This window comes from Schistocerca serialis, chromosome 2, assembly GCF_023864345.2.
Source record: "Schistocerca serialis cubense isolate TAMUIC-IGC-003099 chromosome 2, iqSchSeri2.2, whole genome shotgun sequence".
NCBI lineage: Eukaryota > Metazoa > Arthropoda > Insecta > Orthoptera > Acrididae > Schistocerca > Schistocerca serialis.
This window is the reverse complement of record NC_064639.1, coordinates 112,777,008-112,921,186: the sequence shown is the minus strand read 5'-3', so window position 1 is coordinate 112,921,186 and position 144,179 is coordinate 112,777,008. Positions and strand designations below refer to the sequence as shown.

Below are 144,179 nucleotides of genomic sequence, written 5' to 3'. Positions count from 1 at the left end.
TCTTTTTTCTTTTTTTAAATTGATTGGCTCTCGGTTATTGCCCAAACAGCCATATCAATAGTGGAAAGACCATGCGACAGTGTGTTTGAGGCAACTTTCGTGTCAGTAATGACAATACGAATGTAAGGACAACATGATACCCAGTAACCGAGCGGAGAAAATCTCCGACCAGGCCGGGATTCGAAACCGGGCCCTTCGGTTGCCGCGCTCACCCCATAGCGTGGTGGATTAGAACGTTATTGTGAGTTCATGAACGTGTATGATAAAGAACAAAATTTCTTCAAACGAAGACAATTTCTACTAGTATTTAGCACACTGTCGGTAAGAGTGTCATTAGAAACGTAAAAATAATTTGCTCTTATCATCGCAGAATGATGCAATTTCTGTCATCATGCCGTTTCACATGTAATGGCGTCCTTATGTGTTATATCTGTAGTACCTTTATTTAAGACTAATGATTCTTCCACGGTTTTTCAAGTCAATCATAATGTCTGCCGCACTCTAACAAGCGTTGAAGACAGTAAACTTATTTTTAGGCATAATGTGATTTCGGTGCACCGTGTTATTGCACTAACTGGAATCCGAGATGGTTTCTCAACGCCGATGTCGATTCGTCTCCGTCTTTACCCAGATCAATTTGAGTCACGTTTCTAATGACGTCAGCCTCAAAGGGACGTTACCTCTAGATTCGTACCTTGTATAATAAAGAAATGTCAGTACACACCTAGGATGAAATACTGCATTAAACAAATCTCAGGAATTTCAGAAAGATGTTGGCAGCTATGTCTGATGTACAATACTCATTCACACTTCCAAAATCAGGATTTCCGAAAGAAAAATTTCCACAAGCGGTTGAAGAAAAGACTTAACGTCGAATGTGTCTGTCTGTCCATTGGCCACGGTTAACGACGGAGTTTCCTGCATGTACAATGTATGCACGATAAACTTCGAATCAGACGTCTGAGTCCTACTCTGCCTTCACTATTTTTTCGTCATTAATGAACATCACTTGTTCACTTCCAGTGAATGGTGTAAATCTGTGAGGGGCGGTCAAATGAAAACCGAACACCCACGACAACAGGATCATGGACTGGTTCCATTCAGAAGCAATCACCACACGCTTTAAGACATTTATCCCACTGGGAGACGAGACAGTAAATTGCTGTTTCGTAGAACGCGGTCAGCCGCTGTCGGATTCGCAACGCACCCACTCTTGCACTCTCTCCATTCCTTAGTACTTCCGTATCCCAGTTCTTTGCGCGTTGAATCTTTGTGTCTAGTCTCTCGGACTTCAGCCTACTCTTCATTACTTCTGAACTGTGATCTCAGTGTATATGTGCTCCTGCGTATGCCTTACAATGCAGTATCCGATTTCGGACTCTCTGTCTGAACATGATGTATTCAGACTGAAATATTCCCGTACCTCCCAACCTTTTCCAAGTATACCTCTTCCTCTTGAGATTCTTGAACAGGGTATTCACTGTTACTAGCTGAAACTTGTTGCAGAACACGGTAAGTCTTTCTCTCTCCCGTTCCCAGTACCACATCCGTATTCTCCCGTAACTCTTTCTTCTACTACTTCCCTACAACCGTATTCCAGTCCTCCATGACTACTAGATTTTCATCTCCATTTACGTACTGAAATACCCGTCTAATACGCTCATATACCTCCTCCATCTCTTCATCTTCTCCTTGCGACGTCGGCGTGTTTACATGAACTATTGTTGGCTGTTTGCCGTCAGTTCTGATGACAACAACCCTATCACTGAACTGTTCATAGTGACCCAGTCTCAGCCCTACATTCCTACTCATAAAGCAATCAACTTCCGTACACAGTTTTCTGGTGCTTTTGATATTACCCTATACTCATCTGATAAGAAGTTCTTGTCTTATTTCCATTTCAGTTCGCTGGCCCCACTATATCTATACATTTCCTTTTCTAGATATTCTAGCTTCCCTACAGCGTTCAAACTTCTGACATTCCACGCACAGATTCGTAGCACGTTTTCGTTTCGTTGGTTATTCAGTCTTTTTCTCATGGTCACCTGCCTTGGCAATCCCCTCCCAGAGATCCGAATGGGACACTAGTCCGAAATCTTTTGCCAATGGAGAGATCGTCATAACACTTCTATAGTTACTACTCCCCATGTCCTGTGGATTCACATTACGCGTTTTTAATGCAATAGTTTCCATTGCCCTCTGCATTCACATGTCGTTGATCATTACTGATTCTTCCCCCTTTAGGGGGGGGGGGCAATTTCCCACCCCAAGGGCACAAGGGCAAGAGAGTGCCCTGAACCGCTGTCCGCTACCCCGCCTTCTTTGACAAGGCCGCTGCTGATGATTTTTATTCAAAATTTGAGCGGTAGAGTAGCTCGAACACAGGGAGAACGACGTTTTCGTTATTAATCGAACATACCGGCAACGACGTTTTCATTATTAATGTAACACACTAACTCACTCTTTTTTAAAGCTTTACTATTTCTCCTTTTTTATTTTCATTGTTATTTTTCTGGGAAGTTGGTGTGGGCGTACGTCGCATGATACTTGTTGATTATTGACTGCTTCTCTCAGTGTTTTTATTACAGAGGACAGCCGGCCCTCTGACGGAACATCCTGTGTTATCGTGCCGGCGGACCCGTAGACCGTGATGTAATCGATGCTAATACCGAAAATCGCTGCGGTAACAAAACACGATGAGCAGTGCGTTACGTGTGATATACTAACGCGTTTCTGAGCGTGCACCAACCGCGATGGAAATCTTATCTGGTGTGCTTCACGATTAGAAACAAGTCCTTTCTGAGAATGGCTTCATGCATTGTGGATTTAACTCACAAGGGAACCTCCCCATCGCACCCCCCTCAGATTTAGTTATAAGTTGGCACAGTGGATAGGCCTTGAAAAACTGAACACAGATCAATCGAGAAAACAGGAAGAAGTTGTGTGGAACTATGAAAAAAATAAGCAAAATATACAAACTGAGTAGTCCATGTTCAAGATATGTAACATTGAGGATAATACTCGCTCAGTAGCGCCGTGGTACTGTGGCTAACGTGAGCAGCTGTAAAACTAGATGTCCTTGGTTCGAATCTTCCCCCAAGTGAAAATTTTAATTTTTTATTTTCAGACAATTATCAAAGTTCAGGCACACACACACAAACAATCAACTTCGCTCTCCAAAATTCCAGGACATGTTCAGATTTGCTTGGACATATGCAGGATTTGACGGTCTACACACGGAAAAATTGGAAAACGTTAAAAACATATGTTTTGACAGAGCACAGGGAAAACTGTCCGACTGTTGCAGTCATTTGTTGCAGTTTATGTGACAAACTCTTATGTTTTCATCACTATTTTGGGAGTGATTATCACATCCACAAGAAAACCTAAATCGGGCAAGGTTCAAAATGGTTCAAATGGCTCTGAGCACTATGGGACTCAACTGCTGAGGTCATTAGTCCCCTAGAACTTAGAACTAGTTAAACCTAACTAACCTAAGGACATCACAAACATCCATGCCCGAGGCAGGATTCGAACCTGCGACCGTAGCGGTCTTGCGGTTCCAGACTGCAGCGTCGAGCAAGGTAGAAGAATCTTTTTACCTATTCGCCAAGTGTACAAGTTAGGTGGATCTACAACATATTCCTGTCATGTGACGCACATGCCGTTACCATTGTCGTATAGAATATATCAGAAGTGTTTTCCTGTGGAGGAATCGGTTGACCTATGACCTTGCGATCAAATGTTTTCGGTTCCCATTGGAGAGGCACGTCCTTTCGTCTACTAATCGCACGGTTTTGCGGTGCGGTCGCTAAACACAGACACTAAACTTATTACAGTGAACAAAGACGTCAATGAACGAACGGACAGATAATAACTGTGAAAATAAAGAAATTAAATTTTTCACTCGAAGGAGAACTTGAACCAAGGATCTCTCGTTCCACTGCTGCTCACGCTAACCACGGGACCACGGCGCTCCTGATCTCAGACTGTCCTTCATGTTGAATATGTTGCACTTGGACTAAGTTTGTATATTTTGCTTATTTTTTTCATAGTTCCACACAACTTCTTCCTGTTTTTTTGATTGATCTGTGTACAGTTTTTCAAGGCCTATCCACTGGGCCAACTTATAACTAAATCTGAGGGGGGGGGGGGGGGTGCGATGGGGAGGTTCCCTTGTCAGAAACTAGACATACAGTGCTGTAAATTAATTAAGTGGAGAAGTAAAGATGTACTGTATAGTTAGACTGTTTATTAGTCAATTAATTACGTCTACGGAACAAATGACTATAATCATTCTGTGAATGGTAATTACATAATTGCTTAGATTTTGTAAATTCTCTGCAATCTTGTGATGTTATCAGAGTGTAAGATTCGGTCCGACGTAGAGTCTTGTAAACCATATACAGTACTTCAGCGAATAAGACGACCTTCAGATAAGACGAGTATAAGTTTCCCTCAAAGATATGTAGTTTTATTGTATGCCCTTCCTATAACACGATCTCCAAAATATCAACGGTCTGTAAATTTAGTTTAGAACAGTGACTATTTAAATACTAATACTCTCACTGTTTCGGCTAATAACCTCGAGAATTTATAAAAGCGTCGTATTGGATGTTCAGTTTTGCGAACATACCCGCTCTGTACTACTAAACAATTGGTACGATTACACACATCACGAAGCCAAAGCCCCCTTCAGCGTTTTGCCTGTAGAAGCACGTGTCAAATAACGAACTCATATGTACAGCTAACAAGGATTATTATAGGTTGTGTTATGTTTTCAAACAATTTGCAGTGTGAACGTAACAGGCGTAAAATTTGTAAAGTGTGTGCCTAATGATAGAACCAACAACAAAAAAAAGGAAATATAAAGCACGATTCAAGTTAGAGGTTATAAAATAGGCTTAAAGAATCGAACAACTGTGCTGCAGCAAGGGCTTTCGATACTACAGAGAAGATGGTAAGAGATTGGCCAAAGAATGAAGAAGCTATTATTAAAAATTCCAGTGAAAAAATGTTCATGAGGAGAGGAATAGCTTGCTGGTCAGATTTAGAAAACTGCGTTGCAGAACGGGAGCAAGGACAGAGGTAGAACTGTTATGTTGTTACAAGAAATATGATTAGAGCTTATGCAATGAAGTGGGCACGAGACAATCCATGGGCACGAGACAATCCAGAGCAAGGAAAAAAAATTAAACCAACAGTAGATGTGTGCAGTCGTTTCATGAACACAAAAAAGTCTGGTAACACGGCAGAAAACAGAAACTGTGCAGAAATTACCGAGAGATCTTGACCATAAAGTTATTGGTTCAAATGGCTCTGAACACTATGGGACTTTACTTCTAAGGTCATCAGTCCCCTAGAACTTAGAACTACTTAAACCTAACTAACCTAAGGACATCACACACATCCACGCCCTTGGCAGGATTCGAACCTGCGACCGTAGCGCTGAACTTCGATGTGATAAACAATAGAACGGTGGAAACAAGCGACATAAAAATTGTTCAAGTAATAAATGCAGGCCATGAAAAGACCGGGTTTAAAGTAATATTAACACCCAAGGCAGACAGAACAACGTTAAAACCTATGGTCATTTTCAAGCGGAAAACCATTCCTAGAATACAATTTCCACCTGGAATTTTTGTACTTTTTCGCAAAAAAGGTTGGATAGACGAGAATGATGTAAAATTTAGGATGGAAAATGTGTGGCTGAGGCGACCAGGTGCTCTACCAAATCAGCCATCTTTGTTGGTGTGGGGTATGCTTCGCAGTCATGTAACTGACAAGGGAACCACCCCATCACACCCCCCTCAGATTTAGTTATAAGTTGGCGCAGTGGATAGACCTTGAAAAGCTGAACACAGATCAATCGAGAAAACAGGAAGAAGTTGTGTGGAACTATGAAAAAAATAAGCAAAATATACAAACTGAGTAGTCCATGTGCAAGATCTGCAACATGTAGGACAGTGTGAGCTCAGGAGCGCCGTGGTCTCGTGGTTAGCATGAGCAGTTGCGGAATGAAAGTCCTTGGTTCAAGTCTTTCTTCGAGTGAATATTTTAATTTTTTTTATTTTCAGACAATTATGTGACGCACAGGCCGTCACCAGTGTCGTATAGAATATATCAGAAGTGTTTTCCTGTGGAGGAATCGGTTGACCTATGACCTTGCGATCAAATGTTATCGGTTCCCATTGGAGAGGCACGTCCTTTCGTCTACTAATCGCACGGTTTTGCGGTGTGGTCGCAAAACACAGACACTAAACTTATTACAGTGAACAGAGACGTCAATGAACGAACGGACAGATCATAACTTTGCGAAAAAAAGAAGTAAATTTTTCACTCGAGGGAAGATTTAAACCAAGGACGTTTCGTTCCGCAGCTACTCACGCTAACCACGGGACCACGGCGCTCCTGAGCTCACACTCTCCTTGAAGTTGCTTATCTTGCGCATGGACTACTCAGTTTGTATATTTTGCTTATTTTTTTCATAGTTCGACACAACTTCTTCCTGTTTTCTCGATTAATCTGTGTTCAGTTTTTCTAGGCCTATCCACTGTGCCAACTTATAATTAAATCTGAGGGGGGTGCGATGGGGAGGTTCCCCTGTGAGAATATCATGAAAATCACATAGCACGAAGCAATACTAAGACTGTTGTTACACCGGGTGGTTTGATTTCGATGCTACAACCTTTAGACGTTTCTCTGAGTAAACCATTCAGCGACCACATGCGTGAACAATGGAACAATTGGACGATGACTGGCGAAAAGTCGTATACGCCAGGTGGAGCTACGCGGGCTGGTATTTTGTGTGATTTCGGGATCAAATCACGAGATAAAATGAAAGTGGAAAGAGTGTCAAATTCTTCAAGACGTGTGGCATTTACAAAGCTTTGGATGGTATTGAGGACGATTTGTTGTGGGATACTGATGACGAAGTGGAAATCGATTAACAAGGTGAGGGTGTACTTGAGGACTGAACTGAAGTAAGTGACATTGTCAAGGATTTTAAGAAAACTAAAGCCCGGAAGGTAGAATTTCTGTTCATATTTTCTGCTATATTGAAATATGAACGGCTAATTATATGTTTCAGGGTCTATGTACGGTAACAAGTGAAATTTTACAAAATGAAGTTTTGCTTGAATTTTGAAACAAAATTAATAAGTTTAATAAATTTTCAAATTGTATGGCTGGATTAGCTTCAACGTTAGTTGAGGACACGAAGGTAGTGCTCGCACCCCGATGACGAATAGGTCTCTGGGTAAGACTCAGAAAGAGACTGTGACTAATAAATACAAATTTTAGTCCCTGGTTACGGGGTGATATTTTTGCGTCTCAGTCACGGACAAAAACTCTTTCTGTATGGTTTCACTTAACCAATACGTCATTGTGGATACCATTTGCAGTCGAAGGACGCGTTATAACAATTCACGCACAGTTTTTCTTGTCGAGCAACTGGAAGCTGGTGCTGCTAAGTGATGGGCCTGTACAGCCTCTGTGAATACGAAAAAAAAAAAAAAAAAGATTCGGAACTGTGGTGAAGTTACAACAAATGACACTGTTTTCTCAATCATTTTTGTTCAGAGAAATTTAATTTCCCTTCTGATGGCTTTCCAGATGTTGCCATATGTAGAGATATAAATTTATTTATAGCTTCCGGGCTCACTGGCAAAGCTTGACATGGCAGCCCACGCGCGGGCAGAAATTCCCTATGGTAATGATGAGGAACCTTCGGATGTACAGTAAGCGGTAATATTGCAAGCAGGTTTATCGGATTAAGGTAACTGAGATACCCACAGGCAGGTACAACGTTATCTCACGGCACCCAGGTGAAGTGGTGAGGCACTGCGGTTTACTGAATTCAGATTTAGCTTTTTCTTGGTTTTCCTAAATCACTTAAGAAGAATGCCAGGATGGTTCCTTGCAGAACGACTCTTTCTTTCCTGCCCTTCCCCAACCAGAAATCGTGCTCTGTCTCTAATGACCTTGCCGTCGATGGGGCGCTGAAACCTCAACCACACGATTGTCAGCTGTGGATAATTAGTGGGATTAGGCGTTTTGTACCGGTGAAGCAACGGCTGGGAAAAGCTTGACATGCTACATCCTTATTACAAGAAACAAGTGATTTTGTGCATGTTGACTGAAACGGCGAGTGGAAATTTGTACCAACGGCGGGAATGGAACCCGGGTCTCCTGCTTACTATGAAGATGCGTTAGTCACTAAGCCCCCATGGCACAGCGCATCAGACAACTGCACAGAATACCCTGGCACCCCTTTCTCCTCGATCCAAATTCTCACTGCCGCCCTAGTACCCCTTACACACGAGCAGAATTATCGAGGCTCTCCATGTTCTGTAGTTGTGTGAACCGCTGTGCCGTGGTCGCTTAGCGAGTGTCATGCCTGGGTAGCGCAGTCAACCTTCAGTGGCGTCGTGGTTCGGACGGTGTTTACGTTCCTGACCCACGTTTGCGCGAGAGGTGTTTACGTTAAGGGTGTAGCGGTGTGCCGCGGTAATACATAGAACAAATCATGGCCTTGTCGTTCTGCAAGTCGACACTGAAATTTAGTTTTGTTAATGAATATGTTCGACAGAAGGCTTACAACATAGACCGTTATTTACCGGACGAGGCAGAAACCGAAGATGACGTTCTTGCGGGAATATACTTATCTATAGTCACCAGCGTGTGTATATGAAGCTCATTAACAAAACGGCATGTGACAAGGACTTCGTTTGTGTCATTCGGACGGTACTGTTGGAGCTGTTACAGCTGAACACGCCGGTATGGGATTACGAAACATCCGCGTCTTTGAGCTTCCATTCGAAGTGTCAGAAGAATTGGTGACAGATGCTTTCCGTTCTTACGGAACGGCTGTATCCCATGCGGCTGAAAAACGGGCGAGCTTCAAAATGTATCCTGTCCTCAATGGCGTCAGACAAATGCGGTTCGAACTACGAAAACATGTTCCGTCGTACGTGTACATCGCTGGTTGTAGGGCGATTGTCATCTACGAGGTGCTTTCAAGTTCTAAGGCCTCCGATTTTTTTTCTAATTAACTACTCACCCGAAATCGATGAAACTGGCGTTACTTCTCGACGTAATCGCCCTGCAGAGGTACACATTTTTCACAACGCTGACGCCATGACTCCATGGGCAGCGGCGAAGGCTTCTTTAGGAGTCTGTTTTGACCACTGGAAAATCGCTGAGGCAATAGCAGCACGGCTGGTGAATGTGTGGCCACGGAGAGTGTCTTTCATAGTTGGAAAAAGCCAAAAGTCACTAGGAGCCAGGTCAGGTGAGTAGGGAGCATGAGGAATCACTTCAAAGTTGTTATCACGAAGAAACTGTTGCGTAACGTTAGCTCGATGTGCGGGTGCGTTGTCTTGGTGAAACAGCAGCCCTTCCCGGACGTTTTTGTTGCAGTGCAGGAAGGAATTTGTTCTTCAAAACATTTTCGTAGGATGCACCTGTTACCGTAGTGCCCTTTGGAACGCAATGGGTAAGGATTACGCCCTCGCTGTCCCAGAACATGGACACCATCATTTTTTCAGCACTGGCGGTTACACGAAATTTTTTTGGTGGCGGTGAATCTGTGTGCTTCCTTTGAGCTGACTGGCGCTTTGTTTCTGGATTGTAAAATGGCATCCACGTTTCATCCATTGTCACAACCGACGAAAAGAAAGTCCCATTCCTGCTGTCGTTGCGCGTGAACATTGCTTGGCAACATGCCACACGGGCAGCCATGTGGTCGTCCGTCAACATTCGTGGCACGCACCTGGATGACACTTTTCGCATTTTCAGGTCGTCATGCAGGATTGTGTGCACAGAACCCACAGAAATGCCAACTCTGGAGGCGATCTGTTCAACAGTCATTCGGCGATCCCCCAAAACAATTCTCTCCACTTTCTCGATCATGTCGTCAGACCGGCTTGTGCCAGCCCGAGGTTGTTTCGGTTTGTGGTCACACGATGGTTCTGCCTTCATTAATCTGTCGCACCCACGAACGCACTTTCGACACATCCATAATTCCATTACCACATGTCTCCTTCAATGGTTGATGAATTTCAAATGGTTTCACACCACGCAAATTCAGAAAACGAATGATTGCATGCTATTCAAGTAAGGAAAACGTCGCCATTTTAAGTATTTAAAACAGTTCTCATTCTCGCCGCTGGCGGTAAAATTCCATCTGCCGTACGGTGCTGCCATCTCTGGGACGTATTGACAATGAACGCGGCCTCATTTTAAAACAATGCACATGTTTCTATCTCTTTCCAGTCCGGAGAAAAAAAAATCGGAGGCCTTAGAACTTGAATGCACCTCGTATGACGGACATCCACGAATGTGCTCTGGATGTGGGTAGGAGAGACATCTACATTCTGAGTGTACCCAACGAAGGTTGTTACAACCGCCACCGGATGATCCACCATTCACACCGCATCAGACTATGCTCCCCATGACCTTTGTCGCGGCTTTACGCGATGACGTAGGCCGCGTGACAGAAACGTACCGAAATGTACAGCCAGAGGCAGATCGTGACGAGCCACGGAAGGAAGACGTTGTGCTGGATCGCCTACAGCAGTCACAGGACGTCGTTTCTTCTGTGCCGCTCGCGGCTACTTCGGGTACGGCACTTCCGCACGGCGCACTTCTGGACGGCCCACGAACATCAAGAGACCATGCTGACCTCAGATTCCGAGGCTCGGCAACGGAAACAGCGATCACCAAAACGCCGGAAGTAGCGCCGCCTCAGGGTGGAGACCGACCAACCTGATCCAGCGGGCAATTCTGAGGCTTTTCCGGGCACAGAGCAGACGACTGTGGACACAGAAGGCCTAGCGTGGATGCACAGGTGGCCAGCGGGACGGCGACACGGCCTTCCCATGACGATGCTCCAGAGGCAGCCGAGGAATCCGATCGACGGGAACAGGACACTGGGGATGCTACGGCGCCTACAATGCGCAGAAACGATGGAACGCTAGGGGACTGGTCACAAGACCCAACCCGGTGGGGAACTGACGATGCTGGCCGAGCTGCTCCTACACACGCTCCCGGTGTAAGACCGGAAGAGTGCACGGAATAACGGCAAATCATATGAGAGGACGGCGGGGGACGGTAGAAAGAAAGCAGCATATGTGCGGAAGTGTTAGCGACCGTAAGGTGCCCTATCTACGTTGACAGCCATGCAACAAGCTTATCGGATAGGGTCTGTTAACACCAATAACAATGAGACGCTTGTAAAAGTGAATATGCTCAGTGACATTGAACCGTGACTTATTTTCAAGGAATATTCTTCAAATTTACTTTCAAAACCTTTTTGTAAGAATTTACTTTATTTACTAGCGATTCATCAAGAACATCAACACTTTTAATCACACTATGTGACCGTGGAAGCAGTTACCAGGAAGTAACTGATGAAATCAAAATGAAATTGCTTTTAACAAAAGGGAATTTTATATCTAGAAGCTTTTTTTTTAAGAAACAGATTTAAAATTATAAGCAGAAAGCACCCTCTAAATATCAAGTTACAATTTATTCAGAGGAAGAAGGAAACAAATTTTTGAGTGTATGAGCTTTTGGGCTGAGAACCTTGCCGCTCCCTTTCGACAAGGCCGTAGGCACGACCGCTCACAACAACCTCTGAAAGACTACACTGGTGCAAATCTGCAACACACCAGATTACCTTAAAGTAAAAGTTTTAACAATTCACACAAGCACACAAATTATGCACCCCATAGGAGGGATGGAAATGGTACAAAACACTAAAATTAAAAGACGAACTTGCCACCAAACGTGCAACTTGATTTTAACTTCAAGAAAAGTCTTACGGTGGAAGGGTGGCGACTTTATATACTAAAATGACCATTTAAATAAAAGCCCATGAAATGCAGTCTTACATAAAATTATACAAGGTTGGCCAAACATGTTCTACAGTACACATATACCGCCTCTCAAGATGATAGGCAAGATAAAAACATATTTCAGTAACTCGGCTGTTACACTTCAAGCAATAAATTCGTTAACACACCGAATCCAACAAAAATGACAAAGGCAGCTCCGAACGACAGACAGACACTAACAGAGACTGACCAAGAAGACAAGTGGAATTTAACAAGAGTAAGTCACACAACATATCACCAATCATTTAACTTTTAATAAACTGCGATTTCTCAAGAAGACCTGGCGCAGCGCCCCCAAATCGCTCTCCCGAACCGTCCGCTGCCAGCCGCTTCAACGGACACAAGGAGGCGCGCCGATCTTCCGCCTCCCCCGGTCCGCACCAACCGACCGACTGCCCACTGCTCCGTCCGCGACTGCTGCTCCGTCGCGAGTGCAGTGCTGGTGCGTCTCCTATTCGCTTCCAGACACACGACGGCGGAAATACTGGTTCGGACCTGACCATGCAGAGGAAACACGCCAACTGGCAAAAACGACATCCCTGCACCAGGAAAGGACCGAGCCAAGCTCCACAAGATGGTAACTGAAAGGGCCCAGAAGCGCTCGGAGAACCAGTTACACCACGGCGTCGCAGCTCGCACCGGCCAGACCGATGTCGTGGGTTGACTCCCGTTGCTCTCGTGTCGGCCGCGAAGCCACTGCCGTCCGCAGCTCGTGGTCGTGCGGTAGCGTTCTCGCTTCCCACGCCCGGGTTCCCGGGTTCGATTCCCGGCGGGGTCAGGGATTTTCTCTGCCTCGTGATGACTGGGTGTTGTGTGACGTCCTTAGGTTAGTTAGGTTTAAGTAGTCCCATGGTGCTCAGAGTCATTTGAACCATTTGAAGCCACCACCCCTCGCTATACGGTGCGGCCCACTGGACTCACGTGGCGACCTCACATGCGCCGACGCTCAAGACGGACAAGTCATCTTGTGTCTCAGTGTGCGACCGACTAACCGATCGATGCAACCGCCAATGACCATTGCCTGAACAACTCGAGCAGACTGGCGGCCTAACTCGCAGACTCAGGTGCAGGGACTAAGCACCCGACCGGGCGATCACTCGTTGAGTTCTCTCACTGCGCCACAAATTCGGACGCCAGACAGACTAGCAAGCTGGCGACGAGAGACTGACCCCAGACCGACTCCAGACTCACCCAGACTGACCGAGACTCACCCCCTGGCGAGCTCATAGCGCCTCTTAAATGCACGTGAACAGGCAACCTTTCCCCTTTCCCACCAGAGGGAGACATAAAACCTGCGATTGCCACAGCGGCGCCACCGCCAGAAACGGAGGGCGACTGCTTCACACTACTCGCCGCGGCGCGCTCTTCAAAAGAGTAATTTTTACCACGGCTCAGACATGATAAGGGTTGCACTGTTCCACGTGTGACGAGAGAGGCGTTGGCACTGCGATACTGCTGAAGGAAGGGGTACGTGCAGACTAAGTGGAGTATTTGCTTTCGGCTCGTGGTACAGCCGTTACCATAGGTGAAGTACGTTTGGTCAACATATACAAACAGTCATCCCTTGATAAGAGAAGGGAACGAGAATTTTACGTTAATGAGGTTGCACCATTGTTCTGGGGACGATACTATGCTTGCATACTCGGCGGAGATTTTAATTGTGTGCTCGACAGGAAGGACCAACATCCTAACTGTTGTGGGTTGGCAGGAGAGCCAACACCGTGTCATTAGAGAAAGCCGAAAGGCACGCGTTTTAGCTCATGCAGGCTGGCGTGAGGTCTGGAACAGGACAAGGAAATTAGAATTTAGAAAAACGGACGTAGCTGGTGGAATACTTAACTTTAATCCATTAATGGTGAACGTCGCTCTTGACTGTACATTATTCACAATATCAATAGTAACTGAACATGGCGCCTTGCTAGGTCGTAGCAAATGACGTAGCTGAAGGCTATGCTAACTATCGTCTCGGCAAATGAGAGCGTATTTTGTCAGTGAACCATCGCTAGCAAAGTCGGTTGTACAACTGGGGCGAGTGCTAGGAAGTCTCTCTAGACCTGCCGTGTGCCGGCGCTCGGTCTGCAATCACTGATAGTGGCGACACGTGGGTCCGACGTATACTAACGTACCGCGGCCGATTTAAAGGCTACCACCTAGCAAGTGTGGTGTCTGGCGGTGACACCACATTCCTCCCCCGCAAATCGGCGTACGGTTGTGGCATAAGGCTTCCGCCCGCCGTGGGGAGGACCCCATGTTGACGTATGCGACGAGGTGAGGAGGCTAAAAAGAGGCGAGGCTGTGCCACCCGCACCCTGCCATTCAGACCGCGGGGAGCTAGGAAACGCCTGAAAACCTGCTCCAGGGTGCACGCCAACATGCGGTGTATGCGCCCGCAGAGAGACAGGAGGGGCCGAAGGGTCGACCTCCATCGGGCCGGGGCACCCGACGGGCGAAGACTACATATGGTCCGGAGCGGGCAAAAGTTCCATGTCGGAGGACAGCCGGTCACGGGAAGCGATCGGCGGCGCGTGACCCAGGGAGGCGCCCGGCGGTTGCAGCGACGCGTCCACTGCCAGCGTCGCCAGCGGGAGAACAGGCGGCGGCGCGTCGCCATGGGGCAAAATGGAAGGCAGCGTCGGTAACACCTGGGGCTGAGGCGAGCCAGTAGATGGGTCCCCAGGGCGCTGACCGGAAGGCACCGTCGCTGAAAGCAGACGGGGAGCGGCAGATCCCGTGCGACGATAGAGGCGCAGCTGATTGAGATGCCGACGCACCTCACCAGAGGCCCCCAAAACCAGATACATAGCGCGGCCGAGGCAGCGAAGAATGCGCCCTTTGAGCCAACGCCGTGAACTTCGATAGTGGCGGTAGTAGACAACGTCGCCTGGAGCAAAAGCAGGTGTCTGCCGCTGCACAGGAACCTGATGCGGCTGATGTAGCAAAGACATCAAGGTTCGATGAGGGTGACCGTGGAGCAACTCAGCCGGTGAGCGACCATCTCGGGGCTGAGAGCGATACGAGGACAAAAAGAGCAATAACGCGTCCTCCCGAGAATGCGACGCTTTCAACTTCAACATCTGTGACTTGAAAGTCCTGACCAAACGTTCAGCGGCACCGTGTGACTGTGGCGAAAACGGCGCGGACGTCAGATGTTGAATACCATTGGCCTTGCAGAATGACTGAAATTCTGTGGACATGAATTGTGGGCCATTGTCGGAAACAATAGTCTGTGGAAGACCTTCAATGCAAAACGCTTGTATGGTGGCAGATGACGTCGTGGAAGACATCTGGACAACAAAAAGAAAATTACTGAATGAATCTACCACAACCAACCATCGAGTATTCTAGAATGGACCAGCAAAATAGATGTGTAAGCGTTGCCAAGGGGAAGTGGCTTTTGGCCATGCAAAGAATTTCCGCGGTGGTGCTGATTGTTGTTCGGCACACACCCTGCAAGAAGAGCACTTATTCGTAATCGCGGCACCGATTCCGAACCAAGTACAGTGCTGACGAGCAAGTTGTTTCGTTCTCACTATACCCCAATGTCCTTGGTGGAGAAGCTGTAAGACCGAGGACTGTAACGAACGTGGGACCACGACCCTGGACTGATCATTATCAGAACGCAACAGCAAAACACAACGTCATAGAAAAAGTCTCTCCTTGTGAGCAAAAAATCGGCAAACCAACGGATCCCCGATCCGTGACTTTGACAAGAGCCATTGCGTAGCAACAAAACGCAAAACGGTTGCAAGGACAGGGTCGGTAGCTGTGGCTGTAGCTACACGACGAAAATCAATCGGAAACGATTCGACCACGTCATCGGTTTCCAAATCAATGAACATGCAAGCAAGTTCGGAGGAATCGAATGCTATATCCTCAGCAACAGGCAAACGGGACAACGCATCGGCGTTTCCGTGCTTAGCAGTGGACCGATACAATATATCTTAGCGGTACTGCGAGAGGAAAATAGACCAGCGAATGAATTTCTGCGCTGTACGTGGAGGTACAGGCTTGGTCGGATGAAAAAGCGATGTCAAAGGTTTGTGGTCTGTGAGGATGGTAAAGTGACGACCATACAAGAAATCATTAAACTTTGTAACACCAAATACGAGAGCCAATGCTTCTTTCGCCATCTGTGAATAATTTCTTTGCGCAGACGAGAGCAATTTGGACGCAAAGGCAATAGGGCGATAGTGCGATCCATCTTTGTGCGCAAGCACAGCACCGATCCCGAAATCCGATGCATCCACCATCAACAAAAGGGGCTTCCGGGGATCGAATGGCGTAAGGCAAGTATTGGAAAGCAACGCCGATTTCAACTGGCGAAAGGCGCGTTCGCATTCCGTCGTCCAGACGAACGGAACACCTTTACGGCGTAAGCGATGAAGCGGAGCTGAAATGGAAGAGGCATTGGGAACATAGCGATGATAATAGTTAATTTTGCCCAGCACTCTCTGTAGCTGCTTCAAATTCTGCGGCGAAGGCAAGTCTTGTATGGCACGGAGGTGCTCTGGACTGGGATGTATGCCTTGGGCATAGAGTACATGTCCCAGGTAGGGTAAGTCACGAGCAAAAAACACACATTTGTCCTTCCGCAAGCGATGACCATTTTGTCGCAAGACCTGAAATAATGTTCTGAGATTGGCTAAATGTTCTTCTTCCGTCTTTCCGGAGATCACAATGTCGTCCAGATAGTTTGCTGCAGTAGGGACCGACGCACAAACAGTTTGTAGATATTGCTGAAACAATGCAGGGGCGGATGCACACCCGAATGGCAGTCGTTTGAATCGATACAAACCAAGATGCGTGTTAACCACCAAAACGCGCTGGGATTCTTTGTCCACCGGTATTTGCAAATACGCATCTGCTAGGTCCAACTTCGAAAAATATTTACCCGCGACAGTTTGTCAAAAAGATCTTCCGGGCGGGGTAAAGGAAAAGTTGCAGTCACTAGTTGTGGATTCACTGTTGCCTTGAAGTGCACACAAAGTCTCAATTTTCCGGAAGGTTTTGGCAAAATTACTAAGGGTGATGCCCAGAGAGAAGCCTGCACACGTTCAATTACACCTTGCGCTCCGAAAAATTTCGGTTGCGCGTTTACTTTCAGTTCCAAATGTGCTTTATAGTTCTTAGCACAACCGAGGCCCAGTGCAAAAATGTCTGCAAATTCGTCACATAGACGAGAAACACTGTCGGAAGGCACAATCTGGTTCACTGATAGGACCTGATTTACTATAGACAAGTTAAACAACTGAAATAAATCGAAACCAAACAAGTTCACTGCAGAAGAAGAACGAAGGATGTAAATTGACACAAGTTTTTTTCGTCCCTTGTATGTTGGAAGAAGGCTGCACTGTCCTAACACAGGGATCTTGTGCCCTGAATAGGTAGTTAACTTAACAGTTGCGGCACGCAATGGAGGTGTGCCCAGCAGTTTGTAAGTGTCTTGATTGATCAGTGAAACTGCAGCCCCGGTATCGAGCTGGATTGGTATCACTTTGCCGTTAATGTCCAAGACTACAAAAAGTTTATTGTCCTGCTGACGACAAGAGTGACTGTCTCGTGCAACGTGAACTGACACTGGTACAAAATCACTTGCGACTTTATGGGAGTTCCGGCGACGTCGACGCACACTATTTGTGGGACAAACACAGTCACTGTTAGAGAGAGTGGAACTGGGCGGAGTGGAATGAACTATATGAATTTCCATGGGCGAAGTTTCGCGAGCCTGAGTATCCTTGGTTCGATTCCGATTCCGGCGCGAAGCAAAGGGCCTGGCATAATTTTGAGTTTCCGATCTGAACTTTTTCTGGCAAACACTTTGAACATGTCCTTTTTTATTACAGTAAAAGCAAATAACTTGGCGTGAGGGGCAATTCTCACGCGAATGTCTAGTAGCACACTGCAGGCATGATTTTAGCACTGCATTTGCTTGCCAGCGCGGTACACGTGACTGACAGCCTGGCGGCAGCGGCCCGGCCGGGTGCGAGGACTGTGTACTGTTCCGTGCAGCTCGCCCGGCGGGCCGGTTAACCTGACACACGGGTGGCGAAGTTTCAAACGATTCATGAACAAAGTCAAGTGTGTCCTGCCGATCCAATATGTCCATCACTTGTTGAAGGGAGGGATTGACTAGTTCCAAAATCTGTTCCCTTATACGAACTTCACAAACGTTCTGTGCAATTGCATCACGTACCGTAGTATCTGAATAAGGGAGTCCACATTGACACTCAAAAGCACAATCCCTAGTAAGGCCTTGCAAGGTTGCAACCCACTCCCTATTAGTCTGAACTGCCGTACGTTTTGTACGAAAGAAGGTATACCGTTTGGCAACTACATTGACTGATTCTTGGAAATATACATCTAATGCAGACAAAATTTCGTCGTAGGACAGAGTTGCTACGTCGCGTCGGGGAAATAAATTGACTATTACACGGTACGTGTGCACCCCTATGGAGGACAACAAAAAAGGCTGCCGCTCGTTACCTTGAATTCTGTAGGCGGCGAGATGGAATCCAAATTGGCGTGACCACTCCGTCCAGCTTCCCAGTGCAGCATCAAAAGGACGAAAAGTTGGTGCAACTGCGTGTTGTGGCTGCGTTAGCGGTGGAGCGGCAGCTGCCGCATCGTTTTGCATCGCACGTTGACCCTGGACGAGCTGTCCAAGGACATCCAGTAAGGCCTGCGTCTGCTGATTCTGTAAGCGATAAAATTCGGACAGTACATTTGGAGATGGTGGCGAAGCCATTACACAAGTAAATCAGGGCAGTATACTTAAGAACGCAGTGTTGCCTCGTCGCCAATGTTGTGGGTTGGCAGGAGAGCCAACACCATGTTATTAGAGGAAGCTGAAAGGCACGCGTTTTAGCTCACGCAGGCTGGCATTAGGCCTGGAACAGGACAAGGAAATTAGAATTTAGAAAAATGGACGTAGCTGGTGGAATACTTAACTTTAATCCATTCATGGTGAACGTCGCTCTTGACTGTACATTATTCACAATATCAATGGTAACTGAACATGGCGCCTTGCTAGGTCGTAGCAAATGACGTAGCTGAAGGTTATGCTAACTATCGTCTCGGCAAATGAGAGCGTATTTTGTCAGTGAACCATCGCTAGCAAAGTCGGTTGTACAACTGGGGCGAGTGCTAGGAAGTCTCTCTAGACCTGCCGTGTCGCAAAACACAGACACTAAACTTATTACAGTGAACAAAGACGTCAATGAACGAACGGACAGATCATAACTGCGAAAATAAAGAAATTAAATTTTTCACCCGAAGGAGAACTTGAACCAAGGATCTCTCGTTCCACTGCTGCTCACGCTAACCACGGGACCACGGCGCTCCTGATCTCACACTGTCCTACATGTTGAATATGTTGCACATAGACTACTCAGTTTGTATATTTTGCTTATTTTTTTCATAGTTCCACACAACTTCTTCCTGTTTTCTTGATTGATCTGTGTTCAGTTTTTCAAGGCCTATCCACTGTGCCAACTTATAACTAAATCTGAGAGGGGGGGGGGGTGCGATGGGGAGGTTCCCTTGTCAGAAACTAGACATACAGTGCTGTAAATTAATTAAGTGGAGAAGTAAAGATATACGGTATAGTTAGACTGTTTATTAGTCAATCAATTACGTCTACGGAACAAATGACTATAATCATTCTATGAATGGTAATTACATAATTGCTTAGATTTTGTAAATTCTCTGCTATCTTGTGATGTTATCAGAGTGTAAGATACGCTCCGACGTAGAGTCTTGTAAGCCATATACAGTACTTCAGCGAATAAGACGACCTTCAGATAAGACGAGTATAAGTTTCCCTCAAAGATATGTAGTTTTATTGTATGCCCTTCCTATAACACGCTCTCCAAAATATCAACGGTCTGTAAATTTAGTTTAGAACAGTGATTATTTAAATACTAATACTCTCACTGTTTCGGCTAATAACCTCGAGAATTTATAAAAGCGTCGTATTGGATGTTCAGTTTTGCGAACATACCCGCTCTGTACTACTAAACAATTGGTACGATTACACACATCAAGATGCCAAAGCCTCCTTCAGCGTTTTGCCTGTAGAAGCACGTGTCAAATAACGAACTCATATATACAGCTAACAAGTATTATTATAGGTTGTGTTATGTGTTCAAACAATTTGCAGTGTGAACGTAACAGGCGTAAAATTTGTAAAGTGTGTGCCCTATGATAGAACCAACAAAAAAAAAGGAAATTCGAAGCACGATTCAAGTTAGAGGTTATAAATTAGGCTTAAAGAATCGAACAACTGTGCTGCAGCAGGGGCTTTCGATACTACAGAGAAGATGGTAAGAGATTGGCCAAAGAATGAAGAAGCTATTATTAAAAATTCCAGTGAAAAAATGTTCATGAGGAGAGGAATAGCTTGCTGGCCAGATTTAGAAAACTGCGTTGCAGAACGGGAGCAAGAACAGAGGTAGAACTGTTATTTTGTTACAAGAAATATGATTAGGGCCTATGCAATGAAGTGGGCACGAGACAATCCATGGGCACGAGACAATCCAGAGCAAGGAAAAAAAATTAAAGCAACAGTAGATTGGTGCAGTCGTTTCATGAACACAAAAAAGTCTGGTAACACGGCAGAAAACAGAAACTGTGCAGAAATTACCGAGAGATCTTGACCATAAAGTTATTGGTTCAAATGGCTCTGAACACTATGGGACTTAACTTCGAAGGTCATCAGTCCCCTAGAACTTAGAACTACTTAAACCTAACTAACCTAAGGACATCACACACATCCACGCCCTTGGCAGGATTCGAACCTGCGACCGTAGCGCTGAACTTCGATGTGATAAACAATAGAACGGTGGAAACAAAAGACATAAAAATTGTTGAAGTCATAAATACAGGCCATGAAAAGACCGGTTTTAAAGTAATATTAACACCCAAGGCAGATAGAACAACGTTAAAACCCATTCCTAAAATACAATTTCCACCTGGCATTTTTGTACTTTTTCGCAAAAAAGGTTGGATAGACGAGAATGATGTAAAATTGAGGATGGTAAATGTGTGGCTGAGGCGACCAGGTGCTCTACCAAATCAGCCATCTTTGTTGGTGTGGGGTATGTTTCGCAGTCACGTAACTGAGAATACCATGAAAATCACATAGCACGAAGCAATACTAAGACTGCTGTTATACCGGATGTTTTGATTTCGATGCTACAACCTTTAGACGTTTCTCTGAATAAACCATTCAGCGACCACATGCGTGAACAATGGAACAATTGGATGATGATTGGCGAAAAGTCGTATACGACAGGTGGAGCTACGCGGGCTGGTATTTTGTGTGATTTCGGGATCAAATCACGGGAAAAAATGAAAGTGGAAAGAGTGTCAAATTCTTCAAGACGTGTGGCAATTACAAAGCTTTGGATAGCATTGAGGACGATTTGTTGTGGGATTCTGATGACGAAGTGGAAATCGATTAACAAGGTGAGGGTGTACTTGAGGACTGAACTGAAGTAAGTGACATTGCCAAGGATTTTAAGAAAACTAAAGCCCGGAAGGTAGAATTTCTGTTAATATTTTCTGCTATATTAAATATGAACGGCTAATTATATGTTTCAGGGTCTATGTGCGGTAACAAGTGAAATTTTACAAAATGAAGTTTTGCTTGAATTTTGAAACAAAATTAGTAAGTTAAATAAATTTTCGAATTGCATGGCTGGATCAGCTTCAACGTTAGTTGAGGACACGAAGGTAGTGCTCGCACCCCGATGACGAATGGGTCTCTGGGTAAGACTCAGAAAGAGACTGTGACTAATAAATACAAATTTTAGTTCCTGGTTACGGGGTGATATTTTTGCGTCTCAGACACGGACAAAAACTCTTTCTGTATGGTTTCACGTAACCAATACGTCATTGTGGATACCATTTTCAGTCGAGGGACGCGTTATAACAATTCACGCACAGCTTTTCTTGTCGAGCAACTGGAAGCTGGTGCTGCTAAGTGATGGGCCTGTACAGCCTCTGTGAATATGAAAAAACAAGATTCGGAACTGTGGTGAAGTTACAACAAATGACACTGTTTTCTCAATCATTTTTGTTCAGAGAAATTTAATTTCACTTCTGATGGCTTTCCAGATGTTGCCATATGTAGAGATATAAATTTATTTATAGCTTCCGGGCTCACTGGCAAAGCTTGACATGGCAGCCCACGCGCGGGCAGAAATTCCCTATGGTAATGATGAGGAACCTTCGGATGTACAGTAAGCGGTAATATTGCAAGCAGGTTTATCGGATTAAGGTAACTGAGATACCCACAGGCAGGTACAACGTTATCTCACGGCACCCAGGTGAAGTGGTGAGGCACTGCGGTTTACTGAATTCAGATTTAGCTTTTTCTTGGTTTTCCTAAATCACTTAAGAAGAATGCCAGGATGGTTCCTTGCAGAACGACTCTTTCTTTCCTGCCCTTCCCCAACCAGAAATCGTGCTCTGTCTCTAATGACCTTGCCGTCGATGGGGCGCTGAAACCTCAACCACACGATTGTCAGCTGTGGATAATTAGTGGGATTAGGCGTTTTGTACCGGTGAAGCAACGGCTGGGAAAAGCTTGACATGCTACATCCTTATTACAAGAAACAAGTGATTTTGTGCATATTGACTGAAACGGCGAGTGAAAATTTGTACCAACGGCGGGAATAGAACCCGGGTCTCCTGCTTACTATGCAGATGCGTTAGTCACTAAGCCCCCATGGCACAGCGCAGCAGACAACTGCACAGAATACCCTGGCACCCCTTTCTCCTCGATCCAAATTCTCACTGCCGCCCTAGTCCCCCTTACACACCAGCAGAATTACCGAGGCTCTCCATGTTCTGCAGTTGTGTGAACCGCTGTGCAGAGGTCGCTTAGCGAGAGTCATGCTTGGGTAGCGAAGTCAACCTTCAGTGGCGCCGCGGTTCAGACGGTGTTTACGTTCCTGACCCACGTTTGCGCGAGAAGTGTTTACGTTAAGGGCGTAGCGGTGTGCCGCGGTAATACATAGAGCAAATCATGGCCTTGTCGTTCTGCAAGTCGACACTGAAATTACGTTTTGTTAATGAATATGTTCGACAGAAGGCTTACAACATAGACCGTTATTTACCGGACGAGGCAAAACCGAAGATGACGTTCTTGCGGGAATACACTTATCTATAGTCACCAGCGTGTGTATATGAAGCTCATTAACGCAACGGCATGTGACAAGGACTTCGTTTCTGTCATTCGGACGGTATTGTTGGAGCTGTTACAGCTGAACACGCCGGCATGGGATTACGAACGATCCGCGTCTTTGAGCTTCCATTCGAAGTGTCAGAAGAATTGGTGACAGATGCTTTCCGTTCTTACGGAACGGTTGTATCCCATGCGGCTGAAAAAGGGGCGAGCTTCAAAACGTATCCTGTCCTCAATGGCGTCAGACAAATGCGGTTCGAACTACGAAAACATGTTCCGTCGTACGTGTACATCGCTGGTTGTAGGGCGATTGTCATCTACGAGGTGCTTTCAAGTTCTAAGGCCTCCGATTTTATTTCTAATTAACTACTCACCCGAAATCGATGAAACTGGCGTTACCTCTCGACGTAATCGCCCTGCAGACGTACACATTTTTCACAACGCTGACGCCATGACTCCATGGCAGCGGCGAAGGCTTCTTTAGGAGTCTGTTGTGAGCACTGAAAAATCGCTGAGGCAATAGCAGCAATGGCTCTGAGCGCTATGGGACTCAACTGCTGTGGTCATAAGTCCCCTAGAACTTAGAACTACTTAAACCTAACTAACCTAAGGACAGCACACACATCCATGCCCGAGGCAGGATTCTAATCTGCGACCGTAGCGGTCGTGCGGTTCCAGACTGTAGCGCCTTTAACCGCTCGGCTACTCCGGCCGGCATAGCAGCACGGCTGGTGAATGTGCGGCCACGGAGAGTGTCTTTCATTGTTGGAAAAAGCCAAAAATCACTAGGAGCCACGTCAGGTGAGTAGGGAGCATGAGGAATCACTTCAAAGTTGTTATCACGAAGAAACTGTTGCGTAACGTTAACTCGATGTGCGGGTGCGCTGTCTTGGTGAAACAGCACACGCGCAGCCCTTCCCGGACGTTTTTGTTGCAGTGCAGGAAGGAATTTGTTCTTCAAAACATTTTCGTAGGATGCACCTGTTACCGTAGTGCCCTTTGGAACTCAATGGGTAAGGATTACGCCCTCGCTGTCCCAGAAAATGTACACCATCATTTTTTCAGCACTGGCGGTTACCCGAAATTTTTTTGGTGGCGGTGAATCTGTGTGTTTCCATTGAGCTGACTGGCGCTTTGTTTCTGGATTGAACGGCATCCACGTCTCATCCATTGTCACAACCGACGAAAAGAAAGTCCCATTCATGCTGTCGTTGCGCGTCAACATTGCTTGGCAACATGCCACACGGGCAGCCATGTGGTCGTCCGTCAGCATTCGTGGCACCCACCTGGATGACACTTTTCGCATTTTCAGGTCGTCATGCAGGATTGTGTGCACAGAACCCACAGAAATGCCAACTCTGGAGGCGATCTGTTCAACAGTCATTCGGCGATCCCCAAAAACAATTATCTCCACTTTCTCCATCATGTCATCAGACCGGCTTGTGCGAGCCCGAGGTTGTTTCGGTTTGTTGTCACACGATGGTTCTGCCTTCATTTAACTGTCGCACCCACGAACGCACTTTCGACACATCCATAACTCCATCACCACATGTCTCCTTCAACTGTCGATGAATTTCAATTGGTTTCACACCACGCAAATTGAGAAAACGAATGATTGCACGCTGTTCAAGTAAGGAAAACGTCGCCATTTTTATTTGAAACAGTTCTCATTCTCGCCGCTGGCGGTAAAATTCCATCTGCCGTACAGTGCTGCCATCTCTGGGACGTATTGACAATGAACGCGGCCTCATTTTAAAACAATGAACATGTTTCTATCTCTTTCCAGTCCGGAGAAAAAAAATCGGAGGCCTTAGAACTTGAATGCACCTCGTATGACGGACATCCACGAATGTGCTCTGGATGTGGGTAGGAGAGACATCTACATTCTGAGTGTACCCAACGAAGGTTGTTACAACCGCCACCGGATGATCCACCATTCACACCGCATCAGACTATGCTCCCCATGACCTTTGTCGCGGCTTTACGCGATGACGTAGGCCGCGTGACAGAAACGTACCGAAATGTACAGCCAGAGGCAGATCGTGACGAGCCACGGAAGGAAGACGTTGTGCTGGATCGCCTACAGCAGTCACAGGACGTCGTTTCTTCTGTGCCGCTCGCGGCTACTTCGGGTACGGCACTTCCGCACGGCGCACTTCTGGACGGCCCACGAACATCAAGAGACCATGCTGATCTCTGATTCCGTGGCTCGGCAACGGAAACAGCGATCACCAAAACGCCGGAAGTAGCGTCGCCTCAGGGTGGAGACCGACCAACCTGATCCAGCGGGCAATTCTGAGGCTTTTCCGGGCACAGAGCAGACGACTGTGGATACAGAAGGCCTAGCGTGGATGCACAGGTGGCCAGCGGGACGGCGACACGGCCTTCCCATGACGATGCTCCAGAGGCAGCCGAGGAATCCGATCGACGGCAACAGGACACTGGGGATGCTACGGCGCCTACAATGCGCAGAAACGATGGAACGCTGGGGGACTGGTCACAAGACCCAACCCGGTGGGGAACTGACGATGCTGGCCGAGCTGCACCTACACACGCTCCCGGTGTAAGACCGGAAGAGTGCACGGAATAACGGCAAATCATATGAGAGGACGGCGGGGGACGGTAGAAAGAAAGCAGCATATGTACGGAAGTGTTAGCGACCGTAAGGTGCCCTATCTACGTTGACAGCCATGCAACAATCTTATCGGATACGGTCTGTTAACACCAATAACAATGAGACGCTTGTAAAAGTGAATATGCTCAGTGACATTGAACCGTGACTTATTTTCAAGGAATATTCTTCAAATTTACTTACAAAACCTTTTCGTAACAATTTACTTTATTTACTAGCGATTCATCAAGAACATCAACACTTTTAATCACACTATGTGACCGTGGAAGTAGTTACCAGGAAGTAACTGATGAAATCAAAATGAAATTGCTTTTAACAAAAGGGAATTTTATATCTAGAAGCTTTTTTTTTAAGAAACAGATTTAAAATTATAAGCAGAAAGCACCCTCTAAATATCAAGTTACAATTTATTCAGAGGAAGAAGGAAACAAATTTTTGAGTGTATGAGCTTTTGGGCTGAGAACCTTGCCGCTCCCTTTCGACAAGGCCGTAGGCACGACCGCTCACAACAACCTCTGAAAGACTACACTGGTGCAAATCTGCAACACACCAGATTACCTTAAAGTAAAAGTTTTAACAATTCGCACAAGCACACAAATTATGCACCCCATAGGAGGGATGGAAATGGTACAAAACACTAAAATTAAAAGACGAACTTGCCACCAAACGTGCAACTTGATTTTAACTTCAAGAAAAGTCTTACGGTGGAAGGGTGGCGACTTTATATACTAAAATGACCATTTAAATAAAAGCCCATGAAATGCAGTCTCACATAAAATTATACAAGGTTGGCCAAAGATGTTCTACAGTACACATATACCGCCTCTCAAGATGATAGGCAAGATAAAAACATATTTCAGGAACTCGGCCGTTACACTTCAAGCAATAAATTCGTTAACACACCGAATCCAACAAAAATGACAAAGGCAGCTCCGAACGACAGACAGACACTAACAGAGACTGACCAAGAAGACAAGTGGAATTTAACAAGAGTAAGTCACACAACATATCACCAATCATTTAACTTTTAATAAACTGCGATTTCTCAAGAAGACCTGGCGCAGCGCCCCCAAATCGCTCTCGCGAACCGTCCGCTGCCAGCCGCTTCAACGGACACAAGGAGGCGCGCCGATCTTCCGCCTCCCCTGGTCCGCACCAACCGAGCGACTGTCCGCTGCTCCGTCCGCGACTGCTGCTCCGTCGCGTAGTGCAGTGCTGGTGCGTCTCCCACTCGCTTCCAGACACACGACGGCGGAAATACTGGTTCGGACCCGGCCATGCAGAGGAAACACGCCAACTGGCAAAAACAACATCCCTGCACCAGGAAAGGACCGAGCCAAGCTCCACAAGATGGTAACTGAAGGGGCCCAGAAGCGCTCGGAGAACCAGTTACACCATGGCGTCGCACCTCGCACCGGCCAGACTGATGTCGTGAGCTGACTCCCGTTGCTCTCGTGTCGGCCGCGAAGCCACTACCGTCCGCAGCTCGTGGTCGTGCGGTAGTGTTCTCGCTTCCCACGCCCGGGTTCCCGGGTTCGATTCCCGGCGGGGTCAGGGATTTTCTCTGCCTCGTGATGACTGGGTGTTGTGTGACGTCCTTAGGTTAGTTAGGTTTAAGTAGTTCTAAGTTCTAGGGGACTGATGACCATAGATGTTAAGCCCCATAGTGCTCAGACCCATTTGAACCATTTGAAGCCACCACCCCTCGCTATACCCCGCGGCCCACTGGACTCACGTGGCGACCTCACATGCGCCGACGCTCAAGACGGACAAGTCATCTTGTGTCCCAGTGCGCGACCGACCAACCGATCGATAAAACCGCCAATGAACATTGCCTGAGCAACTCGAGCATACTGGCGGCCTAACGCACAGACTCAGATGCAGGGACTAAGCCCCCGACCAGGCGATCACTCGTTGAGTTCTCTCACTGCGCCACAAATTCGGACGCCAGACAGACTAGCAAGCTGTGGACGAGAAACTGACCCCAGACTGACTCCAGACTCACCCAGACTGACCGAGACTCACCCCCTGGCGAGCTCACAGCGCTTCTTAAATGCACGTGAACAGGCAACCTTTCCCCTTTCCCACCAGAGGGAGACATAAAACCTGCAATTACCACAGCGGCGCCACCGCCAGAAACGGAGGGCGACTGCTTCACACTACTCGCCGCGGCGCGCTCTTCAAAAGAGTAATTTTTACCACGGCTCAGACATGATAAGGGTTGCACTGTTCCACGTGTGACGAGAGAGGCGTTGGCACTGCGATACTGCTGAAGGAAGGGGTACGTGCAGACTAAGTGGAGTATTTGCTTTCGGCTCGTGGTACAGCCGTTACCATAGGTGAAGTACGTTTGGTCAACATATACAAACAGTCATCCCTTGATAAGAGAAGGGAACGAGAATTTTACGTTAATGAGGTTGCACCATTGTTCTGGGGACAATACTATGCTTGCATACTCGGCGGAGATTTTAATTGTGTGCTCGACAAGAAGGACCAACATCCTAACTGTTGTGGGTTGGCAGGAGAGCCAACACCGTGTCATTAGAGAAAGCCGAAAGGCACGCGTTTTAGCTCATGCAGGCTGGCGTGAGGTCTGGAACAGGACAAGGAAATTAGAATTTAGAAAAACGGACGTAGCTGGTGGAATACTTAACTTTAATCCATTAATGGTGAACGTCGCTCTTGACTGTACATTATTCACAATATCAATAGTAACTGAACATGGCGCCTTGCTAGGTCGTAGCAAATGACGTAGCTGAAGGCTATGCTAACTATCGTCTCGGCAAATGAGAGCGTATTTTGTCAGTGAACCATCGCTAGCAAAGTCGGTTGTACAACTGGGGCGAGTGCTAGGAAGTCTCTCTAGACCTGCCGTGTGCCGGCGCTCGGTCTGCAATCACTGATAGTGGCGACACGTGGGTCCGACGTATACTAACGTACCGCGGCCGATTTAAAGGCTACCACCTAGCAAGTGTGGTGTCTGGCGGTGACACCACATTCCTCCCCCGCAAATCGGCGTACGGTTGTGGCATAAGGCTTCCGCCCGCCGTGGGGAGGACCCCATGTTGACGTATGCGACGAGGTGAGGAGGCTAAAAAGAGGCGAGGCTGTGCCACCCGCACCCTGCCATTCAGACCGCGGGGAGCTAGGAAACGCCTGAAAACCTGCTCCAGGGTGCACGCCAACATGCGGTGTATGCGCCCGCAGAGAGACAGGAGGGGCCGAAGGGTCGACCTCCATCGGGCCGGGGCACCCGACGGGCGAAGACTACATATGGTCCGGAGCGGGCAAAAGTTCCATGTCGGAGGACAGCCGGTCACGGGAAGCGATCGGCGGCGCGTGACCCAGGGAGGCGCCCGGCGGTTGCAGCGACGCGTCCACTGCCAGCGTCGCCAGCGGGAGAACAGGCGGCGGCGCGTCGCCATGGGGCAAAATGGAAGGCAGCGTCGGTAACACCTGGGGCTGAGGCGAGCCAGTAGATGGGTCCCCAGGGCGCTGACCGGAAGGCACCGTCGCTGAAAGCAGACGGGGAGCGGCAGATCCCGTGCGACGATAGAGGCGCAGCTGATTGAGATGCCGACGCACCTCACCAGAGGCCCCCAAAACCAGATACATAGCGCGGCCGAGGCAGCGAAGAATGCGCCCTTTGAGCCAACGCCGTGAACCTCGATAGTGGCGGTAGTAGACAACGTCGCCTGGAGCAAAAGCAGGTGTCTGCCGCTGCGCAGGAACCTGATGCGGCGGATGTAGCAAAGACATCAAGGTTCGATGAGGGTGACCGTGGAGCAACTCAGCCGGCGAGCGACCATCTCGGGGCTGAGAGCGATACGAGGACAAAAGGAGCAATAACGCGTCCTCCCGAGAATGCGACGCTTTCAACTTCAACATCTGTGACTTGAAAGTCCTGACCAAACGTTCAGCGGCACCATTCGACTGTGGCGAAAACGGCGCGGACGTCAGATGTTGAATACCATTGGCCTTGCAGAATGACTGAAATTCTGTGGACATGAATTGTGGGCCATTGTCGGAAACAATAGTCTGTGGAAGACCTTCAATGCCAAAGATAGTAGATAACGCTTGTATGGTGGCAGATGACGTCGTGGAAGACATCTGGACAACAAAAAGAAAATTACTGAATGAATCTACCACAACCAACCATCGAGTATTCTAGAATGGACCAGCAAAATCGATGTGTAAGCGTTGCCAAGGGGAAGTGGCTTTTGGCCATGCAAAGAATTTCCGCAGTGGTGCTGATTGTTGTTCGGCACACACCCTGCAAGAAGGGCACTTATTCGTAATCGCGGCACCGATTCCGAACCAAGTACAGTGCTGACGAGCAAGTTGTTTCGTTCTCACTATGAAACGTCCCCTTTGAACAATTATACACGAGACTGTGCTTAACCTGACACACAATACTTTGTTAGCGCAACGCAATCTGACTTTCAAAATTCCCTACAAAAGAATGGCCCTGACTAACATTAAACTATACCTTTCACAAATCACTTACCTCACAAAAATCTTCGCTGCTCAAGCTACTGCAATACAGCGAGCGCCACTACTGCCAGCTAAATAAAAGATTCAAACTACTGAAGGCACTAACTACTGATAGGGGTAGTTAGCAAATGAAAGATATTAATAGAGAACAAACAATGTATTTACCTTGATATCATCATATATAAATATAGCAGTTCATGAAAAATTACAAAACTCCGCCATCTCTCTCCCCACATCCACCACTGCTGGCGGCTCACCTCCAACTGCGCAACGCTACGCGCTGTTCACAGCCAGCTGCCTAACACTACAATGGCGAGTATTACAACAATGCAAAGCAGCCACAGACTGCACACAGCACAGCCAGTGATTTTCATACAGAGGTGGCGTTACCATAAAAAAACCTAAACAGCCAACTTACATAGCTCCCATGCTCCCCACAAAAAAATTTTACAAATTGTATTGGGCAGTGGCCAATACAGATTTGAAAAAAATTTTTCATAATTACAATAACAAAGAAATCAAATGCACACACTTATTGATACAATGTTGGTCAAAAGCTAAAATTTTCTCACAGTCCATAAAGACAGTCATCATTCGTCACAGTAAAATTGCAGTGTTTTTCTCAAAGTCTGAGCAGTAAAGGAAAATGCACACAGAAGTAGTGGATTTCCATGCAATCTTGAAGAAGTAGTGTTGTCCTTCCAACGGAACGACAGTGCTGACTCTTGACATGCATACAGGTAATGGGCCACAACAGAGCAAACCCACAGCAGAGTCAGTCGAAATTTTGAAGAGTATTGGTAGGTAGGTCATCACAGAGCAGACCCACTGTAGTCCTGGTAGAGATTACGGTATTGGTGGGCCACTAGAGGTGCAGACCCACTGCAGTCCTTGTAGAAATAATGGTATTGATGGATCATCAAAGATGTAGACCCACTGCATTCCTGGTAGAGATAGCCAGCAGCCATCTGTTGTGACTGTGCAGGTGCACAATCACCATTGAAGAGTCTTGCGGATAATATAGCAAGTCCATAAACCACCACTTGTGCACTCACAAAGTTTTTGAAATTGTTCTTAGAACGAGCAATGCTGTTATCCAGTCCCTTGCTGAATTATCAACACACGTGCAAACACTAACAGTCCCTACTTCTCACATATTGTCCATATACTATGACCAACAGAAACGTGTGCAGTGAAATGGAACTTACAAGTTACTTAATTTGATTAACTGGTGTCAATTACAATATTATAACACGAAAATACAATTACAAAGGTACAAAATACATCATTAAAGAACATAACAATAAAGATAACATTTGTAGTAAAACAGGCGTTACAAAAGAATAGAAATAGACATATACGTTAGTGTTACAGGAATTATGACATGAGTACATACATAAAAGATCAGAATAACTTTCGAAACATCAACTTCACACATGAGCATTAACACAAAACAGAATAAATAATGTCTAAACATCTTTACAAAGTAAATAACACATTATTAATGCCAATTGTATTTGAGGATAACAGTATTCCTCATTATAGTGAATGTAACTTAGTATTAGAAGAGAAAAAAGTTCTATGAAACAGTACACAGAGACAGGAAGAAAACAAATACACAAGGGTACACAAACATATAGTGGGATAACACAAAAGGGAAAGGACAGGGTTTGTTTTACTGCAGTATTTTGCATGGAGATCTCCCTTTGTTCATCATTATTCCCAAAAAGTCCTATCTAAGCCTGCTTTCTGTATTCTGTTCATATTTCTTTCAAAATAATTATTTCTGATTGTACAATACTCATTTGGGCCCAAATCTTTTTCATATAACTTTGCAATGCATTCTTTACCTATTCTCCATAGTCAGTTACTTATATAGTCTACCCCCTCTTAAGTTAACTTAAATCTACTGAGCTCAGATGCTAAACTAAGGGACGAGGCAATGCAGCAGCACATAAAACAATTAACACAAGCAGCAATGACAAAAAGTACAGATTGGCAAAGCTAGCAGCAGCAATTGTAATAACTTATATCAAAACATGACATACCTCAAGCAGAAAAAATATTACAATAAAAACAACAATGCAGACAAGAGAAATGTCTATTCACATCTTAATGTCTATGTAATTAAAGTGGTGCACCACAACAACTTATTGTAAAAAAAATATTACCATGTACTTGAAAAGAAAATTATGTGTTACTGTTACTAGTTCCTTCTTATTGTTCTTTCCTTTCCAAGTGCTCCTTTTTTAAAGAATGTGGATCATAAAATAGTTATTTAATAGATCTGTTGACAGAAAGTGTTCACATTAGCAAATGCATTTTATTTTATAAAAGCAATGCTACAACACAGCTGGAAACCAGATATCAAATGAAATAAGCAACTATGAAAAGCAAAGCATAAAAATATCATTCAATAGCTATGTGGCATTTCGTAAGTCAGTAGCTCTCAACTCTCGTAGAAAGACATTTGTCATTATCAGGTTTGCAGATGTAAGTATCTTTCCAAGTAATCGCCTCCCTTTTTTTTCTTCCTGTGCTCTGAAAAGGCACGCGCTAATGGCTTTTTCTCCAGGCGTCTGACACAGCTGGGTGCCCACGACGCATTGCGTGCAGGTGGTCACTTAATTTTCTTACGGAAATATTTACGACAGCAGTTTCCACTACAGAGGCAGTCACATATAAAAAAATTCACAGGTTTACACATGGTACACAAAGTAGGCGTGTACCCCCCTGAGGATTAATGTAATTATACCCTCAGGTGTTACAGATTACACCAATGGAATGAAATATATCACGGAAAACTTTCTTTGTAATTCAAAAATCTTTAAAAATAAATGTTTTAAGTATAAAATTGATCACTCAAATATGTGTACTGTAGCGCTAAACTGTGCGTCTTGTAACATAATCTCTGTGGAAGTGTCGTAGTTATCGTCCTCCGAAAGCTAAGTTCTGCAGAAGTCAATGTACTTACCTCATGATAAACAAAAGTGAAATGCTTTATGTATAGATATCTTAGTTATTACGCTTATTGCCATGATGAAGAAAGTACTGTGCTGTAACGTATTGTTGTGCTACGGAAAAGGCAATCTCATTGTAGCTATACCACAAAAGTTACTACTAAAACATGTTTTACTTTGCAGAATAAAACAGAAAACTGTGCAGATATAAAACAGATACACCGCAAAAGCAACAAGGTAAATTGTGTCACACATTAGTAGCGTCGTGATATAGTCATGTAGCTGTCAAGTAAACTAACCACTGTGTCACCTGGTATCTCTCAGAAAGCACCTTGAATCCATAATGTATTTTCAAATAAACCAAAATGTTGCATTAAAATCTCATTAGCAGTACTGGTAAATGTTCTAAGTATGTGAGCCTTATAGACGTTACGTAATCGTGCAACAAACAAGCAAGAATGTACACACACAATAACACTGTGACGTCTGTTCACTATAACAATGCATTCGTCATTTCTGTTTAAATAAGTTCTCTTGGTTCTTGATTGGATATTTAACTACAAACATTGTTACATGTTAACAGATTCTAAATCTGACAAAGCATACTAGAAATGTGAAGTGAAAAGTTTTATGGCAAAGACAAAGTTAAAAAGCAGATTATCTTTCAATAAACGGTTTTACATGTGAAATGTGGTGTAAACCTTTACTCTTCCTAGTACGCAGAGTTTCAACTTCAACGCAATTATCATGTGGTATACGTCGGATTCTGTAAGGTCCATTGTAAACTAGAAAGAATTTGTGACTCAAGTGTTTCTTCTTATGTGACAATGAATGAGCTTTAATGAGAACTTTCTGACCAATATACAATTTCTTTGCATTTGGTTTACCGTGTAGTTTTCTCCTTTTGTCTGCTGCAGATTTTATATTTTTAAGAGCCAAATCAATTATGTCTTTGTGTCGAAGTTTACGTGTATTCGGGAAAGGTACAAGCTCTCTGATTCTGTTCGGTGGTTCTTCATTCTTCAGTACAAGAGTAGGTGGTAAAGCAGTGGAATCATGAGGCATTTCATTCAGCACGTTTTGAAATAAGTGTAAATATCTGTCCCAATGCTGATGCTTTCTGTGACAATAAAGTCTGCAAAGCTTATTGATTTCTTTCATAATCCGTTCAGACGGGTTACAATGTGGTGAGTACAATGAAATAAAAACAGGTTTGATTTTATGGTTGCGAAGCATGCGTGACCAAACAGCAGATCTGAATTGCGGTCCGTTATCTGAAATGACTTTACTAACGTGTCCAACTTCACGTAAGAAATTTTTAACAAAGGCGTTGGATGCAGATCGTCCAGTGGCTTTACGTAACGGAGTGAAAGAAACAAATGTTGAAGTAAGTTCAACAGCGACTAGAACGTACGAAAATCCATTAGATGTTCTGACAAGTGGTCCCAAGAGATCAACAGCAGCAAATTCTTTTAATTTAGAAGGAATGATAGGAAACAGCGGAGCACTATGGGAGATAGTAGATGGTTTCGCCTTTTGACAAAGTTTACAAATGGACAAGACTCTTCGAATTCTCTTTTCCATATTGTTAAAATAACGAGTCGTTCGAAGAATATGATAACATTTTCTTGGGCCAAAATGTGCATAGCTGAAATGAATGTACCAAATGAGCTTATTAACAAAATCGTCAGGAATGCAAAGTACCCATAGCTTGTCATCAACAGTGCAGCGTTTGAAGAGTATGTTGTTTCTAACCAGGTAATAATGCCGAATCTGTGTGTGTGTCTTTTCATGCCATTTGCTCTTGATGTCTTTCCAAATCGGATCTTTATCTTGTTCATGAGCAATGTCCTTTAAAGATGTGGTGATGAAGTTTTCAAAGGCGACTTTCTGAATGTAAAGAATACTGAAATTTTTCTCGAGGTTGCCTTCTGTGTTACTTTTCTCAAGCCCAGCCGGTGCGCGTGACAGTGCGTCCGCAACAATGTTCTCCTTGCCGGGAATGTAGACTATTGTGAAGCGGAATTCTTGCAGAAACAATGCCCAACGTTTTAACCTGTCATGATTTAATTTTGAAGACATAAGAAATTGTAATGCACGATGATCACTGTATACTTTTACGTGCTTACCAGAAAGAAAGAAACGGAATTTGTTAAATGCCCAAACGATAGCTAATGCTTCTAATTCAGTAACGGAATAATTTTTTTCAGATTTTGTTAGCACTCGGCTAGCAAAAGCAATGGTTTTCTGAACGGTAGTGTCACTTTCTATGGCTTCTTGAAATAAATGGGCACCAAGACCGACTTTAGAAGAATCCGTGCTAAGGCAGAAATCTTGTGACAGATCTGGATGAGCTAGTATTGGTGCGTTAAGTAGCGATTCTTTCAAAGAATTGAATTCCAACTGTGCTTGTTCGTCCCAGTTCCAAATAGTATTTTTTCCAGTGAGAGAACAAAGTTTTGGTGTAACAAGAATTTGCATATTCAGAAAACGACGGTAAAAATTTACGAGACCTAGAAAACTGCGGACTTGTCTTTTTGTGGATGGAACTGGAATGGCTCTGATTGCTTCTAACTTTTCAGGATCCGGCTGAATGCCTTCAGAAGAAATAATATGTCCCAAAAACTTCACCTTTGTCCTACCGAATTCAGACTTTTCCAAGTTAACTGTAATTCCAGATTCTGCAAAAATACGTAACAAACTGTTGAGAATGCGATTATGTTGTTCCCATGAAGCTTCTGCTATCAGAATATCGTCCACATATAAGGTGATGTGACGTTTTAAGAACTCAGGTAATATGGAATTTAACCCACGAATGAATGCTGCCGAAGAAATGTTCAAACCAAAGGGAAGTTTCCGAAACTGATAACAAACGCCGAAACAAAGGAAAGCTGTGTATTTTCTACATTCTGGATGAAGTTCGATCTGATAAAAGCTGGATCTGAGATCAATGGAAGACAGCACTTTTACACCATTAAAATTTTGAAGAAGTTCTTCCAACGTTTGCGGCCTGTCTGGTTCAGGAATAATGATCGTATTGATTTGTCTCGAATCTAAGACAAGCCTGATCGATCCATTTTTCTTCTCAACAACATGTAACGGATTGTTGTATGAGCTTACTGCAGGCTCAATAATGCCCTCGTCAAGCATAGATTGTATTTCTGTTCTAACACGGTCCCTATAATGCGCCGGAATTACGTATGGTCTAACACAAAATTTAGTATGCTCACGAACACGAAATTGGTATTGAAATCCCTTGATTGTTCCTGTTTTGTGAGTAAAAACTGTGGAATGTGCTTGTAAAATTTCAAAAAGGTCCTGCCTATCAGTGTCATTACAATTCTCAATTGCTTGAATTTTATTCTGAATTAACTCATTAATTTCAAATATGCCGTCGATGTCATCCCTGTCAGTACTTGCAGAGTGATTGTTAGTGTCAAGTTCCGTCGAAAATTCCGAACTGTTGTCTAACAGAAGGTAAAGCCGATTAATTTCCTCGTCATGGTTTGAGAGCCAATCTTCAAATTTCAAAGCTACTGACTTACCTTCTTTTTCTAAACTTATTTCAGCATCGTGAAAGCTTAAGATTGCTTTGTATTCATTTAAAAAGTCTACTCCCAGTATAATTTCCGTCGACAATAATGGAACAATAAGAAAGTTCATAGAGAAGCTGTGGCTTTGACAAAAGAATTCTAGGTTGGTTTGTTGGCGTACATCTACACTTTTTCCAAAGATTGCACCTTGTAATTTAATCTTACGTAACGGAAGTGTGGGGCAATCGTTCGATTTGTTGCATTTGCTAAAGGCTGTTTCACTGATTACTGAAATGGGACTGCCAGAGTCAAGTACTGCCGTAAATTTTACGTCATTTACTGTAATGTGAATCACAGGATATGCAATGTTATGTTTTACGTCGTGTTCTTGGAGTAAGATGTCCCTAATGTCTTCCATTTTTACGTAATTACTAGCTACGGCAGCTGCGTCGTTAGTGTCATAAGAACGTTTTGTGGCTGCCAGCGGTGTGAGTCATTGTCTATTGTCTCTTTGTTGGCGAGCGTCGTTATTGGGATTTGGAGACCTAACTTCTACAAATTCACCGTGACGAGAGGGCCCTGCCCTGTTTAAATCCCGCCAGTTCTGATGCAATTCAGGTCTGTCGTTACGATCACATCGTCTGTCGTCATGTCGATAGTTCCTGTAGTTTCTTTCTTGTCGGTTAAGTGGTGGAGAATTTCTCCCTGAATCGTAACTGCGCGCTGGACCGTTGCGTCTAAAGTTATTCTGTCTCCCTTGATAATGATTGTTTTGGTTCCCATATTGTCTGTTTCTCTGATTGTCTCTGTGATAGTCATTACCACGGAGAGGTGATCTTTCCCTGTAGTTATTACTACTCTGCCAACGGTTGTCATACGGGTGGTGTCTGTTTTGGTCACGATACGTGTTGTGAGAATAGCCTTGTCGTGTCCAGTTATTACTTCTTTCATCGTGGAATTGTGACAGATGTGACCTGTAATTGTTGTGCTCCTGTTTCCGCGTTCCCCGATTGTCAGTGTCAATTTCCAATTCTTGTAACAGACCCTGAAATGCTTCAATGTCATCTTTGCAACGTCCTGCTAAAATAATATGTCGTAAATGTTCAGGCAATTTGAGTAAGCAAATGCGGATGAGTTCTGAGGGGCTGTATGGGTTTGAAAGATATTGATTCTTGTGCAACATGTCTTCAAAATATTTCACAAGACTGGAGAATTCAGATTGTTCGAAATGTTTCATCATTATGATGCCATGTTTTACGCGGTCTTGTGTGGCTTGAGACCAATATGCTGAGAGGAAGGCATGATAAAATTCTCCTTCACTGTGACAATCGTGAATGATCGATCGCATTCTTACAGCTGGTTCATTCTCTAAGTAGCCACACATAAATTCTAATCTGTGTTCTAACGACCAGTTGGGAGGAAAACAATGAGAGAATTGATGGAGCCATGCTTGTGGATGAATGTCGTTGCCAGAATTCTTAAATGTTTTGAATTTACGTGTAGTAATGAACAGCTTATAGTCAAAATCATCATGTCGGCGAGTCGCATATCGGTCATTGTTAGGTCGTGTCGGCCGTTCCATCTCGAAATTCGGTGCACATTGCCAGTTTCTTTCATAACTTCCGAAATGCCCTGTGTTATTATTTTGCGTCTTTTCTGTATTTCTAAGTCCCTCTTCCCGTGTTGGAGCGCGAGTGTCCTCTGAAATACGTAATTCTTGTATTACCTGTGTCAGCTGATCTTGTACTTCCCGGATTTCTCTTTGGTGTTGCGTATTAATTTGATTCTGATTTTGTTTGAATTTCCTAATTTGTTCATACTCTTCTGTGTCAGTGAAGGCTACAGGTGTTGTGTCATTTAGATCATCATCTACCTTTGTAGATAAGTTAGTGAACTGATCTGAAAGTTCGGCTACTTTATCCGATAGTGTACTTATTTCCTCAGTGTGTTTTTCTGAACCAAGTTTCAGAGTATCTACTGTGTCCTTTAAGTTTTCCTGAGTTTTTGCAAGTTGCGTAACCGAATCGGTAGATGCAACTGAGTCAAATTTAGCTTGCAAGGTCTCATGATTTTCATGAACAATAGTTTGCAGTTCTTTTATGGCTGCTTCGTGATTCCGTAATGCATTTTCATGCCGCGAAAAAATAGGTTGAAAATGCTCACAAATTTGAGTTTTTACGTCATTACAGACCTTTTGACATTTCGATTCGATGTTATGTAACTCAGTGGTTAAATCTTCACGTGTTTGTTCAAGTGTAGTGTCTAACTTTTGAAGATTTTGTCCCATTGCGTCTAACTGTTGCTGTGTTTGTCTCTGGTGTTGTTCCATTGTGTCTAACTTTTGAAGATTTTGTTCCATTGTGTCTAACTTTTCAAGCTTTTGTCCCATTTGTTGCATTAACTGTAATAACAATGCACTGGTGTCTGAAACATGTTCCTCAGTGCTTTTCGGCAGTGAATTTGCACCGGCAACATTCACATTTTTACAAGCGGAAAATGTGTCTTGACTCATTTGAGAAAACGGTGAGGACGCAAAACCTGAATCTACAGTATTTGCAAAATTGTGTCCTGTCATTTCGGATTCCTGAGGCGAGCTGTTGCCGACCGATCGATCGATAATGCTTCCCTCTTCACTAATTGTTTCACTGTCCGTGCCATTGTTTGCCGCCCGCTCCATTTCCCTATGCACGATTACCAAATTACTACTTTGAACATCAGTTAATTCATTACTCGGTGGCGCTAACACACTGCTTTCATTTTCACTGTCATTTCTCAGTTTACTTTGGAGCCTAGTGTTACGTTTTTCACACGCCATTATTGTCACAGTATTTCACACGACAACACAGAAAAACACAATTTGAAGATCAAAAATAAGAGAACACATTAACATAGCACTGAAAATAATATCTAGTTAATTGCAAGCGCAGCTGCGAAATACTTAGTGCAAATCTACATGCATGCCACAACTGTTTTACTATACAACAATGAAAGACTGCAACTACAAAGGAAATTCTCTCTATAATTACGCGCTAGCAATAAACAAAATCTCCACTAATTACACAAACTACAAGAAAAATCAGAAGATTCCAGTGAGGTATCCTCGGCTAAGGGTCGACATATGAAACGTCCCCTTTGAACAATTATACACGAGACTGTGCTTAACCTGACACACAATACTTTGTTAGCGCAACGCAATCTGACTTTCAAAATTCCCTACAAAAGAATGGCCCTGACTAACATTAAACTATACCTTTCACAAATCACTTACCTCACAAAAATCTTCGCTGCTCAAGCTACTGCAATACAGCGAGCGCCACTACTGCCAGCTAAATAAAAGATTCAAACTACTGAAGGCACTAACTACTGATAGGGGTAGTTAGCAAATGAAAGATATTAATAGAGAACAAACAATGTATTTACCTTGATATCATCATATATAAATATAGCAGTTCATGAAAAATTACAAAACTCCGCCATCTCTCTCCCCACATCCACCACTGCTGGCGGCTCACCTCCAACTGCGCAACGCTACGCGCTGTTCACAGCCAGCTGCCTAACACTACAATGGCGAGTATTACAACAATGCAAAGCAGCCACAGACTGCACACAGCACAGCCAGTGATTTTCATACAGAGGTGGCGTTACCATAAAAAAATCTAAACAGCCAACTTACAACTATACCCCAATGTCCTTGGTGGAGAAGCTGTAAGACCGAGGACTGTAACGAACGTGGGACCACGACCCTGGACTGATCATTATCAGAACGCAACAGCAAAACACAACGTCATAGAAAAAGTCTCTCCTTGTGAGCAAAAAATCGGCAAACCAACGGATCCCCGATCCGTGACTTTGACAAGAGCCATTGCGTAGCAACAAAACGCAAAACGGTTGCAAGGACAGGGTCGGTAGCTGTGGCTGTAGCTACACGACGAAAATCAATCGGAAACGATTCGACCACGTCATCGGTTTCCAAATCAATGAACATGCAAGCAAGTTCGGAGGAATCGAATGCTATATCCTCAGCAACAGGCAAACGGGACAACGCATCGGCGTTTCCGTGCTTAGCAGTGGACCGATACAATATATCTTAGCGGTACTGCGAGAGGAAAATAGACCAGCGAATGAATTTCTGTGCTGTACGTGGAGGTACAGGCTTGGTCGGATGAAAAAGCGATGTCAAAGGTTTGTGGTCTGTGAGGATGGTAAAGTGACGACCATACAAGAAATCATTAAACTTTGTAACACCAAATACGAGAGCCAATGCTTCTTTCGCGATCTGTGAATAATTTCTTTGCGCAGACGAGAGCAATTTGGACGCAAAGGCAATAGGGTGATCGTGCGATCCATCTTTGTGCGCAAGCACAGCACCGATCCCGAAATCCGATGCATCCACCATCAACAAAAGGGGCTTCCGGGGATCGAATGGCGTAAGGCAAGTATTGGAAAGCAACGCCGATTTCAACTGGCGAAAGGCGCGTTCGCATTCCGTCGTCCAGACGAACGGAACACCTTTACGGCGTAAGCGATGAAGCGGAGCTGAAATGGAAGAGGCATTGGGAACATAGCGATGATAATAGTTAATTTTGCCCAGCACTCTCTGTAGCTGCTCCAAATTCTGCGGCGAAGGCAAGTCTTGTATGGCACGGAGGTGCTCTGGACTGGGATGTATGCCTTGGGCATAGAGTACATGTCCCAGGTAGGGTAAGTCACGAGCAAAAAACACACATTTGTCCTTCCGCAAGCGATGACCATTTTGTCGCAAGACCTGAAATAATGTTCTGAGATTGGCTAAATGTTCTTCTTCCGTCTTTCCGGAGATCACAATGTCGTCCAGATAGTTTGCTGCAGTAGGGACCGACGCACAAACAGTTTGTAGATATTGCTGAAACAATGCAGGGGCGGATGCACACCCGAATGGCAGTCGTTTGAATCGATACAAACCAAGATGCGTGTTAACCACCAAAACACGCTGGGATTCTTTGTCCACCTGTATTTGCAAATACGCATCTGCTAGGTCCAACTTCGAAAAATATTTACCCGCGACAGTTTGTCAAAAAGATCTTCCGGGCGGGGTAAAGGAAAAGTTGCAGTCACTAGTTGTGGATTCACTGTTGCCTTGAAGTGCACACAAAGTCTCAATTTTCGGGAAGGTTTTGGCAAAATTACTAAGGGTGATGCCCAGAGAGAAGCCTGCACACGTTCAATTACACCTTGCGATCCGAAAAATTTCGGTTGCGCGTTTACTTTCAGTTCCAAATGTGCTTTATAGTTCTTAGCACAACCGAGGCCCAGTGCAAAAATGTCTGCAAATTCGTCACATAGACGAGAAACACTGTCGGAAGGCACAATCTGGTTCACTGATAGGACCTGATTTACTATAGACAAGTTAAACAACTGAAATAAATCGAAACCAAACAAGTTCACTGCAGAAGAAGAACGAAGGATGTAAATTGACACAAGTTTTTTTCGTCCCTTGTATGTTGGAAGAAGGCTGCACTGTCCTAACACAGGGATCTTGTGCCCTGAATAGGTAGTTAACTTAACAGTTGCGGCACGCAATGGAGGTGTGCCCAGCAGTTTGTAAGTGTCTTGATTGATCAGTGAAACTGCAGCCCCGGTATCGAGCTGGATTGGTATCACTTTGCCGTTAATGTCCAAGACTACAAAAAGTTTATTGTCCTGCTGACGACAAGAGTGACTGTCTCGTGCAACGTGAACTGACACTGGTACAAAATCACTTGCGACTTTACGGGAGTTCCGGCGACGTCGACGCACACTATTTGTGGGACAAACACAGTCACTGTTAGAGAGAGTGGAACTGGGCGGAGTGGAATGAACTATATGAATTTCCATGGGCGAAGTTTCGCGAGCCTGAGTATCCTTGGTTCGATTCCGATTCCGGCGCGAAGCAAAGGGCCTGGCATAATTTTGAGTTTCCGATCTGAACTTTTTCTGGCAAACACTTTGAACATGTCCTTTTTTATTACAGTAAAAGCAAATAACTTGGCGTGAGGGGCAATTCTCACGCGAATGTCTAGTAGCACACTGCAGGCATGATTTTAGCACTGCATTTGCTTGCCAGCGCGGTACACGTGACTGACAGCCTGGCGGCAGCGGCCCGGCCGGGTGCGAGGACTGTGTACTGTTCCGTGCAGCTCGCCCGGCGGGCCGGTTAACCTGACACACGGGTGGCGAAGTTTCAAACGATTCATGAACAAAGTCAAGTGTGTCCTGCCGATCCAATATGTCCATCACTTGTTGAAGGGAGGGATTGACTAGTTCCAAAATCTGTTCCCTTATACGAACTTCACAAACGTTCTGTGCAATTGCATCACGTACCGTAGTATCTGAATAAGGGAGTCCACATTGACACTCAAAAGCACAATCCCTAGTAAGGCCTTGCAAGGTTGCAACCCACTCCCTATTAGTCTGAACTGCCGTACGTTTTGTACGAAAGAAGGTATACCGTTTGGCAACTACATTGACTGATTCTTGGAAATATACATCTAATGCAGACAAAATTTCGTCGTAGGACAGAGTTGCTACGTCGCGTCGGGGAAATAAATTGACTATTACACGGTACGTGTGCACCCCTATGGAGGACAACAAAAAAGGCTGCCGCTCGTTACCTTGAATTCTGTAGGCGGCGAGATGGAATCCAAATTGGCGTGACCACTCCGTCCAGCTTCCCAGTGCAGCATCAAAAGGACGAAAAGTTGGTGCAACTGCGTGTTGTGGCTGCGTTAGCGGTGGAGCGGCAGCTGCCGCATCGTTTTGCATCGCACGTTGACCCTGGACGAGCTGTCCAAGGGCATCCAGTAAGACCTGCGTCTGCTGATACTGTAAGCGATAAAATTCGGACAGTACATTTGGAGATGGTGGCGAAGCCATTACACAAGTAAATCAGGGCAGTATACTTAAGAACGCAGTGTTGCCTCGTCGCCAATGTTGTGGGTTGGCAGGAGAGCCAACACCATGTTATTAGAGGAAGCTGAAAGGCACGCGTTTTAGCTCACGTAGGCTGGCATGAGGCCTGGAACAGGACAAGGAAATTAGAATTTAGAAAAATGGACGTAGCTGGTGAAATACTTAACTTTAATCCATTCATGGTGAACGTCGCTCTTGACTGTACATTATTCACAATATCAATGGTAACTGAACATGGCGCCTTGCTAGGTCGTAGCAAATGACGTAGCTGAAGGTTATGCTAACTATCGTCTCGGCAAATGAGAGCGTATTTTGTCAGTGAACCATCGCTAGCAAAGTCGGTTGTACAACTGGGGCGAGTGCTAGGAAGTCTCTCTAGACCTGCCGTGTGGCGGCGCTCGGTCTGCAAATACTGATAGTGGCGACACGCGGGTCCGACGTATACTAACGTACCGCGGCCGACTTAAAGGCTACCACCGAGCAAGTGTGGTGTCTGGCGGTGACACCACACTAACTATACTCCTAGCCATAAACTTCGGGGACTGGTCAACGGGATGGAATTAACCAGTTCATGGGACCTGAAGTATCGCAACCAACCGGGATATAAATTTTTAACGAGCCACTCCGCGAGCCGTTTGGATCGGATTCATGTTTCAGGGGAGTTACCAATGTCGACGCAGAGCTCTGGCCGACCGTGTTTACAGACCATGGGGTGTATACTTGTACGCTTACCCTTGCTAGACAGCAGATATGGAGGCGGAGGGGTAATTGACTGTCTCCCACCTGTGTGATGCAGAATGCCGACGCATGGTGGAAGACACGTAGCATGCCTGCCCCCGTCGAAGAAATTCTTATGGTTCTGTCCTACAGTGGTGGATCGAGTGCGCGAAGCCAGCCTTACGGAGGACGTTAATAGGTTATGGGAAGGTGATTTCTCGGTGGCAACGCACGACCTCTGACTTTTACTTTACGGCCCTCCGGAAACTCTTCGCTCAACCGCCTACACCAGAACGCCAGACAGTTGTCCACCGAGTCAATCCGAAGTTGATACGACTTATGACGCTAAGGATGGCGATGATACGCTTGAGGTCGCAGGATTGTCCGTCCAACGAACTTCCCACGATCCATTATGTGATAAAGGAAAGAAGAAGGAGACTAAGGACGTTAATTCATGAGATCGATTTCGGCGACGGCCGTCGTTTTTCGACACAAAGGGGCATAGCACCGGCGTTAACTGATCGTTTTAACAGATTCTATGCGAACGACGGGGAGGGTCAGAGGGAGCTCGGGCCGTCCTGGACGAGACCCCAGACGAGACGCGTGTGAAGGGGAAGCGGACGTGTTATCCGAAATCATGTGCGAGGAACTGGAGGTCACTATTACACGAGGTGCCTCCAACAAGTTCCCAGACCCTGATGGATTCCCGTGGGAATTTTACCGCGCCTTTGTGACCATTATGACACCGATGTGGTTATGTACACTACTAGAAAAAAACATCACTCCGTCTTCAGGCCACGAGTGGCCTACCGCGACCATCCGACCGCCGAGTCATCCTAAGAGGAGGAAGCGGATAGGAGGGGCGTGGGGTCAGCACACCGCTCTCCCGGTCGTTATAACTGTATTCTTGACCGAAGCCGCTACTATTGGGTCGAGTAGCTCCTCAATTGGCATCACGAGGCTGAGTGCACCCCGAAAAATGGCAACAGCGTATGGTGGCCTGGATGGCCACCCATCCAAGTGGCGACCACGCCCGACAGCGCTTAACTTCGGTGTATGTACACTACTGGCCATTAAAATGGCTACACAAAGAAGAAATGCAGATGTTAAACGGGAATTCATTGGACAAATATATTATACTAGAACTGACATGTGATTACATTTTGCTGGCCGGAGTGGCCGTGCGGTTCTAGGCGCTACAGTCTGGAACCGCGAGACCGCCACGGTCGCAGGTTCGAATCCTGCCTCGGGCATGGATGTGTGTGATGTCCTTAGGTTAGTTAGATTTAAGTAGTTCTTAGGGGACTGATGTACTCAGCAGTTGAGTCCCATAGTGCTCAGAGCCATTTGAACCATTTGATTACATTTTCACGCAATTTGGGTGCATAGATCCTGAGAAATCAGTAACCAGAACAACCACATCTGGCCGTAATAACGGCCTTGATTCGCCTGGGCATTGAGTCTAACAGAGCTTGCATGGCGAGTACACGTACAGCTGCCCATGCAGCTTCAACACGATACCACAGGTCATCAAGACTGGCGTATTGTAACGAGCCAGTTGCTCGGCCGCCATTGACCAGACGTTTTCAATGGGTGAGAGATCTGGAGAATATGCTGGGCAGGGCAGCAGTCGAACATTTTCTGTACCCAGAAAGGCCCGTACAGGACCTGCAATATGTTGGTCGTGCATAATCCTGCTGAAATGTAGGGTTTCGCAGGGATCGAATGAAGGGTAGAGCCACGGGTCGTAACACATCTGAAATGTAACGTCCACTGTTCAAACTGCCGTCAATGCGAACAAGAGGTGACCGAGATGTGTAACCAGTGGCAACCCATACCATCACACCGGGTGATACGCCAGTATGGCGAAGGCGAGTACACGCTTCCAATGTGTGTTCACCGCGATGCCGCCAGACACGGATGCAGCGTCAAGGGTAACCGAAGCCACGGTCTCCGAGCTGATAGTCCATGCTGCTGCAAACGTCGTCGAACTGTTCGTGCAAATGGTTGTTGTCTTGCAAACGTCCCATCTGTTGACTCAGGGTCGAGACGTGACTGCACGATCCGTTACAGCCATGCGGATAAGATGCCTGTCATCTCGACTGCTAGTGATACGAGGCCGTTGGGATACAGCACTGCGTTGTCATGAACTCACAGATTCCATATTCTGCTAACAGTCGTTGGATCTCGACCAATGCGAGCAGCAATGTCGCGATACGATAAACCGCAATCGCGCTAAACTACAATTCGACCTTTATCAAAGTTGAAAACGTGATGGTACGCATTTCTCCTCCTTACACGAGGCATCACAACAACGTTTCACCAGGCAACGCCGGTCAACTGCTGTTTGTGTTGAGAAATCGGTTGGAAACTTTCCTCATTTCAGCACGTTGCAGGTGTCGCCAGGGGCGCCAACCTTGTGTGAATGCTCTGAAAAATTAATCATTTGTATGTCACGGCATCTTCTTCCTGTCGGTTGAATTCCGCGTCTGTGGCACGTCGTCTTCGTGGTGTAGTAATTTAAATAGCCAGTAGTGTATGTTTAATGAGCTTCTGTGGCAAGAAGTCACGGTTCCCGTAGAATTCACGGAAGGGCTCACGATACCGATACCCAAGCCCCGTGGCGGCAAACGATCTTGTGGCTGTCGCCTCCTGACCCACCTTAATAGTGAATACAAGATCTTTATGCGCATACTGGGCAGTCGTATCAAAACGTCGCTGGCGGATCCAATACATGCCGATCAGACATGTCTTAGCGGTATCAGTAATATCCACACAGCCTTGGGAGACTCTCGTGACATTGTCACCCTCGCGGCTGCATGCCTCCTCTTCCTGGGTGATGTGTGCACATTGACCTAGCAGTTATCGATCCCGTCTGGCGTAAAGTTTGCCTATATAGCGCGCGCCTGAGGCGAGGCACGTGAAGAGAGAGTGAACACGGAGCCGCTAGGAGGCGTGGGTCGCGCATGCACTGTGTTTTGCAGCACGCTGGGCGGCAGTGTAAGCTGGAAACGCATAGAACTGAGACTGTTGGTACTGGCGTTGGTGATTCTGACGTTCATTGGTTGACGGGACTCTGAGTGGACAGCCTTGTTTCTGCTCACGATGGCATTGGAACCATGTATTTTTTTTTTTTTTGGGGGGGGGGGGGGGGGGGGTGAGCAAAGGTTTAGGCCAAGAACTGTGGTAGCATCGTGATTTAATTTATTGTTGCCTCATTCGAAATTCTCATCAGCTACTTCAATCTTTGCTATGGGTATTGCCAACTGTCAGTCCTGAAAGATTTTCTTAGTAGTCAAATGCCCGTGTTTTGATGGTTTATCAAGTGTGGTTAGTTTTTTTAATTTTATTTACAGGACCAGTTGGTTGCTTGAACACCATCTGAGCAGACGGGCGAGCTGGGCCTGTTGATTGTTGGAGTTTAAAAGGGCTTGTACCAAGAGCGGCAGTTCACGTGTAACGAAGGGAAAGCTATGTAATTCTGCTTCGAGTATACGCCTCCAATTATAACCATTATCTCTTGATGCACTTGTAGTTGCGTGAGTGGTGGCTTAACGTTGTTTAATGATCCTGTGTTGAACTATTGCATAAGTTAACTCTGAAGTCATTTACTTGTCAGCTTGAATTTGTTTTTGAGATATCTATGTTTAATTAGAGTAATGTTTTTATGAGAAACTTTGTCTTAAAATTTTATGCTCTGTGCTTTTTTTTCTTTTTCTTTTTTTACCAAAGAATGAAACCTGCTCGCAGGGTTGCATTGTAATAAAGTCAATCATGTTTGAGAATTATGGCCCAGTCCTTTCGTTAACTGAACATTTCCTCTGCTAGCGTAAAGTTGCGCTACACTGGGGACACTGGTTGCTATAGATTTCGATCATGCCTGTGATCGGGTGGATCGCGTGTACCTCGCGGCGGTGATGAACAGGATGGGTGTCTCCCCATTATTGACCACTGCAGTTGTGCAGCTGTAGCACGGCGCCAGATCACCGATGGTGATCAATTGAGGGAGAACAGAGTATTTTATGATCTTAAGATCTGTCAGACAGGGTTGACCCTTGTCGACTCTTCTACATGTGATCGCCTTAGAACCGTGCCTCGCAGGCCTTGCTGCAGAGTTAGCGAGATCTCCCTGCGGCATCTTATCATTCAAATGTAGAGCATACGCAGATGATATTGTGTTTCTCGTTCGAAATGATGGGGAGACTCGATCAGCACTGGATTGGCTACAGACGTATGGGATGGCAGCTGGCAGCGATGTCAACTTCCGAAACTCACAATTCATGCATGTGGGGAGGTGGACTAGAACCAGGAGCGGAAGCACCATTACCTACGTTGCAAACCCTCCGATGTTTTGGTACCACCTCTCATAAGGAGACGGCAGGAACGGCTGCGGACAACTACCAACGGCTGTTGCTCAGAGTTCGCACGTCAGTACGACTAAACGCGCTACGCTCGATGGATATGCTGCAGTTAGTGTCACTGGTCAACCTTTATCTCGCTCCCGAGATGTGCCACCTGACACATCTTCTCTCCTTGAGGCGCAAGATGGGTATCAGGCGGCTTTTGGGTACTATGTAAGCTCAGGACAGCTCTTTGAGATACAGCACAACACACTGACCCTCCCAGGGCGAGAAGAGGGTGTTGGTGTAGTCAACATGCACGAGAAGGAGTGTGCCATGTATGTCCCTTAAGGGGACGATCATCGAAGAACTAGTACCAACTTCGGATTTTCCCCTGGTCAGTGACAGCCATATATCGCCTCCGTAAATGTATGCGAGCCCGTTCATCGTTACGTTCGGAAGCATTTACCGACGTCCCTACAGCCGACATCGAAGGACGTCTACCATCTGCTTCTTCGACAGATCGCTCGGAACAGGGTGGAATGGAACCATCCTTGCCGTTAATTGGCAAGTGGTGTGGCTCACAGTTCACCACCCCCGCCTACCTACAGCAGTGAGATCAACATGGTATTTTGTAGTGAACCGGAAATACCCAACGAATGACAAAAAGTGCGCAATACATTTGGCGGATTCGCCCATGTGTCAGCAATGCGGCATGCTGGATGCGGACGACCACGGCTGATCTTAGGCGGGGCGTTGGCTGTCTGGATTCTGGCAAGGAAGATCGTAGCGTTCATGCGGCGCACTATACATATAGCAATATCTTCTGACATTGTATTTATTCCAGAGGAAACGTACTTTCTGCTTTATGTGAGGAACGCTGTGGCGTGGATCACACGTGTGGCTGTCCATTGCACATAATAGAGATAAACATTTGAACGTACCCATTTACTGATAATACAAGACAGACAAACAAAACTGTTACGGCTACGAAAGTAAAAGGACTGGGATGCAAATTTCCTAGGATCGGTTTTTGCAGACCCGCCAGATAGTTGGGGTGTGCCGGATGCTCAGAGATGAATGACTGTGCTATCGTTTGTGGAACGCGTCCACAGCTCGTGGTCTAGTCGCTAGCGTTGCTGCCTCTGGATGACGGGGTCCCGGGTTCGATTCCCGTTCGGGTTGTGTTGTCCTTCACATTTCATCATCGTCATCATCATTCGTGACAGTGTCTAGACTGGACTCTGCAAAGAAAAAGTGACTGTGCAAAGATTGGGACTTTGTACGGACGCTGATGACCGCGCAGCTGAATGCCCCACAAACCAAACATCATCATCATCATCATCATCGTTTGTGGAATGACCAAGTAAAGTGATCAGCTAATGAAACCTACGTATGCGTCCCAGGAAGAAATAACAGTTGCACAGCTAACAATAGAATGTTTATTTTGTTTTAATATATACAAATGCTTTTTTTAAGGTTTCCGGAGGTGGCCCAACTTTGATTTTGTTATTTTCTGTTGCACGGTAGGACGGTCGGGAGGTTCCTTCCAAGACAGTTATAATGTTATAAGCACATACCATGGTTTTGTAAATAATAATGATTTCTGTTTCTCCTACTTTCCTTTAAAAAAATTAAAAATAAAATAAAATAAAAAACAAAATAATAAGTCGGTAGAGTACTCGCACGAAAAAGTCAAAGGTTCGGAGTGCGATTCGGAAAAAAAGTAAGCAGGAGACCTGGGTTCGGTTTCCACACTTGGTACAAACTTTCACTCACCACTCTGGATACATAAAGTCATATGTGTATGAATCCAGTAAACTCAATGAAACTGTGTCGTTTCAGATGAGATACGGTTGACGTTCTTTAAGCTCTAGATACAGCAAAAAGGAATAGTTCAGTAGGCAGTACAGTTCAACAGGAATGGACATCTCTAAAAAGGGCAGTCACAGAAGTTGGAAAGACAAACATAGATACAAAGAAGATGCCTGTGACGAAGGAAGGTAAAAAAAGGGGGAAATTGAGGAAAACAGAAGTACAAGACGCTGAGGAACGGATTAAACAGAAACTGCAGGGAAGCTAAGACGAAATGGCTGCTTGAAAAATGTGAAGAAATCAAAAAAGAAACGATTGTCAGAAGGACTGACTCAGCATATAAGAGAGTCAAAATAACCTTGGGCGAAATTATAAAAAAAGGGTGGTAATATTAAGAGTGCAACGGGAATTCCACTGTTAAATGCAGAGGAGAGAGCGGATGGTTGGAAAGAATACATTGAAGGCCTCTATGAGGGGAAAGATTTGTTCGGTGTGATAGAAGAAAAAACAGGTGTCGATTTAGAAGAGACAGGCGATCCAGTCTCCACTATTAGAATCAGTACTTAAGAGAACTTTGGAGGGCTTACGATCAAACAAGGCAGAAGCGATAGATAACATTCCACTGGAATTTCTAAAGTCATAAGGGGAAGTGGCAAAAAAACGAGTATTCACGTTGGTGTGTAGAATGTATGAATCTGGCGGCATACCTCTGACTTTCGTAAAAATATCATCCACACAGTTTGGATGCCCACATATGCTGACAAGTGCGAGAATTATCGCACAATCAGGTTAACAGCTCATGCATCCAAGTTGCTGACAAGAATAATATACAGAAGAATGGAAAAGAAAACTGAGGATGTGTTAGATGCAGATCAGTTTTGCTTTATGAAAGGTAAAAGCATGAGAGAGGCAATTCTGACGTTGCGGTTGATAATAGAAGCAAGTCTAAAGAAAAATCAAAACACGTCCATAGGATTTGTCAACCTGGAGAAAGTGTTCGACAGTGTACAATGGTGCAAGATGTTCGAAATACTGAGAAAAATATGGATAAATGCAATATGTTCAAGAGCCAAGAGAGAATAATAAGAGTGGACGACCAAGAACGAAGTTCTCGGATTAAATGGGTGTAGGGCAGGGATGTAGTATTTCGACCCTACTGTTCAATTTGTACATCGAAAAAGTAATTATGGAAATAAAAGAAAGGCTCAGAAGTGGAATTAAAACTCAAGGTGAAAAGATATCAGTGATACGGTTCGCTGATGAAATCATTACACTAGTGAAAATGAAGTTAGTTAATTAGTTATGTATTCCATTAATCAATCTCGCCGACCGGGGTGGCCGAGCGGTTCTAGGCGCTACAGTCTGAAACCGCGCGACCGCTACGGTCGCAGGTTCGAATCCTGCCTCGGGCATGGATGTGTGTGATGTCCTTAGGTTAGTTAGGTTTAAGTAGTTCTAAGTTCTAGGGGGCTAATGACCTCCGATGTTAAGTCCCATAGTGCTCAGAGCCATTTGAGCCATTTGATCAATCTCACGGAAATCGTTATGATGTGGAAACGTGTCAAGTGGGTAAGAAATGCACACATGAATCTGGGGTTTAAGCTGAAATTTTTCATTACCTACCCCTATCCCTTGAATGGCGCAAAATGCATACATTATACCTATAGATTGCCGCGCGGTGTGGTCGCTCGGTTAGAGGCGCTATGTTACGATTTGCGCGGCCCCTTCCGCCAGAGGTTCGAGTCCTCCCTCGGGCATGGGTGTGTGTGTTGTTTTTAGCATAAGGTAGTTTAAGTAGTGTGTAAGTCTAATGACCGATGCCCTCAGCAGTTTGGTCTCTTTGGAATTCACACACTCATTTGAACATTTGAACATACCTACAGATTTATTTATCGCTATTCAAGAATTCATCTGTGGTGTAGAAGGTGTTGTCAAGGAGGTATGATTTCAGTTTAGGTTTGAAACCATTACTGCTGTCTGTCAGACATTTTATTTCATCGATTACTTATCGAAAAGTTTTACAGCAGCATATTTTAGTCCTTTCTGTGCCAAAGATAGGTTAAGAAGAGTATAGTGTAAGTTTTTCTTTCTTCTGATATTATAATCATGAATGTCACTGTTGTTTTTAAACTGGTCCATGTTGTTGAGAACAAATTTCGTTACTGTGTAAATGCACTGTGAGGCTTTTGTAAGAATTTCTAACCTGTTAAGCAGATGGCAACTATGAGCCTCACGCATTGTTCTAAACGCTTTCTACTGAGCAGTGAATACTTTTTGCCTAAGTGTTGAGTTACCCCAAAATATTATTCCATATGACATCAGAGAATGGAAGTATGCAAAGTATGTTAGCTCACTAGTTTCTATAACCTCAAAATCGGCAATTACTCGGACTGCAAAAGTTGCTGAACCTAGTCGCTTTAGGAGATCCAAAATATGAATTGTCCAATTATGATTCTCATCCACACGTACACCCAAAAACTTAGTGTGATCTACCCTGACTACTGACTTCTGTTGATGTGTTATATTTATTGAAGGCACTGTACTCCTTGCAGCAGAAAATTGGATGCACTGTGTTTTTTCAAAGTTCAGAGCAAGCCCATTCGTTGAAAACCAATTAATAACTTTTCCAAAGACATTATTTGTACCATTTTCTATTGGAGTTTCTTTTACTGGATTAATAATGATGCCTGTATCATTAGAAAACAGTGTCACTTTAGCTTCTTGTCTCAGATAAGAAGGGAGCTCATTCACATATATCAAAAACAGAAGGGGACCCATGATCGAACCCTGTAGAACACCTAATGTAATTTCATCATAGTTAGATGAAGTGGCATATTTCCTTACATCACTTATATCATATAAATAAGCATTTTGCTTCCTTTTCTGTAGATATGACTTAAACCACTCATATGCTGTTCCATTTATACCACAGAATTGTAATTTCCGTAACAAAAAATGGTTCAAATGGTTCTAAGCACTATGGGACTTAACATCTGAGGTCATCAGTCCCCCAGACTTAGAACTACTTAAACCTAACTAACCTAAGGACATCACATACAACCATGCCCGAGGCAGGATTCGAACCTGCGACCGTAGCAGCAGCACGGTTCCGGACTGAAGCGCCTAGAGCCGCTCGGCCACAGCGGTCGGCTATTTTCGTAACGTAATGTCATGGTTCACACAATCAAGTACTTTCGATAAGTCACTAAAAATTTCTGTTGGTGACATTTTACTATTAAAGACTCTATTATGTGGGCAGTGACAATATATATTGCTGTCTCAGTGGAACATCAATTTTGAATTCCGAACTGTGATTAGTGTTGAGATTTCTAACCACTCTTGAATACATTACTTTCTCGACGATTTTTGAAAATGCTGTAAGAAGGATACTAGCTGATAATCATTGACATCTATCGTGTCTCCTTTTTTGTAGAGAGGCTTGACAATGGCATAATTTAACCTGACTGGGAAAATATCTTTAGTTAGTGATGCATTACATATGTGACTCAGACCATCGGCTGTAACTGTTCCACATTGTTTTAATATCTTGCTAGTGATGTCGTGTACTCAAACAGAACATTTATTCTTCAAAGATTTATTGATTTTCCTTATTTCACAAAAGGTTGTTAGGTGAAAATTAATCTGACTAAGATTTCTCAAAACTGACACTTCCATGTATTGCTTGGATTTTCTTTTGAACTGTTCTTACCTCTTTTTTACCTACACTTAAAAATGGTTGCTGAATACATTAGCTACTTGTGTACTGTTGGTTAAGATGCCCTCATTCTCTTCAACATTAATACTACCTACCCCCATGATTACATTTCCTGTCTTCCTTCTAACAACATTCCATACTGATTTGATTTTATTGCCGAGTTGTTAATTTCATCGCTCAGATACATATTTCCTGATTTTCTACAACTTTTCTCAGTGTGTTACAATAATTTTTGTAGTGTAAAATTACTTCTGAGTCTTTAGTAATTCTTGCTGTCTCATATAGTTTTCTTTTTCTTTCTGAAGACACTAATACCTGTAGCGATCCATGGTTTCTTTGAGAACTGTTTGGTGTTATATTTAGCAATTTGTTTTGGACAACTATGTTTAAAAAGGGATATAAATTTATAAAGAAATACGTTGAATTTATGATTAGCATTTGGCTCTTTATATACATCTCCCCAATTAACATATCTTGAACTTTCTCTAAAGTGTTCTGTACGTACTGGGTTGAGCAACCTTATACATTTACTTAATTGTTTCTGAACTATGCACCCTGCTAGGTTTGGTAAGTTAATCAATTGAGAATCATGATCTGATAATCCATTTATCAAAGGGAAAGCATGTGTTAGTTTTACATTCTCTTGCTGTACAAATAGATTATCTATTAGAGTGCTACTGTCTTGAGCTTTATGTGTAGGGAAATCGATCACTGATTCTAAGTTATATGTTATTAACAACACTTCTAATTCACTTTTGCTATCAGAATTGCTTAGAAAGTTTACACTGAGATCACCACAGATTAATAACGTCTTCCTTTTGTCAGATAGCGTAATTGGGAGTCAACCTTTTTTATGAATAGCTCCCAGTCTCTAAATGGGGACCTGTACACTGTTGCTAAGATCAACACTACATTGCCTAGCTGTAGTTCACATGCACGAACTTCAAAGTGGTGATTGACAAAAAAATTTCTTACTTCTACAGTTGTGTATTTATACCCTTGATTTGTGTAAACGGCAACTCCTCCTTTATCCATGCTAGATATGAAAGGGTAAATTATACCCATTTATACTGACACATTCCATCCCCACAGTTACATGGTGTTCAGACAAAGTATTCAATCTCATTCTTATTTTTGAGATCATCTAAACACACTAACAGCTCATCTACTTTATTTTTTGTTCTCCTGTTATTTTGATGAAGTAAGGTTTATCCCTATTTACTAGACGTGAAGCTTCTTTTATTCTATTTTTCTCGATTGTTGTCTGTCTGGACTTTGGCGTTAACCTGAAAACCCTGTCAGCCTGGTCCCATTAACCATGATCTGCTGAATGGAATGAACAATCTAATGAGTACAGAATATGGATTGAGAGTAAATAGAAGAAGGACGAAAGTAGGAGAAATGAGAACAGCGCGAAACTTAACGTCATGATTGATGGTCACGAAGTAGATGAAGTTGAGGAATTCTACTACAGAGACAGCAAGATAACCAATGACGGACTGAGAAAGGAGGACATCAAAATCACACTAATCAGACTAGCACTGGCAAAAACGGCGTTCCTGGCTAAGAGAAAGAGAAGCCTACTAGTATCAAACATGGGCCTTAAATGAGGAAGAAATTTCTGAGACTGTACGTTTGGAGCACGGCATTGTGCGGTAGTGAAAGATGGTCTGTGGGAAAACAGGAACAGAAGGGAATCGAAGCATTTGAGATGTGGTGCTACAGACGAATGTTGAAAATTAGGTGGACTGATAAGGCAAGGAATGAGGAGGTTCTGCGCAGAATAGGAGAGGAAAGAAATATATGGAAAGACTGACAAGGAGAAGGGACAGGATGATAGGGCAACCGTTAAGACATCAGGGAATGACTTCCGCGGTACTAGAGGGAGTTGTAGAGCGCAAAACTGTAGAGGGAGACAGAGATGGAATACATCCAGCAAATAATTGAGGACGGTGGTTGCAAGTGCTACTCTGAGTGAAGAGGTTGGCACAGGAGAGGAATTCGTGGCCGCTCGCATCATACCAGTCAGAGGACTGATGACTCATAAAAAACTGGTATTGTACAAGAATAGCTCTGCTACAAAACGAAATTTAAACGATGTAAAAAACAGTGAATGAAAAGGGCTTGGGGGAAGGGGGTTGGGGGAACAATTTTACGGACCTTACTAGGTAGGCCACTTAATTCTCCTGCCAGAACGCAAGCACCACCATAGGTTTGGGCCACTAGTTTGTCCTTCATGTCATAATTAAGAAACTCCCCACCTAGCACAGCATTTCTAGCTTCGCTAACCTCACGAAAACAAAGAAATTGTTCTTGAATGTCGTCGTTTCACAACTTGTGACTTGTCTGAAATATCTGCTGCTTCGTTCACAATTCAGGCATAAAATGAGGTTCTAACCAAACTTGGAAGTACATAGTATTCACAGATCTTCTCATTTATACAATCAGTTTGTTCTGTGTAGTTGTTGAAAACCCTTGGAAATACCCCATTTTCCTCTAGTTTGCTTACAAATCTTCGTTTCTCTTCAGCACAGGTTTATAACGTACTCTGAAATTACCAAATTTCAGGGAACCTATCTCACCACGATCTCGGAAGGCTAGCTCCTGCTTACACAAAAGACTTGTAATGTCATTTAGAATTTTTTTAATGTCTCTGTTAACTTTCGGTTCTTTGAATAGTTCTTTATGTGAAATACATGATCAGAAGCATGCCGTGCTAAACCTCTTGAGGTAGTTGATACCTTCAGCGGACAATATAGTTTTTCATGTGCTTAAGAGCAAAGATAGCCGGCCGAAGTGGCCGTGCGGTTCTAGGCGCTGCAGTCTGGAACCGCGAGACCGCTACGGTCGCAGGTTCGAATCCTGCCTCGGGCATGGATGTGTGTCATATCCTTAGGTTAGTTAGGTTTAACTAGTTCTAAGTTCTAGGGGACTAATGACCTCAGAAGTTGAGTCCCATAGTGCTCAGAGCAAAGATAGCCAGAGAATCATTTTCCGTTTGTAGGGGTAGCAGGGATTACTGAAGAATGGGATACAACCCGTCGGCTTTGACCAACGACGACATAAGTTACCAGAGGTGACAGCAAAGACGAATGTTGAGAAACAAACGAATGCAGGAGAGAGAAAAGAGATGGTACACATATATCACGTATATTCTTAAAATGGTTCAAATGGCTCTGAGTACTATGCGACTTAACTTCTGAGGTCATCAGTCGCCTAGAACTTAGAAGTAATTAAACCTAACTAACCTACGGACATCACACACATCCATGCCCGAGGCAAGTTTCGAAACTGCGACCGTGGCGGACGCTCGGCTCCAGACTGCAGCGCCTAGAACCGCACGGCCACTCCGGCCGGCGTACATTCTTATTTCGATCATAATGTTAAGTACATCGCATCTTTGTCCAAATATCCTGTTCTTCAGTTGACTTTTATAGCTGAACTGAAGAATAGGATACTACTCCAAAACAGAAAGGAAAAAAAGGGGGCAGAAGTAACGTTAGCATGGAATACCTCAGTTGACATGTATGAGTTGTACCCCGAATTTCAGTTGATCTGTATAGGTTAACTGCAGCACGGGATACAAATTTAACGTGTGTCGACTTTTTCGCCTCCGCTAGCACTAGTACCCTATTCTTCGGTTGTCCTATGTCGGTCAACTGAAGTACGATGTACAAATTTTACAAGTGTTTTTTTTTTCGGCTCCGCTACTACTAGCATCGTATCCTTCAGTTGATATTAGTACTAACGAAGGCGAAAAGACCGAAAATTTGTATCCTATACTTCACCTGACCTGTATAGGTCAACTGAAGAATGCTAGCGAAGAGAAAAAACTCGACGTACGTAACAGTGGCATCCTGTACCTCAGTTGAACTACACGAAGGCGAAAAAAAGCGACATACATAAAATTTGTATCCAATACTACAGTTGACCTATATAGGCCAACTGAAGTATGAGATACAATTTTTTTTCCGTCTACGATACTAACAGGGTCGACTGAAAATTGTCATAGTAGTACTAGCTACGGCGAAAAAACCTACAACAGTAAAATTTGTATCTTGTACTTCGGCTGACCTATGCTGTGTTAGCGAAGGCGAAAAACTCGACATACGTAAAATTTGTATCCTGTAATTCTGTTGCACTATATAGAAAGTTAATGCTAGCGCCGGCGAAAAATAGCGACATACATGAGATTTGTATCCCGTACTTCAGTTTAACTTTAGAAGTCAACTGAAGAACAGGCTACTACCTTCGTAGTTCAACTGAGGTACACGATACCAATGTCGCATACGTCGCTTTTTGTATCTAGCACTTGTATCCTATTCTTCAGGTGATCTATATAGCTTAACTGAAGTACGGTCGTTTTGTCTTCGGTAGTACTAGTATCACCTGAAAAATATCGTAGTAATACTAGTACTAGCGAAGGCGAAAAAAAGCGACAACTATTAAATTTGTATTCTGTACTGCAGTTTACGAATCCTTCTTCAAGTCTTCCATATGCATAGGAACAGATAAAGCCAAACCTTCAAACGAAAATGAAAAAGTAAAAACTGTGCAAAATGAAAAACTATTCTTCCAAAATATCTCAAACTCACTAAGAATGAAAATAAGTACGGAATGAATTGGAACGAACAAATGATTTAAATCAATACAAGCGACAAAAACCGTACACAATGTCTAGCCCCGACTTTTAAAAACACATTCATTTATTTCCATTTATAATGATGACGCCTCGCCACAGAAGATAACTGATTTACTATCTATGGCTCGAAAATAAAAAATGAAAAAGTAAAAACTGTGCAAAATGAAAAACTATTCTTCCAAAATATCTCAAACTCACTAAGAATGAAAATAAGTACGGAATGAATTGGAACGAACAAATGATTTAAATCAATACAAGCGACAAAAACCGTACACAATGTCTAGCCCCGACTTTTAAAAACACATTCATTTATTTCCATTTATAATGATGACGCCTCGCCACAGAAGATAACTGATTTACTATCTATGGCTCGAAAATAAAGACATTAATATCTATGAGTAAACTATGATGTCAATGGTCAAAGACGACGGGTTGCATCCCATTCTTCAGTCGACCCAGCTAGCACATAGCCATTTGTACTGCTCATACCACGAAGTTTGGGATGCACATGTTTTGAACTTGTCTTGATGAAGGAAGTGTGGCGCCAGTGTTGGACATCCTCTCTTCAAAATTTCATCGCGTTCAGTTTCACGTCTCCTTGAAAACGAAAGCTCGTACGAGGAAGTAATGACGTCCTGGCTCGAAAGCCTTACCTCAGTCCTTGTACAAGGTTGGACTTCATCCTGCACCTCCCCTTCTGTTCCTAGTAGTGACGTCAGGTTACCACGGCAACCGAGCGTTTACAGGCGGCCTGGCATAAGCCCCCCTCGCCATATGCTTCGCGACCTCGGCTGCCTTGGGTTAGGGTTAACCTTTCGCACTTTGACTAGCTCTCTAGTGCTGGCAGTTTAGAAGAAATAACACAAGTTAACGTCTTTTGCTCTCGCTGACAAAACTGCATGAAGACGTAGTGTAAAAAAAAAAAAAAACATTTCTCCTAGCAGTTTCAATCCAAAGATACAATTCACCACGGAGAAAGAGAGTAATGGACAACTAAATTGGTTATTAAACGGGCAGATGGGACTTTAGGGCACACGGTATATAGGAAAGACACACACACCGATCGTTACCTACATAAGAATTCGAATCATCATCCCAGGCAGAAGAGAGGAGTCATAAAAACTTTAGTGGACAGAGCTAATAACATCGGTGAGCCAATTCACTTGCAAGATGAATTAAGCCATTTGCGAACAGCTTTCAAGAGAAATGGGGACACTGACTAGGAAATAGATCGAGCACTCCACCCTAGAAGAAAAGTGTCCGAAAATACAACAACAACCGTCGGCTGGAAAAGTTTTTCTTCCATTTATTCATAACATCACGGACCGTACTGGTAAAGTTTTGGCCAAATTTCAAGTGGAGACAATCTTTCGACCTACCAAGAAAATTAGTGAAAGCTACCCCAGGTGTGTATAAAATTCCGTGTAGCTGTGGCATGGTTTATACTGGAACAACTAAAAGGAGTGTTAATACCCGCCTAACGGAACACAAAAGGAACTGTAGATTGGGACAGATTAACAAATCAGCTGTAGCGGAACACGTTTTCAAAGACGGTGATCACGAAATAAAATTTAGTGAGACAGACGTGATAGCTAGGACCACACATTATTATACTCGCATGTATAGAGAAGCTATAGAGATCTACAAGCACAGAAATAATTTTAATAGCAAAGAAGAAGGGTTAAAACTAGACAAGATATGGCGGTCGACTTTGTACCAACGAAGTGACAATCGATTACCTGTAATCGAGAGAGACGGCACTAGCCAGAGATAGTTTTAAAGTCGAAAGCACGTGACGAGTGGTGGCGCCATCTAAGCGCTCTATATAAGCGGGACATCCAGCGCCTAGCAGCCAGTCGCCGACTCACCTCAGAAGATGTTGCCCGCAGTAGGCAACGAAACGACAGGAAGGAGAAGAAGTTTTATGTATGGACCACGGAAATTCAGCCCGGAAGTTTTAATTAATGAATTATTTCTCCTATTGCAACTACTGACATAGAAAAATGAAGAGGCTCAGCCTCCCTTGTCTCTTCTGATCAGCCGCCACTGATGTGTCAAAACCTCATAAACAAAAATGCAACAAAAACATATTGAAAAAAATGTCGAGAATAGACTCCAGTTTTCGTGCTGGTGCCTTTTGTTGAGGGACAGATGTACATTTTGTAGTGCCAGTTACGGCCGCAAGCTCAGATACACAGTGGTTTCGTAACTAGCTTTAAACTGATCATCTAGATTCCTCAGCAACAGCACTACGAAAACGATAACCAATATTAGCTCATCAAACATCAAGGACTCTCGTTAATGGAATTTAAAGTAATCCTTTGAAATAAACCATTTATTAGCACGAGAGCTATGCGTCTTCTCCTGACATCAGACTGAAGGTATTCGACGTGCAAGGTTCCTAATTGTTATGCTTTCGTAAGCTTTCATTTATTCGCGGTCTTGGACACGACTGTTAACAGCAGCTGTGGGTAGGCTTCAATTAATAAAATAAACAGCCAGTTAATTGCTGGAAGTTTCTTTATTTAAAGATGACCTTCAAAAGTACAAGATTTTACTAGGTTACATAAATTAAAAATGTTAAATGAATCACCAGCTAACCAGCTCGAGTCACATGAAGAATTATAATTAAAATGTCACAGAAACCCTCAGAGTGAAATACATATGACCGTTGAACAAAGGCAAACGTCGCACTCTCATTTACTACTGAGACGGTCGTAACAAATTATACAATACAGGATGTCCCACTCAAACCTCCCTGATTTCAAGGACCCAGGAAAGATAAACCACAGTAGATACGACAGTGAAAAATGCAGCACATTTTTGAGCATCTCAAAGAATTTATATTCCTGCGTCAGGAGTGCCAAGTATCGTCGCCAGCGTGCAGCATGGTCGCATGAAGTGAAAATGGCGACTCCACAGAAGTGCGCGAAGGCAGTAGAGTGATTTGCAGAAACAAAATCGCCGATTACTGTGCAAAGAAATTATCGTCGTGTGTATGAATGTGATCCACCTGATGTGAAAACAATTAAGGAATGGTATAGGAGGTTTCTGGCAACAGGAAGTGTTCCGAAACATTCTGGCCGTGCACGTTATGGAGTTTCAGAAGAGACAGTGGAGGACATCAGACAAACGTTTCTCAGAAGCCCACGTACGTCAGTTCGTCAAGCATCTAGGCAACTTCTACACAGAGTATGCGAAAGAACTTGCCCCCCTTCTAACAGCCGTGTACCGCAAGTCTCTAGAGGAACGGAGGGTTCCAAATGATTGGAAAAGAGCACAGATAGTCCCAGTCTTCAAGAAGGGTCGTCGAGCAGATGCGCAAAACTATAGACCTATATCTCTGACGTCGATCTCTTGTAGAATTTTAGAACATGTTTTTTGCTCGCGTATCATGTCATTTCTGGAAACCCAGAATCTACTATGTAGGAATCAACATGGATTCCGGAAACAGCGATCGTGTGAGACCCAACTCAATTTATTTGTTCATGAGACCCAGAAAATATTAGATACAGGCTCCCAGGTAGATGCTATTTTTCTTGACTTCCGGAAGGCGTTCGATACAGTTCCGCACTGTCGCCTGATAAACAAAGTAAGAGCCTACGGAATATCAGACCAGCTGTGTGGCTGGATTGAAGAGTTTTTAGCAAACAGAACACAGCATGTTGTTATCAATGGAGAGACGTCTACAGACGTTAAAGTAACCTCTGGCGTGCCACAGGGGAGTGTTATGGGACCATTGCTTTTCACAATATATATAAATGACTTAGTAGATAGTGTCGGAAGTTCCATGCGGCTTTTCGCGGATGATGCTGTAGTATACAGAGAAGTTGCTGCATTAGAAAATTGTAGCGAAATACAGGAAGATCTGCAGCGGATAGGCACTTGGTGCAGGGAGTGGCAACTGACCCTTAACATAGACAAATGTAATGTATTGCGAATACATAGAAAGAAGGATCCTTTATTGTATGATTATATGATAGCGGAACAAACACTGGTAGCAGTTACTTCTGTAAAATATCTGGGAGTATGCGTACGGAACGATTTGAAGTGGAATGATCATATAAAACTAATTGTTGGTAAGGCGGGTACCAGGTTGAGATTCATTGGGAGAGTGCTTAGAAAATGTAGTCCATCAACAAAGGAGGTGGCTTACAAAACACTCGTTCGACCTATACTTGAGTATTGCTCATCAGTGTGGGATCCGTACCAGGTCGGGTTGACGGAGGAGATAGAGAAGATCCAAAGAAGAGCGGCGCGTTTCGTCACTGGGTTATTTGGTAACCGTGATAGCATTACGGAGATGTTTAATAAACTCAAGTGGCAGACTCTGCAAGAGAGGCGCTCTGCATCGCGGTGTAGCTTGCTCGCCAGGTTTCGAGAGGGTGCGTTTCTGGATGAGGTATCGAATATATTGCTTCCCCCTACTTATACTTCCCGAGGAGATCACGAATGTAAAATTAGAGAGATTAGAGCGCGCACGGAGGCTTTCAGACAGTCGTTCTTCCCGCGAACCATACGCGACTGGAACAGGAAAGGGAGGTAATGACAGTGGCACGTAAAGTGCCCTCCGCCACACACCGTTGGGTGGCTTGCGGAGTATCAATGTAGATGTAGATGTAGATGTAGATGTGAACTTGATGTACCTCGATCAACACTGCATCGTGTAGTTCACCAGCGTCTTAGTACCTGTGCTTTCAAAGTGCAAATTCTGCAACATATGACGCCGAACGACAAGTCACGCCGACAACAATTTGCTGCAGATATGCCACAGCTTATTGATATGGATGCGAGCTTCCTGCAAAGATATTTATTCTCATATGAGACAACCTTTCACCTATCAGGAAGGGTTAATAGGCATAATGTTCGGATTTAGGGTTCGAAAAATCCGCACGTTGTCATTGAACATGTTCGTGATAGCCTTAAACTAAACATCTGGTGCAGGCTAATGCACGACAGGATTGCTGGACCGTTCTTCTTTGCGGAGCAAACAATGATAGGTCAGTGTATATGGGCATGTTGGAGCAGTTTGTGCACCCTCATACCCTCAGATACAAAACTTGCAACCCAACATCATTTTTCAACAAGATGGAGCTCCGCTGCATTGGTCAACGGCTGTTGGCAAGTTCCTGGATAGGAAATTTCCCAATCGTTGGATCAGACGCGGAGGACGCATTACATGGCCACTACGTTCACCCGACATTACACCGCTTGATTTCTTCATGTGGAGATCCGCGAAGGACCGCGTGTATGCGACGAAAAGTGGACGATGTTCCTAAGTTGCGACATCGTATCACTAATGCGATTGCAACAATAACAGAGGAAATGTTACAAAGAACTTGGCAAGGTAGGCTGTGTTCCAAAAATGAACAGCATAGAGACAGAAGTGATGATACTTTCTGCAGGCCCTGACCATCATTTTGCAGGACAACGCTCAAGCACGTACAGTGCAAGCTGTTACTGATTTGTTTGACTGATGTGGCTGCTAAGTGCTATACCACCTACTGCAGTCCCCTGGCTTAAGCCTTCGTAAGTTCAACTGAAGGAAACACTTCACGGCATTCGCTTTAGAACTGCTCCAAATTCGGTGGGCAATAGACCGCGCCGCTCGACTGTCAACATAACTGGCACTGCTAAGAGGATCCTACTACTTCCACATCGCTGGCAATGGGTTATACACAATGCTGATGACTACTTTGAAGGCCAGTAAAACTTCGAAACAAGTATCTATTTTGTACGAGCAGTAAATAAATAGTTGCCACTATTAAAGTTCCACTCCTCGTATGTAACATATTCTATGCTACACATGTAACAGAAAAGCCGATTATTGATGGAAGCGTCACGTGTTTCGATGTCAGCTAATTTCGAACTGCAAATAGCGGCAAGCAAAGGCGAAATGGATGGTCTAACTTTCTCCATACAGAGCTTTGGTCTGTGTACCTGAAAAGCTGAAAAAGGCAACCTAGCAGCAATTTAGAGCCCATGGTGTAATCAGGTGCAGATTGTGCCCAAAGTCGTGACAAAGAGTACCTGCCGTCTGGCTTCTGAACTCACGATTGGTTTATGCCGGTAGGTGGTGGAGAAGATTGAAATGAGGAGCCTTACTAAAAGGTGTGCTGAAAGAACTTCCACTCTGCTGTATGATTTCTAGAATTCAGTGAATCGGTAAAACTTAGATTGTGACTTCTTAAACATTTGTTTGGGCGTTGAAAGTTTCAGCTTCTTCCACTCTTTACCTAAATTTCGAGAAATTCCTGAGCAGAGGACTGTTCCCTAAGACATGGAGAGACCACAGCTGACTGTCATGCTTAGCCAATCACGTATCGTGACGCCAGCAAGACCGGTCAACAGACAGGTTGACTCGGACAACAAAAAAATGGTTCAAATGGCTCTGAGCACTATGGGACTTAACAGCTGTGGTCATCAGTCCCCTAGAACTTAGAACTACTTAAACCTAACTAACCTAAGGACATCACACACATCCATGCCCGAGGGAGGATTCGAACCTGCGACCGTAGCAGTCGCACGGTTCCGGACTGCGCGCCTAGAACCGCGAGACCACCGCGGCCGGCACTCGGACAACATTTTGATGCCACACACACACACACACACACGGAATCTAACATGCTACTTGATAAATTTGCTACACTTTTTACACGAGTGGTACGATTTTCTCATACGCTATCAAGCAACTCAAGATGGAAGTTACATCCTGAAACCCGTTCCGTGTGTACAATTTTAAACAAGTAAAATATTTATCAAGTACAATATGTGTGGATTTTATCATCATGAAAAAAATTACAAATTTTGTCTTTTTAAATTTTTTTTTCATATTCAGATTGAATATTACATAATCAGATGGCTGAAGAGGTGCCATGTCGGCTATTTTTATTTGCAACAGATTTCTAGAGATATTAGTACGAGTGTTGTAGCCTATCTGGAAGTGTATGACGTTTTTTTTTATACAAAATGACATGGGTTATAGAGACACATAATACGAAAACACCTTTTTCACACAGAATACCTTGAAAGCCACGTATAGAAGTAAGCAGGAGAAATATATTTTCTAGACCAATCAGGCTTTTATTCAGTGCCTGATCCTTGCCCGGCCATTTAAACCTACGACTTCTTGGAAACCAAGACAAAAAGCAGCCCATTATGTTGGACAGAGTCATCCACAGGGACAAAAATATTTTTGACCCAGTAAAATTTCTCTCTTCTGCAGACATAATTACTTTACTGCAAACCAAAGCATCGTACGTGCTATAGTAGACAGTTGACAAAATTAGAATGTATTGCGACGAAGGGACGCTACGCACGTCGTTTCCACACGGCGCAGTGGTTTAATAGGCGCCTTTATTAAGCTGATGTGCCACCTGGACAGGTCGGGTGCTGCATCTACGCCAAAACTGGTAGTTTAGTTACTTACTATGTGTGAAATAAAATTTAAAATAGGAATTTATGTAAGCATAAAGGGTCTCTCACCAATGTAGTTATTAGGAAACACTAATGAAAATAATCTGACAATAACGTTCAAAACGTAAGAAACGTTATGAGCAGTCCGGATCGGCTCGTACATTATCGTGTTGCTACAAATGATGCACATGAGGCTGAACTGTGCTGGCAGTTTTTAGAATTCGATTCTTCCCAGCAGAGAGTATTGGCGGGCAAGGCAATTAGATTTCAGATTTGGTCAGCAGTCTACAGAAATGTGTTTCGTGCCACAAGTCTACGAGCGATGCAAATTAATTGTACACTGGGAGAGCTTTTTCCTGTTATTCATTAGTGTATGGAAAGCATGTTTATTGCGTGTGGGTTATTTTACCTCTGGGTTTCTAGGACGCCTGTATATCTAAGAAGTTTGTAATGATTGTGGTTTTATTGTAATCAAAATCAACTCCGTGAATAAAATAACTGGCATTCCTTTTGAAATCACAGTTACGTCACTTAGTAGTTTGTCCGGGCCTAAAGAGCAAAGTCACACACCGTGTGTCCTAGAAATGTTGCGTCACACGTCGAGAGGTTGCAGAATGTGTCTTGAGGAAAAAAATCAAGGTTAGGAATCCATATCGGAACCGTCATCCAACGACGCTACAGAGATCTGATGATGTTGTAAGCGCCGGCAACAGCCTCTAGGCCACCCCTATGACAGCAAACGTGACGCTATCGCCTCTGATTACCACGATAGCCAGTGGAGGAGGTGGAGCTAGCTGCTGCGTCTCCTATGAACGCGATGCTCTGTTACCTCGGTGGGTGGTTTTGAATATGAGTTCCCATCTGCGGTTTATTTTTATCCTGGATACTGAAAAACGCTGAAGATTTTAGAGGGTTCCAGAAGAAAAATAAACTGCGGATGGAAACCATGTCCGAAACCGTAACAGAATGTCGCATTCATAGGAGACGCAGCAGCTAGCTTAGTCTTTTCCACTGGCGATATTGGTAATCAGTCTCTATCACTGAATAACATACGAGGGCTCTTCGGAAAGTAAGGAGCGATAGATCGCGAAATGGAAACCACAGTGAAAATCAAAACTGTTTTATTTGCACCGGTTAGCTACGGCTCCCAGCTACTTTTCTACACAGTCATCGCTCAGACTTACACATCTGCCGTAGCGTTGTGCCAACTTTTCAATTCCCTCGTTATAGAAGACAGCCGCCAGTGTTTTTCGACAATTTTCTACTCTGGACTGCAGCTCGTTGTCTGTGTCAAAATATTGTCTTCATAGCCAGCGGTTCATTTGAGCGGAGATGAACCTCAGGGGCAGCCAATTGCGGGCTGTATTGTGGGTGATCAAACACTTCCCATCGAAAACGCTGCAGGAGTATCTTCATTGCCCCTGCAGAGTGCGGCCGAGAATCGTCGTGTAGAACAGGGGCGAGCAAACGTTGCACGCGGCTCATGAGCGCACAGCGCTGCACGTGTGCTGCTCGCGTGCAGGCGTCGACCGGGGCTGTGGCGACAGCCGGCAGGTTGCGGTAGTGTAGTGCCAGGCTAAGCTGCGGACGTTGATGCGAAGCTACCATTACGTAGTGAACGTTGTATTTCAAGAACCGGAAAATGCAGAGTGAAACAAGGAAACGGAGAAGTGGAGATTTGCTATCTTTTAAAAAGTGATGGGGAAATCATTTTTTTGTGCAAAAACGTGAAAATTCTAAATGTTTAATATGTGGCAGTATTCTCGCTGGTCAGCGGAAGTTTAGTATTGAAGGCCATTATAATAAATTTCACAAGGACGAGTACAATTTATTGTCGGATTCTGAGCGAATGGGAAAATTGACTGAGCTTAAGAAGAACGATCTGACGATACTAGATGAATCTGCCGTAGTTGCTCTTGTCAGAGATCTGCGACTTTCTTTCACGTCTCTCATCTAACTGATTTAACATTTTATGGAGCACTGTTTTCAGTTTTTTAGGATGACAATAATAATAACCCAGCGGTACGTGTAAGTTATAAGATTGCGCTTAATATAGCGAGAGCTAGAAAACCATTTTCTGAACTAATAAGTCTTGTTTAAGAGCAAACATCAGTGATGAAAATTTACGTAACTGTTGGCGTTTGTCTGTATGTAGAAATGTTGTTCCAGATATTAAACGAATTGTAAACTCCACCTGTGATAATTAAATAAATCTTATAGTAGGTACTAGGTACTCTTTCAAATCATGATTTCTTTCAAGCACTCCTACTAACCATATTCCTTCATTTAATAAAGCAAACTAGGAAACAAAACGCGTTACAGAGGAAGGAGCGGACATAAGGTATGGTGGGGAGGGGAGATAAGCGGGTGGCCAGCTTGCGCCTGTGTGCACGCAGAACACTTGTTAACTGCACGCGTGCAAGTGCACCGCACACGTGCAGAATTCCTGCCCGCCCCTGGTGTAGAACGAACAGCATGACAGTTATGTTATGTGGATTGCATCTGTGCAAAGCTTCATCAGATTTTCACTGTATTTTCCATTTCGCGACCGATCGTTACTTTGTTTCCGAATAACCCTCGTACATTGCGAGACGTTCCGCCGACGGTCCGTCAGCGTACAAATCACGTTTGCTGCGTGAAGGGTGGCCTAGCAGCAGGCGCCAGCACCTTACAACTTCGACACTCCGAAGCGTCTTTGGATGACGTTTCCGGACACGGGTTTATTTCCTCGATTTGTTCCTCATTACGCTCTACAATTCCTCGAAGTTTGTCGAAACATTTGTGGGACTCACTGTATAGTAGCAAACCATTTGAGCAAATAGAACCAATGAATATCTGATGCCTTGCCATTCAATGCGGCATGACCTTTTCTTGCAGGGAAGAAACCAGATCAGTACTATAGACGTAACTTTTCGATGTATTTAGACGCGTTCAGATCCAGCTGACACCCTGACATGTGCTGCAATTTACTTACAAATGAAGCCAGTACCATGTGCACTTTAGTAAGCATTTGTATGGTGAATGCCACAACCCCATTTACCATGTTGTTGTACATAGAGCAAAGTTCTGAATACCATCTTAAAAGATGTCACTGTAGGGTGGATCTTTTCGTAAAAGTCGAAATATGGCCACTTTGTACTTGTAATTAAGATTTATTTGAAAATTACATGAAATACAGATGTTACAAATGTACTTGACATGACGCTTAATCGAAATTAGCGATTAAATAAACGTCGCATTACAGCCTACTACGGACCATGTTTACGTCTGTTAAAATAAAACCGTCGTAGTGTCTAGGCGAAGTGTAACAGCGTCATTACAATTCAGGTAGCATGCTATCGATTATTTAGAAGGTCGCTTTCTGCTGGAGATTGTAGCAATTTGCTACCAGATTTAATGTTGAAAAATGTTAAATCATGCACTTCAGGACACGTTAATACACAATAGTCTTCGAATAAACGATTAAAATTTCAACTGGCGAATCAATACGAATACCCGAGCCCTAGCAGAGTGTTTTGTATGAGCCAATTACAAGCAAACGAATCGACAGACTTCGATTTATTGGCGAGCTACAGGGAAGCTATAGTTCATGCACGAAAGACGTTGATTACACATAGCTTATACTACATATGCTGAAATATAGCTCAAATGTGTGAACATACTGAACTGATAGGAGCTATTAAGTGCGTCCAAATAATGCCATCCGGAATTGTCATAGGCATTTCTTTTTGTTGGTCCGGAAGTATAGCAGGAATGACGAAAGTCTGAATTCGCCGATACTGACACAAAAATGTTTGCTTTATCGCCAAAAAATGATCTGAAATGGTTCAAATGGCTCTGAGCACTATGGGACTTAACATCGGAGGTCATAAGTCCCCTAGAACTTAGAACTACTTAAACCTAACTAACCTAAGGACAGCACACAACACCCAGCCATCACGAGGCAGAGAAAATCCCTGACCCCGCCGGGAATCGAACCCGGGAACCCGGGCGTGGGAAGCGAGAACGCTATCGCACGACCACGAGATGCGGGCAATGATCTGAAAATTTCTAGAAGTTGTTCATATAACTTAATGCAGCCGGGTGACGTCGTCGACAATCGCCGATATTTCGAGAGAAGCACACCCCGAGACTTTTTAGAACACTTGAATTCAATCATCCGAATATTCGCTTCACGATGGAGATGGAATAAGATGCCTGCCTTCCTTTCCTTGATGTGTTGGTCAGGAGGAAGGTTGATGGTGCGTTAATACATGACATTTGTAGAAGGCCTGCTCACACCGATTTGTATCAACATGCTGATAGTTGTCACTGTCTGGCTCAGCGTGAAGGGATATTTCGTACCTTGTTTCGCAGGGCCCAAGTGATTTTGTCAGCCAAGTTAGCCCATTTTGAGGTCACATTTGGTCAGAATGCCTATAGTGAAACACAGATCAGACTTTCGTTGCGCTATCGACCAATCGTGCAGAGGGGAAGGGACATCAAAGTCTACGATCTTGTTGCTTTACGCAGGAAGAATTTCCAACAGGACTGATAGTATTTTGCGGAAATTTGATGTGAAATGTGTTTTTCCTACCACCACCCAAGATAGAGCCCTTTAAGTTTCCGCAAAGAATGATCTTGGTTTGCCTGAGTGTCCATCGTATTCCTTGCAGTTTTGGGATGTCATATATTAACCTATCAGTACTGTGGAGGACCGGTGACAGCATAAGCGGCGCACACTTTTGCACTAGACGAGAAAAACCGCAAATGCAGAATATTGTCTTGCCACCGGTCTTCCTATGAAATGTAACAATACAAAGATTCTGACATGCACTTCCATCTATTAGGATAGTGCTATTAAGGAAGCAGTTGAAATTAAATTAGCAAGTAACCTAACAAATAGAGATGAAGATTTTTGCTTAAATTATGAGTCGACCGCTGTGGCTGAGCGGTTCTAGGCGCTTCATTCCAGAGCCACGAGGCTGCTACGGTCGCAGGTTCGAATCCTGCCTCGGGCATGGATGTGTGCGATGTTCTTAGGTTAGTTAGGTTTAAGTAGTTATAAGTCTAGGGGACTGATGACCTCAGATGTTAAGTCTCATAGTGCTTAGAGCCAATAAACCATTTTAAATTCTGATTGGAAAGCCGCTCTCTCCCTCGTCAAAAAGTAGAGGGACCGAGTTAACGATACCCCACTTGCTGCTTATTAATTTTCAGTGTCGATAACTACTGACTCCGGTCATCTGTGGTTGTATGGTGGCGCTAGGCGTTACAGTGTGCATATGGGAGTGTCCTACCCCCATGAACCATGGACCTTGCCGTTGGTGGGGAGGCTTGCGTGCCTCAGCGATACAGATGGCTGTACCGTAGGTGCAACTACAACGGAGGGTATCTGTGAGAGGTCAGACAAACGTGTGGTTCCTGAAGAGGGGCAGCAGCCTTTTCAGAAGTTGCAGGGGCAACAGTCTGGATGATTGACTGATCTGGCCTTGTAACACTGCCGGCCGAAGTGGCCGAGCGGTTAAAGGCGCTACAGTCTGGAACCGCACGACCGCTACGGTCGCAGGTTCGAATCCTGCCTCGGGCATGGATGTGTGTGATGTCCTTAGGTTAGTTAGGTTTAAGTAGTTCTAAGTTCTAGGGGACTTATGACCACAGCAGTTGAGTCCCATAGTGCTCAGAGCCATTAGCCTTGTAACACTAACCAAAACGGCCTTACTGTGCTGGTACTGCGAACGGCTGAAAGCAAGGGAAACTACAGCCGTAATTTTTCCCGAGGGCATGCAGCTTTACTGTATGGTTAAATGATGATGGCGTCCTCTTGCGTAAAATATTCCGGAGGTAAAATAGTCCCCCATTCGGTTCTCCGGGCGGGGACTACTCAAGAGGACGTCGTTATCAGGAGAAAGAAAACTGGCGTTCTACGGATCGGAGCGTGGAATGTCAGATCCCTTAATCGGGCAGGTAGGTTAGAAAATTTAAAAAGGGAAATGGATAGGTTAAAGTTAGATATAGTGGGAATTAGTGAAGTTCGGTGGCAGGAGGAACAAGACTTTTGGTCAAATAGGGGTAATGCAGGAGTAGGTTTAATAATGAATAAAAAAATAGGAGTTCGGGTAAGCTACTACAAACAGCATAGTGAACGCATTATTGTGGCCAAGATAGACACGAAACCCATGCCTACTACAGTAGTACAAGTTTATATGCCAACTAGCTCTGCAGATGATGAAGAAATTGATGAAATGTATGATGAGATAAAAGAAATTATTCAGGTAGTGAAGGGAGACGATAATTTAATAGTCATTGGTGACTGGAATTCGAGAGTAGGAAAAGGGAGAGAAGGAAACATAGTGGGTGAACAGGCATTGGGGGAGAGAAATGAAAGACGAAGCCGTCTGGTAGAATTTTGCACAGAGCATTACTTAATCATAGCTAACACTTGGTTCAAGAATCATAAAAGAAGGTTGTATACATGGAAGAATCCTGGAGATACTAGAAGGAATCAGATAACTTATATAATGGTAAGACAGAGATTTAGGTACCAGGTTTTAAATTGTAACATTTCCAGGGGCAGATGTGGACTCTGACCACAATCTATTGGTTATCAACTGTAAATTAAAACTGAAGAAACTGCAAAAAAGTGGGAATTAAAGGAGATGGGACCTGGATAAACTGACTAAACGAGAGGTTGTACAGAGTATCAGGGAGAGCATAAGGGAACAATTGACAGGAATGGGGGAAAGAAATACAGTAGAAGAAGAACGGGTAGCTCTGAGGGATGAAGTAGTGAAGGCAGCAGAGGATCAAGTAGGTAAAAAGACGAAGGCTAGTAGAAATCCTTGGGTAACAGAAGAAATATTGAATTTAATTGATGAAAGGAGAAAATATAAAAACGCAGGAAATGAAGCAGGGAAAAAGGAATACAAACGTCTCAAAAATGAGATCGACAGGAAGTGCAAAATGGCTAAGCATGGATGGCTAGAGGACAAATGTAAGAATGTAGAGGCTTATCTCAATAGGGGTAAGATAGATACTGCCTACAGGAAAATTAAAGAGACGTTTGGAGAAAAGAGAGCCACTTGTATGAATATCAAGAGCTCAGATGGAAACCCGGTTCTAAGCAAAGAAGGGAGAGCAGAAATGTGGAAGGAGTATATAGAGGGTCTATACAAGGGCGGTGTACTTGAGGACAATATTATGGAAATGGAAGAGGATGAAGATGAAGATGAAATGGGAGAAACGATACTGCTTGAAGAGTTTGACAGAGCACTGAGAGATCTGAATCGAAACAAGGCCCCCGAAGTAGAAAACATTCCATTAGAACTACTGACAGCCTTGGGAGAGCCAGTCCTGACAAAACTCTACCATCTGGTGAGCAAGATGTATGAGACAGGCGAAATACCCTCAGACTTCAAGAAGAATATAATAATTCCAATCCCAAAGAAAGCAGGTGCTGACAGATGTGAAAATTACCGAACTATCAGTTTAATAAGTCACAGCCTGCAAAATACTAACGCGAATTCTTTACAGACGAATGGAAAAACTAGTAGAAGCCGACTTCGGCGAAGATCAGTTTGGATTCCACAGAAATGTCGGAACACGTGAGGCAATACTGACCCTACGACTTATCTTAGAAAATAGATTAAGGAAACGCAAACCTACATTTCTAGCATTTGCAGACTTTGAGAAAGCTTTTGACAATGTTGACTGGAATACTCTCTCTCAAATTCTGAAGGTGGCAGGGGTAAAATACAGGGAGCGAAAGGCTATTTACAATTTGTACAGAAACAAGATGGCAGTTATAAGAGTCAAGGGACATGAAAGAGAGGGGAGTGAGACAGGGTTGTAGCCTCTCCCCGATGTTATTCAATCTGTACATTGAGCAAGCAGTAAAGGAAACAAAAGAAAAGTTCTGAGTAGGTATTAAAATCCATGGAGAGGAAATAAAAACTTTGAGGTTGGCCGATGACATTGTAGTTCTGTCAGAGACAGCAAAGGACTTGGAATAGCAGTTGTACGGAATGGATAGTATCTTGACTGGAGGATATAAGATGAAAAGCAAAACGAGGATAATGGAATGTAATCAAATTAAGTCGGATGATGCAGAGGGAATTAGGTTAGGAAATGAGACACTTAAAGTAGTAAAGGAGTTTTGCGATTTGGGGAGCAAAATAACTGATGATGGTCGAAGTAGAGAGGATATAAAATATAGACTGGTAATGGCAAGGAAAGCGTTTCTGAAGAAGAGAAACTTGTTAACATCGAGTATAGATTTAAGTGTCAGGAAGTCGTTTCTGAAAATATTTGTATGGAGTGTAGCCATGTATGGATGTGAAACATGGACGATAAATAGTTTGGACAAGAAGAGAATAGAAGCTTTCGAGATGTGGTGCTACAGAAGAATGCTGAAGATTGGGTGGGTAGAGCACATAACGAATGAGGATGTATTGAATAGGATTGGGGAGAAGCGAAGTTTGTGGCACAACTTGACAAGGAGAAGGGATCGGTTGGTAGGACATGTTCTGAGGCATCAAGGGATCACAAATTTAGTATTGGAGGGCAGCATGGAGGGTAAAAATCGTAGAGGGAGACTAAGAGATGAATACACTAAGTAGATTCAGAAGGATGTAGGTTGCAGTAAGTACTGGGAGATGAAGAAGCTTGCACAGGATAGAGTAGCATGGAGATCTGCATCAAACCAGTCTCAGGACTGAAGACAACAGCAACAACATGGGAGTGTGTGTGTGTGCGCGCGCGCGCGCACGCGCGCGCGCGCGTGTGTGTGTGTGTGTGTGTGTGTGTGTGTGTGTGTATTATCATTCCGGAATTGCTCTGCAGAGTTTTTGAAATCTCTTGCACAACAGTTAAGTGCTGCAGTTTTGCCTTGAAAATGGCACGGTGCGCATCTGTCGAAATATCGGCGGTTGTCGACGACATCACGCGGCTGCATTCCTGTAAGTTATTTAAAAATTGTATACGCCAGGAGAAACTCAGCTCTCACATTTCTAGGACTGATTTTTAGGCTTTGAATCTCTGAATATTCTCTGGGCCACCCATCTTCACAATATCCCCGTGTGTGGATCCTGAAGTTGTGAAGATGACGTTAGATTGATATCACTTCGCTACACAGAAGCACAGGATGGGCGAAATACTAAAACAGATCATCCGTTGCCACCGATGATGATGCAGGCTGCCTACCTTAAGGTGCATGAAACTCATCGACACTGAGACAGAGACGTTTATATTATACACTGAAGAGCCAAGAAAAGAGGTACACCTGCCTAACATCGTGTAGGGCACCGCGAGCACGCAGAAGTGCCTCAACACGACGTGGCATGGACTCAACTAATGTCAGAAATAGTGCTGGAGGAAACTACCATCATGAATCCTGCAGGGCTGTCCATAAATCATGAGAGTACGAGGAAGTGGAGGTCTCTACAGAACAGCATGTTGCAAGGCATCCCAGATATGCCCATAATGTTCATGTCTGGGGAGTTTGGTGGCCAGCGGAATTGCTTAAACTCAGAACAGTATATATATATATATATATATATATATATATATATATATATATACTCCTGGAAATTGAAATAAGAACACCGTGAATTCATTGTCCCAGGAAGGGGAAACTTTATTGACACATTCCTGGGGTCAGATACATCACATGATCACACTGACAGAACCACAGGCACATAGACACAGGCAACAGAGCATGCACAATGTCGGCACTAGTACAGTGTATATCCACCTTTCGCAGCAATGCAGGCTGCTATTCTCCCATGGAGACGATCGTAGAGATGCTGGATGTAGTCCTGTGGAACGGCTTGCCATGCCATTTCCACCTGGCGCCTCAGTTGGACCAGCGTTCGTGCTGGACGTGCAGACCGCGTGAGACGACGCTTCATCCAGTCCCAAACATGCTCAATGGGGGACAGATCCGGAGATCTTGCTGGCCAGGGTAGTTGACTTACACCTTCTAGAGCACGTTGGGTGGCGCGGGATACATGCGGACGTGCATTGTCCTGTTGGAACAGCAAGTTCCCTTGCCGGTCTAGGAATGGTAGAACGATGGGTTCGATGACGGTTTGGATGTTCCGTGCACTATTCAGTGTCCCCTCGACGATCACCAGTGGTGTACGGCCAGTGTAGGAGATCGCTCCCCACACCATGATGCCGGGTGTTGGCCCTGTGTGCCTCGGTCGTATGCAGTCCTGATTGTGGCGCTCACCTGCACGGCGCCAAAACGCATACGACCATCATTGGCACCAAGGCAGAAGCGACTCTCATCGCTGAAGACGACACGTCTCCATTCGTCCCTCCATTCACGCCTGTCGCGACACCACTGGAGGCGGGCTGCACGATGTTGGGGCATGAGCGGAAGACGGCCTAACGGTGTGCGGGACCGTAGCCCAGCTTCATGGAGACGGTTGCGAATGGTCCTCGCCGATACCCCAGGAGCAACAGTGTCCCTAATTTGCTGGGAAGTGGCGGTGCGGTCCCCTACGGCACTGCGTAGGATCCTACGGTCTTGGCGTGCATCCGTGCGTCGCTGCGGTCCGGTCCCAGGTCGACAGGCACGTGCACCTTCCGCCGACCACTGGCGACAACATCGATGTACTGTGGAGACCTCACACCCCACGTGTTGAGCAATTCGGCGGTACGTCCACCCGGCCTCCCGCATGCCCACTATACGCCCTTGCTCAAAGTCCGTCAACTGCACATACGATTCACGTCCACGCTGTCGCGGCATGCTACCAGTGTTAAAGACTGCGATGGAGCTCCGTATGCCACGGCAAACTGGCTGACACTGACGGCGGCGGTGCACAAATGCTGCGCAGCTAGCGCCATTCGACGGCCAACACCGCTGTTCCTGGTGTGTCCGCTGTGCCGTGCGTGTGATCATTGCTTGTACAGCCCTCTCGCAGTGTCCGGAGCAAGTATGGTGGGTCTGACACACCGGTGTCAATGTGTTCTTTTTTCCATTTCCAGGAGTGTATATATCGGCGGTTGTCGACGACATCACGCGGCTGCATTCCTGTAAGTTATTAAAAATTGTGTACGCCAGGAGAAACTCAGCTCTCTCATATATATATATATATATATATATATATATATATATATATATATGTATATATATATACTGTTCTGAGTTTAAACAATTCCGCTGGCCACCAAACTCCCCAGACATGAACATTATGGGCATATCTGGGATGCCTTGCAACATGCTGTTCTGTAGAAAGAAGACCATCTTCTTCTGTGCGGATGCAGAAAGAGTCCCCGAACTTTTACGGGAATCGCCTAAAAGCCGCGAGTAATGAGTATAATGGGCAGGGAACCTGTGAAGATAGCGCGGGAAATAAGTTGAGAATGTGGGTCTCACGGGAGGGGTGCTAGCGATAAGTCCCTGCAGTTGAACTATCCTCTGTGTCCTCGGTGGCTCAGATGGATAGAGCGTCTACCATGTGAGCAGGAGATCCTGGGTTCGAGTCCCGGTCGGGGCACACATTTTCAACTGTCTCCGTTGACTTATATCAACGACTGTATGCAGCTAGGGGTATTAATTTCATTGTAATTTCAGAAGAGTGTTCCTGGAGCCACTCTGTAGCAATTATGGACGTGTGGGGTGTCGTATTGTCCTGCTGGAATTGCCCAAGTCCGACGGAATGCACAATGGTCATGAACGGAGGTTATCAGACAGGATGCTCACGTACGTGTCACCTGTCAGAGTCGTATCTAGACGTATCAAGTGTCCCATATCACTCCAACTGCACACGCCCCGCACCATTACAGACCCTCCACAAATTTGAGCAGTCCCCTGCTGACAAGCAGGGTCCATGGATTCCAGAGATTGCCTCCATAGCCGTATAGGTCCACGTGCTCGATACAATTTCAAACGAGACTCGTCCGATCTGGCAACATATTTCAAGTCATCAACTGTCCAATGTCGGTATTGACGGGCCCTGGCGAAACGTAAAGCTTTGTGTCGTGCAGTCATCAAGGGTACACGTGTGGGCTTTCGGCTCCGAAAGCGCCTTCGTTGAATTGTTTGCACTTGTTGATGGCCCAGCATTGAAATATGCAGCAATTTGCAGAAGGGTTGGAGTTCTGTCACAATGAACGATTCTCTTCAGTCGTCGTTGGTCTCGTTCTTGAAGGATCTTTTTCCTGCCGCAGTGATGTGGAGTATTTGATGTTTTTACCGGATTCCTGATATTCTCAGTATACCCGTGAAATGGTCGTAAGGGAAAATCCCCATTTCATCGATACCTCGGAGATGCTGTGTCCTATCACTCGTGCGCCGACTATAACACCACGTTCAAACTCACTTAAATCTTGATAACCTGCCATTGTGTAAGTAGGCTGTTTAGGTTTTTATGTTGGTAACGCCACGTAGCGCTCTGTATGAAAATCACTGACTATGCTGTGTGCAGTCCGTGGCTGGTTGGACTCAATGTTGGAATATTCGCTTTTGTAGTGTTGGGTAGTTGGATGTGAACAGTGCGTAGCGTTGGGAAGTTGGAGGTGAGCCGCCAGCAGTGGTGGATGTGGAGAGAGAGAAGCCAGAGTTTTGAGAGGTTACTATGAGAGCACGATCTGGACGTGTGTCCGCCAGAAAAAGGAAATTTGTAAAGATGGATGTCATATATGATGAGTTTTGAACACTATTAAGGTAAATACATTGTTTGTTCTCTATCAAAATCTTTCATTTGCTGAGTATGCCTATCAGTAGTTAGTGCCTTCAGTAGTTAGAACCTTTTATTTAGCTGGTAGTATTGGCGCTCGCTGTATTGCCGTAGTTCGAGTGACGACGATTTTTGTGAGGAAGTGATTCATGAAAGGTATAGGTTATTGTTAGTCAGGGCCATTCTTCTGTAGGGATTATCGAAAGTCAGATTGCGTTGCGCTAAAAATATTGTGTGTCAGTTTAATGATGATCACAATAAGTAACGCAAAACTGTTTGAGTACGTTTAGTTTTGCTTAGCTGTTTGAAAATCAAATAACGTAGAAGTTTACCAGCACAGTCTTTCATAATTTTTCGAAGGGGATCTTTCAATTGTAACAGCAGTAACCGATCTAACAATTGCGTCAGACACTTTAGTCTTATATAGGCGTTGCCGATCGCAGCGCCGTATTGTCTGTTTACATATCTCTGTATTTGAATACGCATGCCCATACCAGTTTCTTCAGTGCTCCAGTGTATTATATGAATACGAGGGCTATTCGGAAAGCAAGGTCCGATCGGTCGCGAAATGGAAACCACAGTAAAAATCCAAAATGTTTTATTTGAAAGAGTTAGCTACACCTTCCAGCTACTTCTCTACATAGTCGCTGTTTAGACTTAGACATTTTTCGCAGAGTTGCACCAGCTTCCCGATACCTTCGTCATACGCCTGTGCGTTCCGCCACTTCTCTACACTGGTTCTGCAGTTCGTTGTCTGTGCCGGAATGCTGTCGTCATAGCCAGCGGTTCATGTGAACGGATACGAAACTCTGGGGGACCCAATTGCGGACTGTATTGTGGATGACCAAACATTCCCCATCGAAGACGCTGCAAAGTGCGAACGAGAATTGTCGCGAAGGAGGAGACGCATGACAGTTACGTTATGTGGGCTGCCTGACATCAGACGAAATCTCTCACCATGCCCTTATACTTGGCGGGAGACACTATTTTGCAGTCATCTTTACGTGCTCACTTTGCGCTCAGAACTGAAAAGAGGACGTGACGCGATCGACGGTGATATTAACGATACTGGCTGACATATCTGTGCAAAGCTTCATCGTTTTTTCACTGTGGTTTCCATTTCCCGCCTGATCGGAACTTGCATTCCTAATAGCCTTCGTATTTTGCCCACCGTGCTTAAGGAATCATCCTTGTCACTGCTCTCTCCGTGACTGGAGAGGAAAGAAACCTTACTTTATAGTGGAATATGGATTTTAGCATGCGCTTCAGAATACACATTTAAATCGCAGTCTACACTGCAGCACAGATGGAAATCGGTCAACATTGTTGAAAGTGTCTTCGGGTTTGCTGCCGGATCCTAAAATTAACTTGACTCGATATTTCGGCGATCCAACTGGTATAACGTTGTTACTTTATTTTGCTATGAAAGCGGTACTGATGGACAATAAAAGCGGGTTAAAAGCTGTGAGCTGTCTGGGGAAGTTACCCTTGCATTACTGCGCAACTGTTTCACCAGGTATCCAGTCTAGCTTACCAAATTCCCAACCAGACTAACATTAATTATAATCTTTTAATAGTCATACGACAACCGGTGATATATATATATATATATATATATATATATATATATATATATATATATATATATATATATATGTAAAGAGAATTTAAATAAAAAGAAATAAATCAGTTTATATTTGGAAATTTATTTTAACATTGATCATTGAAATTTCAGCATATTAAACTCGAGTCGTAACTAAGCTGGTGCCTTATTTAGGATTGTGAAAATGTGAGATTGTAATCTTACGGAACACATCAAATATGGAGCCAAGATTGGGAGACTGCATACAACACTGCATTCATAAAATAACACACGAAGAACGTTGAAACGTATGCAAGAGGAAATTAACCACAACCAACCGATTCAATTTTCACCCAAGGAAATTACGTTCGTAGCACAATCCTGTCCGTCATGTAATTACTACACACTGGTATACTAAATTCATACTAACTCTCTGTGAAATCTTCCCAAAAATAGCTGAGGGCTACTTTGATGATTACACCACATGCTTCACGTGGTCAACTTGCTTTACACAAAGCGTATAACTCCACAATAATTTTGATAATTAAAATAAATTAGATCGAAAAGCAATTTATAAAAGAAAAACCTCGAACTGGTTACTAACGTCTTACTATTAACCTGATGGGTCAAACAATTATATAAGCACGTGGTAGTGGTCTCACAAAGTACACCCCACGTGGGTTGAACATAAAGAAAAGTTGCTATATTGAAAAATATTGTCAAGACGAGACGTTATAATCTCACGCACATTCGCATTTAAGATTGATGAACTTAGAGTTACTGATCAACACGTGGTTCCACTTTACTCACAAAGTAGTGACAAAGCAACTACCGGAATATATTCTGAACTTCACACGAGAATTACACTGCGCTGCAATTTTAGAGCTAAACCTGAAATAAAGGTGATTAAATTTTCAGTTAGGCTGAACTTAAGAAATCCATTGTCCTACGGACTTAGCAGACACGCGCTGAGCCGGAGATCTTACCACTTCAGACGCTCGCCACGGACAGACTGACCTGGTCCCTTTCTGAGGGTGGCTCACAAATACAAACGGAAGTGGCCAGAGGGGCAGCTTCCTATATCAACATGACAAGAGACGGACAGGGCCATACTAAGGATAGACACCTCTCTGCTTTTAGAAAGCGTAGCTACCTGTTCCGACGTTGGTCCTACTGTTCTCTAGCAGACACGCTTGTCTGCTACCCTGAGGCATGCAACTAGAAATACGTTTGCTCATCCATCCTCTCACACAGAAGGGAAGGGGGTTGACAGTATCTTATCATATACAGTATATAAAAGAAAGCGGATGTGGGTTCCGTATGAGACTGTGTGACATGAATTGCATATAAACTGTGTTTTAAAGTGTAGTAGTGTGACAGATCGTTCTTGTTTATATGTCAAAGTAACACGTTCCACTACTCAGTCTCCCCCCAGATAGTCAGAATCGCCACAGTTAACGTAGAAGAGGAATTTATACCGTAAATGACAACAGATTTAAGAAATTAACATGAAAGGAATCCTACAGAGACCTTTCACTGGTCACCATCTTCAGGAAATGCTGTGCTTCGATTCGCACAGTGCATGACAGGTGTGTGGAACATCGCCATCATACGAGGCTACAACAGCCCTAAAAATCGGCAGTAGCAGAACACTGCTTAAATTAGGGACACAGTATGAAATTTGATGAAACTGTGGTAGTTGCCAATCTTTCCGGTTTTTGGAACAGTGTCTATAAAGAGGCGATAATTTAATCGACAGAGACAATGGGTTTCCTCTTAGCAAACGTGGAATCCTGTATTATCTCGCATCAAAATTGCACGTTGTTCGGTGCGGCCCTGAGTGCGATATATCGTTGCCAGCAGTGTTCCACTAAGGGCGGCGCCACCTCCCTGTCTTGGAGGGGCGGCGCATGCGCCGTGTACTGAACGGTGGCCTATATAGGACGTCGATTTGCAGCCTGGAGTCAGTTCTCAGCGGGACTCATCAGCAGAAGCAGCATTTCCTGAAGATGGCGACCAGTTGGATCGCCGAAATATCGAGTCAAGTTGATTTTAGGATCCGGCAGCAAACCCGAAGAGACTTTCATGACTTATTACGCCGGGAAAGCCTACGTAATCACAGTCAACATTGTTCTCCCACAAGTCCGAAGCGAGCTCGTTCGTGCGCAGTAATGCAACGCAGATTTATGCAGACAATGATCTAACTGGCTCGCACATCAGCACAGGGAACTGCTCGTCCCTAAGAGATGTTTTCGCTTGCCGGCGTGGTGCGGGTGCTAAGCGACGCGGGATTCCTGAGTCCGCTCGCTGCGAAGGCCACCGCCGCCTGGGTGCGGAATGGCGTCCGCCTCTGGTAGGCTGCTGCATTGAATGGACCTCATCTGTCTCCCAGACAGGTAGGATTGCGGGGCGCCTGGCACGGCGTCGCTAATTGATTCTGGGGAGGGGGAACACAGCCGCTCGACGTCTCCATTGTTTTGTTTCGGAGTGGTCAGTGAATTAACGTCTCGAAGGAGCAACAAAACTAGGAGAAATTTCGTATATGAACTTACTACACTACTGGCCATTAAAATTGCTACACCAAGAAGATACGCAGATGATAAACGGGAATTCGTTGGACAAATATATTATACTAGAACTGACAAGTGATTACATTTCCACACAATTTGGGTGCATAGAGCCTGAGAAATCAGTACCCAGAAAAAACCACCTCTGGCCGTAATATCGGCCTTGATACGCCTGAGCATTGAGTCAAACAGAGCTTGGATGTCGTGTACAGGTACAGCTGCCCATGTAGCTTCAACACGAAACCACAGTTCATCAAGAGTAGTGACTGGCGTATTGTGACGAGCCAGTTGCTCAGCCACCATTGACCAGACGTTTTCAATTGGTGAGAGATCTGGAGAATGTGCTGGACAGGGCAGCAGTCGAACATTTTCTGTATCCAGAAAGGCCCGTACAGGACCTGCAACATGTGGTCGTGCATTATCCTGCTGAAATGTAGGGTTTCGCAGGGATCGAATGAAGGGTAGAGCCACAGGTCGTAACACATCTGAAATGTAACGTCCACTGTTCAAACTGCCGTCAATGCGAGCAAGAGGTGACCGAGACGTGTAACCAATGGCACCCCATACCATCACGCCGGGTGGTACGCCAGTATGGCGATGACGAATACACGCTTCCAATGTGCGTTCACCAAGATGTCGCCAAACACTGATGCGACCATCATGATGATGTAAACAGAACCTGGATTCATCCGAAAAAATGACGTTTTGCCATTCGTGCACCCAGCTTCGTCGTTGAGTACACCATCGCAGGCGCTCCTGTCTGTGATGCAGCGTCAATGATAACCGCAGCCATGGTCTGTGAGGGGATAGTCCGTGCTGCTGCAAACGTCGTCGAGCTGTTCGTGCAGATGGTTGTTGTCTTGCAAACGTCACCATCTGTTGACTCAGGGATCGAGACTTGGCTGCACGATCCGTTACAGCCATGCGGATAAATGCCTGTCATCTCTATTGCTAGTGATACGAGGCCGTTTGGATCCAGCACGGCGTTCCGTATTACCCTCCTGAACCCACCGATTCCATATTCTGCTAACAGTCATTGGATCTCGACCAACGCGAGCAGCAATGTAGCGATACGATAAACCGCAATCGCGACAGGCTACAATCCGACCTGTATCAAAGTCGGAAACGTGATGGTACGCATTTCTCCTCCTTACACGACGCATCACAAGAACATTTCACCAGGCAACGTCGGTCAACTGCTGTTTGTGTATGGGAAATTGGTTGGAAACTTTCATGTCAGCACGTTGTAGGTGTCGCCACCGACGCCAACCTTGTGTGAATGCTCTGAAAAGCTAATCATTTGCATATCACAGCATCTTCTCCCTGTCGGTTAAATTTCGCGTCTGTAGCACGTCATCTTCGTGGTGTAGCATTTTAATGGCCAGTAATGTATAAAATTCACATACTTATCGCTACATTATTCTGAAATATTGAATCCGGACAGCAAAGTGTCGTATATGCCAAATGTTACCAGTGTGTAGCAGACAGATTGCTTCATATCCTATTACATGAGCAAAAAACCTGTTAGCTTCCAATGTCCAGCACGACAGGGACGACTTATATTAAGTCGAATACGCTTCCTATGCTGACATGAATGGAAAGACGCCTCCTTTTGTGCAGTCAAGGCAAAAATAGCCTCAGCAAAACATTTTAATTCGTCATATAAGAGGTGCGTTTAGAAAATAAGCGCAATTTTGAAATAAAATGAAGAGCAAAAACAATATTACAAATATTTTTTTACATGAAACGCTGGATCTCAAACTACTTTTCAACATAATTTCCACCTGTATCAAAGTATTTATTGAATCATATGATTAGACTCCGAAATCCATGTTCATAGAAATCTGCCGCCTGATTTTTTCAGCCTGTAGTGTACTGTCGTTTTGACATCGTCATATTTCTCGTAGCCCTGACAGGCAAGGTGCTTCTTTAAGTGCAAGAATAAATGGTAGACAGTAGGTGCTAGGTCTACAGGAAGGGTGGTCAAATTGTTCTCAAGTAAATGGAAATATAAACGCCTGCTAAAAAAGAGCGGACTGATGTGATAAACGATAAGAGTTTTGTAGCTTAAGAGTTTTACAGAGTTCTACTGCGTAAATGATGAAATCGAAGTCTAAGAAATATGTGCTTGGGTACCTTGCAAGTTTTTAAATTTCGGTGGTTGAAAATATTTCAAAGTTTTGGCTTCTATTTTATAGAAATACTTACTGTATGAAGACAAAAATCTGCAAACACCCCGAGAAATGCATGCTTGAACATAGACGCAGATGTCAGCGGAACCTGCAGGTTGCACTGTTGCAATGACTACAAACGGCCCATGTGCAATGTCCTCAGGGTTGAAAGTGTCATTCGCGATCAGCACGGTGTTTTGTGTGGCTGCGAGAGCATTATGTCCGAGCCAAGTGAACTGCAATGTGGACAAATTGTTGGTGATCGTATGATCACCAAGGTAGTCAGGTGTCTGGTGTTTCAAAAGGCACCGTATAGACGATTTATACCGCATACAGGGAAAGTGGAAAAACATCATCCGTTTCGTGTGCGCTGAGTGATGGTGATAGATGGTGAAACACGTATGTAACGCAGCAGCGATGGCGAGGCATTGTAGCATCTGTGACCAGAGAGTTTGCGCTTGACCGCGCGAGTGTTGCGAGCGGTTCTCAGTCAGTAGTAGTCTTTGCGAGTTAGTTGTCGCTATGCAGAGTAGCAGTCAGTCAGTCGTTGCGAGTCTGTAGCTCTGTCTAGTTGAGAGCAGTACTCAGTCTGTAGTCGTCATGCAGAGCGGTCGGTCAGTAGTAGCAGCCCAGTGCGGTTGTGTGATGTAGGCGGTCGGCAACAATGGTCAAGATGAGGAATAAGGTATACTGTTAATTAATATAATCATTAGATAATGAAAAATTTTATTTATTGTAATTATTCTCCAACAAGTCTCCCAATAATAATTTTTTATTTCAAAAGCATTTTCTCAAAAGTTTAATTTTTTGAACTAAAGATCTCGTTGCACTTCCCATTTCATTCCACTTCTTTTTGAAGAAAAATTTCACTAGAATTACAAAAAAAAAAGGAGAATATTATTATTTGCAATGCAGTTCCTCCAAGTGGTGCGCAACAACAAGAGCAGATATGTGACATCCATTTATTCTGAGGTAAGACTTTAATTCTGATTGTTTTACACAGGGCCAAAAAACCGATATTTCGGTTTAATTGAATTTTCTTGTCACTGAATGGACTTTAATTTTGAAGGATTTATATTTGAGTCAGATTGCGTATTTTCACATTTTTGTTGCCATTGTCAGTACATTTGATTGTGGGCAAGTTACGCATAGAGTAATGTCCATCAGCATTTCTAATTAGTATCGTCCTTTTTCTTTTATAATTTTTGTGGGGAGGTTACACTTGGCTCCCATTTCTATTAAGTATTGTCAATTTTCTTCTTTAAAAAATTGCGGTAGGGAGGTTACACTTGGCGACACCCAGTCCAGGATCGTATTTCGTTGAGAGTCTTTTGAGCGACAGTCAGATATCTGCTCTTATTTGCTTAGATAATTAGGATTTGGCGCAACGCTTTTAATAATATTGTGACTTTCTTTCTACAGGTCAACGGCAATTTGCTGCTTTGTTGTATTTGTGTGTTGCTTTTGCATTGTGCTTATTTATTTTTCTGAAAAATTGTGACTATTGTTAAAATGCCGCGAAAGACTGTGAATAGTGTATCGCGAGGTATTTTGAATGAAATTACCGACTTAAACAACGTGACCGATAGTAATTGTGATACGCAGCGTAATGATGACAATCCTGCGTTCACTAACAATCAGTGCATTCCAACCACTAATGATGACTTTCACCTTAATGATGAACAAACGAACTCAATTGTCTCGTCTGTTAACTTGACGACAATTGATGACGCGGAGCGGTCTACAGTAATGAGCGCTGCCCAGCCTAACACACCCGGTGTGAAAAATTCTCGTGACAAACAGACAAATTTGTCTAATGAAAGTGGTCAGTGTACCGAAAATATGACGGACTCGAGTGAGAAACGTTTTTGTAAATTTCAGAATGACCAAATGGTTACAGAAAGTGAAACAATTCCAGATCCACTATTGAACAGTACAGATAATAGAAATGGTAATTTTGGCTCGGATCCAATTATGGCAATACTGATGCAACTTAGGGAAGATAACAAACACTTAAATGAAAAACTTGACAATAATGACGAAAATTTCAAACAACTTAGGGAAGATAATAAACAACAGAGTGAAAATTTCAAACAACTTAGGGAAGATAACAGACAGCTTAGTGAACAAATTAGAGACGTTGCCGCGCAGTGCCATGACACTAAGGAACAATTGCGCGTGGAAATTGAGGCTTGTTCTCAAAAAAATAGCGAAGAAATTAAGTCTGTTGCGCAAGAATTAAGAGAAATGCAAACAGCCGCAACAGAAACACTCAGAGACGAAATTAGCGGAGTCGCTAAACAATGCTCTGAAAAAGCTGCACAATTACGGGACGAGTTTAAAGCAATGACGGTAGAACTTTCGCGCACTATGGACGCAAAGATAGACGCGAAATTCGAACAGCAGAACACTCAGATTAACGAGCGCTTTAGTCAGCACATACAGAACAGTGATACGCGTTTCCGCAGATTTATTCAAGATCAAAACAAAGTAAAACGACAAGTCATGGAAACAATCACTGCACAGAGACAAGAGGACAAACGTAAAATATTCGCGAAAGCGAAGACGTATGTAGACAATAATATTACTACAGTGTCCGACAAAATTAATACCATAGAACAATTGAACGCGGAATTACGGGATGAAATTTCTGATCTTAAAGCAAAAACGGATACACACACAGTAAATATTCAAACAGTGACAGATAGATTCGAACAACTAGATCTAACACAGGATTGCGATGTCATCAAAGCTGATGTTAAAAAACTGAGCGAAACTACGCGCAAGTTGCAAAAACAGATTAATGCGTCTGATTCTAAAACCGATGATCAGGTTAAAATACTGACTGAAAAATGTGATGAATTGGCCAGTCGTATTGATGTTATCGAAAATACTAATGACAATAAATCAGACGATACTGCACCGGTTTCTTTTATCCAAACACCTGAATTTCAAAATTTACAGCTGACAATTAATGAAATCGATTCATCTAACAACACGTTACGTCGGAAGCTATCAAATTTACAACAAGAAGTAACAGAGATGAAAAACATGTCAGTTAATAACATACCACAACAGACGCCACTTTATGAACATGTGTCAGACTCACGCAGCGCGTATAATTTGGGTAATCTACAGAGAGTACGGGACTTAGATTCCGATCAACCGCAGTTCAATAGATTCTCTTACGATCCTGAACCTGTTTCATTACACAGAGATGATAATTTCGACTATAAACATTTTCTGTCAGTAAGAAAGTTCAAAATATTTAAAAACGATAGAACGCAGATTCACCCACTGGATTGGATTCAACAGTTTAGCTTTGCTCTTCCACCGACTTGGCCTGTAACACATAAACTTGAATTTATTTGCAGTTTTTTGGAAGGCGAACCGGCAACTCGTATGAGACCGATCGCGAGACAGTGTTACTCGGTAGAGGAATTTCAGAATGCTTTTCTGTCAGCGTACTGGTCGAAGACGACACAGCGCGGAATTAAAGATCAACTAATTAGTTTGCCAAACTATGAAAACTCAAATTTTCCCAGTGTAACGCAATTTTTTGAGCACATGGTACAACAAAACCAGTACCTAAGTGAACCGTACAGTGAATCCGCACTTATACAACTATGCATCTCTAAATTACCACGGTCATTACGAGTGTCACTTCTAACGGGCCAGCAAAAAGAAAACATTTCAGCATTCAGAGATCTTTTACAGCTCTTGGAAGTACAGCAATCCGATTATTCTTTTGTAAACAAAAACTTTTCGAGTAACAACCAAGGTCAACAACAGTACTGCAATTATGATCAGGGACGTAATTTCAATCGGAAAGATAACAGACGCTTTAGGAACGATAACTACCAGAAATTTAATAACAGGCAAAATTCTAATTATCAATACCGTCAAAATTTTCAGCAACAGGAACAACACTTTAGTAACAATAGAGGTGTTTCACAACAACAACATCAAAACCAGCCGATTAGGATACCTAACCAACAATGGAATACACAAGGTCAACCAGGCTTTAATGTTTCGCCGCGTGGACGCATAGTCCCTGGTCCAACAAATAGTAACGTACGTCAGCAAGGAAACAACTACGTACAAAGAAGACAGTATTTCAATTCCTATCGTAATGCACCGTATAGGAATGACTATTACGACAGACGTAAAAATAATGAAGACAATTTTCAGCGAACGTCTAACAACAGTCGGTCATACCAACAGCAAAATCATACGCAAGAACATATTCTCATGAATGAACCCGACAGTAGGTACCATCCAGAGCGTAACACGCCTGGAAGAAGTAATAGGACAGTTCAAATAGTCGAAATGCCACAGAATCCTCCTAATAATAATAACACGTCAGATAGAATCTGACTAGATAATGTACAGGACGCATCTTGCAATAATACAAGCACTACCTTAGACACGCAAAATGTTGTTCACGAAAATGTAATTACTTTTGACGACATCAGAGACACTCTTTTACAGGAAAGACCAGTTATTCAGAAAACCATTTCACATCCTGTTATCGAAATTAAAATTGGTTCATCGAAATTCTCAGCAGTAATTGATTCCGGATCACCTATATCAGTAATAAATGAGGAAACTTTTAATGAGTGCAACAAAGAGAATACTTATCCGACATTACCTTTAGGCAAAACAAAAGTGAAAGGAGCAGTATCGAGTAAAGGAGTAGACGTTAAATTACAGACACATTTATCATTTTGTATCGCAGGTCACACGTTTCACTCTAATTTTTGGATTGTTCCTTTATTGACAACAGACGTTATTTTAGGCACGAATTTTCTGGTACAACACGAAGCAGTCATTGATTTTCAGAATTCTTATTTAATGTTAAAGGATGAAAATGTACAACTTGCTTTAGAATTTCAGCACTCATTATCTGCGGAAGAACAAACAATTAACCGCACAGAGGTCATTTCCGCAACACGTGACATAGACTGTAATCCCACATTGTTAACGGATACGTACGTACACAACTATAATACTCCAGACGAAATGGACTACGACGTAATACAAATGATTTCCGATAAAGTTAAAGAGAGTAGTGCAATTACAGACGACGAACGAACGCAATTACACAAAATTCTTTTACAACAAGCTCCAGTTTTTGACAACATTCCTGGTACTATGTCCGGCTTTATGTATGAATTTCAAGTCAAACCGCATGACACATTTAAAGCAAAGCATTATCCTATTCCATACATTCACAGAGAACAGGTTAAAAAAGAATTGCAGGATATGCTCGACCAAGGAATTATAGAACCAGCAGTTAGTCCGTACATAAACCCGCTACATATTGTTAAGAAAAAAGATGGCTCACTTCGCCTTGTACTTGATTCACGTCACATTAATGACATTATTATTAATGAAACAGATCGACCACAGACATTAGAGGAACTTTTACAGAAATTTCACGGTACAGCTATTTATTCCACATTAGATTTGAAATCGGGATTTTGGCAAATTCAACTTCATCCGAATTGTAGAAAATATACAGCTTTTCTCTGTTTCGGCGACTGTTATCAATTTTGCAAACTACCGTTCGGCTTAACTATTTCTTCTGCAGCTTTTATTCGCGGTTTGAACACAATACTTCCGACAGAACTTAAAGACAGAATTACGACGTATGTAGACGATATTCTTATCGCAGAAGCTAACTGGTCTGAACACAATATGATTCTTGAACAACTGTTGCAAACTTTTCATGCACAAGGACTTACAGTTAATCTTAGTAAATCGCACTTTGGCAAAACTTCTATAAAATTTCTTGGACACATAATTTCAGCAGAAGGCATTGCACCTGATCCGGAAAAACTTCAAGCTCTACGTGACATTACTGTTCCTACAACAAAAAAGCAATTACGCAGTTTTTTGGGCTTAATTAACTTTTTTCGTAAATTTATTCACCATTCTGCTTTAGACACGCCTAGACTATGCCAATTAACGGGTAAAAACACTATTTGGTCTTGGGATAAGCAAGCACATTTTGAATTCATGAACCTGAAACATGCTCTGTTGAATGCTCCACTGTTATCGCACCCCGATCTTACTAGAAATTTTTCCATTGCTACCGACAGTTCCAACACCGCCTTAGGCGTACACATTTTCCAGGAAATAGAAGAAGATGGTTCTACAGTAATTAAAAACATCGCATTTGCAAGTCGCATTTTGTCACCTGCTGAACGAAATTATTCCGTCACAGAACTTGAAACATTATGTGTTGTATGGGCTTTCACGAGATTTAGGCACTTTCTTTACGGCAGACATACCACCGTCTACACAGACCATAGAGCGATACAATTTTTTACTTTCAGCTAAATTCACTCACGACAGGTTAAGCAGATGGAAACTATATTTACAGGAATTTAATTTTACAATAGTTCACATTCCCGGTACGCAAAATGTTATAGCAGACGCACTATCGCGTTCTCTCAGTAACAATCAGCAAGACGTAGCAACCAACTTCTGCAAAGCAAATTTCAGTGTCATGTACATTCAGCAGGTTGCATTTGAAAATTTTATTTCATCGTCATTACAGGACATAGCACAAGAACAAAATAAGGACAATGTGTGGAAAGAAATTAAACACCTTTGGCAAGATAGGAAAAATGTTACGATTAGGAACCACTACACTGTACGCAATGACATTCTGTTTCGCCGCTCTCATCCTGACAGCAACATTTGGTTATTATGCATTCCTGACGAACTGGTTAACAAACTAATTTGGTACACTCATTTAAGTTACGCACATTACGGAGCACGAAAATGTTTTCTTATACTGAGACAGAACTGTTATTTTACCAACATGGAAAAACGTATACGACGAGTTTTAGCGTCTTGTAAAATTTGCCAGAAAGCTAAATCAGACACCACTTCACATATTCCTCCTTTATATCCCATTATACCTGTGAAATTAAGACACATGGCCGCAGTAGATATTTTTGGTCCGATTCCGAGAACTAACAGAGGTTTTTGCTACATTTTTGTCGCTGTTGAGCTCACTTCAAAATTTGTTACTTTCACTTCGTTACGCAAAGCTACTGCTAAAACTGTTTCGAAAGCATTTGTAAAACATTTTCTATTTCATGTAGGGCATGTAATGAAAGTAATTTCTGATAATGGATCTCAATTTCGTAGTAGTGTATGGACACGCATGTTACGAGCTAGAAACATTTCTCCGATCTATATATCCAAGTACCACGCTTCTTCGAACCCTTGTGAAAGATTAATGAAGGAAATTGGTAAGCTGTGCAGAATATACTGCCACAAAAGACATATTGATTGGGATACACACATACTCTCATTCCAAGATGTAATTAATTCCATTCCAAATGAATCCACTATGCTATCTCCGACTGTTATACTGAAAAACGTTGAACCAGCGAACAAAATTAAAGAATTAATAGAATTCCCCAAAAATCGTCGCCTACGACACCACGAAATAATTGACATTGCGCTGAACAACATCAAACGTGCCGCAGAGCGCCGGAGAAGACAGCAAAAACAGGTTTGTACACGCCGATACTTTCACGTTGGACAGAAGATACTAGTACGTACACACTATTTATCCAGTAAATTAAAAGGTAAGTGCAGTAAATTTGAACTTCTATACGCAGGTCCATATCGGATTCGCAGCATCCCTCACCCCAATGTTGTACATGTCGAAACTTTGAGAACCAGAAAATCGAAAGGCAATCACCATATCTCAAACATTAAACCGTTTATTGAGTGAAACCACTGTATGATTCAACACACTATGATGCCATTTACTAATGCAATTATTTCACGTGACTAATTATTGATGATTATCGTATTTTTTCTTGGCAAGTGCCCGGCAAGGTAAGGTTAGCAGGTCGCTCTTCTTGTCGTTACACATCAGACCGTGCATATTTTTCCAGATGAATTTACACATTTACGACTATTTCTGCAATTATATTTATGTGACTACTTATTGATGATTATCGTATTTTTTTTCTTGGCAAGTGCCCGGCAAGGTAAGGTTAGCAGGTCGCTTTTCTTGTCGTTACACATCAGACCGTGCACATTTTCCATTTTTTTTGTGTATATGACTGTACTCCAGTTTTGTTTGTATGCACTATGAAATAGTTAAGATATAACACACACCAGTCGACTTTGACATTTTTTTTTTTGCCTTATGACATCTCAACATCGTGACTGTTTCACATTTTTTTTGCTACTGCATTGTATTATTCTGTGTACATTTTTTCGCATCCGAACACTGTCAATGTCTTGGACATATTACGTTTTCTGTAATGTTATGCTGTATGGTTAATTGTGTCACCATAAACCAGTCATTATTTAGTGGGTATAGGATTTAAATGCAAGACATTAATCTTTGTTCATCAATTTCAGAAAGGAATGATGATTCTAAGAAATAAATTTAACATAAATGGGAATTTCACCTACGGAATAAACGAAAGGAGATGCAATAACTTTATGAGGAAGAGTAAAGGGATCAGGATTAACAAGCATTAACAAGACTATACTATACTCATCGAAGAATAGCAGTCTTAACTAATTTTTTCTTTCAGAATACAAGGTGATTGATGCAGGCTGTCAGAGAGAACTACACATCTTATTTTTAGTGATGAAATATGCTAGAGATAAGGAATAGTTAGGTAATGAGTAATGAAGTGATTTTTTGCAGATGATAGTGAATACTGATGAATAATGATGAAGGAAATGGTATTATGAATAATGAAGTTTTTCTTTACAGGTGATGATAATGGTGAAGTTATGATGATATGGATAATGAAGTTTTTTTTTTCTTTATGCCACGTAGTTATTTAAGTATTTGTTGCGGTTTGCTTTGACAGCAGGTGTTACATTGCATAGTAGGATGACGGAAAGTTTTGGAAAGGACAGCTATGGAACACATTTTATACACATTTCACTACTTGTTAATTCGAAGTTCACTACTTTTCAGCATAGTGTGCGTTTCTTCTTTCAGGTCAATAATCCGTTTTTGTATTTTTTCCAGGAGAAGTTTTTCATGACACTTACTAAACCTGTTACTTATTATACCTGTTCTAGTACTTGCATTTTTATATTTTTTACCCATTTGTGTTTATCATTTATAAATGTGATCACATGTACTGCCTTGTTACATAATCTTGCTACAGCTGACTCATGACGAATGACGTTACCTATCCTCATTTGCAGCAATAGGTCAAAAGCAAAAAGTATTATGCCTCAGCAATTAATTATCGATCCCAACGCAATGCATTGCTACCAAAAAATGTATTACCAGTCCCACATAATGTCACTAGTTTATGATAATTCTGAATAATACTGATCAACTCTGAATAGCATGTCACTCGAGTAATGACCTCTTAATGAGACTATATTCAAAATAATGCTTTGTCACTAGCTAATAACTGCCACTGTTTATTGTAATGCCTGTGATTACTAATGATTTGACTGTAATTAACTGATTTTTAATAATGACTTTGTAATGATCTGAATAATACTGAATGATGAACTATGTTTTATTCTATTCAATACTTGATGGCCACTGAGTGCCAATAATTAATGTCAATCAACGAAATTGTTATTAATTATGCCATTAATTAACTCTTGTTTTCAATGTTCATACTTTGTAATTGGAAATAAATGTGATTGTTTAATAATGCTTTGTAATTAGAAGAAGGCTAATGATTCTTAATAGATTGGAATGACAAATGATTAATTAACTGTAATTAGGAGAAGGTTAATGATTCTTAATTATACTCTGTAACTGAAAAGAATGCGATTATTTCATAATATTTTGTAACCAGGAAAAGAAGGCTACTGATTCTATGTAAAACAATTAATGAACATTTTTCTGTAATACTACATACTTGGTACAGAAATGTTCAATAACTGGGCTATGAATGCCACGAACTATCAATGAAGACTGTAATTGTCAATATTATGTGACTTGATGTCCTTCACCTCATAAGCTGACTACCCTGAATTACTGCAATGTCCATTTGTCCTGTTTATCCCAGTGATCATGGAGCACTATATTTGGTTTTGCACTAATTCTACGTTGGTGTGCCTTGTAAGAGTGTGGTGTTGACACGACATGCTGTCCACCACCATGAGCGATGAAGACATTATTATGGTCCCACTGTTTGGTGTACCTAATGTACTGCCAAAATGAAAACATGGAACATTACTACGACAGTTCAGTGTCTTGGCTACACTGATAAATTCTGATGGGAAAAGAACTTCAAGTTGTGTCACTTGGTGTTGTACTACTGTGGAAAGATATGGACTTTCAGAGCAGCTGTGTGCAATCTAAAGTGCTACAACCATGATGCAATCCTTCCCTTTCCTATCCTGATTCTTGTCACATAAAGAAAAATTTTTTTTTTTTGGTAACATCATTTATGTTCATAGGTTATACATTTTTCGATTCGCTAAACTCCAGTGTGAGTACACTTATGTCACTGGTCGACATGATGTTTGCCATTATGTTTATTTGTTGTGAAAATACTAAAGACATTTTTCAGTGCATGTGCACTTTGGACATGAATTTTTTTTTTGCCATTATGTTTATTTGTTGTGAAAATGCTAAAGACATTTTTCAGTGCATGTACACTTGTCAACATAATATTTTTTGCCAGTCTGTTTATTTGTTCTGAATATGCTAAAGAATTTTTTCAGTGCCTGTGCACTTTGTTATCTGTCAAATAATTTGTATATACTTTTCTGATTTGCTACTATGTTTTGTACTCACATTTTGTCTTTGTCTGATATATTTTGTACTTAGTGCGTGTGCACAACATTTACTTTATGTACTACATCTAATTATTCTTGCCAGTCTGTTTATTTGTTCTGCATATGCTAAAGAATTTTTTCAGTGCCTGTGCACTTTATCTGTCAAAAAGTTTGTATATACTTTTTTCTGATTTGCTACTATGTTTAGTATTCACATTTTGTCCTTGTCTGATATATTTTGTACTTAGTGCGTGTGCACAACATTTACATATTCTGTAAGTTGTAGGATTTTGTTAATTAAAGAAAAATTTTGCCGCGCTTGGCAAGTCCAAATGACTCACCATCGCTGCCAAATTTTTGCCCCCCGAGTGGAGGGTTATGAAACACGTATGTAACGCAGCAGCGATGGCGAGGCATTGTAGCATCTGTGACCAGAGAGTTTGCGCTTGACCGCGCGAGTGTTGCGAGCGGTTCTCAGTCAGTAGTAGTCTTTGCGAGTTAGTTGTCGCTATGCAGAGTAGCAGTCAGTCAGTCGTTGCGAGTCTGTAGCTCTGTCTAGTTGAGAGCAGTACTCAGTCTGTAGTCGTCATGCAGAGCGGTCGGTCAGTAGTAGCAGCCCAGTGCGGTTGTGTGATGTAGGCGGTCGGCAACAATGGTCAAGATGAGGAATAAGGTATACTGTTAATTAATATAATCATTAGATAATGAAAAATTTTATTTATTGTAATTATTCTCCAACAAGTCTCCCAATAATAATTTTTTATTTCAAAAGCATTTTCTCAAAAGTTTAATTTTTTGAACTAAAGATCTCGTTGCACTTCCCATTTCATTCCACTTCTTTTTGAAGAAAAATTTCACTAGAATTACAAAAAAAAAAGGAGAATATTATTATTTGCAATGCAGTTCCTCCAAGTGGTGCGCAACAACAAGAGCAGATATGTGACATCCATTTATTCTGAGGTAAGACTTTAATTCTGATTGTTTTACACAGGGCCAAAAAACCGATATTTCGGTTTAATTGAATTTTCTTGTCACTGAATGGACTTTAATTTTGAAGGATTTATATTTGAGTCCACCCCGAAAAATGGCAACAGCGCATGGCGGCCTGGATGGTCACCCATCCAAGTGCCGACCACGCCCGACAGCGCTTAACTTCGGCGATCTCACGGGAACCGGTGTAACCACTGCGGCAAGGCCGTTGCCCCTAGGGAATTAACAGGGCAAGCTGGAATTCCGAAAGCACTAATCAGTGATGCAAAGGACCAAAGCAGGAAGACGTGGTGTCGAAGCGATAAAACAGGGACTGTGTAGCAATGGAAGAAAGTCATTTGGCTGGATGAGTCTTGTTTAATAGTGTTTCCAGCTGTATGACCAAATTTACGTGCCAAGAGTAAAACATGGCGGGGCTCGATGATGATTTGAGGAGCCATATCGTGGTTACTCTGCAACTTCGCATTACTGCCAAGGATTATATGACCATTACAATTGGTCAGGTCCATAGCATGACACAGTGGTTGTTCCCCACTCGTGATTCTGTGCTTCAAGACGATAGAGCCCCTGTCCACATAGCTCGTATATTTCAGGACCTGTTTTCAGAGCACTAGGATGAAGTGTAGAAACTCCCTTTCCACCACACTCACCAAATCTGAGTATTATTGAGCGTTTTCGGTCAACTTTGGAGAGAAGGGCGCGTGATCGCACTCCATCATCGTTACCTCAGCTCGTCACTGTTTTGCAGGGAGAATAGCATAAGATTCCATTGGAAACCATATTTCTCCATTCCGAAATGACTAGACGCTGTTTTGAGTGCAACGGGTTTTCTACATTGTGTTAGACATGTTAACGTATTTTGTTTTCGGTGTTTGCCTATTTTTGTCCATCCCCTGTGTTTGATGATAATGTTGAACATACGAACAAAAAGTATAAATAGATTATATCCGCGGTACATATCGATAGGTGCCATCAGCTGGGCGTGGTGGCCGTTCTCGGTATATCTCTGAACTGTTCTCGGTATGTCTCTGAACTGTTGTTTGCTGTAGACTGAGCAGTGCCAAAACAACCAATGGAGAGGAATGTTCTGTGGAATATTTGATGAGTTTATGTGAGTATGCCATTACGGCAACAGCGTTTTTTAATCTTTGATGAATATGGAAAGTAGTCTTTATTGAATCTGCTGCCACAGGAGTTATATACACTGGTGTCCCAAATTAAAGCAACAAACCGCCATTTCCCCGTCCTGTGTCTAATTCATGCTATACTTGTACAAAACGTCAACAGATGTACGTATGCTCGTGTTCTCCTCGGAAGACGGCATTCCAGTCGACGGACAAGCACGCCAACGATGACGTCAGTGCACCAATCCACAATCCCAGGTAGATGCTATTTTTCTTGACTTCCGGAAGGCGTTCGATACAGTTCCGCACTGTCGCCTGATAAACAAAGTAAGAGCCTACGGAATATCAGACCAGCTGTGTGGCTGGATTGAAGAGTTTTTAGCAAACAGAACACAGCATGTTGTTATCAATGGAGAGACGTCTACAGACGTTAAAGTAACCTCTGGCGTGCCACAGGGGAGTGTTATGGGACCATTGCTTTTCACAATATATATAAATGACCTAGTAGGTAGTGTCGGAAGTCCCATGCGGCTTTTCGCGGATGATGCTGTAGTATACAGAGAAGTTGCAGCATTAGAAAATTGTAGCGAAATGCAGGAAGATCTGCAGCGGATAGGCACTTGGTGCAGGGAGTGGCAACTGTTCCTTAACATAGACAAATGTAATGTATTGCGAATACATAGAAAGAAGGATCCTTTATTGTATGATTATATGATAGCGGAACAAACACTGGTAGCAGTTACTTCTGTAAAATATCTGGGAGTATGCGTGCGGAACGATTTGAAGTGGAATGATCATATAAAATTAATTGTTGGTAAGGCGGGTACCAGGTTGAGATTCATTGGGAGAGTCTTTAGAAAATGTAGTCTATCAACAAAGGAGGTGGCTTACAAAACACTCGTTCGACCTATACTTGAGTATTGCTCATCAGTGTGGGATCCGTACCAGGTCGGGTTGACAGAGGAGATAGAGAAGATCCAAACAAGAGCGGCGCGTTTCGTTACAGGGTTATTTGGCAAGCATGATAGCGTTACGGAGATGTTTAGCAAACTCAAGGGGCAGACTATGCAAGAGAGGCGCTCTGCATCGCGGTGTAGCTTGCTCGCCAGGTTTCGAGATGGTGCGTTTCTGGATGAGGTATCGAATATCTTGCTTCCCCCTACTTATACCTCCCGAGGAGATCACGAATGTAAAATTAGAGAGATTAGAGCGCGCACGGAGGCTTTCAGACATTCGTTCTTCCCGCGAACCATGCGCGACTGGAACAGGAAAGGGAGGTAATGACAGTGGCACGTAAAGTGCCCTCCGCCACACACCGTTGGATGGCTTGTGGAGTATAAATGTAGATGTAGATGTAGAATCGCTGTATACAGAGTCACAGAAAGTGCAGTATGGTACAGAGAAGAAGCCTACCAGAGCACCTGCGGTGGAGAGCCATAGGAAGAATGGAAACAGTAACAAACTGATGTGACGCGACGGCTTAATGTGAATTGCTCTGTTATTTCTCAGATGTGGTGACAGTTTATAGAGACCGAAACTGTACCCCTAAGACAAGGGCAGGGCAACTACGTGTGAAATCAGAAAGGGAGGACAGTTTTTTGGCTGTAAGGGCACGGCGGTGCAACCTCAGTACTGCACGGCAACTGGCATCTGACCTCGCAGCGTCCACTGGACGTGTTTTATCGAGACAAACGGTGTACAGGAGGCTTTCAGCAGAGTAGCCTTTATTGCCGGAGAGCTACTGTATGTGTACCTCTAATGCGTCTTTACAGAAGGGAACGTGAAGAGTGCAGTCATCAACGTTCCACGTGGACAGTCGAACAGCGGGCCAATGTTCTTTTTGCAGATGAGTCCCGATTAGGTCTGTAGGGTGATTCTCGACGGATTCGCATCTGGGGGTAACGTGCAACACGTTTTCGGGACCGAAACGTTGTGGAAAGTGATCGATATTCCTAATGGTGAGGGCAGGCATTATGGTGATACTCCAACACCTCTTCGTGAAATTGTACAGGTGAATCGGCAAGGCTTAACGGCTGTCAGGTATCGTGACGAGATCTTGTGATCTCATGTGGGGTTGTTGCGAGGTGCTGTGGGCCCAGACTTCGTATTGATGGTCGACAATACTCGACATCATAGAACACTGGTGATTGATGTCTTCTTGGAAACGGAAGATATTGCACACATAGGGTGGCCTGCTCGCTCTCCCGATTTGAATCCCACAGAGCATGTCTGGGATGCACTAGCGAGAGGGGTTGCATCACGTGAGTATCCACCGACTGTAACAACTATTTTTGACCTATTTTGTATCTGTATCGATATTTCTATGTCAGTTTGTAGTATTCCTTATACGGAATGTTGTATCTATCATGGCAATTCTTTTACTGCGTGTACATATTTCAGCTACATGAACTTTTGTACGATGTCGTTTAAATTGTGCTTTTGAATTTAAATAACTACTGAAATGATTGTTATGTAATGTACTACTGTGTAAATGACTTCGTCCATAATTAGGGAACACGAGGTTGAATGTAAAAGATGTGGGGAAGCCCCGCAGTTACGGAAGTAGTCTGGCGGAATGGAAAAGGTGTGGTTGGTGCGCAAGTTGCATCTCGTCCTTTGTCCTTTGTGACGGGTAAGGAGTCTGGGCTGAGCAGTGCTGTCGTTAACATCCCGTTAGCAGTAGTGGATAATTGTGGCTCATATGCCCGGAGTTTCGAGGCCAGAAGAGCTATGGACCTCAGACCTGATGATACCATTATCATGGCATGGTCTTTGGCTCTATAAAAATATTATTTCGACGCCAAGAAGATCAGTAATAGGGCGAGGCCAACAGTACTGCCATGACTGCATCGCTGCCAGTTTAACAGTCTTTGCAAATTACGTCACCAGTACCACCAGCGTTCCACTAAATTGTTTATATTTGGCACTCTGTAAATGGACTAGGTATTCGTGAAATTTGGTTGATTTTATAAAAATAATCGTGGTGTTGCTAAAAACTCTATCTTACAGCCGTGATTATCCCAAATCACAAACCTCAGAGAGGAATCCTCTCCTACTGAATTTAATTCCGAGTATCTTAATTTATTATGAGAAAGTGGACGAACTTAAATTTAATGTTGTGTTGTCATCTGCACAGCCAATTATGCTTTTGAGTAAGTGAAAAGACTGCTTATGAATACACATTTGTTATTTAAAGTGTTATAGTTTGTTGTGCTTAACTTAATTAATAATTAATGATAAGAATACTTACCATTTCTCATACATACTAGCGCAGTTTTGTTAATGAGCATGGTTCTTCAAACCATGAAAGCTTAAGTGTCTTCATGTACTAGGCTAGTTAGTTAATGAAGCAATGCAAAGACTCCCTCAGAGCCAGTGTAGTTAGATCTGCATTCTGTTTAGTTGCTTCAAACCGAGTATAAGAAAGAACTGTTTACTGTGTTGTCTTTTCTAATGCACGTTGGTTAATGAACAGGTGTAGACACCCTGCACAAAGCAATGAAGTTATAGATCATTATTACTGGTTTCATGTGTGTCGGTAACTGGTTTTGTAAACTGTTACAGCTAGTTCATTTAAGGTACGTGTTGTTGAGAGACATATGTTACTTTTTATTATCTCATTGGCCACATGTTTGTTAGGAGCACAATTATCTGCAGGGTTAGGTTACTGTGTTGTAGTAGGAACAGATGTAAGGAAAGAGTTTAGTGTGTGCGTCAAGGAAGGTTAGGCTAGTTTTAGCACTGCCTCCTGCTTTTATCATTTTGCTTGACACAAGAATGCCTAATTAGGCTGGCGACATGTTTTAATATGTAATGTTACTACTTGTTTTTGTGCTGGGAGAACGTCTGTTCTTGGCCCATCTTTTACTGTTGGTTATACTTTGCTGATGTGTTTCAGAAACAAATCCTAGTTCGATTGTTCTGTTTCCACTGGATTATCTCACGATCATCTCTTTCAAAAATTCCTCGCAGAGGTATAGCGTTAGCATCGGTTACCGTTAAAGATGCTTTTTAATTTATCTATATTTTATTTTTATTTTTAATTTGATTTTGGGTTCCACTGCAAATATATGCGAAAGCACGAATCTTTCTTAAATTTTACCGACACAAATATGTAGCGTGGGATCCTGTATAATTATTGAAATTACTTATACGAATCCATGCTCAAAAACAGTTAATCATTATAGGCCAATACACATGCAAAAAGTATTTCACCATTTTCAATATGTAAGGACCTACGTGTGGTGTAATGACGTCTTAGTGCAGGTCAAGTCTGTGTCCCATTGCATGTAACATAAATAGGCTGAACAAACAGTTAAGTTCTTAAAAAATGTCAGTTTCCCACAGATCATGGATGAAAGAAATAATATCACATCCAGCGATCTCCAGTGGAAAGAACGGGATAATAATTACGATAATTTGAAATTGCCGCCTAATGGCGGCTAATTGTCGCCGTCCAGCGATGTTTAGCTTGCTGCCGGCGCGGCGTCTGAAATTCTTTTAAAAATGATGGAACAAGCATTGGGGATATGTGGTGCACGTTACAGTTAAAATTAATAACAGCAATACTTTAGACATCTATTAGAGCTCACTGCTCAAATAATAAAACACGTAGAGTCTTAGACATAAAAACTAACCGCCGGCCGGCCGCCACAGAGACTAAATCCGAGTCGTTCATTTAAGGTGGCCAATAAAAATGACCGCCCCTGACAACTCTAACTCTGGCCATCTGCACAATTTGGCAACACTGTAAGATGCGGAAGCGTTAGGAGGAAGTGTTGCCTACTTCCGAGATGTTCTCGGATTGCGAGAGCCCGTGGTCTTAGTGGTAACCGTCGTGCATTCTAAACTTATAGGCGCCTGTTCGCGTCCAACTGTATTTTTTTTTTACCACATTTTGGTCTAAAGTTATGACTCTGATTGAACATCGAAGATAGTTCGCTTAACAATCTACCCACCAGCAATAACAAGTATTCCAGAAACAATTCCGCAGGACAGCTCGTGGCTGCGTCGCGATCATAACAGCTTACGCTCGAGCGTTTCCTAGCGCTGCAGCGGCCACCGGCCAGACGCCACCCGCCGTCTGAAATCCGACACCGGACATGTGAACGCGGCGTCACGCTGTCAGTGCATGTATCAACTGTCATTATCGAATTTGAGGTCATAGTTATCATCTTGCAGTTAAGCATTGGATTTTGCATACTTGAAAATCATCAACTACGGTTAAGCATTGTAAAATTGAGTCGCAAGTGGAAAAAGGTGTAACATCTGCAAGACAAAGTTTACTTTTGGTATAACATAGGGGTGACTGCAGAGGAGGCAGCTAGAAGGATCTGAACTGTGTGTGTAGCGAGTGCTTTCGGGAAAAACACGCCAGAAAAACATATTCTTGTTTCAACAAAGATCGTTCTGGCATGAATGATTTTCCACATTAAGGAAGTCTCGACTACTGATATATGTGATAGATTACGATTTTAGCATCATGCGACATTTGCATTCAACAGGCAAAGTTCAGAAGTCTGGTGTAGGGGTACTGCATGCTCTAATTCGAAACAACAAAAATCAACGGAGTGACTATTATTGAACGTCATCAGGTCGCCCATTGAGCATTCCTATGCAGTACTGTTACTGGTGACGTGTTATGATGCCTTTATCGTTAACTTCCTAAGAAGAAATGAAAGGCAGAGCCCCACCTAAAGACGTGAACTCGAGCAAAGAGTGGTGTGGTCATAATATTTTACATCTGATAGCTCCAAAAGTGTGTTTTGGGCTACGAATTCTGCCCCAAGGGGTGTGTGCAACACAGCTGGAATTTGTTGCCAACAACTGAGACACTTTTCGGTCGCAGTGTAAGAAAATCTAGCAACAAAACTACATCACCTATGCTACTGCATGATAACGCACTATGTCGATTTGAGAAAAAAAACTATCCAGGAGATTGATAGGAAAGTCGTCTCTCAGGCACTTGTATCGATAGAGAAGTCCTCTCTCAAGCACTTGTCCCTCTCGCCATATATTTGTAAAATTTTACCTTTCCCGCTCTTGATCGATCAACAGTCAAGGCAATTCATTTCTAGACGAAAATACTCTTAAAACTACTCTGGTTTAATGACATCGTTAGAACCAGTAGGTTTCTACAGGCGTAGAATTTGTAAACAACTTTAGCATTGTCAGATCGTTTTAGATATCGTGAAAGAAAATTCTGCTGCTGATCAATGTCTCTTTGATAATTACTGTTGCGTTTAGTAAACTAATGGAAAATGCATTTAAAATATTCACTGTACTAATACAAATGGAATTTAGCTTACTACTGAAACATCACGACGGCAGTCTATCTTAATAAAGCATTAAGTGTCTGTGAGACGATTGATCCTATTTTAACACGAATTAGTAGGATATTTCCGACTTTTGACGTCGAAAAGATCTGTATTCACTTCACTTCCTATATCATTCGCAAGTATTATGAAAATGTGGCACATCATAGATACAATTATGCATTCACAACAAAAAATATGTCGGCAGAAAACAAAAGTGGCATTATGAATTTGGCAGTACCGTAAGGTTTTCGCTTTGACACCAAGGGCTACTAAAAGTAGCAAGACGAATTTTGCTAGAGCGTTGTCTTACGATTCCCTCATTGAATTTGTATCTGCCTGCTTGTAGTTCTGCTACAAAAGAATTGAAAATCTGGCTTTCAGCGAGTCTCGAAAGGCGACCAAAGACAGCGTGCACCTGGCAGACAAGCACGTTACCTAGGAGCTAGCGAACAGGTGCGGGTCTTTGACGTACTTATTGGCGCAGTAGCCGCTATGGCAGATAAATCGCAACGTAAGAGACGAGAGTAGTTGTATTTCCCGCGTGGAACCACTTTAGTTGACTCAAAAGCATTGACTGATATCCTTATGTCACATCTCAAGAGAAAATCACTCACAGTATTCAATTGAAATGACACGATAATATTAAGTGAATTTAGCAGGATAGTTCTGTGCCATCAAGGAAGTAACTCGTCGGTCACAGAGTTGCCAAACATATTCTGCGCTGTTTCAGTTATACTGCCAGGAAGGATACCAGCTGATGTGTTCTGTGAGTGACCTCGGAAGTGACTATAGCTTCGTCTCAAAGTTGCGGGTGACAAGGGCCGCAAGATCCTGATTATATGTCAATGAGTCTTATTTGCACTTCTGTAACTAGGTTTAGGGTATAAAGTGCAGTTACTCGTAATACACCGATGCACTGAATGCAAACTAAATGTCATAAATTAATAACTGCGACAATTATTTGGCCGGCCCCGGTGGTCTAGCGGTTCTAGGCGCGCAGTCCGGAACCGCGCGACTGTTACGGTCGCAGGTTCGAATCCTGCCTCGGGCGTGGATGTGTGCGCTGTCATTAGGTTAGTTAGGTTTAAGTAGTTCTAAGTTCTAGGGGACTGATGACCATAGATGTTAAGTCCCATAGTGCTCAGAGCCATTTGAACAATTATTTGTGTTTTACTTTCTTAATCGGAGCGAATCCTTGAAAGCGTATTCACCAGACGCGATTCACAATTTTGGAGCTTCTCCAGTGATTGAGCTGGCAATGTATCTTTGCTCTACAGTATTGTTATTGAGGTCACTGCCATTGGCACGTCCGCCAGAAGACAGGCATGGCCTGGCTTATTGTTGTCAGCTTTCCTGACGGATATTCTGCCTTTGCTTGAAACGTGAAGACTTAAGGTGAATTCGAACATTCCATATGGCGAAAATTTGATGTTTCTATTATTCCAGCTCTAACATTCAAATAACAGTTACAATAAGCGGCAGAAAATCGCCTGTGAACCAACAGTTAATAATGCAATCATAATTAGTGGAATCTGATAAATTCCATCTGACATCTGATAATTGTGAAAAATTACTTTTTTCGTGAAACTTCCTGGCAGATTAAAACTGTGTGCCGGACCGGGACTCGAACTCGGGACCTTTGCCTTTCGCGGGCCAGTGCTCTGCCAGCTGAGCTACTCACAGCTTTACTTCTGCCAGTACCTCGTCTCCTACCTTCCAAACTTAACAGAAGCTCTCCTGCGAAAGATGCAGAACTAGCACTCCTGAAAGAAAGGATATTGCGGAGACATGGCTTAGCCACAGCCAGGGGTAGAGCACTTGCCCGCGAAATGCAAAGGTCCCGAGTTCGAGTCTCGGTCCGGCACACTGTTTTAATCTGCCAGGAAGTTTCATATCAGCGCACACTCCGTTGCAGAGTGAAAATCTCATTCTGGTACTTTTTTCGTCTTCACAGCACCGCAGTATGTATTCAAGGGTTTCATAGGATACCTATACTTAATTTCGTTGTCATCGTTTTCAATGACAGTAGGGGAGGAGCAAAACCATCTGACATGAAACATACTTTTCCAGAGGGATTTGAATCTTTGGCTACAGTTGCAGTAGCACGTCCAGTGAGGTATCAAGAACGTGAGCAATCACTCATTGCTATAGTGTAGGCTAGGGCAGAAAGAAGCAGGTTTCCGACAAAGTAAACGATGAGAGAGACTGTCGCTGTCAGTTATTAAATAGGAATTGTTCAGAAAATTACAACTGTATCTAGTGATATGAGTAGGTTGATGCAGCTCCAATCCGGCACTATCACTGAGTTGTCAAAAATTTTCCAAATAGCACTTAAGATAAAAATGTGTGTGTGTGTGTTTGTGTTTGTTCTTTCGGACATTTCCGAAAGAACAGACACTACGAATCGAAATTGACAGCCTTGTTAATCAATTAAAGATTGAAGGACAGATGTCCAGGTGTGTCATCAACATTAAAATAGAACAACAGCGTCAGATGAAAATTTGTGCCTGACCAGGTTCGAACCTGGATTCGTAATGTCTTTCCTTTCGGACATTTCCGAAAGAACAGACACCACACATATATCCATATACAGGGTGTTATATGGCATTTTTTCTGTAATTTGTCTATACTAACACCTCCTATAATATTTACTATTCCTCGAAAGTTTTCAGTGCTAGACGCACGACATCGTCCGAACCCCCGCGAGAATACAGGGTGGCCGCGAGCGAGTGGCCAGACGGGGGGGGGGGGGGGGGGGGGGGGGGTACCGCATGCTGCAAATCTGGGGATTCGCATCTGACGAGGAGCGTGTGTAGATAGTTGTTGCAGAGAGGTTCGCTGCTGTGTCCCGACAGTGCTCACCGTCGGAGGTTCGAGTCCTCCCTCCCGCATGGGTGTGTATGTGTTGTCCATAGCGTAAGTTAGTTTAAGTTAGATTAAGTAGTATGTAAGCTTAGGGACCGATGACCTAAGCAGCTTGGTCTCATAAGTTCTTACCACAAATGTACAAAATTTTAAATCCAAAATACTGCATCTCAGTTCTTACAATAGTGCAATAGAAGCGCACTGTTTAGATGTAACTGAAGAGAGACTCCAACTTGGATTGTGGTTAAGGGCGAATCCCAAGCGCATGGCCACGAACAATTCGGAGAGGAAACTTAATGTCATCGGAACCTTGTTGAAGGACCATGACATGCGATCGTTAGACCGACTGCAGAAAGTTCAGCTTATAAATGCGTACATATTTAGCAAAATATATCATGTCACAGCAGTCTTACCGATACTGCAGGTCACTGCACATAAAATACTAGCTGTAACCTCTTGATATGTGAGGAAGCAAAATATCTTCAAAGTATCCTTCCACATGGCGACTTTGCGGAGGCAAAACGGAGGACTTGGAATTAAAGACGTGCTTTTAAACTAATACATGCCACTTAGACAGGCATCACGAAACTTCTGTTCCTCTCGTTAAATCCTGGGGATAGAAACGCTCCTGTTAATGTAGCACGCCAGCCTAGATTACGTCCGAAAGTACTATGGCGATTGGAGCTGTATAAAACTTCCACCAGCACAACCCAACGCTAGAACCGTCTGTGATTATATTACCAGACATCGTCTTCACAAACCAATTCCGGTAAATTAGCCTACAAAAAACTGGAGGAACGTCTGGAAAAATATCAACAATAAAATTCTACCAACTAGAGTCAGTGCCGTATGGTGCGACGTTGGAAACGAAACCATACGCACAGCGGAACGATTATGGAAAATCAAATTGAGACCATCTCCATACTGCGACAAATGTCGACTTGTAGAAACTGTAGCGCACATCTTCTTATGTGAAAATAGAATCAGAATTTGGAACTGGACTAGGAAGAAATTAGCACTATCAACAGAACCGCAGAAAGTCAAATACCGATAACTGAAGCTTTACAACCCGACTGGAAATGTTACCCGTCCGCAAAGTATAACAGTTGTTTGTGGCTTCTGGGACAGTTTTTGTTTTACGTCGTAACAAACAAAACTTAAAAGAGTACATGTTCTGTATTGCAGAAGAACATTTTAAGCTGAAGAAGAATAACAAATATAAGGAATGGTTTCCAAATTTTTTATCTATTGCTGTATGTGGACTACAAAGATGTGGACAGTTTTATTGATTAGAAGGAGAATACTATTCTTTCACTTTTTTTTTAATTCCTGGAACATTCTTTTACGTTGGTTCTAAAATCAGAACTGTTCTAATTTGGCAAAACCCCCCCGGCTCCGAAATTGATTTCATTTGTTGAAAAATATATGGCTTCCTTACAGACCTCATATGTATCCAGTGCATAATAACTTAAATTGTGAATATATTTCTGAATGTATGTTTGTTATGTATTTTTCCGTCACCTTTTTCACTGGTATAAGTTATGTTCTACAAGGATCGCACGCCATTGGAGGCGGCAATCTGTAATTTATTTCACCTTAATTACTACTTCAATTTTGTTCTAGAATTTAAAGGAATATACGGGTGCAAACATGAAATACATGGAAATAAGGCAGCTGCTCAGTGACAGGTATGGGGGAGGCATTGTCGCCAGGCCTCGGATCTTCGACCACTGCACTCTTTGCCTCCGCCTACCTGGTGCTGAAAGTCTTCTCAAACTTCAAAAAAACAAAAATATACTGCAGTGGAAAGCACGTCTGTCCAGTAAGCAGGAGGTCCAGGTTCGAAGCCCAGTCGGTCACAAATTTTCGTCTGCCGTCGTTGCTGTATTTCAACGCGCTGTGACAGTGCGGACGTCAGTCCGATTTTAAGATGCAAATGTGTTTCGAGGCAATAGAAGTGATTCGCGAACATTTGTCTTGCCATCAATGTAACGGGACTTCAACGGCATCCAACCCTTAGTCATTGCCGGCTGTGGTGGCCAAGCGGTTAAAGGCGCTACAGTCTGGAACCGCGCGACCGTTACGGTCGCAGGTTCGAATCCTGCCTCGGGCATGGATGTGTGTGATGTCCTTAGGTTAGTTAGGTTTAAGTAGTTCTAAGTTCTAGGGGACTGATGACCTTAGAAGTTAAGTCCCATAGTGCTCAGAGCCATTTGAACCTTAGTCATTGCCTTGTGCCGGCGCTAACCCATGTCATATATATGCGAATCAGATTATAGTTAATATTTAGTCAAATAACGAATGGTCAGTATACAAGTATGCCGGCCGGAGTGGCCGAGCGATTCTACGCGCTACAGACTCGAACCGCGCGACCGCTACGGTCGCAGTTTTGACTGTCTCGGGCATGGATGTGTCTGATGTCCTTAGGTTAGTTTGGTTTAAGTAGGTCTAAGTTCTAGCGGACTGATGACCTCAGAAGTTAAGTCCCATAGTGCTCAGAGCCATTTGAACAATTTTTGAAGTGTACCAGTATTTACGAATAGAAGAATCAGGATTGCAGCGAACTGATCACTTAACCAAGTGCAACATAGAGTACCTGTGTAATAAGTCATTCCAACTCCATAGCTGAGGGTAATATTTGTTAAGCAATTCATTGCAGAATTAATGTAATACCCACACGATGATCTTTGTTCTCATACTGTATTATTAGCAGCCCGCGAATGGAGTCCTATGTTCGTTAAATCGGATTACTCAAGCTGAGGCCAAATAAAGAGAAACGACGACGCCACAACACTATCTTTACTTAAGTAGGTAGTCAGCGCTAAATTATGTGCGCCACCATTAACGTTAGCCGGTCGGAGTGGCCGTGCGGTTCTAGGCGCTTCAGTCTGGAGACGGGCGACCGCTACGGTCGCAGGTTCGAATCCTGCCTCGGGCATGGATGTGTGTGATGTCCTTAGGTTAGTTAGGTTTAATTAGTTCTAGTTCTAGGCGACTGATGACCTCAGAAGTTAAGTCGCATAGTGCTCAGAGCCATTTGAACCATTAACGTTACTGTAAGCAGTTTGACAGCATAACATCACCACAACTACTGACATACTGAACCATTATCATCACGCAGTTGTGACTCGCACTGATTACAAGTTGCTGATGTTTGTCAAGAATAGCGGAAAGCGTCTCTGAAGTTCCTTTTGCATTACGCCTACGACGGAGAGAATCCTAAATAACAGTAATAGGTCACCCTGCGAAGACAAGAGTGCACGTACTGTCTGAAGTTCTTGCAGTTTGATATTAATGCAGTTCCCGATGGTTTCACACTAACGGATTCTGTTGGCTATCGGAATACTCATATGGGAATTATAAAAGTGTAATTGCTAGCACGCTCAAGTGCCTTAATAACACCTCATTCTGAACTGAATACGACTCGGAAAGCGACGTTAATTTGACGTTTCCATCCATCTCCTGACGTCTCACTGAATGAAGTATGAAGTGCATGTACACTTGCGTTGCCTGCCGCATGGATTCTGTGAAGTGTTGTGGCAGCTGGCAGTCATTGCCGAATACAGACATGTGCAAATATCCTCACTGCTCTAGGGGAACTCGTCTTTGTTGCATTTTTTCCATACCGTAATTAGCACAATAACATAAGGCTTGTTCTGCTGAAGAACTTGATGCCCACAAGTCCTTAAATAAGAATCTCCTAGCGGGAGTAATGCATGAAAGGAAACAGGCTGTTGGACAAAAGAATGGACAGCTCCCTGCTTTTTGCGTTTCCGATAGGGCCCACGATAAGAATCTGGTGTCATATTATGCTTCACAACCCTAAACTGTTTATTTTTTTATTTTATACTAAAAGAAAAGTTATGATATGAGAAGAGGAAATGACTTACATGTTTCTCAGGAACTTTCGTTTTTCGTGTTTATTTTCTCACCTCATACTAAAACAAGGGCGTTAATATGAGAAGAGGAAATGAAATATACGCTTCCAAGACACAATATTTCCTCGTGTGCTAACACTGCATACATAAAAGCCCTGCAGTTACTTTTTGTATGTTGGATAAATTTTGATATCACCTCACATTCCTTTGTGAGAAGGTTCCTATTTTCTTGGGATTCAAATAGAGTGGACATTTCATCACTGGTTAATATTCTGATGACTAATGACATGATACCCGTTGCAACTGCTCCATGGCACTTGTGAGTAGAGGCTCACGTTGACTACTATAAGAACACGCAGGCAGTGATATCCGCTCACTGCAGTCAGAGCCAAGGTGATTTCTTTCTGTTTATGGCGAAGCGTCTGCTGCAGTGTCCACGCTCAGCCAACATAAGCAAATCGCGGCGGCATTGGGCACTGCTAATCGCTGCACTTGTCGCAAGCGTCGACAACAAGCTGTCTCTGCTAACGATACTGTGGAGTTAATACATCTTACTTAACGTAACATGCAGGACGTGGATTGGATAAAATTCAGTTTGTAACTTCCCATCGCATTAAAATACTTTACAGTCATATTTGATGCAATATTTATTGTTGGTTGTCTCTCTAATGTTAATAGTATTGGTTCAGATTGTGCGTGAAAACGAAAACACACACACACACACACACACACACACACACACACACACACACACACACACAAACAGTCACTGATTCCAGTGAGGGTGACAACTACTGTGTGTTGAACAACACATGCACCAGTCAGTTCCTCTGTTTTCTTTTTTATAAAACTTATGGGACTTAACTGCTAAGGTCATCAGTCCCTAAGCTTACACACTACTTAACCTAAATTATCCTAAGGACAAACAAACGCACCCATGCCCGAGGGAGGATTCGAACCTCCGCCGGGATCAGCCGCACAGCACATGACTGCAGCGCCTTAGATCGTTCCGCTAATCCCGCGCGGCAGTCAATTCCTCAGTTGGCATCGAGTGGATGAGATTTTTCAACTAGCTTGCATTGCAAGAATTGTAAGGAGGAGACTGAAAGTAAATGTACTTGTATGCTAAAGAGCTGCGACAAAGCAAAGCTTGACCGATTATCAGATAATTGTCCACATGGGTTTTGTGGACGAGTATACTTTCAGTAACCAACCTACCCACGATCATTACGTAAGATTTCTCGAAGGCGTAGGGGCATTGATTTCATTAAGTCGTCGACAGTGTAGCGTGATGGTTTACTTCCCACCATACGTTTTCTATATTCGTCCAAAGGTCGCTTGCCTTTGTAGGTCCACATGGCAATGACCTTGTTACCCCTGCCCACATATTCTCTATCTGGTTGATGTTCGGTGATCGTGAACAAACGGCAACAGCTTTATCCTCTCTTGGCCCCTTAAACCAATCTCGCACTGCTCTTCTATGATGGATGGGGCTCTGCTCCTATAAATAAACTGTTATCTCGTTAGTTCATATATTTATATTTAAACAATGTATTTGTAATAAGCACATTGTATTATTTATTTCCACAGCGTTTAAGAATTCAGGCCCTGTCATAAATAAGAGATCTAGATTCAACAGTCCGATTAAGAATGTGGGCCGGCCGAAGTGGCCGAGCGGTTAAAGGCGCTACAGTCTGGAACCGCACGACCGCTACGGTCGCAGGTTCGAATCCTGCCTCGGGCATGGATGTGTGTGATGTCCTTAGGTTAGTTAGGTTTAAGTAGTTCTAAGTTCTAGGGGACTTTTGACCACAGCAGTTGAGTCCCATAGTGCTCAGAGCCATTTGAACCATTTTTAAGAGTGTGGTTTACCCAGCCTATCATATGATGAGAGTCGTAGTCGGACATCCACATTAAGACTGACTGGCTGAATCCGATTAGAACGATCTGGTATCGAAATGAAATTACAGAAATCGGATAATTTGAAAGTCCGTATTGCATCAATGCTGCGCACATAAATTCCTATGATGGCGTAACAGGTAGCAACTGTCTAAGAAAAAGTGAGAAATATGTCTACTAGCAGCAATGTAACGTAATTATAACCCATATTTATGTGATGGAAATACTGAATCGAATAATACACATCTATTTCAGTGGTGGGAAGATACACCACATCGGATTTGCTGATGACATAATGACAATAATAACAATAATAATAATAATTCCCATGGAGGCCCGGGAAAAGAATAGGCCTCCGGTATGTTCTGCCAGTCGTAAAAGGCGACGAAAAGAACAAACCACTAATAGGGCTAACCCCCCTTTTAGTGTGATTAGTTGGTTCAGGACAGAACTAAAGAAGCCTCGGACAAGCGCCGTCATGGTCGGGGACGACGCTTGAACCCTATGCCCGCCCACAATGGTAACGACCCTGCTAGCCAACTGGAAAACGATTCAAATCCAAATAGAGGTGTTTTGCAGGATATGCTTCCTGCAACCACCCTAGAAGGAAAACAAAGACAGAGGATGAGATAGTCAGATGAAGTTAATCGACACCTCATGTTTTGTTATTACCAAGCAACAAACCTAGGAACCAACACAACTGAATACAGATCACAAGTATACACAACATTTATTACCAGATACCCAGAATTAAAATTTTTAACAGAACGACTAGCTGATCAGATCCATGTAATAATAAAAAATAACAGGATACCCCAGTCAGAATTAGAAAACATCAAACAACAAGTACAACAAATACTGGAACGAAATAATGTGCAATCAGAAGAAGAAGAAAATACAGCAATGGACTCAAACATCCCAGAGCAAACAAACAAAGAACAACACGCATCAATTAAACAGTCAGAGGAAAACGAAATCTTAACACAGCCACCAGAACAAGCACAAATAGAGCACGACGTGACACACATGTTAGATATAGAAGAAAAATTTCAGCTGACATATATAGAATACAAAGACACAAATACAGACATTAGACCATTCTTGCTTAGACCGCCAAATAACCCACAAGTCGAAACAACAATAAAAACTATCAACACAATCATACACAACAAAATAAATGAAAACACAACTATGGAAGAGTTACAACTACTGGTTTATATAGGAGCACTCACCACACTAAATATACACACTAGGCAGAGATCAGAACCAAACAACACACAGAAGAAACCCACAAAACCAGCATGGCAACACAGGCTACAGATCAGAATAGAAAAACTGAGAAAAGACATTGGACAGCTAACACAATTTATAAGAAATGAAATATCATACAAAAAACGAAAAAGGTTAGGTAAAATCTCACAACATGAAGCGATAGAGCAATTAGATGAAAAGAACCAGAAATTACAAGCATTGGCCAAACGACTTAGGAGATACAAAAAAAGTGAAAATAGAAGGAAACAAAACCAAACATTCAACACAAACCAAAAGAAATTTTACCAGACAATAGATAACACACACATTAAAATAGACAACCCACCAAACATAACAGACATGGAACACTTCTGGAGCAACATATGGTCAAACCCGGTACAACATAACAGGTATGCACGGTGGATACAAGCAGAAACAGATACATACAAGATGATACCACAAATGCCTGAAGTGGTAATTTTGCAACATGAATTCACCCAGGCAATTAATTCCACTCACAATTGCAAAGCCCCTGGAAAAGATAAAATAGCAAATTTCTGGCTAAAGAAATTCACCTCAACACATTTACATCTAACTAAATTATTTAACAGTTACATTGCAGACCCATACACATTCCCTGATACACTTACACATGGAATAACTTATCTGAAACCTAAAGATCAAGCAGACACAGCAAACCCAGCTAAATATCGCCCCATAACATGCCTACCAACAATATACAAAATATTAACTTCAGTCATTACACAGAAATTAATGACACATAGAACACAGAACAAAATTATAAATGAAGAACAAAAAGGCTATTGCAACAGAGCATGAGGATGTAAAGAGCAACTGGTAATAGATGCAGAGGTGACATATCAAGCTAAAACTAAACAAAGGTCGCTACACTATGCATACATTGATTACCAAAAAGCTTTTGATAGTGTACCCCACTCATGGTTACTACAAATATTGGAAATATACAAAGTAGATCCTAAATTGATACAGTTCCTAAACATAGTAATGAAAAATGGGAAAACCACACTTAATATCCAAAAAAATTCAAATAATATCACATCACAGCCAATACAGATTAAGCGTGGAATATACCAAGGAGACTCATTAAGTCCTTTCTGGTTCTGCCTTGCTCTGAACCCACTATCCAACATGCTAAATAATACAAATTGTGGATACAATATTACTGGAACATACCCACACAAAATCACACATCTGCTATACATGGATGATCTAAACCTACTGGCAGCAACAAATCGACAACTCAACCAACTACTAAAGATAACAGAAGTATTCAGCAATGATATAAATATGGCTTTTGGAACAGACAAATGTAAGAAACATAGCATAGTCAAGGGAAAACACACTAAACAAGAAGATTACATATTGGATAACCACAGCAACTGCATGGAAGCGATGGAAAAAACAGATGCCTATAAATATGTAGGATACAGACAAAAAATAGGAATAGATAATACAAATATCAAAGGAGAACTAAAAGAAAAATATAGACAAAGATTAACGAAAATACTGAAAACAGAACTGACAGCAAGGAGCAAGACAAAAGCTATAAATACATATGCTAAACCAATATTGACCTACTCATTTGGAGTAGTGAAATGGAGTAACACAGACCTAGAAGCACTCAATACACTTACACGATCACAATGCCACAAATATAGAATACATAACATACATTCAGCAACTGAAAGATTCACATTAAGCAGAAAGGCAGGAGGAAGGGGATTTATCGACATAAAAAACCTACATTATGGACAGGTAGAGAATTTAAGAACATTCTTTATAGAACGAGCAGAAACTAGCAAAATACACAAAGCAATCACTCATATAAATACATCGGCTACACCACTGCAATTTCATAACCACATCTACAACCCTTTAGATCACATAACATCAACAGATACGAAGAAAGTAAATTGGAAAAAGAAAACACTACATGGCAAGCACCCGTATGATCTAACACAGCCACACGTCGAGCAAGACGCATCCAACACATGGCTAAGAAAAGGCAATATATACAGTGAGACGGAAGGATTCATGATAGCAATACAGGATCAAACAATAAACACCAGATATTACAGAAAGCATATTATTAAAGATCCCAATACCACAACAGATAAATGCAGACTTTGCAAACAACAAATAGAAACAGTAGATCACATCACAAGCGGATGTACAATACTAGCAGATACAGAATACCCCAGAAGACATGACAATGTAGCAAAAATAATACATCAACAGCTTGCCTTACAACATAAACTTATAAAACATGTTCTCACATACAAGTATGCACCACAAAATGTACTGGAGAACGATGAATACAAATTATACTGGAACAGAACCACTATAACAGATAAAACAACACCACATAACAAACCTGACATCATACTCACCAATAAAAAGAAGAAATTAACACAACTAATCGAAATATCCATACCCAATACAACAAATATACAAAAGAAAACAGGAGAAAAAATTGAAAAATACATCCAACTGGCTGAGGAAGTCAAGGACATGTGGCATCAGGATAAAGCTGACATTATACCAATTATACTATCAACTACAGGAGTCATACCACACAATATCCACCAGTACATCAATGCAATACAGCTACATCCAAACTTACATATACAACTACAGAAATCTGTAATTATTGACACTTGTTCAGTTACCCGAAATTTCCTAAATGCAATGTAACAGATACCGTACAGTTAAAAGGAAGTCACGCTTGATCAAGGTCCGTGTCACCTTTCATTTTTAACCAGACATAACGTCTGAGACAAGAAAGAAATAATAATGATAATCCCGTTTGGCGGATAGTGGGAACCTTCCCCCATATGGGTGGTACCGAGGAAATCAAATACTTGGGGTGAACCAAATACTAACACAATCCTGAACGGCTACTCAATCCGTTGATCCCAAAATCGAGACACGTCTGAGTGAATATCACCGCTACTCTCGTCACAGTCTTTTAGCTCAATGAGCTTGGCTGAAAATATTTGCTTCCAAAGGCTTCAACACCCTCTGGTCCTGTCCGGTCCTGGAATCACCCAAGCCAAACCAATGAAACACAAACAAACATGAACTGTGCAAGCAAAGTCAACTTTACCCCAGGTGGTACACAACCCGCCTGTCGAGAGGCGGCAGTATGATTTTCGGATTCTGGGGAGTCCAGGTTAGCACGGCACAGAATATCGAAGATCTCTGGTAAATTTCCCTACAAGGAGAAAACATGCATTTGAAAACTAAACATCGATATATTGTCCAGATTCGAAAACTAAATCATGTCGCATAAGAAATCGACCGACAAAAAATTATCATCCTTGCTCTTCAAGAACCACGACTAACTGACAATGAAACCTTGCATTACGAAACCATTGCATCTTTAAGGACAAAATAGAACAAAAGATAGCCAAAGGCGTACCAATCTTCGGCTTTGCATTTCTCGAACACAGATCTAACATCACCTCTGTCAAAGAAATCACACCCATTAACAATCAAATGGTTCAAATGCCTCTGAGCACTGTGGGACTTAACAGCGGAGGTCATCAGTCCCCTAGAACTTAAAGCTACTTAAACCTAACTAACCTAAGAACATCACACACATCCATGCCGAAGGTAGGATTCGAACCTGCGACCGTAGCAGTCGCGCGGTTCCGGACTGAAGCGCCTAGAACGGCTCGGTCACCGCGGCCGGCCCATCAACAATCGACTTATGACTATGTTCATTCAGAACCCCAGTACAAAATACACACTCATCAATGCACATGTCCCCACCAACATCGAAAATTCACTCTTTCACACAACTATTTTAAATTTAACAATAAAATCTACAAACAAACAGATGGCCTGGCAATGGGCTCAAACCTTTCCGGATTGCTAGCAGAAATATTTATAAGTGACCTAGAAGACAAAATCCTGAATTCCAATCACCACCTCCTCAAAAATATCATCTACTACTACAGATATGTAGATGATACCACCATTTTAATCAAAGGCACTAAAGATGACATCAGTGAGTTGAATCAGTTTTTCAGCAACTCCCATGAAAACATAAAATTCACAGTTGAACACCAAAACGATGACAGTATAAATTTCCTAGACCTTACCATTAGAATAAAGAATAACAGACATCAGTTTGAAATTTATCGGAAGCCTACCACAACACATATCACAATCCACAACTCCTCTTGCCACCCCGCAGCACACAAAATGGCAGCATTCCGGTACATGATTAATAGAGCTATCCAACTACCACTCTCAGAAGATAAATGTGATCAAGAATTTGAAATAATAAAACAAACAGGTATTGAAAATGGCTACAACAGCTCCATAGTAGACACCCTAAAACAATAATGGCAAAGCAATCACAACACAAAAAACAAAAAGGAAATAACATCTTCCATACAATCCCCTTTCTGGGTAACATTTCATACCAGATTGCCAATGTCTTCAAACGAAAAGGCATAAGCATATCCTTTACAACAGACAACAAGATTGGACAGAAGTTACTCCACAACACCGGCACACGAAATCCACTTCATCACACAGGTGTGTGCAAAATTGAATGTTTGGACTGTGACTGCTTCTACATAGGCCAGACAGGCAGATCATTTGAGATTAGGTTCAAGGAACACATGGCAGCACTAAAAAACAAAAAATATCACACATCAGCAATGCATGAAACAAAACACCATGTTAACAACACAAGTATTAGCATCCTACACATCCAACCAAAAGGCAGAAAACTAGGCATCCTTGAAACTCTACAAGTATACAAACATCAAATGAAACAACGAGAATCCATCTTAAATGACAAAAATGACAATATTTACAATAGTATCATCTCCGTTTTCAGCAACTGCCTACACTCTTAAAATGCACACACACACACACACACACACACACACACACACAAACAGACACACACCTAATATTTACCACAAATATTGACAGCTGCCAAGAGTACAAGATAATTCATGACACCAACAGCTTGTACCCCTTGTCAGCTTAAAACTGTAAGTACATCAACTACTGGCACAAATGTATATCTATCTGCATATTTTATAGCATTAACCAATGTATTACCCCAACCTTTAGGCAGCTAATATATGCAACATGCAATCTTAAGACTCCTTGCCATGTAAATGTTTGCTCTCATATAATCTCTCTCTCTCTCTCTCTCTTCTTTCACTCACACACACACACATACACACTTTTTCTCTGTCTCTACCGCTCCTGCCTCCAGCCCCTCACCTCACATCTGTTTATTAATCCCAATCAAAGAGTGTAATGTATGTATGTTTTTACTGTTGTAGCCAATATGATCATTGTAATTAAAGTCTGTAAGATTTCACCTAATTGTTATCAACAAGTATGAAGTTTAAGCCATTTTAACATTTCACCTGATTGTATAAACGATTACGAATGTTTAGCTGTTTTAACTTATATACCACCTGAAGTACACACACATATATTTGACACCTCAAAACAAACACCGCCAAATGCTTAAAACAATTATTCTGTAATAATGTTGTTACGATGTATATTCTTTGCACTTTGCGATTATGTCTGATCTTCTGCTATACGAACCTTGCACCCAGCTGATTCCAGATGCCATGTTTGTTTACAAATGTGGCAGTGTACATGTGATGTGTTACGACAGCAAAAGGAACCTGTGACCACTGAAGGTACTCTAGTTTACTTATTTAATGTTCACCATTAGATATCAGTTTAATTTTTTGTCAAAAGTAATCCTAAACCATATTCTGAAATAGTGTCTTGTTTCTCCACTAGGCAGTGCCACAAGTTCCTCCAAAAATCGTAACACAACACACACACAAATGTAATACTTACTAATGTAAATCCACCAAATGATGGAGGTTTAAACCTTCGAAACGCGTCGTGGAAATAAATAAAACAGTGACTGGTAACAGTGAACTTGTTGTTTCATTTAGTGTCTCAGTTGTTGGCAACAAATTCCAGCTGTGTTGCACACACTCCTTGGGGCAGAATTCGTAGCCCGAAACACACTTTTGGAGCTATCAGATGCAAAATATTATGTTCACACCACTCTTTGCTCGAGTTCACGTCTTTTGGTGGGGCTCAGCCTTTCATTTCTTCTTAGGAAGTTAGCGATAAAGGCATCATAACACGTCACCAGTAACAGTACTGCATAGGAATGCTCAATGGGCGACCTGATGACGTTCAATAATAGTCACTCCGTTGATTTTTGTTGTTTCGAATTAGAGCATGCAGTACTCCTACACCAGACTTCTGAACTTTGCCTGTTGAATGCAAATGTCGCATGATGCTAAAATAGTAATCTATCACATATATCAGTAGTCGAGACTTCCTTAATGTGGAAAATCATTCATGCCAGAACGATCTTTGTTGAAACAAGAATATCTTTTTCTGGCGTGTTTTTCCCGAAAGCACTCGCTACACACACAGTTCAGATCCTTCTAGCTGCCTCCTCTGCAGTCACCCCTATGTTATACCAAAAGTAAACTTTGTCTTGCAGATGTTACACCTTTTTCCACTTGCGACTCAATTTTACAATGCTTAACCGTAGTTGATGATTTTCAAGTATGCAAAATCCAATGCTTAACTGCAAGATGATAACTATGACCTCAAATTCGATAATGACAGTTGATACATGCACTGACAGCGTGACGCCGCGTTCACATGTCCGGTGTCGGATTTCAGACGGCGGGTGGCGTCTGGCCGGTGGCCGCTGCAGCGCTAGGAAACGCTCGAGCGTAAGCTGTTATGATCGCGACGCAGCCACGAGCTGTCCTGCGGAATTGTTTCTGGAATACTTGTTATTGCTGGTGGGTAGATTGTTAAGCGAATTATCTTCGATGTTCAATCAGAGTCATAACTTGAGACCAATATGTGGTAAAAAAAAATACAGTTGGACGCGAACAGGCGCTTATAAGTTTAGAATGCACGACGATTACCACTTTTTTTTTATTTTTTAAATCCCGTTTTGTTCGCTTTTGTTCGTTGCATCTGCTCGGGGCGGACGTCGTAAGACATCCGTTTAAGTTCGCTGCTGATCGATTAGCTCAGTTTTTTTTATTAGAGAGGGCTGCTAACCCTCTGACCGAACACGCTGAGCTACCGTGCCGGCGTCTGTTAGTTTTATTGGCCACCTTAAATGAACGACTCGGACTTAGTCTCTGTGGCGGCCGGCCGGCGGTCAGTTTTTATGTCTAAGACTCTACACACATTATATAAGCGGCCCACAATGGCGTCCTATCCGAAGAAGAACAAGAAAGAGAGTATCTGGCGGTTTTTTTCTCGCCGATACCAGAAAGAACAAAGATAATAATAATACTTGTGTTACAGATAATAGTTTTTCTTTGTAATCGCATTATTCCTCGACTTTCAGCAGGGTTTCTTTCAAATATGACGAACATAATTGCTCAATACCGTGGAAAAATATTTAAGAATTTATAGTTTGCCTAATCTGGGCCATGGGACGTCATATACTGTTACAAAAACACTGTCAAAGACTTGCTAGCAGATCTGCAGGAAGAATGGGTGTTATTGCTTCAACATGAGATTGATGGCTTCATTAACAGCATACCCTGTCGTTGTCAGGCCAGTATTGCTGCCAGATTTGGTCGCATCCATATTGAGTGCATTAACCAGTTATCGGAATGCATGTGGAAATATGTTAAGTTGCAAAAAAAATGAAGAACATTTTTGTCTACCTTTATGCAGATCACAATTGTTTATTTTCTGTATTCTTTACATTGTTTGCACTTTACTGTTGCCTGTTTGTACTTTTTTGTGGGAAAATAAAGGCAAACTTCCAAAATTTCCATTAGTGGCTTTGTTTTGGACCCAAGTGCATTTAAACGAAGTACTTTGCACGGCCCACCTCGAGGAATGTCTCCGAGTCTACCACAGAATCCTTGACATCCTTTACAACACCAGCCTCTATACAGGTCTCTCCCAGAAGATGGATGATATTCAGAGTCCTGCTCTTCCTGAAACTCGATAAATCATTCTCACCGACGTCGTCCTACCGACCCACCAGCTTCGCCTCAGTTTTCAGCGAAGTCCTTGAAATCTTACCTGACGAATCAGTCAAACCCCTGCACACACTACCCATTCCAACAATCAGTTTGCCTGCTGTCCCGACTATTTCACCGGGGATCAACTTCTTTATCTTACCCGTCTTAGTTCCCATCAACTAAACTAAACGAAAATCCGTCATATCTTTGTTGATGCTCAAAAAATCTTTGACCGGTTATGGCATTCAGGACAGCTCTTCAAACTCCCAGTAATTATGCCTGCCTTATCCCATCTCCGCTTCATCGCCGGCCGGGGTGGCCGAGCGGTTCTAGGCGGTACAGTCTGGAACTGCGCGATTGCTACGGTCGCAGGTTCGAATCCTGCCTCCGGCATGGATGTGTATGATGTCCTTAGGTTAGTTAGGTTTAAGTATTTCTAAGTTCTAGGGGACTGATGACCTCAGAAGTTAAGTCCCATAGTGCTCAGAGCCATTTAAACCAATCTCCTTCATCACGGTGCTGCAGGTGTCAAAATCAACTACAAATGCTCCCACATAATTGACCCAACTGTCTCAAGGTTCTGTCCTATCCTTCCTCCTTTACATTCTGCGCATTGCAGATATTCCCAAATCCCCAACCCCACCTACCTGCTGCAATATGCTGACGACATCTCCTGCCTAACTACCCAGTGCAACAACTCTCCCATGCCTCCATCTAACACCACTAAAATTTTCTCGTTGAGTGATGTAATACGTGGAAATGTCAAGTAAATCCATAGAAAGGCCAAGTGACCAATTTTAGTTCACCGCTTTGGGTTTTCCGTCGTCCCGATTTCCACCTCTACATCTGCAGCCAACCCAACCCTTTGACTACAGAACTGAAGTATTTAGGGCTAACCCTTCACAGAAAACTAACATTGAATGCACACCTCGTTAGCACCAAACGCAAGGCCCGAATTTGACTAGAACTGCTAATTGGCTGCACCTGTCTACATTCTCCTACCATTTTTCTTACCTATGAATCCCTCATCCCCCCCATCGTAATACATGCTAACATTGACTGGATGTTTACCTCCCCTTTCTTCAAATCTCTCGACATCCTGAAAAGAAATGCACTCGGCCTCACTTTCTGCATCCGCCAACCTTCCACAACTCGCATCCTATACCGACTCACAAGTTCCCACACCTTCTTTCCTTCTTGGAGCACTTTCGGATCTCAAAACACATTCCTGGCTCCCAATATCCTATCAACTACTCACTATTACAGGTAAACTGTTGCGCCACTAAGTCCGTATTCCACTTTCCGTGCATGCCTCTCTCGCCGGAATTTCAACTAACTCCCAATGCCCCGAGGTTTGACCTTCTTTACAGCCCTACTGACAACTGCCCCAGCTTCCAACACCTTTTTTCCACTTTTATCCCCTGTTCGCCCCTCTTCCTCCCCCTCAATGACTTAGTCGCTGCCTGCAGTTCCACAAGATCCTACACTCATCAGTCCATCTACATCATACACATGATCATTTTCATGCACCACCAGAATCACCATTATACCGTAGCAGCATTGTCATCGTCAGTGATCGCATTTAACTTTAATATGAAATAAGCTAAAAAGTTTGAAAATCATAAAAATGGTCCACAAAACTGTACTTTAAAAAGGTAATTTTTTGTTATAATTAAATTTTACCCTTTACGATAATGATGGACGCATAAATTTAATTACAAGATCTATAAGATAACCTATGGTACAGGACTTCTCCATTACGCCCGACGCAGGGGTGCTATTCCAACGCCGGAGAGCCCTGGTTAATAGTGACAATGTAGGGGGCGAAAATAAGCTGAAGATATGACCTGAAGTTTTTATGGTTAGCATTTCTGATTAAGGAAGAAAATCCGGGTTCAGGTCCCGGGCGTGACACAAATTTTAAATTCTTCTGCTTCCATCATTAATTTATTTTCGTTTTTTGTATATTTTAAAACTTCTGTTAAATATGTAAAACGTTTGGCTGAACAGCCGTTTAACCACTGCCAGTCTGCTCCTTCGCGGAGATTTGGAATAACTATAAAGAAAACAAAAAGAAAAATCTTGCTTACGCCCACAGAGGGTGGCTGTAAAATTACGAGATTATGAGTAAGTGCTTGAAAACAACACATCACCAAAATCAGCTGACCGGTGAAGTAAGTATCTGTGACCCTAATGCAGCCAAGATGGAAAACGGCATTGTCTCTCAATACGACTCCGAACCGCAACGTGGGTGGCAGGATGTAAGTACAGACATGAAACAGGAAACACGCTAGGTTCCTTCGTGTAACGTCCCTCAGAGCACCCTGTAGTACTGTGCTGTGATGGAGCTGCTCGCAGCAACAAACTGATGCTGTCTGCACGCTACGGTTCGCCTTCGCAGAGTATTCATCGCGGCCTAATAATGCTTTAAGCCCGCAGTAATGACAGCGGCTGCAGAGCCGTAAGTGCGGGCTGGCCAGTTTCTGTTTACAGCTGGAGCGGAATCACTAATGACCCCCCTCTTGCTCATCTTCTGTTCTGAAGTGATCAAGGAGGCTGACGTAAGATTTCAGAGCTTACTTGGCGGGGGCAACGCAGAAACTGCAAACCCTTCCGCAAACAGCAAGATGCTTTACGCTGCAAAAATATGTGAGATCGTACTCCATGGCATAGCCTTTGACTGTGTCGATCGCAATAAATTACGGGAAGTACTCAAAAATATGGGAGTACCAGATCACCTCATTCGTCTCATACGGAGTTAATACTATGACCAAGAAGCAACAGTGAGCACTATGTATGGAACAACTAACTGGAGCAAGATTCAGAAAGGCGTACGGCAAGGCTGCATTTTAGCACTTTACTTGTTCAATCTGTATGCAGAGCACGTTATGAGGAACGGCAGGCTAGATGAAAGAGAAACCGGAAATAAAGTAGCTGGTATTTAATGTAAACAACCTTAGATGCGCAGATGATGCTATACTATTGGCAGAAAGTGAAAAGAGTTAAAGACTCTCTTGCTGAATGTGAAAAAAGAAAGTGAAAAAGCTGGACTTAGACTGAATGTTAGGAAAACGAAAATTATGGCAACTATACCTATCATTTCAAGCCATATATGAGGAGAAACAATGGAAGTAATGTCTAAGAAACTAAACTAAACTCCGCCCGAACAGACCATGAAGGCCCAATGGTACCGATCGGCCGCCGTGCCATCCTCAGCCCTCAGGCGGACATGGAGGGACATGTGGTCAGCACACAGCTCTGCCGGCCGTATGTCAGTTTACGAAACCAGAGCCGCTACTTCTCAATCAAGTAGCTCCTCAGTTTGCCTCGCAAGGGCTGAGTGTACCCGGATTGCCAACAGCGCTCGGCGGACCGGAAGGTAACCCATCCAAGTGCTAGGCCAGTTCGACAGCGCTTAACTTCGGTGATCTGGTGGGAACCGGTGTTACCACTGCGGCAAGGACGTTGGTGGAAGTAGTGTCTACGTCCAATTAATTATCTCGGTACCCAGATTTCTACTGATGGTGACTGCAGCCACGAAATCAGGAGACGCTTGGTGCTTGGTGGAAAGGCGATGTCAAACCTTGACAAGGTTTTAAGTAGTAGTGATATAACTTTACCAATAAAGATCCGTATTGTAAGGGCTATGCTCTTTCCAGTTGTGATGTAAGGATGTGAGGCCTGGACAATTAAAAAGGCAGGACGACAAAGAATAGACTACTTTGAATTGCAGTGTCGGAGGAAACAAGAGTCCCATGGACTGCAAAGAGAAGGAATAGGTCTGGATTAGAGTAAATAAAACCAGAATGCTCCCTGGAACGTCTGATATTAAAACATAAGGTGACCTGCTTTGGACACATCATGAGAAGACATGTTTCACTGGAAAAAAACATTAATGCTGAGATCTAAGGCACTAGAAGATGACGTCAGAGACCGAAGTGGATTGACGGCATCACAGAGGTAATGTGTTCCAACGTGGAAAGCCTACGGGAGGAAGTGCAGGACAGAAGAAATTGGCATGCCTTGGTTCATGGGGTCACGGGGAGTCGGAACCCACTAAACGAATAGAGAGGGAGAGAAAGAGAGAGAGAGAGAGCGAGAGAGAGAGAGAGAGAGAGAGAGAGAGAGAGAGACAGAGAGAGAGAGAGACACAATTATCCACAGAAAATTTCTCATGTGATATTATTTGTTAGGCCAGTATGAAGTAAATCTCTGTCCACTGCTTTACCAAGTATTTGCACCGAACTGTAGAAAATATATGCAGTAATCAGGAGTCGCAACGCTTGAAAATCCAAAGAAGAGCAGTGCTTTTCGTTAAAGTTCGTTTAGTAAGCGCGATAGCGTAGCGGAGACGGTCAACCAACTCAAGTGGCAGATGCTGCAAGAGAGTCACTCTGCGTCACCGTGTGCTTCACCGTTGTGGTATCCGCCATCACTCAGCCACCGGCCGACAGCAGCGGACTCCATCCAACACGCTCAAAGCGTGTGACGAGGGCCTCCCGTCGGGTAGACCGTTCGCCTGATGCAAGTCTTTCGATTTGACGCCACTTCGGCGACTTGCGCGTCGATGGGGATGAAATGATGATGATTAGGACAACACAACACCCAGTCCCTGAGCGGAGAAAATTTCCGACCCAGCCGGGAATAGAGCCCGGGCCCTTTGGATTGACATTCTGTGGCGCTGACTACTCAGCTACCGCCGGGCGGATTCGTGTCAGGGAACCGCACGCCTTCCCGCTCGGGAAGCGAGTTGGGAGTACTGAAACTGAAAGTCAGGAAATGCAACTTCGAATTAGAAAGTTAGTGAGACAGTCCACAAATTATCGCCACTGTCGTTCAACTTGTACATCAGAGTATAAATGAAAGAAATGAAAGGAAAGTTTCGGAAGAGTAATAAATAGCCAAGGCGAGCATGTGTTGACACTAAGGTTCGCGGACTACATAACCGTTCTGCCCAGATGAAGACGGCCTGTTGAAGGGAATTCATAGAAGACTTAGCAAGAACATGAGTAAAGATAATCAGAGAAAATGAAGGTGATGACGAGTGATAGAAAGGTCAATAAAAACTTGCTAAACACAAAAATTGGGAATGGTGTGGTGAAAGAGACCTCCTACTTGGGAATCTAGATTATACAGGACAGCCGAAGCAATGTAGGTATCAGAAATAGTTCTTCACGCTAATCTGAATGTTGAGTTCAAATTCTGAAACACCTTTTTAACTGATTTCTAGTCAATTTTCAAGTAAGCTCGTGTGATAACACTATCTGACCCAAAAGAGAAAAAAACAGTAACACCGATTAAACTTTTGCGAGCACCTCGTAGTATTTGTTTATGTGTTTCAGCAGGAAACAGAGTAATTCATATTACCAAAGAAGGTCTGAAAAATTAATAGGTTCTTAGTGTAAAGAGGTTCGACTTACGTACAAACACCCGTGCAATGTCTATGTCTACGCGACCTGTAAGATCTGAACTAAACTGAAATCTGAGATTATATCTACATGAATGTTAATCTCCCACTTCAGTGATTTTTGACGAACTTATTGAGTGATATGATCTGAACAACTGAGCTGCCGGAGGAACTGCAGTCTTCGACAAACTGTGACAAATACTTACTGGAAGGCTGAAATATTACGTAAAACAAGAGAATAGTGTGTGGCGCTACGAAGTAGCTGCAGTGCTTTTTTAAACAGAGCCGTAAATATGACAAGGAGTCAGGACTGGCTAGTGTTGATCGTGAACATGTAAACCACGCGTTACCAAGAACGAACAAATGGAGCTTGAAGATAGCAAGCAGCCGAATGCGGATACTGTTGCAAAATCAATCTAATGTTCACTATTTGAGGTACAGAACAAGTAAGCTACTGGCCATTAAAATTGCTACACCAAGAAGAAATGCAGATGATAAACGGGTATTCATTGGACAAATATATTATACTAGAACTGACATGTGATTATATTTTCACGCAATTTGAGTGCATAGATCCTGAGAAATCAGTACCCAGAACAACCACCTCTGGCCGTAATAACGGCCTTGATACGACTGGGCATTGAGTCAAACAGAGCTTGAATGGCGTGTACAGGTACAGCTGCCCATGCAGCTTCAACACGATACCACAGTTCATCAAGAGTAGTGACTGGCGTATTGTGACGAGCCAGTTGCTTGGCCGCTATTGACCAGACGTTTTCAATTGGTGAGAGATCTGGAGAATGTGCTGACCAGGGCAGCAGTCGAACAGTTTCTGTATCCAGAAAGGGCCGTACAGGACCTGCAACATGCAGTAGTGCATTATCCTGCTGAAATGTAGGGTTTCGCAGGGATCGAATGAAGGGTAGAGCCACAGGTCGTAACACATCTGAAATGTAACGTCCACTGTTCAAAGTGCCGTCAATGCGAATAAGAGGTGACCGAGACGTGTAACCAATGGCACGCCATACCATCACGCCGGGTGATACGCCAGTATGGCGATGACGAATACACGCTTTCAATGTGCGTTCGCCGCGATGTCGCCAAACACGGATGCGACCATCATGATGCTGTAAACAGAACCTCGATTCATCCGAAAAAAAGACGTTTTGCCATTCGTGCACCCAGGTTCGTCGTTGAGTACACCATCGCAGGCGCTCCCGTCTGTGATGCAGAGTCAAGGATAACCGCAGCCATGGTCTCCGAGCTGATAATCCATGCTGCTGCAAACCTCGTCGAACTGTTCGTGCAGATGGTTGTTGTCTTGCAAACGTCCCCATCTGTTGACTCAGGGATCGAGACGTGGATGCACTATCCGTTACAGACATGTGGATAAGATGCCTGTCATCTGGACTGCTAGTGACACGAGGCCATTGGGATCCAGCACGGCGTTCCGTATTAACCTCCTGAACCCACCGATTCCATATTCTGCTAACAGTCATTGGATCTCGACCAACGCGAGCAGCAATGTCGCGCTACGATAAACCCCAATCGCGATAGGCTACAATCCGACCTTTATCAAAGTCGGATACATGATGGTACGTGTTTCTCCTCCTTACACGAGGCGTCACAAGAACGTTTCACCAGGCAACGCCGGTCAACTGCTGTTTGTGTATGAGAAATCGGTTGGAAACTTTCCTCATGTGACCACGTTGTAGGTGTCGCCACCGGCACCAACCTTGTGTGAATGCTCTGAAAAGCTAATCATTTGCGTATCACAGCATCTTCTTCCTGCCGGTTAAATTTCGCGTCCGTAGCACGTCATCTTCGTGGTGTAACAATTTTAATGGCCAGTAGTGTAGTTTTAGTTTTGCACAGGCGATTACAAGTAATCTCAGATATTACAAAAAGTTGCATAATATACCATTATTTCACAATATTTAGGTAATTTTCTAACGCATAATTGAATGAGAGAGGGATTGAATGTCACGAATGCTCAAGGAAGAATGATGTACGATTGGATATCGCTCTGCACGTAGACACATGATTCTGAATTGATCACAAAAGAAAGCTAAGTTCCTTGTTAATTTGAACGAACACGTCACACGAGAATGTACTCCGCCTAACCATGACTCGAAAAACACCGGTCTACGTGAATGCATTCGGTTACGCGTCAAAAACGCTGCTTAACCCTTAACTCTTAGATTCCCAGGTCATTTTTTGGTCACACACTGTCCCAGCTGCGGTCTGAGTGAGCGCTATATTTAACTCTTAGCTTCCCCCGTAATTTTTTTGGTCACACACCGTCACAGGTGCGATGTGAATGACAGCTATATTTAAATAGTCATCAAATAGCACTCAGCAATTTCTATGGAACAGTTGAGGTTCATGAATATCACACAAAAAATGTATTCAATTAAATTTTAAAGTGAATTTGTACGAAAAAACGCATTTAAACAGAAAACTGCACTAAATAGAAAGTATATCACGTGGTAATGCTACGGAAACCAAATATCCTGCACTCCAAATTTTACATTTTGCTATATTTTTATTGTCCATTATACATGTAATAATAAAAAAATAAGAAGTTGCTACCAGACACTCAAAAAAATGAAAATTACACTAGCACTTTTCATGTGTTTAGTTCCCTTCTCAGAGGTTTTCTTCGCACTTCTACAGATTTCAAGTCAGATGGGCTTCGAGCATTAATGATAAATGTAAGGTGTCTTACTTGTCTTTTTTTGGGTCACATTTGGGGCATGTTCTGCGTTTTTGCAATCGTTCTACAAAGACTTCTAACCTTGGTTCTGCAATACCTAAAACACGGTGAAGAATGCGCAAAGATCGCAGGGGATGTGATACTTGTTGACTCGCTTTTTATCTGTGGTGTCACCAACGAGTTTACAAGCTTCTTCTAAAATTAAAGCGGTTCCCGTGAGTATTGTCTTTGTAGGAATTGTGGAAGATAAACGCATTCACCCCACTTCTGTCCAGCACGCGAAAAAATAATACCATCGGCCATCGTTGGAAGAGGCTTTGACGACCAGCAATATTTGTTTCGACCTAATATCATTCTGGCAGAACCTTTAGCTAACTATTCAGCCTCTATACTTCTGTCTTCATCACTTTGATCACTTGTTTCATTCAAGGTATTCACTCAAGGCAAAATACATTCGTCTTCGCTTTTGCACTGTTCCTATGCTGTGTTATGTTCACTTTCAATTTCGTTGTCAGTATGTGATCCAACCGCTTCCTAAACTGCCCTCAAAACATTTTTAAAACAGTATCCTCAAAGTCAGGGTCCGTAATGTGAACGGTAGACGTAGACCTGGTTACTGATTCCATAACGCAAGGTCCCGTGTGCTGTCTCAGAGACTGTTCGCACGAAAGAAGCGGTAATAGTGTAGGTCCATGTCACATTGAAGTGGATACTGACAAAAGAAACCACGGCAGCTTCGGGAAAGACCAACTAGACAAAGCTGTAAAGTCCTGCCCCACCATTATGCGTCAGCAACAGGGTAACAACACACGCTAGCGGTCTATGAGACCGCACCTGGGAGGAGCACGTGGCGATCTAACCCAACAATGCAGCAGCAAGGTGAAGACATAAGCCTGTTACCACCGCTCAAAACAAACGATTTCTGGAATAACGTATTTGCGGTTTCTCATTGCTATTACTTACAGCAATAACGTTGTAATCTCCCCCCTCCTTCCTCATTCCAGTCATTGTCCACAGTAAGCAAAGTCTTTTATGAAAAATTTCTGGTTTACTTAGCTTTTCGTGTAGAGTTGGCTCCAGTTCTTCTTGTCTAGGGGTCTGACTCTTGAAGCTGAAACACATTTTAGGTCCTCATGGTTGAATTGATCTAAATGAATTTGAAGATTGTTGCAGAATTTTTGTTGTTACGTTAGTATATTTTGTCACATTTAGTATATCATAAAATCTTTTGAATTCTCCCATTAACAAAGCCGAAATTACATTGTTCGCTCAAAATACGAAAATACGTCCGATCACATCAGAGGAATGCTTTCTACTGCTTCACTTAGCGGAAATAACAATATTCCAAAGGGTTTACAATTTTTCCTGACAAATGAATTCCTATTAATTTCCATTATTATTTCATAAATGAATCCAGAAATAAACATAGTAAATAGTAATAGATTGCGTAATTAATAATAGAAATTTTAAGTGTGCCAAGTAATTCGTAATTTCAAATGTTTCTAAAAAAATAATTTTAACTGTACATTCACAGCTGCTACTTGTCGATTGCAACATCAAAAATAAAGTAATTCCTTTACATAAATTTTAGCTTGAAATATAACGTATTGAGTATAAAATTGTATGAAAGTTTTCAGATAAGCAGCTGAGATAATACTGACCTGTCTAAAATTCGAAAAATAGTACTAGTATCCGCACCTATTGTTGAGGAAAAGTAATGCTAGAGGGAGATGTCTCGGTACAATGTAGGCTGCGAACAAAGATTGAAAATTTCTAGTGAATGTGAAAGAGTAGGAGATCACGATCGCTATGCGGTTGAGGCTGCGGCAGAAATTTCATTGTCTCCAGGAAAGATCGCGAAGGTGAAAGGAGATAGGTGCGGTAACGCCGAGAGCGAAAGATGCTGACGACTTAACCTGCATCATCAGTTTTTGGATGGAATCACTTTTCACCATGAAGTAACCACAAAATTAAGAGTTCAGTTATCACACCAAGATATACCACGTCAATAAAATAATAGATATATCAAATTTACTTTTTTCTTTCATGGAATACTGGGATTGTTTTCTCTCCTTGTATGACGTCACAGATTTGTTGTGCCTCCTCCAGTTTTTAATATTTTAGAGAAAATAGAACTATGTACTTCACTGCCACCGCATTTCGTAACATACTTCCGAAATAGGGGCGGTACCGTTCTGCAATACAACTTAACGGCCGAGGGCAACAGTGTGAAATTACCATATAGACAAAGTGAGGATAGATCTTCCACCCTGCTTGTACACGTCTACGGTCTAATGGGTCACAATATACACCAACAGGTACATTATTGCCCCTGCATCGCTGTACCGATTCTTATGTCACGTGTTTGTCGCTAGTTTCTGATTGTAAGCGTTGTTGACAATGTGGTGTCACCGCCAGACAACACACTTGCTAGGTGGTAGCCTTTAAATCGGCCGCGGTCCGTCAGTATACGTCGGACCCGCGTGTCGCCACTATCAGTGATTGCAGACCGAGCGCCGCCACACGGCAGGTCTAGAGAGACTCCCTAGCACTCGCCCCAGTTGTACAGCCGACTTTGCTAGCGATGGTTCACTGACAAAGTACACTCTCATTTGCCGAGACGATAGTTAGCATAGCCTTCAGCTACGTCATTTGCTACGACCTAGCAAGGCGCCATTACCAGTTACTAATGATGCTGTAAAACATGTACTGTCAAGAGCGATGTTCACCAATTATGGATTAAAGTTACGTATTCCAGCAGCTACGTACTTTATTTGCTAGTCTCAATTACTTTACCTGTTCCAGACCTCACGCCAGCCTGCGTGAGCTTAAACGTGTGCCTTTCGGCTTCCTCCTAGTGGATTGGCTGTCTTGCCAGTCCACAACAGTTAACATAGTGCTGGTCGTTTTTCCCAGTTTCTATCATAATCGAATATTTCAAAGCAACAGAAATTTTACGGATAAACATTACTCGTTTTCTTAAAAAAGGTTTTACTTAGACACAAAAAAATTTAGCGCTGCTGCCAATGCAAATTGATATACCGACTTTTTGTCAGGTTATCAGTAAAAAATGAAAAAACCTATTGTGTCCGAGACCAAACAAACACCGACAACTACCGGTTACTCAGAACTAAAATACCGGTATCGGTTTGACCTGTTCGGATTTTCCCACCTCTAAGATCACCCGTATCGCGGAAGTGGCTCTGGTGGATCCGAACGAAACAAAATATAGTGTCAGAGTGAAGCTTCCAATTGGCTACGCTTTCACTGAACAAAAATTCGGCAGCGTCGCACCTGACTGGCTGACGCACTCCAAGTCCCTAGCCCGCGTTAAGATGTGTCGTGCGCTCATTGTCCAGAGACACGCGAGGCGGCCAGGTGTTCAGCGCGGCTAAAAGTATCTTCTATCTCTTTGGAAAGCAGCAGAGCGGTAAATTGCCTACTTCTGAAACGAGTCAATGCGAATAGCAGAAACATGTCAATCTTTCTCCTATACAAGAGCTCTACTGCTAGCGGATAGTGACGCGAGAATGAGGAAAAAGTTCCAGAATGTGTGTCTAGAGCAGAGCAGAGCATCTGTACCGAAAGACTGGAAAGTTGCGCCTGCCGGTGTCGCCGAGCGGTTCTAGACGCTTCAATCTGGAACCGCGCTACCACTACGGACGCAGGTTTGAATCCTGCCTTGGGCATGGATGTCTCTGATGTCCTTAGGTTAGTTAGGTTTAAGTAGTTCTAAGTTCTAGGGGACTGATGACCTCCGATGTTAAGTCCCATAGCGCTCAGAGCCATTTGAACCATTTGGAAAGTTGCATAAGTCACACCAGTACCCAAGAAAGGAAACAGCAGTAATCCGCTGTAGGGTTTTGGAACATATTCTGTGTTCGAACATAATGAATTATCTCGAAGAATACGATTTATTGACTAATAGTCAGCACGGATTCAGAAAGAATCGTTGGTGTGAAACACAACCAGCTCTCTATTCTCACGAAGTAACGAGTGCCGTCGACAGGGGTTGTCAAATTGATTCCGTATTTTTAGATTTCCAGAAGGCTTTCGACACCGTTCCTCACAAGCTTCTTTCAATCAAATTGCGTGCCTATGGAGTATCGTCTCACTTGTGCGACTGGATTCGTGAGTTCCAGTCAGGTAGGCCACACTTCGCAGTATCTGACGGAAAGTCATCGAGTAAAGCAAAAATAATATCTGGCGTTCCGCAAGGAAGTGTTGTAGGCCCTCTGCTGCTCCTGATCTACATAAACAACATAGCAGAAGTCTGAGCAGCCGTATTAGATTGTTTGCAGAGGATGCTGCGTCTTGTAAAGTCATCAGCTGATCAACCAACTGCAAGATGATTTAGACAAGATATCTGTATGCTGCAAAAAGTGGCAATTGACTCTAAATAAATAGAAGTGTGAAGTAATCCACCGAGTACTAAGAGAAATCCGCTAAATTTCGGTTACAGGATAAATCGTACAAATCTAAAGGCTGTAAATTCAGATAAATACTTAGGGATTACAATTACGAATGATTTAAATTGGAACGATCACAAAGTTAATGTGGTGGGTAAAGCAAACCAAAGACTGCGATTTACCGGCGGAACACTGAGAAAATGCAACAGATCGACTAAAGAGACTGCGTACACCACGCGTGTCCGCCCTCTTCTGGAGCACTACTGTGCGGTGTGGGACCCACATCAGTTAGGACTGAGGGAGGACATAGAAGAAGTTCAAAGAAGGGCAGCTCGTTTTGTGTTATCGCAAAATGGGGGAGAGAGTGCAAGGGACATGATGCGTAAATTAGGGTGGTAGTCATTAAAACAAAGTCGTTTTTCGTTCTGGCAGAATCTTCTCGTGAAATTTCAGTCACCAACTTTCTCTTGAGAATACAAAAATATTCTGTTGGCTTCCACCATGATCATCATGACAAATTACGAGAAATCAGAGTTCGCACAGATAGATTTAAGTGCTCGTTTCTCCAGCGCGATATTAGAGAGTGGACTGGTAGAGAAATAGCTTGAAGGTGATTCGATGAACCCTCTGACAAGCACTTAATTATGAATTGCAGGGTAATCGTGTAGATGTAGGTATGGAAATGTAAAATGGATCATCGGGATAAAGGAAACGAAGGAACTGGTAGGAAGGAGGGAACGAAAATTATAGTTGAAGCCCCGTCGACATCGAGGTCGTTAGAGACGAAGCACAAGTTCAGCTTGTTTCAAGGATGGGCAGTTCTCTTTCAAAGGAATCACCCTGGCATTTGTCTTGAGCGATTTAAGGAAATCACGGTAAACGTGACTCTGGATAGTCCTCCTTTTTGTGAGTCCAATATGCTCACAGTGCCTCCTCGCACTGTGAATGGACTGGATGCATTTGGAATGTGCTGCTATCGAAGATTGTTAAAGATTAAATGAACAAACAAAGTAGGAAACGAAGAAACACTAAAAAGAACAAATGCAGCAAGAAGTCTGCTGAACGCCATAACGAGAAGAAGGACCAAGTAACTGAGAGACCCGCAACGCCACCTGGGAATAGTTAACTTGTCGCTGGAAGGACCATTAGTGGGCTAAAATAGTAGGGGAGGCGAGAGAAATATGCAAAACAGGTTATGGAGGAACTTGGGTGCAATAGTTAGTTACAAGTAAAAGGATGAAGTGGTTGGCTAATATGTATTACAGTCTGTTGGAGTGTTACTACTCACAAGGGAACCTCCCCATCGCACCCCCCTCAGATTTAGTTATAAGTTGGCACAGTGGATAGGCGTTCAAAAACTTAACACAGATCAGTCGAGAAAACAGGAAGAAGTTGTGTGGAACTATGAAAAAAATAAGCAAAATATACAAAGCGAGTAGTCCATGCGTAAGATAGGGAACATCATGGCAAATGTGAGCTCAGGAGCGCCGTGGTCCCGTGGTTAGCTTGAGCAGCTGCGGAACGACAGGTCCGTGGTTCAAGACTTCCCTCGACTGAAAAGTTTAATTTTTTATTTTCAGTTTATGTGACAAACTCATATGTTTTCATCACTTTTTTGGGAGTGATTATCACATCCACATGAAAACCTAAATCGGGCAATGTAGAAAAATTTTTTTACCCATTCGCCAAGTGTACAAGTTAGGTGGGTCGACAACATATTCCTATCATGTGACACACATGCTGCCACCAGTGTGGTATAGAATATATCAGACGTGTTTTCCTGTGGAGGAATCGGTTGATCTATGACCTTGCGATCAAATGTTTTCGATTCCCAGTGGAGAGGCACGTCCTTTCGTCTACTAATCGCACGGTTTTGCGGTGCGGTCGCAAAACACAGAAACCAAACTTATTACAGTGAACAGAGACGTCAATGAACGAACGGACAGATCATAACTTTGCGAAAATAAGGAATGTAAAGTTTTCACTCGATGGAAGACTTGAACCAAGGACCTCACACTCCGCAGCTGCTCACGCTAACCACGGGACCATGGCGCTCCTTGGCTCACATTGTCCTTTTATTGCCTATCTTACGCATGGACTACTCAGTTTGTATATTTTGCTTATTTTTTCATAGTTCCAGACAACTTCTTCCTGTTTTCTCGATTGATCTGTGTTCAGTTTTTCAAGGCCTATCCACTGAGCCAACTTATAACTAAGTCTGAGGGGGGTGCGATGGGGAGGTTCCCTTGTCAGAAGATAAAACATTCCCCAGTCTTTTGACAATCAGCTGTCAATGAGTCCGCAGGCAGTCAAGTCTCCACGGTTTCCAGCGCCAACCTCACAAACTTCCTCGGAAAGTATCCCAGAAAAATCACGTTATTAAAAACTGGAACTCAGTACCGCCATCTACAGGGCACCGAATCAGGCATACACTGTTGTCAAAACATTATGACCACCTGCTTAATAGATTGTTTGTCCCTCTTTGGATCGAAATACACCACTAATTCTGCATATCGGGGATCCAACAGTTTGTTGGTAGGTTCGTGGGGGTATGTGGCATTAGATGTCTAAGCACAAGTCATGTAATTCGCATAGATCACGAGCCGCGGTGGTGGCGCCCGATAGCTACCCAGGTGTGTTCCACAGGAATTACATCAGGCGAATTTGGTAGCCAAGATGTCAACACCATAATGCTCCTCTAACCACTGTAGGACGGATCTGGCACCGGGACACGAACAAATACACTACTGAAAGATGACATCGCCATCGGGGAAGAGATCAAGCATGAAGGGATGCAGATGTTTCGCAGCAGACAGCATGTCTTCGATTACTACCACAGGTCCCATTCAAGCGCAGGAGAAAGAGCGTAATACAGGGTGATTCAAAAAGAATACCACAACTTTGAAAATGTGTATTTAATGAAAGAAACATAATATAACCTTCTGTTATACATCATTACAAAGAGTATTTAAAAAGGTTTTTTTTCACTCAAAAACAAGTTCAGAGATGTTCAATATGGCCCCCTCCAGACACTCGAGCAATATCAACCCGATACTCCAACTCGTTCCACACTCTCTGTAGCATATCAGGCGTAACAGTTTGGATAGCTGCTGTTATTTCTCGTTTCAAATCATCAATGGTGGCTGGGAGAGGTGGCCGAAACACCATATCCTTAACATACCCCCGTAAGAAAAAATCGCAGGGGGTAAGATCAGGGCTTCTTGGAGGCCAGTGATGAAGTGCTCTGTCACGGGCTGCAGACAGTGCTTGAACCAATTTCAGACGATAAGGTTTCATAACTAACCTTTTTCGTAGGACTCTCCATACAGTTGATTGTGGAATTTGCAGCTCTCTGCTAGCTCTGCGAGTCGATTTTCCTGGGCTGCGAACAAATGCTTGCTGGATGCGTGCTACATTTTCATCACTCGTTCCCTGCCGTCCAGAACTTTTCCCTTTGCACAAACACCCATTCTCTGTAAACTGTTTATACCAACGTTTAATACACCACCTATCAGGAGGTTTAACACCATACTTCGTTCGAAATGCACGCTGAACAACTGTCGTCGATTCACTTCTGCCGTACTCAATAACACAAAAAGCTTTCTGTTGAGCGGTCGCCATCTTAGCATCAACTGACGCTGACGCCTAGTCAACAGCGCCTCAAGCGAACAGATGTACAACTAAATGAAACTTTATAGCTCCCTAAATTCGCCGACAGATAGTGCTTAGCTCTGCCTTTTGTCGTTGCAGAGTTTTAAATTCCTAAAGTTGTGGTATTCTTTTTGAATCACCCTGTACTGCTCCCACCAGCCTGTGTCTGCGGCGAGCTGCACGTTTCGAGCTGCCGTTCACCTCGATGATGGATTTTGTGGATACTAGTGTAGCAGAAATGTGGTTCACCCGAGGAGCCGAAAAGTTTCCATTGATCGACTGTCGACTCCCGATGGTCCCTTATCACTGGAGTCGTAACTGGCGATGTCGTTAGGCCAACATGTGAACACGTAGGGTGGTCTGCTGTGGAGTCCCATGTTCAACAATGTATGATGAACGCAGTTCCCCGAAATAGTAATGCGTGCACCAACAGTGTGCTCTTTCGGCAGAGATGCCAACAAACCTACCCTATTTTACGGAGCACACAAGCCTCCGAACCCCACGTTGTGTTAAGAATCATGGACATGAACCATTTAGTGCCTAGTGGTAGTTTCATTGTCCTTGTACCTCTTTCCGTAGATGCTCACGACAATAGCACGTGAACATTCGACCAGCTTCGCCATTTTCGAGATATTCCTCCACATGCCCTTTGTCAAAGTTGCTTTTCTCAACGGATTTCCCCGTTTGCAGGCCATATCTTCGCTAGGATGATCCCCGTCCGTGTCTGCTCCGCTTACATGCTTTTGTCACTGCGTAACGTGCCCGCAACACCACCAGGAGGCATCCAAAGTCGCTGTGGGCAGTGGTCATAAGGTTTTGGCTGATCAATGTACGTGCCTTGGAGTTCGGTTCATTCGGGCATATATTCAAAAAATTAAAAATTATATCTGTTATCGTTATATAGTTTAGACAAGAAGAGAATATAAGCTTTCAAAATGTGGTGCTACAGAAGAATGCCGTAGATTAGAAGGGTAGACCACATAAATAATGAGGAGGTATTGAATAGAATCGGAGAGAAGAGAAATTTGTGGCACAACTTGACTAGAAGAAGGTTGGTAGGGCATATTCTGAGGCATCAATGGATCACCAATTTAGTGTTGGAGGGCAGCGTGGAGGGTAAAAATCGTAGAGGAGGACCAAGAGATGAATACACTAAGCAGATTCAGAAGCATGTAGGTTGCAGTAGGTACTGGGAGATGAAGAACCTTCCGCAGGATAGAGTAGAGTTGAGAGCTGCATCAAACCAGACTCTGAACTGAAGACCACAACAACAACATCGTTATATTGTTGATATTTGCGGATAAACTAATTAATGAGTATTAACTTTATGAAACATTGATTTTAATATCATTTTGAAGAGCTCTTTAACTGACTGTAAAGGCTGCAAATCCACACTGAAAAGTATGCGTATCTGAGTATTTTTCAACTTATACTTTTAAATGGAAAGGAGGAGACCATTGAAAGTGGTGTGATACTGTCATGAGACTACAGCGCTAGTTTAAAAAAAATGTTATTGATAGCACATAAAACAAAATATCTTTTTAAAATTGTGGTCGTTAATCACTTCGAGTAAAATGGTTCAAATGGCTCTGAGCACTATGTGACTCAACTGCTGAGGTCATTAGTCCCCTAGAACTTAGAACTAGTTAAACCTAACTAACCTAAGGACATCACAAACATCCATGCCCGAGGCAGGATTCGAACCTGCGACCGTAGCGGTCTTGCGGTTCCAGACTGCAGCGCCTTTAACCGCACGGCCATTTCGGCCGGCACACTTCGAGTAGTAGAGAGGCAAAGTTAAAATTCGTTTTTCTACATTAAAAAAATTAGTAACGCGGAGTTCGACTTTCACATCATTCTCTGTGCTGTGCTTAGATTTTATGAATGAAAAGTTTGTTCTGAGACCAAATAATATTAAAATGCTAATTTTCAAAAACTGGTGTGATTCTCCCAAATTTCTTGAAAACGGGAATGCCCTGTGCTTTTTCCCAATCACCAGGAAACAGTTCGGTCCTCCAAAAATCTACGGTACGCTGCTGCTAGAACAGGGGCAAGTTCTTTCGCGTACTCCATGTAGAATCGTACTGGTATCCCGTCAGGTCCAGTGGCCTTCCCTCTATTGAGCGATTTCAGTTACTTTTCTATCCTATGGTCACTTATTTCGAGATCAGCCATTTCGAAATATGTTGACTCGATTGAACAGAGTATAGAGGAGCACTCTGGAATGGCCCTACTGCATGGAGCTGACACGCGCTATCCTGTGATTTCACGGAAACGCGCACTTAGTTTACCAAATTTGGAAGCTCAAAAAGTCGTTAGACTCCTTCACACAGTGAAAGTAAAATTATGTTCTACTATAGTTTCAAAAGAACAATTTCTTGTATTTACAGAAAATTACGAAAAAATTGGTGTAAAATAAAAACGTCGGCAGCCGATGCTCCCATTTCAATATCGTATATCGATATTTTAGGGAAAGATCGCCTTTGATTATCGATACATTTTGTAATAAATTTCTGTGCATCGATATATTTATCGACAGCCCTAGCAGGGAGCCATCCATTGTTGGCGATGTGCGGCGCGTGAGTCAAACCACGCGGCTTACTTTTCCGCGGACTTAACTGAAAACGTTTGTTGGCGGACGCGGACTAATTCTCTACTCCGCTACACATGTAAGGCTACACGGTAAGGGTCGCCAGCCTCTCTTTGTTCCGCGAGACTGGGTTAAACATCGCACTACTTCAAAGTCAGTAATAAAAAGCTTTGCAGTTGTCTAACGACTCCTAGAAAAGGTTCCGAGATCCGACCGTTGGGCTGAAATAGCTCCTAACAACTTCCGGCGATAATAGCCACTACAAGGAAACAGGAATACCGTTTAAAGCCAGCAGGGAAAAAACACACAAAAAATATCGTTCTCAAATTACCATGGGAACAAATATGATTTATTGGTTTCTGTTAAGCTTCGTCAAGTCCGTCTCGTTCACTGAAACACCATCGTCTAGGCAGGCGCTGGTTCCGCGATCTGATGTAAGAGCTCTGCCTAGCGGGTACGTGCAATCTCAGTCGAAGGCAACACTGGCCTGAAACACTGCACAGTTAAAGCCAAAACCCACCCAGCCCACGACAACGGACTTTGGGAACCTACCAAGAAATAATTCTGTTAATGACGGAACATCAGCCTCTCACGAATTCTGAAATACGCTACCAAATCAGCACTTCCACTACACAGGGAAAGCCTCACGATGGCTGCTTGTCGACTCCTCGATTCCTACATCTACATCTACACTGCACAAAGCCACCTTGCGGTGTGTGGCGGAGTGGCAGAGGGCACTTTGTGCACCACTGTGACTATCATGATTGCTGGAAGCGTCCGAACGTTCTCGAACCCTCTAATTTTCCTGAGGGTATTTTCGTTCTGTCGCTGCAATTACAAGAAAATGCGTGCTTTTTTTCACCAGACGCGTTTCGCTTTATAAAAATAAAGCATCATCAGTGGTTTGGAATTAAAGATATTTACAATTTGTTCTGTTTTTAAGATCGAAATTAATAATATCTTGGTTTTTACTTACCGTGATTTGCGCTTAGCTTCTCGCCTACATCGAGAAATGCCGTCTGTTAGCACATCTTTGGTGTTTTTCTACATTAGACATTGATACTTGTAGTCTAATTTCTATTTTCTCTGCAGAACTATGCGTTTCTTATATTTTACAAAGCAAACTTTTTTCGGATACCATTGTGTTCTGTTTATTTTTGTGCTTCTGAGTGTGTATAAAGTGTGCTGTGTAAAACACAAACCCCACTACACACTTGCAAGCATAAAAATAAAGAGAACACAGTGGTGTGCGAAAAAGTGTGCTGTGTAAAATAGAACAAGTGCATAGTTCTGCAGAGAAAATAAAAATTAGACTTCAAGTATCAAGGTCTAATGTAGAAAAACACCAAAGATGAGCTAGCAGACGGCATACGGGAAATGCCGTATGTAGGCGACAAATCAAGCGGAAATCGCCGAAAGAAAAAGCAACATATTATTAACGAACAGTTTTTCGATCTTAAAAACAATACAAATGGTAAATATCTTTAGCTGCACAGCACTGATGATGCTTTATGTCAATAAAACGAAACGCATCTGATGAAAAAAACTACGCATTTTCTTGTAGTTGCAACGACAGAACGAAAATACCCTCTGGAATTGTAAAGCAATTACGGACAACATGGGCACACAAATGAAGAATGTAATGATCCTCTAATTTTACCTTCATGGTCTTTTCGCGAGATATACGTAGGAGGAAGCAACATATTTGGAAACTCTTCCAAGAACGTACGCTCTAGGAATTTCAACAGTAAACAGCACCATGATGCACAACGCCTCTCTTGGAGCGTCTGCCACTTGAGTTGGGTGATAATCTCTGTTACACTTTCGCTACATCTGAATATGACGAGGGTCAGTTGCCACTCCTTGCACCAACCGTCGATACTCTCCAGGTCTTACTGCATTTGGCTACAACTTTCTAGTGTTGTGATTTCTCTATATACAACAGCGTCATAGCCAAAAGCCTTATGGAACTTCCGATGTTGTCTACTATGTCGTTTGTATATAGTGTGAAAAGTAATGAACCTATAACACTCTCTTGGGGTACGTCCGATCTCCGTTTTACGTCTGAACATTTCTCTCCATTGAGAATGACATGCAGTGTCCTTGCGAGAAACTCTTCAATCGAATCTCACAGTTAAGTGTGATATTCCGTAAGCTCGGAACACGACGTCTACCTGGACGCCTCTGTCTACCGCCTTCTGTGTCTCGTGGACGAATAGAGCGAGCTGCGTTTCACGCGATCGTTGTTTACGGAACCCATGTTGATTCTTACACAGATTTTCGGTCTCCGGAAATGGCACAATACGCGAGCATAAAATATGTTCCAGAATTCTACGACTAACCGGTGTCAGAGTTAGAGGCCTACAGTTTTGGGCGTCTGTTCGATGACCCTTCTTGAAAACAAGAGTGCTCTGTGCTTTTCCAGTCGCCAGGAACACTTCACTCCTCCAAAGACCTACGATTCGCTGCTGCTAGAAGAGGGGCAAGTTCTTTCACACACTCTATGTGGAATCGTATTGATATCCCGTCAGACCCGGTCGCCTTCCCTCTATTGAAAGATTTCAGTTGCCTTTCTATAGTACGGTCACTTATTTCGAGATCAGGCATTTTGTCGTTCGTACGACGATTTAAGGGGGAATGTAACGGAAAATGTAAACATTTATCTAAGAAATCATTACAGCCATATTTATTAATGTACGAAACTAAAATTTTGCATGTGTAAAGCAAAAGAGCTGTGTTTTAACAGAAAAATATAATAAAATATGCAGGATTAATACTTTACCAGAAATTTGAATTTTTAATTTTTTTACTGGCTGTTTTATAAAAAGCCATAACTCAAATTCTATTAATGCAATTAAGCTAAAAATTTTATTGTGGTGTTCTGAGATGGTTATAAGACCACTGAACTATGGTTATTAATTTATGGCACAAGGTGTAACATCAACAGAGATTTTAATTTTGTACATCCAAAATTAACTTTTTTTCTACACACAATCATCTAAA

General features: G+C 43.1%; 1 pseudogene; it reads right to left on the bottom strand.

The window, feature by feature from the left end:
• Positions 1 to 97,098: 97,098 nt before the first annotated feature.
• Positions 97,099 to 97,216, bottom strand: LOC126458794 (5S ribosomal RNA; annotated as a pseudogene).
• Between the last annotated feature and the right edge of the window lie 46,963 nt (positions 97,217 to 144,179).